This window comes from Papio anubis, chromosome 5, assembly GCF_008728515.1.
Source record: "Papio anubis isolate 15944 chromosome 5, Panubis1.0, whole genome shotgun sequence".
In the NCBI taxonomy this organism is placed as follows: Eukaryota; Metazoa; Chordata; class Mammalia; order Primates; family Cercopithecidae; genus Papio; species Papio anubis.
Window position 1 is genome coordinate 123,786,877 of NC_044980.1, and position 144,179 is coordinate 123,931,055.

Consider the following 144,179-nt stretch of genomic DNA (forward strand, 5'->3'; position numbering starts at 1 on the left):
TCACATAGCTAGTTAATGACACAGCAAGTACTATAACCCATCTGATTTATTTTACAGTTTAATTTGTAATTACACAGGAAAGTTTACTTTGTAATTACACAGGAAATCGTTCTATTGCCTAACTCCTATGACTGGCAGTCTTTTCTAAAAATGTCTAATTGTTTTCTAATTGCTTTTATTTTATTTTTATGAGGTTTATATTTTTCCAAAGGTTCTGGCTCCAAGTAATACAGAAAAGGGAGTTACTTACCAATCTCCCTTCTTCACCATTTATTGAGCCCGACTCTTTCTGATCAAGAACCTGCTATGAAAATGACGGAAACTTTCCCTCAAGAATATCCTGGCAGTCCAAAGGGAAGAGAGATGGGCAATTGCCTTTGCAGGATGATAAGGAAGTAAAAGAAGCATGAACAAATGCAGAAAAATAAAAGCAGATGAAAGAATTACTAACTGCTAGAATGGACAAGAAAGAGAGATGTAGACTCATTTTGTAATCATATTTATGCTAAGTCTTGAAGAATGCACAGGAATTTCCTGAATGGTCATGGAGAAGACCATTTCAAACATAGGGAATAGCAAGTTCATAAGCAGCAAGACATAAAAAAAAAAGTGTATTTATTTAAATGCAAGTGGTTGGATACTTTAAGAAGATGGAATACAAAGAGAAATACTCCAACATATACTTAATATCTAACAAAAATATCATTGACAAGAAATTAATGCTAGCAAGCTTAGGCCATATTGTATAAAGCTGCATTGGCTATACTAAGAAATAGCAACAAATAAAAGTGGCAAATAAATATTCTTATATGTGCATCTTGCATTGTCTTTTTCTCTCTCTCTTACTCCCCTAAGCATAAAAATGTCTTACCGGCCGGGCGCAGTGGCTCAAGCCTGTAATCACAGCACTTTGGGAGGCCAAGACAGGTGGATCACGAGGTCAGGAGATCGAGACCATCCTAGCTAACATGGTGAAACCCCGTCTCTACTTAAAAAAATACAAAAAAACTAGCCGGGCACGGTGGCGAGCGCCTGTAGTCCCAGCTACTCGGGAGGCTGAGGCAGGAGAATGGCGTAAACCCGGGAGGTGGAGCTTGCAGTGAGCTGAGGTCTGGCTACTGCACTCCAGCGTCGGCGACAGAGCAAGACTCCGTCTCAAAAAAAGAAAAAATGTCTTACCATAGTCTCAGGTTTGCCCTAGCTACCATAAAGATGACTAATCTAGTGTAAATTAGTAGGGATTGGACAGAAGAGTGAGAAAAACATTTAAGTGCCTTTTTCTAGGAATGCACTAAAATATCAATCACTTTTGAAGTGTGGGCATTATTTCTGCTTAATAGTTTTGTACCAATAAATTATTCCAAAGAAAAGGTAAAGAAGGTAATAGTAAAGGGGAGATATTTTTTAAAAAATTAAATGAGAGGGAGAAGTGAAGGTATGCTTTAATGACATTTTCAACTCTTGTGACTTTATATTTCTGACAAAAAGATCAGGAAAGGTCAGGAAGGAATAGGTAGATAACCTGAATGAGTTCTGTTTTCCAGTATTTACGTTCTTCACTGAATACTGAAGAATGGAGGCAAGATGGGGGAAAAAGGGTGATATTTGGCAGGAAGACTCCTCTAATAAAGATAACAGACTTCATGTCTCTGCAGAGTTTCATCCCCACTGGCTGTGGCAAGCTGGTAAACCATCACACAAGTAATGGGCTTTAAAGACTGGAGGAAATGCAGCACCTGGATTTTGAAATCCAGAAATTACTTCCCAGAAAAATGCCCAGTCTTCTCATCATTTTTCTGGTTGGGCTGTATTTTTGTCCTGGACACAAACTGAAAAAGAAGCTATCACCATCTTGTGCACCACAGATGTCAGGCCCAGTAGATTTGATTTGTTCCTATGATTTGATTATTTGTGTCTTCACTTTTGCCTGTTCGGCTGATCACTCACAGTGCAACACCCATGCTAAAAGAATGAATAGCATAGGCCCTAATATATTTAAAAGCATATGCCAAAGCCAAATGATAAACAAAATAATGGGCCAGCATTCCTGATAACTGCTTTGAAGATAAGACAGGATAAAAAGCCATCTGAATGAAACTGAATTTCACCATGAGTCAAGAAGTAGGGGTGCAATATATCTAAAGAGAAGTTCTACATAGGGACAGTACACATACAGAGCAGCTACTCAGTAAATATTTGTTGAATGATGGGGGACTGGATTTCTCATCCAGCTCACTCAATTTTAATCGGACTTAATCAGGCTTAGTGTGTCAGAGTGTGAGTAATTCAAACTGCATCTTCACTCTTCAGAACCAAGCCCATTTCTCTGATAGTTGGCAGAACCATGTGGGAGGGAAGATAACTCAGCAAACCCTCTGTGGTATGGTAATAATGGCCCCATAAAAATGCTTACATCCTAAGGCCTAAAAATCTATGAATGTTACCTTACGTGGCAAAAGGGTCGTTGTATATGATTAAGCTTAAAAATACTGAGATTGGGAGATTATTCTATATTATCTGGTGGGCACAGATAATCATAAGCATCCTTACAAGAGGGGAGCAGAGGTGAAGAGACAAGTGTGACAATGGAAGCAGAGGTGGATGTGATGCACTTGGAGATGAAGGAATGAGCTAGAAACCAAGGAATGCAGATGGTCTTCTAGAAGCTGGAAAAGGAAAGGAGGCAGTTTCTTCCTTAGAGTTTCCAGAAAGCAACAGAGCTCTGTTTGATTTTCACCTGTAAAACCCATCTTGGACTTCTGACCTCCAGTACTGTGAAATAATAAATGTGAGTTGTTTCAAGCCAGTAAAGTGTGTGGCAATTTGTCTGGCAGCAATAGAAAAACAATACATCCTCTTTTATCTTCTCCAACTACAGACAAAAGCCTCAATGTTAAGATTCACCTATGCCTGAGGCTGGAAGAAAACAGACCAGAATATGGCCAATGCAGAATAAGTGGAAAGGCTCGGAATGTAAATGGCTTGGAATTTTCTAGGAACCAACAGAAGCTGAATTCGCAGGAGCATGATGAGCAAAGAAAAGAGGGAACGCTCAAGATGAAGTAGAGAGGTAGGCAGGGTAGTGCAGGTGAGGCCTTGAAGAGTACAGTAAGTAGTTTAGATTTTAGTCTTCATTCAATGAAAAAACCATTAAAGTGTGTTTTGAGAAGTGACTGATGTAATATGATTTTTTTTAAGAGACAAGGTGTCACTCTGTCACCCAGGCTTGAGTACAGTAGCACAATCATACCTCACTGCAGCCTCGAGTTCCTAAGCTCAAGCAATACTCCTGCCTCCGCCTCCAGAGTAGCCAGGAATACTGGTGGACACTAACACACCCAGCTAACAGTTTGCATTTTTAAGAGATCACTCTGACTACAGAGTGAAAAGCAAACTGTAGAGGGGAAATGAAAGCATAAAGCCATGTGGAGGCTATGAATTAGCCAAAGAATGAGATGGTGGTGGCTTGGGCTAAAGTATAATGATGGGAGAGAGAAGTGAGAATAAATTCTGCAGATGGAACCTACAGGACTTGATGAAACAAAGGTTATATGGGAATGAGAGAAATTAAAGATGCAGCTGGGAGATTGGTTGAGGCATTTACTGACACTGGGAAGATTTAGAAACGACAGTTTAGGAGAGGTGGGGAATAAAGACTTCATTTGTAGACATGTTAAAATTAAAAAGTGCATGAGAGATTTGAGTGGAGATATGAAGCTGGATATTCAAGTGAAGATAGGAAGCTGGATATGCAAGTGTGGACATGCAAAACTGGAATTTGGAGAGATGGACAATTTGAATGCTATCTTTTTTCTGATCGTTCATAAAAGTCTTATTTAAATAAAGCACTAAGTTTTACTCATTAAAATCTGCATCTGTTTCTGCCTTAAATACCTTTTATCTATCTATCTAAATTTCTACTAAATTTTAAACTCTTAAGGGAAGAAAATAATGTTTCATACATCTCTGGAACTTTTTATAATTATTTTCACAAAGTAGGGACACATTTGTTCAAATTCACCTCAACACAAACTACATCCCATTTTTTAAGAAGCGATAGAGAGGAACCCAATTTAACATTTCTAATTATATAAAAACAGGCACAGTTGGTCACTTTTATTTCAACATATTTTTCTACCTTATTCATCGGCCTTCTTGAAAAAGATTTAACAATGTAATTCTCACTCAATGACTTAAGGAAAATTAAGACCAAATTCATCCATCCAAATGTTTTCACTTTTTATCCTTTCCTTGAGCTAGGCTAGACTACTCTGATAATAGGAAATTGTATAAAATTCTGAGCTCTTCTACCAAACGTCTATGTAATCCAACAAACAAATTGACATGTTGGTGTGTAGCATCTACAGATTCTGTGATGTTATTGAAGGTGGTGAATTATCAGCTGGCCTTTCCTTTAGAAACAATAGAGGTCAGCAATTTTTCAGTTCTGAAGTCTCAGCCAAATCATATTTGTCCTTTTAAGTACAAGATGAGAAGGTACAGCATAATCCTCTTTGCTACAGCTCTCATTAATTTAATGTGGGGCTGTGGAGAAATACAGAACAGCACTTCTTCATTGGTGCCTCAGCTGTAGTTATGAAGCCAAAAAAGCTAGGATTTTGAAGTAAAATAATTTATATTCTCAATGACATAGCATTATGCTAGAAAATATGTTTCCATATCCCATTCAGGAAATAGCTAGGTACGAACAGTTTCTCACTGTGCTCCAATCTATTGAGCAATAATTTTCTCTAAAGAAAGAAAGGAAAACAGCTGTCAGAGTGGGGTGGGGTTTTTTTAACCGAGAGGGAAATAAAAGAGTAAGTAAGGAAGAAAACAGTCATTCTGCTAGTTTTGCCCAGTGGGTTCTAATCCAAAAGCCATACCTTTAAATCTGCTTCTTAATTCGTGAGTTCAACTATTAAAACAAACAAAATAATATTTTCTAAATAGAAGTCAAGCAACAATATTATTTTATTTCCTACTATAATGAGGTTTCACCTGGAAGAGGGGAAAAAACTATCCATTATGTTGACTTCTCCATTGTTACTTTTATAAAAGGTATTTTTCTTTTTTAGTAATTGAATGCTTAAATGGTACAGAAAATTATTCTAATTATATTAGCAAATGTTTAGCATTGCATACCCTTCAAGTGGGTGCTAAATAAATGCTAGGTTCAAAAACTGTTTTTAATGAATAACAGCAAAGATTTATTGACACACACACATTTTCAGGAACATTAAAACTGATACTTTTCAGAAAGCATCTCCTTGGGTTTAATCTCACATATGGGAATTTAGCCCAATATAATAAAAGAAAGAAAAATGTGTGTGTGTGTGTGTGTGTGCATATTTATATATATACATATTATATATTACATATTACATATTATATTTATATATATATATACACACACACACCCCAAAATGTGTAATGTTGTAATGTTTTTGACCTAGAGGATAAAAAAAAAATTTTTATTATACTTTAAGTTCTGGAGTACATGTGCAGAACATGCAGCTGTGTTACACAGGTATACATGTGCCATGGTGATTTGCTGCACCCATCAACCTGTCATCTACATTAGGTATTTCTCCTAATGCTATCCTTCCCCACGTTCCCCACCCCCAACAGGTCCTGGTGTGTGATGTTCTCCTCCCTGTGTCCATGTGTTCTCATTGTTCAACTCCCACTTATGAGCAAGAACATGCGGTGTTTGGTTTTCTGTTCTTGTGTTAGTTTGGTGAGACTGATGGTTTCCAGCTTTATCCATGTCCCTGCAAAAGACATGAACTCAGAGGATAAAAAAAATTAATGTATAAATGTTCAACAGTAGGTGACTAGCTTAGCAGATTATAGCAAGTTGACACAGTTAATTAAAAAGATAATAAAGAATGAAGTTTTGTGCCAAATGTATATAAAATAATGCTAATGTTAAATTGTAGAAAACAAAACATACTAGAGACTATGGTCTGAATATGTACCCCAAAATTTATATACTGAAACTTAAGTGTTAATGTGATAATATTAGAGGTGAGACCTTTAAGAGGCGATTAAGTCATGATGGTGGAGCCCTCAGGACTGGGTTTAGCACTGCTATAAAAGAGGTGCAAAGGAGTTAACCCCCCTGCCCTTTCACCCTGCCATCGCTTCTGCCATGTGAGGACACAGCATTTAAGGCACCATCTTAAAAGCAGAGACCAGGGCCCTCACCAGACACCAAACCTGCTGATATTTTGATGTGGGGCTCCCCAACTTCTAGAATTGTAAGAAATACATTTCCATTATTTATTAATTATCCAGTCTTGGGTGTTTTGTTACAGCACCACAAACAGACTAAGATTCTAGATTAACAAATATTTTCAACACATTCTATGGGAGCCCACCCCTCCAATTTCCTATCTAACAGGATATGAGTTTGGTTAAGGGTAACACTGTGTCCAGCTGCTTAGGACAAAGCATGACTGGTCCAGAGCAGTGGTCACTGAGCCATTTATCCTTTGCTACTAGTATTTCCCCATCTATGTGACCCAGTTCTAGTCAATGGGAAGTGATATGTAAAGGGAAGTCTTCCAAAGACAGGAAATCCTTCTGAGAAAGTGCTTTCCTCCCTGATAAAACAAAAATCCCTTCTGTTACCCATGTCTTTTTATCCCTAATTGGAATTCCAGTGCTATGGTGTGAGGTTTGGAACTGTGGGAACCATCGTAAAATGAGGCAACAAACACAGGAACCAAAAGACAACATGCTAAAGGTGATGGAACAGAAGTAAAAAAGAGTATGGGTCCTTGATCATATTATTGAACCTCTGCACCACACCGAGAAGGGCAATCTCTGCACTTTTAAGCAAATAATAAACGTGGTTAATCCATCATTAGTTAGGTTTCCAGGTAACTGCAGCCAAACACGTAGTATCCAATAAATACTCAAATGTAGATGAAGACTGGTAAGGATCAGAAAAATGAAAGTAGATGCTTTAAGGCAGCAGAAATATAGCTCTTTTTTTCCTTTTAGAAAATATGAAAAGTATGGGTAGAATGGGAAATTAAAACTATTTGTTCTTCCCAACTCTCCATAGATTACTATTAAGAACATTTTTGGCATAGACCCTTTCAAGTACATGTCTAGCAAGGGAACTTAAGTACCACCTGGTTTCCCCTCATTTCAGTAATCAGCTCCAAACTTGAAGGCATAGAGACTGTAAGTTTCCCCACATTGTATAGAAAGCCTAAAATCATTGTGGCAGACATCCCCTCCAAGGTTTACAATAGGTCGAGAAAAATCTCAAGAGGTTAACAGCTCATTTAATGTCTGTCCATTAAAATTTTTCAGCCTCACTCACATTCCCACCTTTGAAATTTCCTAGCGCCTCCAATTCCTCAGTCTTTCCAGGACTTGTTTCTTGGCTTCTACCTGTTCCAAAACACCTTGCAGGCTGATGTTTCAACCTTCTGATGTGCTAAGTTAGTGACCTGGTGTTTGTTCTTATCTCCTCTTTTGTCCTTGGAAACTTACTTTTTTAATCTCTTTTCTATCATTTTAGTGTGTTGTGGGGTGGTAACAGGGATAAATGTATGTTTCCTGATGTACACAAGGCATTTCATATATTTTCATGGAACTTAATATTGATAGACAAATGGCCTTTCAAAAGGGTTTTACCATTTACCCATGATGAGCTGGCTTTAGGGACCTTAAAATCAAATGTTTATAGAGTAGAAAATCTAATCAAGAATACAAAAAAGGCCAGGCACAGTGGCTCACACCTGTAATCCCAGCACTTTGGGAGGCCAAGGTGGGCAGATAACCTGAGGTCAGGAGTTCGAGACCAGCCTGACCAACATGGAGAAACCCCGTCTCTACTAAAAATACAAAATTAGTCGTGTGTGATGGCACATGCCTGTAATCCCCACTACTTGGGAGGCTGAGGCAGGAGAATCACTTGAACCTGGGAGGCGGAGGTTGCAGTGAGCCAAGATCACACCATTGCACTCCAACCTGGGTGACAAGAGCAAAACTCCATTTCAAAAAAAAAAAGTCACTGAAGAGACGTTAGGAGGATAAACCATTAAAAGTCTTCCTTTCTTAGAACACATACTTTCTACCATACTGTCTCCTGTTCATGGGATTTAAATAATGAAACAATGAACTAATACAGAGATCTATTAGTCTATTTTGTATTGCTATCAGAGAATGCTTGAAGCTGGGTAATTTATAAAGAAAGGTTTAGGCTGGGCACGGTGGCTCACAGTTGTAATCCCAGCACTTTGGGAGGTCAAGATGGGTGGACCACCTGAGGTCAGGAGTTCGAGACCAGCCTGGCCAACATAGTGAAACCTTGTCTCTATTAAAAATACAAAAAGTTAGCCAGGCGTGGTGGCAGGCACCTGTAATCCCAGCTACTTGCTAGGCTGAGGCAAGAGAATCACTTGAACCCGGGAGGCGGAGGTTGCAGTTAGCCAAGATCACACCATTGCACTCCAGCCTGGGCAATGAGATTGAAACTCCATCAAGGAAGGAAGAAAGGAAGGAAGGAAGAAAGGGAGGGAGGGAGGGAGGGAAAGGGAAGGGAAAGGAAAGGAAGGAAGGAAGGAAGGAAGGAAGGAAGGAGGTTTCTTTGCTTCATGGTTCTGCAAGCTATACAAGAAGCATGGCGACACTATCTGATTCTGGTGAGGCCTCAGAAAACCTAAAGTCATGGCAGAAGGCAAGCGAGGAGCAGCTGTGTCACATGGTGATAGAGTTAACAAGAGAGAGTGGCAGAGGTGCCATGTTATTTAAACAAGCAGCTCCCACATGAACTAATAGAGCAAGAACTCACGTATTACCACAGGGAGGGCACCAAGCCATTCATGAGGGATCCACTCCCATAACCCAAACACTTCCCATTAGGCCCCACTTCCAACATTGGGGATCACATTTCAACATGAGATTTGGAGTGAACAAATATCCAACTATGTCAAGTGATAAATAATATTCCCAAAGGAAATCAGATAAAACAGTTAAAAGAATCTCCAAGGGTAAAATCTAAATACACACAAGAGAATAAATGGGAAAAAAAATGCTTTATTGTCCAAAAGTAACTAGACATGACCACAAAAGCAGTATTTATCTCGAACCATTTCTTTCTTTACCACTGAGCAGATTGGAGAGATTTTTTTAGTGGAAACAGATGCAGCAGTGAGAAAGGCTGGTCCTGAACTTCTGGTGGTAAACAAAGGATAAGCAAATAAAGACATTCATTCACTCATTCAACAAATATTTATTCAACAACTATCTTATTTATGACAGACACTGTGCTTGACTTTAGGACTACCAGTGTGAACAAAACAGACATGGTCTCCACCCTTGTCTGGAAAGTCTCTGCTCTCTGCTCTGGTCTGGAGTTCATAGTTCAGGAAGGTGAAAGATAATGAAAAAACATTATAAATAATTATTTGGTCTACATTTGCCATATCCTATTAGAGATAACAATATGAAGCCAGCATAAGATGCAATAGAGGACCTAGCCTAGACTATGGATTAGAGAAAATATCTTGTAAGAGGTCACATTTAACCAGTGATTCTCAAAATGTGATTCCTACAATAAAATCTGAGAACCACTAATGTACACTGCAGCTTGAAGGGTATGGAGGGGTTAACAGGGAAAGAGAAGGTGAAGAGCAGAGACAGAAGGTGTAAAACAGATAGGAAAACTTCCATGGGATTTCAGAGGATTAACAGACTAGTTGGTGCATGCAGAGACCAAGAAAGTTATATCAATTTCTTCCCATTTTTTTCTTAATTTTAATTCTTCTATTTGCGCCGTATAGACCATCAAAACTAGCTTTTCCTTCATGCTGGGGCCAGGGAGTGATCTAACACAATTCTCAAATTTTATGTGCATCAGAGTCACTTGTATATCTTCTTAGACCACAGATTCCTGGAGTTTATGATCCTGTAGATTTAAGTAGGGTCTGATAAGTTGCATTTGTAACAATTCCCTGGTTGAGCACAGTGGCTCACCTGCAATCCCAACACTTTGGGAGGCTGAAGTGGGTGGATTGTTTGAGCCCAGGAGTTTGAGATCAGCCTGTGCAACATGGCAAAATTCTGTCTCTACAAGAAATACAAAAATTAGCCAAGTATGGTAATACTAGTAATACTGCTAGTTAAGGAACCACGCTTTGATAGTCACTGCTGTAGCATGTGTTTCTAAAACTGAAATTCTGATTGAGAAGTCTGTGGTGAAGCCCAAGAATCTGTATTTTAAACAATGGCTAGGGTGATCCTTTTGATAAAGAAAGACTGGAAAACAAAGTTCTAGTTATAATTTGGCTTTTGGAGCCTCTCCTATAAAAACCCCCACTGTTTGTTATTTTTCCTTCTATATTTAAATTACAAATTACTAATTTATCTACCCATGATGCATTCTCTTCACATTCAACAAAAAGTAAAAGCCATTTAACTATAAACCCTTGGGTTTTGCATTTTACTTATTGTATTTTTCATTTCCACTAATTTTATTCTTTTTCACATTTCCTTGGTCAGGGATTATACTTGGTAAGATTGTCCTTAACATCTTTTTCCTTTACACTTATTATACATATTTATTTTATATTCTATTTCCAGTAATTCCAGTATCTCAGGTCTTCAAGGTTCTAATTCTGAAATTGGTTGTTTCAGGGTAACTCTTATTTATAGCTGCTTGTTCCTCCACATGTTTGGTAGTTGGTGTGTGTGTGTGTATATGTGTGTGTGTGCACACATGTGTGTTTGTCTACGTGTATGTCTGAGAGACAGAGGGAGAAAGAGTTCATTCTTATTGAGAGTTATCTTGTTAGATGTCTTTGAAGCCTGAAATGAAGGTGTGATCCTCTAAAACAGGATTTGTGTTTATATAACCAGGTTAAACTAAATATCTGGCTTGGGGTTTTCCTGGGCCACATAGGTAAAGTGAATTCTGGTCCCCAATAAGTGTGAGGATCAGCTCACAGTTACAAATTCTCATGAAAGAAGTTTTGCTTCTATTTGGGCCAAGGCCAAGACAAGCAAGATTCCTTACTATCATCCTTTGTGGAAATTTTTTTCTGGTTCTCTATTTCACTAAAAATGTCACTTTTCGGGAATCCTGATTTCTCCTCCAGTCTCTGATAAATCCATTGATCTCTCTGTGTTCCTATCCTTGACCTATTAAAACTAAAGCCTCCAGGCCACTAGAAATCTGCAGATTAGCCCAGGGCAGTTGCTGGCTTCAGTACTGACCAAATGTGAGGATTTATACTTACCATTTTGAACTCAGAATTTCCTTTTCATCCTTGCAAACCTAGCTATACACCTAAAAATACGTATGTGTGTGTATGAGAGTGGTGCATTTATAAAGCTTTGGGGTATTTATGAACTACCTAGTCTACAACATTGCTGGAAATGGAAGTTCCCCTCACTGTATTTTTATCTTGTATCCTGAGGCAGAACCCTTTTGATCTCCAAGCCAAGGAAAAGTACAACATTTATCCTCTTCTATCTCTGGCTATGCTTGTAGAAAAAAATTATCAGAATATTCATCTTTGGTACTGTCTTATTTCCATTTTTTTCATCTCCTGGCATCTTCTTTTCTTACTCATTCTCCTTTCTGCTCTCTCTTCTCTCTCGTGCTACCTCCCCCTCACAGTAGGATCCTACTGAAGTTCCAGGAGTAACTGTCACTTTCTGTCAGTAAAGTTCTACTCCTCCTTGAGTCTTCTTGAAACTTCAAGTTATTGCCCAACTTGCTTAATCATCCAGATTATTAATGCTCCCAAGAGTACTTTATATATATAAAGTATATTTCCCACATATACACAGTACCCCTAGTTGATAGAATTCCAGGCAACTTTCTAAAAGTAAAGGTAACACTAAAGAAACAGCTATTCTGCAGCCAGTGATTTCTCCCCATATTTCATTTAAAAACACAGAGAGTTTTTAATCTATCTCCCATGTAAGACCAGCCACATACTCATAGCTAATGTGAAAGTTGAGAGTCTTTAAGAGTGCACATTTAAATTACAGAAAATGTCAAGAAGAGTTAACAAGAACAAAAATTGAAAGCCACAGAAAAAGTTATAACATATGGTACATTTGTTTAACATCTTCGTTAATGAAACCAAAAATGTAAGCAGCAATTTAGTCACCATGTGCCAATGATACAAAATTAAGATGTGGCACCAGTGGCATGAGGAAAGAATACAGAGATTCAAAGTTAAAAACATGGGCAGAAAAAGAAAATAAGCTTTCGGATGAGTACAAACAAGTTATCACATCATACGAAACATAACAACCCTTTATAAAAGAAAATCTGAGAACCAAGAGGCAGACACTCGGTGGGGAAGAGAAAAGTGGTCTTCAAGCAGCCACTTGCAATGTGAATGAACTAGAACTGAAGTAACAAAAATGAAAGCCTCTAACAATGGCATTGCAGTGTCGATAAAGCACCAAATCACAAAGTACCATTATTTTGGACTTCAGAATATTTAAGCAGCAGTAGCAGCAACATAATGTAGAGGGAAAATTTCAGAGAAAGCTCTGACTCTACACTTCATTGAAGGTTTATTTACAGAAGCACAGCTTTCTGAGTGGTTTAGTTTTGTTTTATTCTTATCTTAGAGAACACCCAACAAAGAAAGTAAACACCTTTGAGACTAGGCACTTTGCCCACAGGGAAAACAAAAATCAAGACTTGCTGCTGAACCCCAGTACCTTCCTGACCTGACTGGGGCTTTCCTTGCCTCATAATGATAGACAACCCAGTGGGAAGAGCAAGACAAAAGTTCTATTCACCTTCACATGCCAACACCTGGGTCTAAGCAGGGTACTTACTGGCCTCCCCTGTCACTCAGAGTTTTCCCCTTCTATCTATCCGAAACTCCCTTTCCCTGTATAGAAAAGCAGGAACCTCTCTCCTACTACCCCACACTCCCAACCTCCAGTCTTTTTCAACTGCAGATCCTCTTTTGACCCACAGAAAACAAAAATAATTTGAATGATTCTTTTCTCAGTTCTCCCAAGGAGAGTACTAACTCATAACATTCCAAAAGCATATGAGAGAAATTAATTTATTATATACAATGACTGCTGTTGGACATTAGAGTTACATTCTTAAGGTTCTCATGTCTTTTTTCTATTATTTGTTCTTCTGCATGATTCCTAATTTCCAGGACAATCACCAAGAAACAAGCCTAGCCTTGGCTCCTGCAGCCCACACATCATTCCCCAGTTACTCACACCAGCTCCACCTCCCCACACCTGGACTTGTAGAGTTCGAGTCACTCTGAGGGACAAGCATGCAGCCAAACTAGAGTATTCAAGTGCCTTTAACCTATCTTACAGAACAGAACTAAATGGTTTTTTTTTTTTTTTTCATTCAAATGTCAAGAAGTCCTTGAGGACTGATTGGGATTCTGAAACGAAGACAGTCTCTTCCTTTAGTAGCATGCCAACTGGTTGTGCAGCAGCACAGTGGTATAGAGAAAAGATCATGGGCTTTAGAGTCAGCCAGAACTAGTCTTACTCCACAGCTTTTCCTCTTGCTTTTTATGTGACTCTGGACATGTCCTATAATTTTACAAACCTTAGTTTCCTCTTCAAAAAAACATGGAAATATTAATACTATCTCACTAGTTTGTTTTGAATAAAAAATAAAATGGTATTATACACAGCAGCAATAGTATTGCACACATCATACACAAAAGTATTACACATATCAATATGTAGTAGAGAAGAAATAGTAGTATACATAAAAATGAGTGCTAGTTCCATGCTTTCTAGAGAAACAAGGCATGCCCACCTGGGAGAGGTGTGCAACAGTGCAAAGCAATTACTGATAAGTGTCCAGTGATAAATGATGTAGTCAGCAAATATGTTATTCTAAGTACAATTATGGATCTAGGAAGTACATTCTCTTGTTGATAAGAACCAAATGATAAATGGTCTACTTAGTAATATCCTTTCAGAGGAAGAAAAGAGAAACTCAGTGTGGCCTGGAATGGACTTGAAAAGTAGGTGTGGGAAAGACCAGAACTTGAAGGGTAGGCATTATTTGTTTTGTTTCTGATTTTGTTTTATTTTTATTTTATTTTTAATTAACATGCTGTGAAATTTAACTTTTTTCAGTGCACAGTTCTATGAATTTAAACTCCGTATAGATTTGTATAAACATCACCACAATCAGGACACTGAATAGTTCCATCACCCCAAAACATCCACATTCCTGCTTCTGTAACTCTGGGAAATCACTGATATGTTTTCTATCACTATAGCTTTGTCTTTTCAAGGGTGTCATATAAATGAAATCCTACAGTATGTAACCTTTTGAGACTGGCTTCTATTTCATAGTGTAATGCCTTTGATTCATCTGTCTTATTGCGGGTACCAGCATATCATCCCTTTCTACTGCTGAGACATACTGCATTCTATGGACATACCACAGTTTGGCTATCCGTTCACCCAGTGAAGTCCTTTAGGTCATTTTCAGGTTTTGGCTATTATCAGTAGAGTAGCCATAAACATTTGAGTGCACCTTTTGTATGAATTAGGCACTTGGCTTACATTGTTGTTTACCTCCCTCAGGCAGGCATGTTCTTTTCTTTAGGAAGAATGGAACTAGCATTTATTATTATGTAAAATACTATTTTGTTATGTATACTATGTATTGTTGTATATTGTTTTTATGTCTCTGGATAAATACCTAGGAGTGGGATTGCCAGGTCATATGGTAAGTTACTGTTTAACTTTATAAGGAACTGCCAACTGTTTTCCAGATTGGTTGTATCATTTTACATTCCCACCAGCAACGTATGAGATTTCCAGTTGTTCTGTTAAGTCAGCACTTAGTATTGTCAGTATACATTTAATTTTAGCCATTTTAATAGCTGTGTAGCGGTACTGTGTCATGGTTTTAATTTGCATTTCCCTAATGGTTAGTGATATTGAACATCTTTGCATGTGCTTGTTCACCACATGGATACCATCTTTGGAGCATATTTTTATCTTTTTAAATTTTTCTTTTATGACATTTATTATTTTCTTTCCTAATTATAAAACTAGTTTTGTTTGTTTTTTGAGACAGGATCTCTTTCTGTCACCCAGGCTGGAGTGCAGTAGTGCAATCACAGCTCACTGCAGCCTCAACCTCCTGGGTTCAAGGGATTTTCTTGCCTCAGCCTCCCAAGTAGCTGGTACTACAGGCACATGCCACTGCACCAGCTTTTTATTGTTGCTGCTGTTATAGAGATGAGGTCTCACTATATTGCCCAGGCTGGTCTTGAACTGTTTGGGCTCAAGCAATGCTTCTACCTTGGCCTTCCAAAGTGCTAGGATTACAGGCATGAGCCACTGAATACAGCCCCTAATTATAAAACTAATGATTTTAAAAGGGATGTTTAAAATATAGAATATTTTTCAATACAAAAAAAATTCTGTCATTTCTATTGCCATCTTCTGTCCCAGTGACAAAAGAATAATGAATAATTTGGTGTATTTCTTCCCAACTTCTGTAAAGTATAGTTGCAAATGTAAATATGGGCCTAGATTTATGATGGAGTATTTTTCAGCAAAATTAGAGTTATATAGTAAATACAGTTTTGATTCATGGAAGTAGTAAATTCATCGCTACATATATCTTCTTGGAATACAGCAAATTTTCAAGTTCAGAAAAGAAGGAATATATAAAGAATCAGGTATCAAATGACAAGTTACTTTTAAAACAGGTAATTCCATGTTACTCCTAGTAATGTAATTGTGTCCCTGTATATTACTTAAATAACAAATTATGCTACAATAACAAATAAATCCTGAAATCTCAGCAACTCCATGTAATAAAAGTTTCCTTCTCACTCATATCACAGACACTGTAATATGTACTGCTCTCCTTTAACAATGATTCAGGGACAAGTTATGTTTCCATTTTGCGATATGCTATCTTACAGTTTTTCTTTTTCAGCTGCCTGGAGGAGCGAAGGGAAGGTTTATAATACTCTAACTGCTTTCAATCAGAAGTGGCACATCATTTCTTCCCACTTTCCCACTGGTGAGAATAAATCCTGTGACTCACATATAGGTGCCTGGGGTTGAAATGCAGAGGAGCACACAGCAATCAGGATGCAAAAACCTGTCTACCACTGCCCAAAATGACAGTAGAGGGATAATATCTGACTAATTCTAATGGTGACAGAGGCATTCCAGAGACAGAAAGTTCAATCTAGCAAAGAAATATGTATATAGTTTTATTAAGCAATGATTAAAATTTTTTGTGTCCACTTAAAAGACATTCCCATGAAGGAGACAAATTCAAGTTATTTAAAATTCTAATTTAAAACATATTTTTTAAAAGCCAAATTATCTTACGTCAGACGTATCACAGTATGTTCATCTTTTGTTGTATGATTAATTTTTGCAAACTCTCTTTCATTTTAGTTGCAGCTCCCTTAAGAATAATAGACTTCTGTTGTCCTCATGGCTATCCCAACCACAAGCATTCTCTTCCAATTGTATATACACATATAATCACATGACCTTGTCTAGCCAACATTAAGAATTTGCCATTCCTTCATGTCCTATTTCCTTCAGCCATAATAGTGGTCAAGTAGCAACCAGTTATTAGTATTCTTTAACTGATTTAAGAATTAATCTCATCAAATTTTGAATGTTCACAACACAAATGCCTGTGATGGACATGCTAATTACCTTGATTTGATCACTGTACATAGTAGACATATATAAAAACATTACTCTGTATCCCATGAATATGTACAATTATTACATGTTGAATTAGTCCTCACACTGCTATAAAAAACTACCTGAGATTGGGTAATTTATAAAGGAAAGAGGTTTAATTGACTCACAGTTCAGCAAGCACAGGGAGGCCTCAGGATACTTACAGTCATGGCAGAAGGGGAAGCAAACACATCCTTCTTCACATGGTGGCAGGAAAGAGAAGTGCTGAGCAAAGCGGGAAAAGCCCCTTATAAAACCGTCAGATCTCATGAGAACTCACTGACTATCATGAGAACAGAATGGGGGGAACCGCCCCCATAATCCAATCATTTTCCACCAGGTCCCTCCTACGACACATAGGGATTCTGGGAACTATAATCCAAGATGAGATTTGGATGGGGATACACCAAACCATATCATTCTGTCCCTGGCCACTCCCAAGTCTCATGGCCTCACATTTCAAAGCACAATCATGCCTTCCCAACAGTCCCCCAAAGTCTTAACTCAACCCAGCATTAACTCAAACGTCCAATTCCAAACTCATCTGAGACAAGGCAAGTCCCTTCCACTTATGAACCAGTAAAATCAAACACAAGCTAGTTACTTCCTAGATACAATGGGGGTACAGGCATTGGGTAAATACACTCGTTCCAAACGGGAGAAGTTGACCAAGACAAAGGGGCAACAGGTTCCCATGCAAATCCAAAATCCAACAGGGCAGTCATTAAATCTTAAAGTTCCAAAATGATCTCTTTTGACTCCATGTCTCACATCCATGTCACACTGATGCAAGAGGTAGGCTCCCACAGCCTTGGACAGCTCTGCCCCTGTGGTTTTGCAGGGTGAAGCTCCCATCCTGGCTGCTTTCATGGACTGGTGTTGAGTGTGAGTTTTCCAGGCACACAGTGCAAGTTGTCAGTGGATCTACCATTCTGGGGTCTAGAGGATGGTGGCCCTTTTCTTACTGCCCTAGCTACACTAGGCAATGCCGCAGTGAGGACTCTGTGTGGGGGTTCCACTCCCACATTTCCCTTCCATACTGCCCTAGCAGAGGTTTTCCATGAGGGCTCTGCCCCTGCAGCAAGTTTCTGCCTCAACATCCAGGCACTTCTATACATCCTCTGAAATCTAAGCGGAGGTTCCCAACCCTCAATTCTTGAACTCTGTGCATTCACAAGCTCAACACCACACGGAAGCCACCACGTGTTTGGGTTTGCACCCTCTGAAGCAATGGCACAAGCTGTACTTTGGCCCCTTTTAGCCACAGCTGGAGCTGAAGTAGCTGGGATGCAGAGCACCATGTCTCAAGGCTACACAGAGCAGAGGGGGCCTGGGTCTGGTGCATAAAACCATTTTGTCCTCTGGGCATGTGATGACAGGGGCTGCTGTGAAGGTTTCTGACATGCCTTGGAGACATTTTCCCCATTGTCTTGTTGATTAACATTCAGCTCCCAATTACGTATGCAAATTTCTGCAGCCTGTTTGAATTCTTCCCCAGAAAATGGGTTTTTCTTTTCTACTACATCATCAGGTTGCAAATTTTCGAAATCTTTATGCTCTGCTTCCTCTTGAATGCTTTGCCATTTAGAAATTTCTTCTACCAGATACCCTAAATCATCTCTCTCAAGTTCAAAGTTCCACAGATCTCCAGGGCAGGGGTAAAATGCCACCCGTCTCTTTGCTAAAGCATAGCAAGAGTGGCATTTACTCCAGTTCCCAACAAGTTCCTCATTTCCATCTGAGAGCACCTCAGCCTGTACTTCACTGTCCATATCACTATCAGAATTTTGGTCAAAGACATTCAACAAGTCTCTAGGAAGTTCCAAACTTTCCCACATCTTCCTGTCTTCTGAGCCCTCAAAGTCTCCAGGAAGTTCCAGACTTTCTCATATTTTTCTGTCTTCTTTTGAGTCTTCCAAACTGTTCAAACTAATAGTGGCAGGAGGCAGACAAATGCCTAGGCAGATAGGGACAGATCCCCAGTGAAAATCCATCTATAAGCCAAAGATAGTTTAAAGCCTGAAATCCAAGCTACAAGTCAAATCCACAGACTAGATTGAGAAGCTGTCTTCCCGTTTGACACACTCCTCTGATTGATCCCCACCCTTCACCTATTTTAAATATACCTACCCATTCCTAATTGGTTTTCTACACTGCCATGATCATATTTGAGTGGTGCCTTTGCTTTAACCTTTTGCTTTTTCCTTGCATACTCACAAACCAATCAGCACACACTCCCATAGTCTGAGCCCACAAAGGCCCTGGACTCAGCCACACTGGGAGAAAAACCACCTGACTGTGAGGTGAGGGACCACCCCCATGTCCACTCTCCACTGAGAGCTCTTCCATCACTCAATAAAATTCTTCTCTGTTCTCGTCACCCTTCAATTGAGTGTATCCTCGTTCTTCTGGGATGCAGCACAAGAGCTCAGGAACCACCAAACACAGGTACAAGCTATAACAGATGCACGCTGGGGCATGCCCAGCCCAGCTGCAGGCTGAGCCAGTCCACAAGCCAAACTCAGCCCAGGTGGGGCAAGTGGGCAGGGTGCCTCCTGCAGCAGGTAGCGTGTCTGAAGGAGTCCCAGCCAGGGGCGTCACCAGCCAGAGGTCCCTGGCTGGCAAAATGACTAAGAAAAATCCTACATCACAACCTCTGCCTGTTACCCAATTCCAAAGTCACTTCTACATTTTCGGGTATCCTGATAGCAGCAGTCCACTACCTTGGTACCAATTTACTATATTAGTCTGTTCTCATGCTGCTATAAAGAACTGCCCAAGACTGGGTAATTTATAAAGAAAAGGGGTTTAATTGACTCATAGTTCTGCATGGCTAGGGAGGCCTCAGGAAACTTACAATCATGGCAGAAGGTGAAGCAGGAACCTTCTTCACAAGTAGGCAGGAGGTAGGGAGTGCCAAGCAAAGGGGGAAGAGCCCCTCATAAAACCATCAGATCTCATGAGAACTCACTCACTATCAAGAGAAGAGCATGGAGGAAACTGCTCCCATGATCCAATCACTTTCCACTGGATCCCTCTCACCACATGTAGGGATTATGGGAACTACAATTCAAGATGGGATTTGGGTGGGACACAGCCAAAGCATATCATTTGTCAACTAAAAATAAAAGGGGAAATTTAAACGGAGCCTAGAGCAGGCAGACAGGAGCCTTCTACCCATGGTGCCAATTAAAGTGTTTCTCCTTGTAAAAAGAAAGAGGAATGGGTGAAGGTGTGGGTCAGAAATGTTAATTAAATGAGACTTTCTGTCTACAAATGTGAATAGTTTATGTATTGCTATCTTCTAAGTATAAAGACAAAAGACAGGAAAGACTGACCTTTAACTTCCTTTGCAGTGTCATATTCCTAAGGAAAACCCATGAAAGTAGTATCACCAAAAACAGTAGAGTAGGAACACCAGGACTTTTTCCCTCCACAAAAGCAATTCATGAGCTGGCAAAAACTGAAAGAACTTTACAGAATCCTGGAATCAACCAAAAACTTTCAACAACCAGCTGAAGACTGGATGAAAAAATAATCTGCGCTTTGTGGTAAGAGACTGTCCTAGCATGTTAAATTGCCCACTTGCCATCCCTCACATCTCATGTTGGCAGTAGCCATTCGTGTAGCAGCCCACACTCCTGGCACAGACTCCTAGTACCAGGTGGAGCAACTCGGAACTTGTTCTTAAAGAAATATGATTGTCCATTTTGTCCTGTGTAGTGGCCTCCTAAGGAACTGGTGAAGTGGCTTGCCTTTGTTTAGCCACCTCAGAGTGTTCTCAAGGATGAGTGGCTTTCTGGGTAACATTTGCCAAAAGCATTGAAGGCATAAGTACTGGCCACAGCAGACTGGAGCAAGGTACAATACTTGGGCCAAGCAAAAGACAGACTGTAAAGAGAAATCTGAAGTAAGTTCAGAAAAGGGATGTAATTGAAAAAACAAATTGGCTTTCTTGGGTATATTTTATTATCAGGGGATTATCAGACTTTACTTAGTTGTAATCTAAAATGTGGTGGCCTCCCAATAAATGGTTCTTTAAATGATTGATTAGTGGATCTGTAGATGGATGGAATAAAAATGGTCTACATCCACTATTTCTTATTTTAAGTTAACTTTTTATCCTTTTCCATATTTTTGTATTTCATATTTCTATAAGACCATAAGACCTTCTTCTACTACTTTTAGAATATTAAAACAATCAATAGTGTTATACATATATATCATTTTTAAACTGTTTTCTTATTAAAGTTATGATTTCATACTGAAAATATTAATGTCATTGAAATAGTTAAAATAATTATATCAGATTTTTCAGACATTTAAACAATAAACTGAATTGACTTGGTATCAATCCAATGCAATTTTTTTAAACAAACAATAAAACCACTTATGAAGACCTGTTCCTATTCTCTAGATTCCTTATATTCTATTAGACATTATTATCCAGATAACTTGTTCTTTGTACCAAACTGGATATTGTCCTTTTTTCATGTTTTTAATTGATACATAATAATTGTATATATTTAGGGGGTATACAGTTTTGTTTTGTTTTGTTTTATGAGATGAGGTCTTGTTCTGTTGCCCAGTCTAGAGTGCAGTGTTACAATTATAGCTCACTGCAGCCTCAAACTCCTGGACTCAAGCTCTTCTCACGCTTCAGCCTCCTAAGTAACTGGGACTACAGGCATGTGCCACCATGCCTGGATAATTTATTTTATTTTTATTTTTTCAGAGAGTGGGTCTCACCATGTTGCCCAGGCTGGTCTCAAACTCCTGGCCTAAAGCAATCCTCTCGCCTCAGCCTCCCAAAGTAATGGGATTACGGATGTGAGTCACTATGTACAGCAGTACATAGCGATGTAGTGACACATGTAATGTATAGTGATCAAATCAGGGTAATTAGCATATCCATCATCTCCAAAATTTATCATTTCTTCATGTTGGCAACATTCAATATCCTCCTAGCTATTTGAAACTATATATTATTATTAACTATAGTAATTCTACATCTACACAGCACTAGAACTTATTCTTCCTATCTAGCTGTAATTTATATCCTTTAACAAGTCTCTCTATTTCCTCCTTCTCCATGCCTTTCCCAGCCTCTAGTATTTTCTGTTTGACCTGTTACTTCTATGAGATCAAAATTTTTTTAGCTTCCATATTGAGTGAAGACATGCAGTATTTAACTTTCTGTTACTAGCTTATTTCACCTAACGTAATGTCATTTATTTCCATCCATGTTGCCATGAATGATAAAATTTCACTCCTTTTATGGTTGAATAGTGTTCCATTGTGTGTGTATGCATTTGTTCATCTGTTGTCGGACACCTACGTTGATTTCATATCTTGGCTATTCCAAATAGTGCTGTAATAAACATGGAGTGCAGATGTCTCTTTGATATACTGATTTCTTTTCCTTTGGGTAAATGCCCAGAACTAGGATTGCTGGATCATATGGTAGTTCTATTTTTAGTTTTTTGAGGAACCTCCATACTATCCTGAAATCTTGAACCATGGCAGAGTGTCACATAGGATGAGCTTAAAGCTTTGGATTAAACTGGCATGTACTAGATTTTTGAAACACTCAAAGCAATCAGAATGCTGTGAATCTTCCCAAGAGGTTGTAAAGGGTCAAAATAATGAGACTAGAAAGAAGATGTATCAAGACAGGAATAAGGAAAGAAAATTAAAACTACTCTACTCCCCCACACACACTCAGTTCAGACTGTTCAATAAACCAGCTTTATAAGTCTAAAAATAAATTTATTTACTCTAGGAAAAACAGATTATTAGTATGATTATCCAATGAGTTGTCATGTAGTATATCTCCTCTTTAGTATCTATCCCACTGGCAACCAGCTTGTGATAGAATTTAACAAAGAAGCAAATAAACTGCCCCTAACCTAGCTATGTTGGCATTATTTTCATTTTTACTTTTAGAAGTCAAATCTATTTGTCACTTCATTGTAGACCTAGTGTAGTTTGAATAATGTTTCTCACACCTCACTTTTTCCTCCCCCTCTCTTGGGACCTCAAATTCATCTTCAGACTTCCCATTTTTATCTTCAAAGACAATCTGAACCCTTCAATCTCTTACCTTTGCTCTTCCCAGTACATATTAACTTGCTGCACCTTTAAATGTGTTGCCTACTGTTAAACAAATGTAAGGAACATCCTACCACTCAAATTTACCTCCTTATAAGCTCTTCAGAAATCTTTCTTCCAATGAAAATGTTGCTACTGTCCATTTTATCTCCTCCAAGTTTGACAATCAAACAAATTACAAAATGCAAAAAGAAAAGGCAAAACTTGTGCAGCTAGTAATTTGATATTTTTCTACATGTGTATATTACAAATTTTACATAAATACTTGCTTAATCAAATAATTTGCTTCTTGGGAAGTGACCTGGTCTTTCACCAGAGGGTTGTAAGTGGCAGAGGAGCCCGTAATTGGGACAAGACACCAGGAAGTACCAAACCAGGGCCATGTGCCAGGAATATGAAAGCTAGCGCTTACTCTAAGAGCACACAGCCAGCCATAGTTCTTGTCATTGAGCAGAAATCTGAAAGGTGAAGGTACAGTTTTTTAAAGAGATTTCAATCATTTAAAGGTTTTTCCAAACAAAATTACATTGTATACCTATAAATTTTCTAAATTCTCTGTCCCCATTCCCAGAAATGGGAGAGAAGTTGATGGGAAGGCAGAGAGAGAAACTGAACTCTAACTGCTACTATCAATTCTGTGCAGGCCTGAAACAATAAACTTGTCTCCCTAACAGTTCAAAAATCTAGTTGAAAAATGAGCACTTGTAAAGGGAAAGCACCCTGAAATGTTAGGAAGAACTTGCAGTTTTAGAGCCAGAAAGATGTGAATTCCAGTTCTGTCTCCATCCTTCCTTTGATATATGTTCCTTGGCAAGTTGTTAATTTCTCAGAGATTATAATGTCTCCCCGGCAACACTGTGGTAAATAATAAACAAAATACTCTCTGTAAAACATTTAGGTCTATGCCTGGCACATAATAGCTACTGGACAAATGGGGATATCTTGAGTGGCTCTGAATGACCTTTTGAGACTTTCCCCCTCTGGGCCTAAGTTTTTTTAATCTAAAATGGGTATATTAATATCCCTTCACTATGTTGTTACAGGTAATAGACAATCTGAATGCAATAGCTAGTATGATAAAGAGTGTATAAAAGTATTAAGTAAACATCATTTATTTTCCTTGTTAAATCAATTTTTTCAAAATGGTTTTTGATTAATGTGAATTGAGTAGTGAAATGGGAGCTAATGACAGACCAAAAATTGTATAGGAGACAGGCAATTCATCCTCCGACAACCAGGTAACCAGGAGAAACAACCCAACATTGCAGATCTTTGACACTTGGGAGTCTAAAGCTTACTTTTCTCCCCACAAAAGTTCTAACTAATGGAGAAGTCCTACAAAGAATGGATGGCCAAACAGGAATCACAGTGTCAGCTGTATTAATGGCTGGGCCAGCACCTAATAACTTCCAACACACAGGGCCCAACTGTCAGCTGTGAGGAAGAATACATTTTAAACCTTGGGACAAAATAATGCTCCTGACTCTTCCTAAATCTTGGTCCAAACTATGGGGAATGCAGTCTGTAGAGCACACCAAATCTACTTACTCAGCCAGCTTCAAGGAAGACAGCATCCTGCTGCATGGGTGAACACCTGGAGAACACTGCAGTTAGAGAGTTAAATTAAGAGGCCAGAGATGGCCAGGTATGGCGGCTCACAACCGTAATCCCAGCACTTTGGGAGGCCGAGGCAGGCAGATCACAAGGTCAGGAGATCAAGACCATCCTGGCTAACACGGTGAAACCTCGTCTCTACTAAAAATACAAAAAAAATTAGCCGGGCGAGGTGGCAGGCGCCTGTAGTCCCAGCTACTTGGGATGCTGAGGTGGGAGAATAGTGTGAACCCGGGAGGTGGAGCTTGCAGTGAGCCAAGATCGTACCACTGCACTCCAGCCTGGGTGAGTGACAGAGGAGACCAAAAAAAAAAAAGAGGCCAGAGATGTGAGCAGGCCCACGGCACCTCAGGTCAAAGAGAGGCAGGTACAGCGCCTCAGGTCAAAGAGAGGTAGGACAGAGCCAGTTTCCCCACCACAAGGCATATTGATCACACTCGCTAGTAAAATTGCCTGATCAATTAGCTCCACCCCTCCTTCTCCCTGGGGAGAATTGAGCGCTGCAGTAGAGAGGAGCAGAAGAGACTCAAACACTCTCCACTCCTGGGAAGAGAAAGCTTGAGGAGAAGATTCCTAGTTGCATAAGGAAGAGGATAGGTGTCCCCTCCTTTCCCTCTGCATGTCAAAGCTAAACCAAAGGCCGGGGGTGGTGGCTCACACCTGTAATCCCAGCACTTTGGGAGACCAAGGAGGGGAGATCACCTGAGGTCAGGAGTTTAAGACCAGCCTGGTCAACATGGTGAAACCCCGTCTCTGCTAAAAACACAAAAATTAGCAGGGCATGGTGGCACACGCCTCTAATCCCAGCTACCTGGGAGACTGAGGCAGGATAATCACTTGAACCCAGGAGGTGGAGGTTGCAGTGAGCCGAGATAGGGCCAATGCACTCCAGACTGGGCAACAAAGTGAGATTCCGTCTCAGAAGAAAAACAAAAAATTCTAAAGCAAAGCAGTAATTTGGGAATAAGGCAGATTGAAGAGGGGTCACAAATAGCACCAGAACTAGAGGTTGATTGGGAAGCCACAGAGATGTTTAAGGAAGCTACTGCATGTAGCCAGAGGCAAGGAGATTGCCAGGAGGCTTTGACAGAAGAGCAGGTCAGGGCAGGCTTTCTGCCAAGGCAGGAAGCAGGTCCTCAATATGAGAACCCAGAGCCTCAGGTAGATAGAGCAAATAAAAGTGTGCCACTAAAGAGGCTTATGGATACAAGATGGGGAAATAAGCACTAAACAAAGGGTCAAGATATCTGGGCAGTCATTGCAGTCATTCTGACTGTACTGCAAACTAGCCATTGACCTCTAAACGTATCACTTTTCAGCTCTGGACATCAGTTCCCTCAAATATAAAAATAAGTATCTTCCTTCTCCAACAATAAATGATCATAGAAAAGGAGATGTGCATTGTTTGGTGATGCATTCAATCTGCCCTGTGTCACCTGGATGCAGAAGACACGGGAATCATTGTCTTCTCAACAATGACAATGGAGCACATATTAAACAGAGGGTATCTGTTCAAACACCACCCTGGAGAAACGCTGGGTGTGATCTGCAGCAGGATATGAAAAATGAAATAAGAAACTTTAAACTATATAAGCAGGCTCGTCTTCTTTTTCATATGTTTCTAGGAAATCAGTGAAAAAAGAGAACAGCTCCAAGGACAGGACTTGTATTTGAAAATAATGATAAGTGACACATTCTGAACAATTACTTAGATTTTTTTTTCTCTGCCTTCTTTTTCTCTCTCCCAAGCCCACACTTACAAAATATTACAGTAAAAAAGGTCTTCCACTACAAAAAGTGCTTCAGGAAAGAGAGGACATTGTCATTTTTTTCAGGCCCTAAAATTATTGTGTATTGTGGAAATCGAACCCTGGAAAGGAAAAGGAGATTCTGACTTATCTATAAAGCTGAAATCTCCTCTGAAGGAGATTATATACAGCAGGATATAGGTATATCTTTTCCTTTCTCCGGTAGAGAAAGCAAGGCTTCATATTTGAATCTCTAAATTGTACCATTCTGAAAATCCACAAATAAAGAAATGCCTAGGAAAAAAGTGGGCTCCTGCTGACTAATTCTGAAATTGTAAGATTGTTCTTATTTTCATTTCCAGCAACCAAAAGAAGTAACACTTCTGGCCACATTCTCTCTCCACTTAAAGGGTATGTGGCCAGTCTATGGGAACACCATGGTGGTAGCTATGTGATTCTGAGTACTATGGCTAACATACTTCTGAAAGCACAGATTTTTGGGGGCTTTTAGAAGACCCTGACAACATTTTAATATTTCATGGAGATATTAAAAGAGATTTCTCTCTTTCTGTGTCACTGTAAAAGGAAGAAAAAATTTAAAGCAACTTGGCACTCTTAGGAGCATATAATTCTTGATGGCAGCTCTTGCCTCTGCAGTTGCTTATATTTTGCAATGAGGATTATGTCATTACCCTACAGGTAGCCCCATTCAAATACAATCTTATTACTAAAAGACTCTAGAATTGAATGGCTATCCCACTAATAGACTGCTTTTCAAACATCTTTAGGATTTTCCAAATATCAAGGATATAATTTGCTGCATTGAAGTTGAATGAATTGCAAATTTTATTTACAGGTTTTTCATATATAGATATTTCTTGCCTAATCAGAGACTGATGTAGAGCTTCTGAAGCTCCCCAAAATATATCCCATTTGATGTTTGCCAAAGTTCTTTTAAGAGAACCAGAGCTCTTCCTGTTCTCCATCATGGCAGATCAAGGCAAAAAGGACAACCCCATGTGGAAACTTCACATCTGAAAGCTCTGCCTCAACATCTGTGTTGAGGACAGTGGAGACAGAGTGACCTGAGCAGCCAAGGTGTTGGAGCAGCTCACAGGGCAGACCCCTGTGTTTTGTAGAGCTAGATACAATCAGATCCTTTGGCATGCAGAGAAATGAAAAGATTGCTATTCACTGCACAGTTCAAGGGTTCAAGGCAGAAGAAATCTTGGAGAGGGATCCAAAGGTGCAGAAGTATGAGTTAAGAAAAAATAACTTCTCAGATACTAGAAACTTTGGTTTTGGGATCCAGGAACAGATCGATTTGGGTATCATATGTGACCCAAGCATTGGTATCTATGGCCTGGACTTCTGTGTGGTGCTGGGTAGGCCAGGTTTCAGCATTACAGACAAGAAGCACAGAACAGGCTGCATTGGGGCCAAACACAGACTCAGCAAAGAGGAGACCATGCGTTGCTTCGAGCATAAGTATGATGGAATCATCCTTCCTGACAAATAAACCCGTTTCTACCCAAAAGGCCAATTTTTTTTTTGGTGAAAAAAAGAGAACCAGAAAGCTCAGCCTTTCTTAGACTTTATTTGCAGGGCACAGAAAATCATGCTCTGCCTTGCCACCCTTCTAAGGAATCAGAGAAAGCCTCATTCCACTGACTCATGACATTTAGAAATAATCTGCCAATGTAGACCTGGTTTCAGGTTTGAGGCCTGAGTCCACTATCATGGTCTTGCAACTGCTGTATTGACTCAAACTATGTAACCACAGTTCAGCCTCGACTTCCGTGCTAGAACCTTCAGTTCCTTACCTGGGGATGATGAGAGGGTGGACAAAGAGGAGTGCTCGCTAGGTTCTCATTCTCCATCTGTCCACTGGGTCCTGTTGCAAGGGGGTAAACCCTGGGAATCCCATTGTCTTTGCCCTCCAGACTCCTGATGTTGCTCCCTAACACTGACCTGTTGATCATCCTCCCTAACAGGGATTAATTCTCATGGACAACTCCAAACTCCCACTTGAGGTGAGAGGCAAAATTGCTATAGATTAGTGCCTTTTGGAGATTTAATTACTAGTTCTTCCAGATATTTTCCTAAAGATGATAAAGAGTGACAAAATAGCTGAGCAAGGTGGCTCATGCCTGCAATATCAGCACTTTGGGAGGCTGAGGTGGGAAGATCACTTGAGCCCAGGAAGTCAAGGCTGCAGTGAGCCATGATCACACCACTGCACTCCAGCCTGGGCAATACAGCAGGATCTTGTCTCAAAAACAAAAAAAAACAACAACAACAACAAAAAGAATGGCAGAGGGGCAAAATAGATTGTTTTGCTTTAATTCTCCTTCTTGATAAAGTTCTTCTTTGATGAATGAATGACTGAAGTTAAAAGTTCACAGGGAAGCAAAAGGAAAAACGAATGAAGAAATCTGGGGAATCAACTGCTGAATAATGTAGAAAAGATATTACATGCTGATAAAATGGGAAGTCTAAGCATATCACTTGTTTGCCCTTTGATGCAATTAAACCTGTGGTCTAATGCAAATCAAGTGTTGTAAGATTCGAGAATGATATATTTAATTCCATGTGCTTAAAACCTTTTTTTTTTTTTTGAGATGGAGTCTTGCTCTGTTGCCGAGGCTGGAATGCAGTGGTGCAATCTCAGCTCACTGGAACCTCTGCCTCCCAGGTTCAAGCAATTCTCCTGCCTCACCTCCTGAATAGCTGGGATTACAGGCACGTGCCACCATGCCTGGCTAATTTTTGTATTTTTTCGTACAGATGGGGTTTCACCATGTTGGCTAAGCTGGTCTCGAACTCCTGACCTCGTGATCTGCCCGACTCGGCCTCCCAAAGTGCTAGAATTACAGGCGTGAGCCACCGCGCCCAGCCAAAACTTTTTAGTATATGAATGGAAGAATAAAGTTACCCATTCAATCAGATTTATCAAAGACATTATGCTTTCGAACTGAATAACAAAAAAAAATTGCACATGTGATTTTATCATAATCTGAAATTAAAATGGACATCTATGCCAGAATACTAAATAGTACATTTCTGTTTCAGTGTCATTACATTTTTTTGAATATTATTTTTGCAGAGTAAAAGGATAAGGCAAAGTGTAGTTATTTCAACAAGTTATGGAACCCTCCTCTCACAGCAATGGCTATATGGGAAGTTATTATTCTATTCTCCCTATTTTGTGTATGTTTTAAAATTTACATAATAAAGGAAAAAGTTTTTAAATTTCATGTGAGACACAGATGAGTCAGACCTCTTCACTTTAATTCTTAACAGATGCACCCTTCCATCTCTCTCTAAAAGCATTCAGTTTCCTGGAACATTTAACATCACCTTCAAAGAATGCTAAGAGCTCTGAACTGCTCTATGTCTTATCCCCTCATTCTCTCTAGCACCCTGCTTCTTCTACTGACAGCCTAGGATGGCAAACAGACTCCACAATCATCGTATCTGTGGTCTCAGTTCCACTTTTTACCAGTCTATAAGGCGAAATAGCTGCTTGCCACATCCAGCTGTTAGAAAAGACAGGCCCTTTTCCATCATTGTTTATGCACTAGAGAAAAAAAATGCAGAGATGGTGCTTGCAGGCTTAAAGGGGTTTCAGGGAAGTCTCTTTTATCAGCTGAGCTACACACTGATCCCACAAAAAGAGCTATGTTTTAAATCAACCTCTTCTTTTGATCTTCTGTGACCTAAAGACTCACATAACAATAGTGTGCTCTGGCCCCAGACTCTCCAGATTGAATGAACCCTTTCTTTTCTCTTAGTTCCCACTTTGTCTTACTTTTCTTTTTTAACAGCTTTATTGAGATATAATTTATATATCATACAATGCACCCATTTAAAGTGACTAATCCAATGGTTCTTAATATGTTCACAGAGTTGTGCAACCATCACCACAATCAAGTCACTGATTCCCTTCTACTTTGTAAGTATCTCCCTTTACATTATAAGAGATTCTCCCTTTGCATTATAAATCCCAGAGTGCAGGATGCCCCCTCCCTCTGTCTATGCCTCCCCTACAGCATCTAGCACCAGATGTCAATATCAGTCATTCTAGATGCTTGTAGTATTATCACTCCCCACTTTGGCCCTTGTTCTAGCTCTCTATCCTAGGTTCAAATTCATAGAAAAAAAAGACAAATGTAGGCAGAAGAAAAATAATATAAATACCATCATCAAACTACTAATCAAAAAACTCTCTTCTTCTAGCCACATCCCAATTATTAAGGTTTTGTTCTAAAAAAAAAAAAAAAAAAAAAAAACACTAAACTATGTTGGCTAATATCGTAAAAGATGTGTTTCTGCAATGAGGCTGATGTGATAGACATCATACACCAAATACTCATCTTATTCAGCTGTACCAAGTAAGAGCCCTACCAGAACTTGTTTCTGACTCTTGGATCCCTCAGTCCAGTCAAGGACATAAAAGAGATTGGAGATGCTGGTAGGTTGAGGATACGGTAACAAGATCTCTTCAGAGAGGGCTCTTCTCTCCTCGTCTCTAATACTTTAGAGGATGGGTTGAAGTATACTGCCTTCTGTTCCCAGACCTAGTTGGGGAGTCTCTGGGAACCCCTGCAACAGCTTGGAAATGTGCTCCCTGCTATTGGAGACATGGAAGACTGATGCCTGACTTGGCCTGATGAAGCTCAAGTGGGTTGGGGACTAAGAAGTCTGGAAGCTCATTAACTGCTTGGATGGAGAAGCCAAGAGACCACTACTGCATCAGGCCTGAGCCAAACAATGCTTTGCGTTTCACATCAGGTGTGTGTCAGGAGGGAGAGAGTGTCAGGGAGAGGTTTTCCTCCTTCTTAGTCAACAGGACTATTTGCAAGAAGGAAGAGCAGAAAGAGGCTGAGGTGTGTGGTGGATGCCCAGGAAGCAATCCATCTGAGTCCAGGGAACTGCGTAAGAAAGGGCCCAGTAAGAAACCTCTGAAGAGCTCAAGAAGAACCCAAGAGAGAAGCGTCGGCTTCATCATCTCCAGGCCCACCCTGGAGCATCAGCTTTAACTAACATCCATATGTCCAGAGAAGTTGAAGCTTCCTAGCCAAGCAGTGCCATCCCCTACACCTCTGCTCTCTCCTACCCTTAACACTGGCAGTTCCAAGACAGCAGTTTGTGAGATAGGAAGATGAGATGAGGGACAGCCAGGAACTCACCCTGTCCCTACAGCAGGCAGCAGCCTGGAGCAAGGTACAACCTGGGCTACAGGAGAAGAGGCGACCAAGGTCAGATGTTATCCCATGGTCAGGACATTCTAATTACTGAATTGTGAGTGTGTTCATGTCTTAAAGTGACTGTAGGATTGTCACATAAGACTGAGTAGAGAGATTGTGGGATTGGATGAGTCTCAAGATGGACAACCGGGATGTTGCAGGAAAGGCTAACCGGTGGTTTGGGGTTTCTCCCCCTAAATCTGAAAAAATGAACATGAACATCCTTCACCAGGAAGAGCTCATCGCTCAGAAGAAAGGGGAAATTGAAGCCAAAATGGAACAGAAAGTCAAGCAGAATCAGGTGGTCAGCCCACAGCCCCCACATCCTGGTGAAATCACAAATGCACACAACTCTTCCTGCGTTTCAAACAAGTTGGCCAACGACGGTAGCTTCCTGCAGCAATTTCTGAAGTTGCAGAAGGCACAGACCAGCACAGATGCCCCCCACCCCCAACGCCAGCGCGCCCAGTGCCCCTCCCAGCATGCCTACCTCCCGCGCCGGGAAGAGGTCCCTCCTCATCAGCAGGCGGACAGGCCTAGGGCTGGCCAACCCGCCAGGCCAGTGAAGAGCTACTCGCACGCCAAGCAACGGCCCGTGGCTCACCGCCCGAGTGTCTTCCAGTCCCACGGCGAGGATGAGGAGGAGGACTAGGAGCAGTGGCTGGAGATCAAAGTTTCACCCCCAGAGGGATTTGAGACTCAGAAAGTGATAGAGAAACAGGCCGCTTTGTGGCAGAAGCAGGCCCCGAGTTAGAAAAAGCGACTATGGAGGACTACAGGGATAACCCGGCGTTTCCATTTTTGCACGGTAAGAATAGCAGGCAATTCCTCTACTACAGAAAGGAGGTGGCTGAGATAAGAAAGGAAGCACGGAAGTTGCAGGCAGCCTCTCAGAAAGTTTCACCCCCAGAGGACGAAGAGGTCAAGAACCTTGCAGAAAAGTTGGCCAGGTTCATAACGGGCGGGGATCCCGAGGTGGAAACCATCGCCCTCCAGAACAACCGCGAAAACCCAGGCATTCGGCTTTCTGTACGAGCCCAACAGCCAAGGGTCCAACTGCTACTAACAGAAGCTGGAGGAGTTCCGGAAAGCCAAGGCCGGCTCCACAGGCACCCTCATGGCACCCGACCCCGGCCTGAAGCGCAGGTCCCCTCCTGAGGCCCTGTCAGGGCCTTCGCCCCCGACCATCACCTGCCCCGCCTCGTCCTCGCCTGTGCCCCCCATCATCCCTGCTCCAGGCGCCCCCGGGAAGCCAGCCTCCGCAGCCACTATCAAGAGGAAGCCGAAGAGCCGGTGGAGGCCTGAAGAGAACAAAGTAGAGCTCTCACCTGCTGAGCTGGTGTGGAGGGACGTGGCTGACTCTCCCTCACCTCTGTCAGTTCAGGACCTCAAGGGGCTCGGCTATGAGAACTGGAAGTCCGTGGGTCTAGTGGGTCTCACGGAGCTATCGGGCTCCCAGAAGCAGCAGCTGAAGGACCAGCAGGAGATGCATCAGATGTACGACATGATCCTGCAGCAAAAGCGGGCCTTGCAGGACATGCAGCTGCTGTGGGAGAAGGCGGTGCAGCAGCACCAGCACGGCTACCACAGCGACGAGGAGGTGAACAGCGAGTTGGTCACCTGGGAGCACCAGCTGCAGCGCATGGAGATGAACAGGACGAGGTAATGGGCCGACCAGCTGACGAAGATGGGCCGGGGCAAGCACTTCATCCCAGACTTCCTGCCTCCAGACAAGCTGGAGAAGTTTAGGGAGACCTTCAAGGAGGGCCGCGAGCCTGACTACTCGGAGTACGAGGAGTTCAAACTGACGGAGGAGAATATCGGCTACCAGATGCTGATGAAGATGGGCTGGAAGGAGGGCGAGGGGCTGGGCTCGGAGAGCCAGGGCATCAAGAATCCGGTCAACAAGGGCACCACCGCAGTGGCTGGCGCCGGCTTCCGCGTTAACCAGCCGGTGGCTCTCTCCAAGGAGTACAACGAGTACTAGGCCTTCCGCAAGAGGATGATGCCCGCCTACCGCTTCCGGCCCAACCCCCCGGAACAACCTCAGAGGGTTTTACTACTGAGTGTTCTGGAAACGCACACTTTCTGAATGACCAGCCGTCCCTGGACCGTGGAATGTTTCGGCCTGTATTTCTGCCCACCCCTCCCATTGTCACAAGTGCCGTGCTGTGTAATAAAGTCCCAGTGCTCATCCAAAAAAAAAAAAAAAAAAGAATGAGTACTCATGGGACTTCTAGAGTTTTCCTCCACGGAGAGAAAATTATCATCACCAAATGAAGTTTAAACACACAGTGGTAAGATTATTTTTATTTAAGCTGTGTTTTTGTCACAATCCAAGCACCACACTTGTTCAGCATACCAGTTGTACAGCTATTGTAAGAATGATTACATGCTTTCAGTCTTCTTAATGATAAATATCACTGTATTGGACATTTATTTTGTGCAAGGCAGTATGGTAAACACATATTGTACCAATCAACATCCCAGAAAAACAAAAACAAGGAGACATGGTTAAATTGGGATTTTCTTAGGAAAGTTTAATAAAGGGATTATTTGCAAAGATGTGGCAAGTTGTAGAGATGATGCTGTGCCCTGGAGCTAGTAATAGCAGGCAATACCTGTCCTTAAGCCTGAAGAGAAGAGGGTAGGGAGTAGTTTTCCAGAACACAGAAGGAGAGAGTCACCTAGAAAGCTTCTGGGGAGGAATAGTGACAGCCTAAGGCAATGCTGCAGGGCAAGCATTCAGAATAAATCCCCAACTTCACTCTCAGCCCTCCCTCTCATCTTCTCTCTGGGCACCCTATTGGCTAAACCAAAAAAAAGCAAAGGACAAGGGAGCCTCTAGTGGTCCATGCAGGTCAGCCTCCTTGGGAGGGGGACTGAGGAGTAGCAGGTGGACAGTGGATCTGAAGGAACAAATGACAATATCTACTGTATACATATTTAATTTGCACAAGAACATTCATTTTTCACATTCTGCAGATGAGGAAATTGAGGTCTAGAGACTAAGTAACTAGTTCAAGGTCAGATGGTTAAGTTAAGGAGTCAAAATTAGCATCTAGCTCTCTCCAGAGCCTATGTTCAAAATCATTGGTGTACTATCAATGTCTTATCCTCTACACATAGAGTCTTTATAAATATTACTATTTTACCTGTCAGTTAAATCATGCTTGCACTGATGTGGTGACCAAGGAAATACTGGCCACAGAAAAGAATAGCTAGCAAGTCTTTGGAACAACATAGTTGTTTAGTTGGGCTTTTTTTTTTTTTTTTTTTTTTTTTAACCAAAGTGCTCAAGTCTGGGAAAAATCTCATAGATGAATGGGAAAAGGAGAGTGATCATTAGAACCTAATTTAGGAATAAGTCCTTGGAATTTTTCAATCTTTCTTTGGGAAATGTTTCTTGTCACACGTGCTCCCCCATCTCACAAACCTATAGATGTAGATGGAGCATTATTTTTCTTTAGAAAGAAAGCACTTTAAACTTCCAGGTGCTGGAATTAGATATGCTGGATATCACATCAAGCCAGATGGCAGCAAAGGTGGCATGATCAGCCCAAATGTAAAACGTGCAGCCTAATTCTTACAAAAAAAATCCTTCCTGCCAGGTGATTCGAAACCAGCCATGACACGAAACTTTTTTTTTTTTTGAGAAGACAGAGTTCCTTTAATCAGAGAATCAATATCCATACTTTTCATTCAAAATGGTATTATGTAAAGCAGGTTTTAATTCAAAAACTCTCCTGCACACTTATATATGCATGTTTTTATACTAAGTAAAATTTTTCCTCATATTTTTACAATGCTACACACACCATTTAAATTTTTATATACGTAAGTTTATTATAACATAAAAAGTGAAAGTGATGAATACTGTTTAAAGCAACTAATATACTATTTTTATTTGGGGGGGTTACATAGAGTCTCAAATATTTAATTGTGATTTTAAGATCTAGTAAAGACTTCTAAAGCTAAAACACAGTTTGAATTTTAAAAAGAATGATTCTTCTTACACAATTATAAATATTTGCAGTAAATATTTTCCTCGGAATGCTGTTTTGACCCCATTTTTCAAGTATTAGATTATATTCCTTTGATCAAGTGAAGAAAACTGGATCATTATAAATGGCTAGCTGAAAGTAAATCATGTTCTTGTGTTTCTTTAGCAGATTAAAGATTTGTCCTAGGGAAGATGGCTGGCTTCAGTTCCAAACATAAAAGTCAGGTGTGTGCATACCAACACATGTGTACTTATACTGTAGCTCCACAGCCCTGAAATGTTATTGCCAGATGTTTCTCTATGCATTTTTAGTGATATATTGATTTCCTTAAAAGAATAATTTGGTATCATCCAGGTGTGCCAATAAGATTAAGACACTGCTGTTCTAGAAGGAGGCCAGGAGTATTTTTTTAATGTAGCTCTTACATGGAAGCAAACACTAGGCATGCAAAAAAGCAATCTCTACCTCTTCCCCACCTTATCACACCTAGGTGTCCTAGTTCTGGAAGTCAGAAGTCTGAAATGGATCTATAAGGCTAAAACCCAAATGTCAGCAGAGCTGTGTTTATTCTTGTTACTTTAGGGGAGTAAATCTATTTCAACGTTTTTTCCAGTTTTCCTACATTCCTTGGCTCAAGTCCTCTTCCTTGAGTCCCTCTGCCTTCTTTCTCTGTTGTCACATCACCTTCTCTGTCTGTGATACTTCCACTTCCCTCTTACAAAGACCCTTGTGATTACACTGGGTTCGGCTCATCCAGATAATCCAGAATAACCTCCTTATCTCGAGAGTTTCAACGTAATCACACCTACAAAGTCTTTTCTTGCCATCTAAGGAAATATATTCACAGGCTTCAGGGATTAAGATGTGGACATCTTTGGTGGGCCATTATTGTGTCTACCACAGGGGGTAAATTTAAAAAGTATTTGGGAGGATTCGTTAATTTATGAAGATGGTGTGGGATGAGTGAAGGAGACAGTAAATTCTCCCAGGTATATAATTTACTTAATTTTAAGAATAGTGGTGGTCATCCACTAAGGTGAAGCATATTAGAAAAAAAATCATTCAAGTGTGAAGATTGTAATGTTGGGGCATGTAAACTATATGTGACAACTATAACATTTAAAATTACATATGTGGCTTGTGTTTTGTGGCTCATATTAGATTTCTACTGGTCAGAGCTACTATAAAAAGTCCTATTTCAAATACATTGGCCTGTGAAAATTCAAAACCTCTTCATGATCTCTTAGAATTCCCAAATATTACATAATCATGGGACTTTCTCCAAATATCTGCTCTGTATACTACATAAAATTTGTGCTCTATATTAGCACAAATCTCTATTTTGCTCTATGTTAGCACAACATAAAATTCAGAACCTTTATCAGTTATTTATTTAAAGAAAAAGATTTGTATGTGTAGAAACATTATTGATTATATCTGAATCATAGAATCACATCATAAGATCTGCCTTTTCTTTTGCTACCCATTTTTCTCCCTTTATTCTTTGTTCATTCTTTCTTTTCTTCTTTCTTTTCAGAAACAAAACAATTTATCTCTTTTTCTCCTGCTTAGTAGTTCACTAAGCATCTTATTTTGTTGGAGCATGATTTTGAGATTTGTCTCTCTTCCCGAAATCAGGCAGTTTTCTCCTAAGATAAGGTCTAGTGAATAAAATTTTCTTCATCTTTTATACTTGCAATCAAAGATGAAAGTCACTGGAGTGATTTTTTAGTGTATTCAGAGCTCTGATTTTAGTGAGAGGTGTAGACTCACATCTATTTACTCCTCTCTGCTATTACAAAATGTGGTAACCCCTAGTGGGACTTTGGGGAGCACAGTGTAAAAACCATCGTTCTGTTCTCCTGGCTCCAGAGACACCCTACTCTCCCAATTTTTTCATTTCTGACAAGTCCTCCTCGGTGAACGTTGAAGGCTTCTCAACTTCCAAATATCTCTAAAATGCTGACTTCCTGTTGCTCTCCTCAATCTTCCCTGTGTGTTTTCATCCAACAGTGTTTCAGCTCTGCTCCCTAACAGCTACATTCATTCAAATGTAAACCTCCAACACAATTCCCATACAGGCTTAAGGTTCAAATAGCAGCCCACTTGCTAGATATCTCCTGTTGGCTTGAGCTTCCACAGGCACCTCAACTTCTTAACAAAGACGATTTCAGAAGTGCATCTCAGTTTTGATCCTGGCGTGCCAACCCCGGGGTCTGACTTAAGTGCTAAAATTGCCGTATCTGGTTTAGATTCAGTGTTGTTGAATTGATTATGGAGTCTGAGAAATCCTGTGAAGTCCCACTGCAAGCTGGAGACCCAGGAAAGCCAGGGGTATAGTTCAAAGGAGTAAGAGCAAGAGAGCTAATAGTGTACATTCCAGTCTGAATCTGGAGAAGCACTGATGCAGAAGAAGATTTATGTCTCAACTCCAGCAGTCAGGCAGAGATTGGATACTAAACTTATACTGAATTATAACGTAGCATATTTATATCTATTTTTTTTTAAATTCCTCCAGGTGTCAATTAATTTGTGTCCTGGAAAAAAAATTACAGTGAAAACCACAGGATACTCTTCAGTAACACTTAAAAAAATTTTAATGGGTTTAAAATAGTACAAATAACCTAGACTTCAAGATCTGAAAAAAACAAGTAATTTGTATACATATGGTTCCTTGCAAGCAAAAGTTTAGACAATTAAGAAAAATAACTGAATATGAAAAAAATAAGTTCTACACAGTTACAATCTAATTTCCAACAGTATATCAAAGGAACAATTAAGACATGCTTCTTATTTTTAGAAATGTTTTAAAGGGTAAGCTCATCTGGAGCTCATAAGAAAATTTTCTTAATTTTTAATGAAACAAATACAAATTTCTAAACATTGAAGAACATTGTGCCAAAGGCTTGAGTTTGGAGTATTAGTAAAAATTTGTGCATACCCTTCTAAGCAACAAGAAAAGACATTGCATGTTATTAGAGTTCCTGTCTTCCAATCTGCTTAAAAGGTGTCTCAGACCTTATAAAGTAGTTGGCTTATAAGTGCATAAAACTTGGAGGGAGGCTTGAAATCACACCCAGATAAGAATAAATTTCCTAAAGATGGAGGTAACCATTTCTCCTATTTCATAAATTTGACCAGTCACAGATTCACCTGGCCAGTGGCCAACTGTTCCAGCCAACCACAGTGAGGCTCCAGACATTCAAGGGAAGCAGCCATGTTGAATGTCCAGCCCAGTTGAACTTCGGATGACTCTAGTGCCACTCTCTGCCTGCAACTGCATGAAAGAAAGTGAAAATTGCAGAGATAAACAAGATCAATGTACAGAACTGTGAAATAGTAATTAACTGTTTTGATTCACCACGCTTTTTGCTAGTTTGTTACATAGCAGTAGATAACTGAAACGCTGTATATAGCCTATCTTTAGAAGAGTGTATACAACTTTCAATCCCATCTAATTATTCTTTACCAACAACCATGAAAGATATAGTTTGAGGGAATGTATTTGGAAAGATTTAAATAAGACTTGACATTTCCCCGTTCAACATTTAAAAAATTTGAAAGATAGCCTACTGACAAGTTATCAGTTGACCCAACAGGACACCCAAATGAATTAGATGGGCAAAAAGTCAACATGTACATTCCTCTTAATATTTATGATAGTAAGGTAATTGAAGACGCTTCCTTTGGCAAAATCATAAGGAACCATCATATCTCCAACTGAGAAATATTCATGGGTAATTGGAGTTTGACTCCATCAAACCTGGTACAAAAAGCAAACAAGATCTGCTGAACAAATTTACCTCTCCAAAATAGAAGCTGTTTTTTGTGTGAAAAGAGATCCAGTTAATTATCTCATCTCCTAGCCAAGGAGTTTACAGGGAACCACTGGGCTGATGATCTGGTTTTGGTCCTGTTGTATTTGCCGGTGAAAACAGAGTTCATTAAATGGACGAGAATTTTGAGTTACCTCAACAACTATCGCTGCTCAGCAAAAAAATGAATTAGAATATTACCTAGCCTCAATTCTAAAGAAGCCACTCTGTAAAGCCATAGGATGTTACTTCTGTTACTGTTTATTTTGTGGCTTAGTTCTTTTGTGGTGTTTGGGAAGTAGGAAGGCTAACTCTTAAAGATCCCCCCAAGAATGGCATTACATAAGTATTTAAAGAGCTGTGAACTTTCAGTGCCACACAGAAAACTGAAGAAGTACTCAATTATTTTTAAAATAGGAGGGTCGTCAGTGGGATTAGTACTACTAGTGCTCAACATCACTAATTTCTGTTGCCTCCTCAAGGACTCAGTTTTAGAAAGGCATGCAAAAATAACTAATTTGGATTCCTTGACCATGGTAGGGGTTCTCTATGCATGAAACCATTAATTTGTAGAATTATAGGGATGTTTGGGCTCTGTTATATTTAGTAGGCTATTATTTGCCTTGTAGGCTAGCATGGATTTTTTAGTAATAAACTAACATTTTCAAATAATGTGAGATTTGACTAAGGAAAGTGAGTGTATTCCAGCTAACTTGAATGTTGCACTGGTTTCATCATGCTGAAGTATTTCACTACATACTGACCTGTCGGAAGTGACAGTATGCAGAGAATTTACAAAATTTATGCCATTAAGTTTAAGATGGTTATGTTTTACTTTCAACCAAGAGCCCTAAGGACTAAAGCATCATCTGATATCAATTTTCTGTTGGTTTCAGAATCTGCCACAGAAATGATAGGTTAAAACACTAGGAAAACAACATAGGCCAGCACAGTTAGGCTCACCATCAAGGGTCTGCTTCATTTATTTTATATAAACATGATGATGTATTTTTCCTCTGTTTTTTCTATACAAAAGGAAATAAATTTTCTTTACAAAATTGGGAACGTGCTGTACCAAAATAAAAGACATAAGTATATATGGAAATTTAGTATGTAACACCAGGATGGCATTTCAAACTAATGGAGGAAATCGACAGTTATTTTCTTTTTCTTTTTTCTTTGTAATGGTTTTAATTGACAAAAATGTATGTATTTATGATATACATAATGTTTTGATATATGTACACATTGTAGAATGGTTAAATCAAGCTAATTAAATTAGATTTGTTTTTTAAATGGTTGTTTCAAACACCTAGCTGTTAAGAAAAAAAGCAAAGCTAGACCTACCACTCAGTAAATTCTAGATGAATCAAATATTTAAAAATTAAATTATGAAATTTAAAAAGACTCAGGGAAAATATGGAAAACTTTTTTTTTATTTAATTTTTCATAGGGGAAGAAGATGGCTGAACAGAAGCTCCCACCAATTGCCTTCCCCATAGGAACACCAAATTGAACAACTATCCACATACAAAAAAAGCATCTTCACGAAAAGCAAAATCAGGTGAGCAATCACAATATCTGGTTCTAACTTCATATTACTGAAAGAGGCATTGACGAGGGTAGGAAAGACAGTCTTGAATCACCAGTGCCACCCCTCTCCCATCCCTCAGGAGTTGCCTCCTTGTACAAGAGAGAATCTGTGTGCTTGGGGGAGAGAGAGTGCAGTGATTGTGTGACTTTGCATTGGAACTCAGCACTGCCCTGTCACTGTGGAAAGTAACACTTTGCAGAACTCAGTGGGCACTCACAGAGGGAGCATTTAGACCAGCCCACGCCAGAGGGGAATTACCCATCCCAGAGGCTGAAACCTGTGTTCCATTCCTGGGAAGCGCTAATGTTATGCTGGGCTTGCAGCCATTAGACTTAGGGGCATGTGACCTAGTGAGCCACCAGCCAGGGTAGCCAAGGAAGTGCTTGCACCACCCCTCCCCCAACCCTAGCCAGCACACCTCACAGCTCCAGGAGGGGATCCTTCCTTGCACTTGAGAACAGGAGAGGGAAGAGTAAAGAGGACTTTGTCTTGCAACTTGGGTACCTGTGCAGCCTCAGTAGGATAGGGCACCAGGCAGAGCCCCAAGGTCCCCATTCGAGGCCCTAGCTCCCAGACATTTCTAGACACATCCTGGGCCAGAAGGGAACCCACTTCTTGAAGGGAAGTATCTAGTCTTTGCAGGATTCATTACCTGCTGACTAAAGAACCCTTGGTCAAAGTAAATGCAGCAAAACCAAAAATAAATAACTGGAACCTAATTAAACTAAAAAGCTTCTGCACAGCAAAAGAAATAATCAGCAGAGTAAACAGACAACCCACAGAGTGGGAGAAAATATTCACAAACTATGCATCTGACAAAGGACTAATATCCAGAATCTGCACAGAACTCAAACACGTCAGCAAGAAATAAATAATCTCATCAAAAAGTGGGCAAAGGACATAAATAGACAATTCTCAAAAGAAAATACACCAACAGCCAACAAACATATGGGAAAAAACTGCTCAACATCACTAATTATAAGGGAAATGCAAATTAAAACCACCATGCAATATCACCGTATTCCTGCAAGAATGGTCATAATTTAAAAATCAAGAAATAATAGATGTTGGTGTGGATGTTGTGAAAAGGAAACATTTTTACACTGCTAGTGGGAAAGTAAACTAGTACAACCACTATGGAAACTATGGTGATAAAGATCTAAAAATAGAGCTACCAATCATCCAGCAATCCCACTACTGAATACCCAGAGGAAAAGCGATTACATGAAAAAGACTCTGCACATACATATTTATAGCGGCATAATTCACACTTATAAAAATATGGAACCAACATAAATGCCCATCAACCAACGAGTGGATAAAGAAAATGTGGTACATATACACCTTGGGATGCTACTCAGCCATAAAACTGAATAAAATAATAGACTTTGCAGCAGCTTGGATGGAGCCGGAGACCATTTTCTAACTGAAGTAACTCAGGAATAGAAAACCAAATATCATATGTTCTCACTTATAAGTGCAAGCTAAGCTATGAGAATGCAAAGGCATAAGAATGATATAATGGACTTTAGGGACTCAGGGAGAAGGGTTGGGGTTGGTGAGGCATAAAAACTACATATTGGTGGCCGGGTGCAGTGGCTCACACTTGTAATCCCAGCACTTCGGGAGGCCGAGGCAGGCGGATCACGAGGTCAAGGCCATCCTGGCTAACACAGTGAAACCCCATCTCTACTAAAAATACAAAAAATTAGTTGGGCGTGGTGGCACATGCCTGTAGTCCCAGCTACTTGGGAGGCTGAGGAAGGAGAATCGCTTGAACCCTGGAGGGAGAGGTTGCAGATTGTGCCACTGCATGCCAGCCTGGGCGACAGAGCGAAACTCTTATCTCAAAAAAAAAAAACCAAAACTACATATTGGCTACAGTGTACACTGTTTGCGATGACAGGTATACCAAAATCTTGGAAAATCACCAATAAAGATCTTATCTATATAACTAAAAACCACCTATATGCCTAAAACTTGAAAGTTTTAAAAAAGAGCCCTTGGTCACTGAATAATCAGCAATGGTAGGCAGGAATCATCATGGGCTGGAGTGAGACTCAAAGACGTGCTGGCTTCAGGTGTGACCCAGCACATTCCCAGCTGTGGTAGCTAGGGGAGAGACTCCTTTTGCTTTAGGAAAGAAAAAGTAAGAGCGAAGGAAACTTTGTCTTGAGCTTAGGTACTAGCTTGGCCACAGTGAGGTAGAACAACAAGCAGCCTCTTGGGGCTCCCAATTCTAAGCTGTGACACTTGGACAAGATTTCTGGACCTGCCCTGGGGCAGAGGGGAGCACACTCCCCCTGAAGGGAGAGGCACAGGCCTGGCAGCATTGACCACAAGCTGACAGTAGAACCCTTGGGCCTTGAGTGAACCATCAGCAGTAGCCAGGGAGTACTCACCACAGGACTGGGGTGGTGATGACCATGGAGAGAGATTCCTCTGCTTATGGAAAGAGGAGGGAAGAGTGAGAAGAACTTTGTCTTGCAGCATGGGTGCCAGAACAGCTTCAGTAGAAGAGAGCACCAGGTAGATTCCTAAGGTTTCCACCTCCAGGCCCTTGTCACAGATGTCATCACTGGACCTGCCCAGAGATAGAGGAAGCTCGCTGTCCTGAATGGAAGCACTCAAGCCTGGCTAGATTTGCCACCTACTAGCTGTAGAGTCTTAGGGCTTTGAGCAAACGCAGGCAGTAGCCAGGCAGTGGATACCATGGGCATTGGGCAAGACCCACTGCTTTGCTGGTTTCACATCTGACCCAATTCAGTCCCAACTATGGTGGCTACAGTTGTGCTTGTGTCACCCCTCCTCCAGCTCCAGACAGCTCAGCACAGGAAAGAGATTCTATTTGTTTAGGAGAAAGTAAGGGAAGAGAAGAGTCTCTGCCTGGTAAATCAGAGAATTCATCCAGATCTTATCCAAGACCATCAAGACTCTTCCTCTACAAGTCTGCAAGAGCCACAGCATTACTGGGCTTGGGGTGCCCCCTAATGCAGATATGGCTGCAGTGACTAAAAACTTAGATGGTAACACCCAAGTCCCTTCAAATACCTGAAAAGCCTTCCAAAGAATGACAGTTACAAACAAGTCCAGACTGTGAAGACGACAATAAATACCTAATTTTAAATGCCCAGAAACTGATGGATTTTCACAAGCATGAAGGCCATCCAGGAAAACATGACCTCACCAAACATAAGGTACCAGGGATCAATTGTGGAAAGACAGAGGTATGTGCCTTTCAGAAAAAGAATTCAAAAGAGCTGTTTTGAGAAACCTCAGTGAAATTCAAGATAACACAAAGAAGAAATTCACAATCCTATCAGAAAAATTTAACAAAGAAATTGGAATACATAGTTCTGGCCAGGGCAATCAGGCAGGAGAAAGAAATAAATGGTATTCAATTAGGAAAATAGGAAGTCAAATTGTCCCTGTTAGCAGATGACATGATTGTATATTCAGAAAACCCCATCGTCTCAGCCCAAAATCCCCTTCAGCTGATAAGCAACTTCAGCAAAGTCTGAGGATACAAAATCAATGTGCAAAAATCACAAGCATTCTTTTTTTCCATTTATGTATTTATTTTAATTTTTTATAATACTTGAAGTTCTAGGGTACATGTGCACCATGTGCAGGTTTATTACATATGTATATATGTGCCATGTTGGTGTGCTGCACCCATTAACTCGTCATTTACATTAGGTATATCTCCTAGTGCTATCCCTCCTCCCGACCTCCACCCTATGACAGGCCCTGGTATGTGATGTTCCCCTTCCTGCATCCAAGTGTTTTCATTGTTCAGTTCCTGCCTATAAGTGAGAACATGCGGTGTTTGGTTTTCTGTTCTTGCAATAGTTTGCTCAGAATGATGGTTTCCAGCTGCATCCATGTCCCTACAAAGGACACAAACTCATCCTTTTTTATGGCTGCATAGTATTCCATGTTGTATATATGCCACATTTTCTAAATCCAGTCTATCTCTGATGGACATTTGGGTTAATTCCAAGTCTTTGCTATTGTGAATAGTGCTGCAATAAACATATGTGTGCATGTGTCTTTATAGCAGCATGATTTATAATCCTTTGGGTATATACCCAGTAATGGGATGACTGGGTCAAATGGTATTTCTAGTTCTAGATCCTTGAGGAATCGCCACACTGTCTTCCACAATGGTTGAACTAGTTTACAGTCCCACCAACAGTGTAAAATTGTTCCTACTTCTCCACATCCTCTCCATCACCTGTTGTTTCCTGACTTTTTAATGATTGCCATTCTAACTGGTGTGAGATGGTATCTCATTGTGGTCTTGATTTGCATTTCTCTGATGGCCAGTGATGACGAGCATTTTTTCATGTGTCTGTTGGCTGCATAAATGTCTTCTTTTGAGAAGTGTCTGTTCATATTCTTTGCCCGTTTTTTGATGGGGCTGTTTGTTTTTATCTTGTAAATTTGTTTGAGTTCTTTGTAGGTTCTGGATATTAGCCCTTTGTCAGATGAGTAGATTGCAAAAATTTTCTCTCATTCTGTAGGTTGCCTGTTCACTCTGATGGTAGTTTATTTTGCTGTGCAGAAGCTCTTTAGTTTAATTAGATCCCATTTGTCAATTTTGACTTTTGTTGCCATTGCTTTTGCTGTTTTAGACATGAAGTCCTTGCCCATGCCTATGTCCTGAATGATATTGCCTAGGTTTTCTTCTAGGGTTTTTATGGTTTTAGGTCTTACATTTAAGTCTCTAATCCATCTTGAATTAATGTTTGTATAAGGTGTAAGGAAGGGATCCAGTTTCAACTTTCTACCTATGGCTAGCCAGTTTTCCCAGCACCATTTATTAAATAAGGAATCCTTTCCCCATGCTTGTGATTTTTGCACATTGATTTTGAATTCTGAGACTCTGCTGAAGTTGCTTATCAGCTTAAGGAGATTTTGGACTAAGAATCACAAGAATTCTTATACACCAATAACAGACAAACAGAGAGCCAAATCATGAGTAAACTCCCATTCACAATTGCTTCAAAGAGAATAAAATACCTAGAAATCCAGCTTACAAGGGATGTGAAGGATCTCTTCAAGGAGAACTAAAAACCACTGCTCAACGATATAAAAGAAGACACAAACAAATGGAAGAACATTCCATGCTCATGGATAGGAAGAATCAATATTGTGAAAATGGCCATACTGCCCAGGGTAATTTATAGATTCAACGCCATCCCCATCAAGCTACCAATGACTTTCTCCACAGAATTGGAAAAAACTACTTTAAAGTTCATATGGAACCAAAAAAGAGCCCGCATTGCCAACACAATCCTAAGCAAAAAGAACAAAGTACCATTCAGGACATAAACATGGGCCAAGATTTCATGTCTAAAACACCAAAAGCAATGGCAACAAAAGCCAAACTAAGAAAAAAAAAGACCCAAATAAAGAAAATCAAGGATTAAAAAAGTTGACATTATAACCAATATTGCAGAAATTCAGAAGATCATTAGAGGCTACTATGAATAACTATATGCCAATAAATTGGAAAACCTCAGCAAAAATGATGAATTTCTAGACACATACAATCTATCACAATTGAACCATGAAGAAATCCAAAACAAGAACATACCAATAACAAGTGATAAGATCAAAGCCATATTAAAAACCTCCCAAAAAAGAAAAGCCCAGGACCCAATGGCATTGATACTGAGTTTTATCAAACATTTGAAGAAGAACTAATACCAATCCTACTCAAACTAATCCAAAAAATACAGGAGGAGGAAATACTTGAAAACTCATTGAATGAAGTCAGTATTTCCCTAGTACTAAAATCAGACAAAGACACATCAAAAAAAAGAAAACTACAGACCAGAATGTCTAATGAACATTGATGCAAAAATCCTCAAAAAAATCCAAGCACTCCAAATTCAACAACATATTAAAATGATTGTTTGTAATTACCAGGTGGGACTTATACCTGGGATGCAAGGATGGTTCAACATATGCAAATCAATCAACATGATACATCATATCAACAGGATGAAGGACAACAACCATATGATCATTTACCTTAATGCTGAAAAGCATTTAACATTTGATAAAATTTGACATCCCTTCATGATAAAAACCCTCAAAAACTGAGTAGAAAAGAAACATACCTTAACACAATCAAAGCCATATATATCATACTGAATGGGGGAAAAAACTGAAAGCCTTTCCTCTAGATCTGGAACATGACAAGGATGCCCACTTTCACCACTGTTATTCAACGTAGTACTGGAAGTCCTAGGTAAAGCAATTAGACACGAGAAAGAAGGCATCCAAATTGCAAAGGAAGAAGTAAAATTATCCGTGTTTGCAGATGACATGATCTTGTATTTGGAAAAAACTAAAGACTCCACCAAAAATCTATTAGAACTAACAACAAATTCAGTAAAGTTGCAGAATACAAGATCAACATACAAAAATCATAGTATTTCTATATGCTAACAGTGAACAATCTGAAAACAGAAATTGAGGAAGTAATCCCATTTTTAAAATAGCTACAAATAAAATTAAGCACCTAGGAGTTGATTTAACCAAATAAGTTAAATATCTCTACAGTGAAAATTATAAAATACTGATGAAAGAAATTGAAGAGGACATAAAAAATTGGAAAGAAAAGAATGTTATTTTCTTTCCAATGTTCATGTATTGGAAAAATCAATATTGTTAAAATGTCCATCCTACTCAAAGGAAACTACAGATTCAATGTAGTCGCTATCAAAATACCTAAGATAGTCTTCACAGAAACAGAAAAAACAATCCTAAAATGCAGATAGAACCAAAAAAGACCTAGCATGGCTAATGCTGTCCTGAGCAAAAAGAACAAAACTGGAAGGATCAAATGACCTGACTTCAAATTATATTACAATGCTATAGTAACCAAAACAGCATACTAATCACTTAAAAACAAACATATAGACCAATAGAACAGAACAGAGAGCCCAAAAACAAATCCATACATCTACAGCGAACTCATTTTTGACAAAGTTGCCAAGAACGTTTATTGGCAGAAAGAGAATCTCTTCAATAAATAATGCTGGGAAAACTGCATATCCATATGCAGAAGACTGAAACTAAAACTTCTCCCTCACAATATACAAAACTCAAATCAAAATAGATTAAAGACTTAAGTCTAAGACTTCAAACTATGAAACTGCTAAAGGAAAACTTGGGGGCCGGGCACGGTGGCTCACACCTGTAATCCCAGCACTTTGGGAGGCCAACGCAGGCGGATCACTTGAGGTCAGGAGTTTAAGACCAATCTGACCAACATGGCAAAACTCCATCTCTACTAAAAATACAGAAGTTAGCCAAGCGTAGTGGCACATGCCTGTAATCCCAGGTACTCAGGAGGCTGAGGCACAAGAATCACTTGAACCTGGGAGACAGAGGTTGCAGTGAGCTGAGATCATGCCACTGCACTCCAGCCTGGGCAACAAAGTGAGACTCTGGCAAAAGAAAAGAAAAAAAAAGTCACCAGGTTATATTAGAGCAAGAAAAGAGAAAAAAGAAAATGTTGGAAAAACTCTTCAGGACAAAGATTACTTGAGCAATACCTCACAAGCATAGGCAACCGAAGCAAAATAGACGAATGGAATCACATCAAATTAAAAAGCTTTTTCACAGCAAAGGATAAAATCAACTAAGTGAAGAGATGACCCACAGAATATGAGAATATCTTTGCACACTATCCATCTGACAAGGGATTAATAATCAGAATATATAAGAAGCTCAACTCTATAGGAAGAAATCTAATAATCTGACTTTAAAATAGGCAAATATCTGAATAGCCATTTCTCAGAAGAAGACATATAAATGGCAAACACGCATATGGAAAGGTGCTCAACAACACTGATTGTCAGGAAAATGTAAATCAAAACTACCATGAGATCATTTCACCCAAATTAAAATTACTTTTATCCAAAAGATAGGTGATAACAAATGCTGGTGAAGATGTGGAGAAAAGGGAACCCCCATACACACTGTTGGTAGGAATGTAAATTGGTACAACCGCTGTGGAGAACAGATTGGAGGGTCCTCAAAAAACTAAAAATGGAACTACCATATGGTATTTCACGGCTAGGTATATACCCAAAAGAAAGGAAATCGGTGTATCAAAGAGATATCTTCACTCCCTTGTTTATTGCCACACTATTCACAATAGTCAAGATTTGGAAACAACCTATTTGTCCATAAACAGATGAATGGATAGGGAAATGTAGTACATATATGCCATGAAGTACTATTCAGTCGTAAAAAGAATGAGATCCTGTCATTTACAACACCATGGATGGAACTACAGGTCATTATGTTAAGTGAAATAAACCAAGCACAGAAAGAGAAACGTTATATGATCTCACTAATTTGTAGGAACTAAAAATTCAAACATCTGAACTTACAGATAGAAAATAGAATGATGGTTAGCAGAGGCTGGGAATGGTGGTGGGGGAGGAGTGGGGATGGTTAATGGGTACAAAAATATAATTAGATAGAATAAGATCTAGTATTTGATATTGCAACAGAGTGCTTAGAGTCAACGATAATTTAGTGTACTTTTTTTTTTTTTTTGAGACGGAGTCTCGCTCTGTCGCCCAGGCTGGAGTGCAGTGGCGCGATCTCGGCTCACTGCAAGCTCTGCCTCCCGGGTTCACGCCATTCTCCCGCCTCAGCCTCCGAGTAGCTGGGACTACAGGCGCCCGCCACCACGCCCGGCTAGTTTTTTTGTATTTTTAGTAGAGACGGGGTTTCACCATGTTAGCCAGGATGGTCTCGATCTCCTGACCTCGTGATCCACCCGCCTCGGCCTCCCAAAGTGCTGGGATTACAGGCTTGAGCCACCGCGCCCGGACTAGTGTACATTTTTAAATAACTAAAAGATTATAACTGGATTCTTTGTAACCAAAGAAAGCATAATTGTTTCAGGTGATGGATATCTTATTTATCTTGATGTTATTATGCATTGTATTCCTGTATCAAAACATCTCGTACCCCAGAAATATACACACCTATGTATACACATGAAATAAAAAATTAAAATATCTAAAAAAGTAAAATAAATTAAAAAATTATTTTCACATAGAGAGAAGGTTTTTCTAATCAAAGCTCAAAACCAGAAAGGAAAAGACTGATAAATTCTACTCTATAAAAACTTTTTTATTAATTGTTTTATTTCCATTGGTTATTGGGGAACAGGTTGTGTTCACTTACATGAGTAAGTTCTTTAGTGGTGATTTGTAAGATTTTGGTACAACCATCACCTGAGCAGTATAAACTGCACCCAATTTGTGGTTTTTTATTCCTCACCTCCTTCCCTCTCTTTCCCCCTGAGTCCCCAAAGTCCATTGTATCTTTCTTATGCCTTTGCATTCTCATAGCTTAGCTCCCACATATGAGTGAGAACATATGATGTTTGTTTTTCCATTCCTTAGTTACTTCACTTAAAATAATAGTCTCCAGTCTCATCCAGGTCGCTGCGAATGCCATTAATTCATTTCTTTTCATGGCTAGGTAGTATTCCGTTGTGTGTATATATGTATAAACTGTGACATATATACATGTGACATATAAATATTTTTTTAGGTATATACCTAAAAAATATATAGGTATATACCCATATATGTGTGACATATATATATGTGTGTGTGTCACAGTTTCTGTATACACTCATTGATTAGTGGGCATTTGGGTTGGTTCCATGTTTTTGTAATTGCAAATTGTGCTGCTATAAACATGCATGTGCAAATCTCTTTTTCATATGACTTCTTTTCCTCTGGGTAGATACCCAGTACTGGGATTGCTGGATCAAATGGATATATTTTTACTTCTTTAAGGAATCTTTACATTGTTTTCCATAGTGATTGTACTATTTTACATTCCAACCAGCAGTGTAGAAGTGTTCGTGTTCACCACCTCCATGCAAACATCTATTTTTTTAATTTTTTTATTATGGCCATTCTTGGAGTAGTAAGGTGGTATCTCATTGTGGTTTTGATTTACATTCCCATAATCATTAGTGATGTTGAACGTTTTTTCGTATGTTTGTTGGCCATTTTTATATCTTCTTTTGATAATTGTTTATTCATGTTCTTAGCCCATTTTTTGATGGGATTGTTTTTTTCTTGCTAATATTTGTTTGAGTTCATCATAGATTCTGGATATTAGTCATTTGTCAGATGTATAGATTGTAAAGATTTTCTCCCATTCTGTGGGTTGTCTGTTTACTCAGCTGACTGTTCCTTTTGCTGTGCAAAAGCTCTTTAGTTTAATTGAGTCCCAGCTATTTATCTTTGTTTTTATTGCATTTGCTATGGGTTCCTGGTCATGAAATCCTTGCCTAAGCCAGTGTCTGCATGGGTATTTCCAATGTTATCTTCTAGAATTTTTATAGTTTCATGTCTTAGATATAAGTCCTTGATCTATCTTGAGTTGATATTTGTATAAGGTGAGAGATGAGAATCCAATTTCATTCTCCTACATGTGGCTTGCCAATTATCCCACCCCCATTTGTTGAATAGAGTCTTTTTCCCCACTTTGTGTTTTTGTTTGCTTTGTCAAAGATCAGTTGGCTGTAAGTATTTGGGTTTATTTCTGAGTTCTCTATTCTGTTCCATTGGTCTATGTGCCTATTTTTATGCCAGGACCATGCTGTTTTGATGACTGTGGCCTTAGAGTATAGTCTGAAATCAGGTAATGTGATGCCTCCAGTTCTGTTTTATCTAGTCCAGATTTGCTTTAGCTATGAGGACTCTTTTTTAGTTCCATATGAATTTTAAGGTTGTTTTTTCTAATTCTGTGAAGAATGATGGTGATATTTTGATGGAAATTGCATTGAATTTGTAGATTGCTTTTGGCATTATGGTCATTTTCACAGTATTGATTCTACCTATCCATGAGCATAGGACATGTTTTCATATGTTTGTGTTGTCTGTGATTTCATTCAGCAGTGTTTTGTAGCTTTCCTTATAGAGGTCTTTCACCTCGTTGGTTAGGTATATTTCTAAGTTTTTGTTTTGTTTGGTTTTATGCAACTATTATAAAAGGGGTTGAGTTCTTGATTTGATTCTCAGTTTGGTTGCTGTTGGTGTATAGAAGAGCTACTGAGTTATGTACATTAATTCTGTATCCAGAAACTTTGCTGAATTTTTTTATCAGTTCTAGGAGCTTTCTGGAGGAGTCTTTAGGGTTTTCTAGGTAAACAATCATATTATCAGCAAACAGCAACAGTTTGACTTCCTCTTTACTGATTTGGATGCCCTTTATTTGTTTCTCTTTCCTGACTGCTCTGGCTAGAACTTCCAGTACTGTGTTGAAGAAGAGTGGTGAGAGTGAACATCCTTGTCTTGTTCCAGTTCTCAGAGGAAATTCTTTCAACTTTTCCCCATTCAGTATTATGTTGGCTGTGGGTTTGTCATAGATGGCTTTTATTACATTGAGGTATGTCCCTTGTATGCAGATTTTGCTGAGAATTTTACTCAAAAAGGGATGATGGATTTTGTCGAATGCTTTTTCTGCTTCTATTGAAATGGTCCTGTGATTTTTGTTGTTTATTCAGTTTATGTGGTGTATCACATTTATTGATTTGTGTATGTTAAACCATCCCTGCATCCCTGGTGTGAAACCCACTTGATCATGGTGGATTATCTTTTTGATATGTTATTGGATTTGGTTAGCTAGTATTTTGTTAAGGATTTTAGCATCTATGTTCATCAGGGAAATTCGTCTGTAGTTTTATTTTTCAGTTATGTTTTTTCCTGATTTTGGTATTAGCGTTATACTAGCTTCATAGAATGATTTAGGTAGGGTTCCCTCTTTCTTTATCTTGTGGCATAGTGTCAATAGGATTGGTACCAATTCTTCTTTGAATGTCTGGTAGAATTCTGCTGTTAATCCATCTGGATCTGGACTTTTTTATGTTGGTAATTTTTTTATTACCGTTTAATCTCATTGCTTGTTATTGGTCTGTTCAGAGTATCTGATTCTTCCTGATTTAAGCTAGGACAGTTGTATCTTTCCAGGAATTTATCCATCTCCTCTAGGTTTTCTAGTTTATGCACATAAAGGTTGAATGACGTTTTGTGTTTCTGTGGTGTCAGTTCTAATATCTCTCATTTCATTTCTAATTGAGCTTATTTGAATTTTCTCTCTTCTTTTCTTGGTTAATCTTGCTAATGATCTATCAATTTTATTTATCTTTTCAAAGAACCAGCTTTTTGTTTTGCTTATCTTTTGTATTTTTGTTTGTTTGTTTCAATTTCATTTAGTTCTGCTCTGATCTTAGTTATTTCCTTTATTCTGCTGGGTTTGGGTTTGTTCTTGTTTCTTTAGTTCTTTGAGGTATGACTTTAGATTGTCTGTACTCCTTCAGACATTTTGATGAAGGTGTTTAGGGCTATAAACTTTCCTCATAGTACCACCTTTGCTGTATCCCAGAGGTTTTGATAGGTTGTGTCACCACTGTCATTCAGTTCAAAGAATTTTTTAATTTCCCTCCTGATTTTGTTTTTGACCCAATGATCAGAAGTAGGTTATTAATTTCCATGTATTTGCATGGTTTTGGAGGTTCCATTTGTAGCTGATTCTCAGTTTATTCCACTGTGGTCTGACAGTGTGCTTGATATAATTTTAATTTTCTCAAATTTATTGAGGCTTGTTTGTGGCCTATCATATGATCTACCTTGGAGAAAGTTCCATGTGCTGTTGAATAGAATGTATATTCTGCAGTTGTTTGTTAGAATGTTCTGTAAATGTCTGTTAAGTCCATTTATTCCAGGATATAGGTTAAATCTACTGCTTCTTTGTTGACTTTGTGTCTTGATGACCTGTCTAGTGGTGTCAGTGGAGTATTGAAGTCCCCCACTATTATTGTGTTGCTGTCTATCTCATTTTTAGGTCTATTATTAATTATTTTATACATTTGGGAGCTCCAGTGTTAGGTGTATATTAAGGATTGTGATATTTTCCTATTGGACAAGGCCTTTTATCGTTATATAATGACCCTCTCTTTGTCTTTTTTAACAGTTGTTGCTTTAAACTTTGTTTTGTCTGATAAAAGAATAGCTCCTGCTCATTTTTGGTGTCCATTTGCATGGAATGTCTTTTTCCATCCCTTTATCTTAAGTTTATGTGAGTCCTTATGTGTTAGATGTGTCTCTTGAAGGCAGCAAAATGGTTGGTTGGTGAATTCTTTTCCATTCTGCAATCTGTGTCTTTTAAGTGGAGCATTTAGGCCATTTACATTCAACATTGGTATTGAGATGTGAAGTACCATTCCATTCTTCATGCTATTTGTTGCCCGTATACCTTGGTTTCCTGTTTTTTTGGGTTTTATTAATTGTATTTTTGTTTTATAGGTCCTATGAGATTTATGCTTTAAAGAAGATCTGCTTTGGTGTATTTCCAGGATTTGTTTCAAGATTTAGAGTTCCTATTAGGAGTTCTTGTAGCGCTGGTTTGGTAGTGGCAAATTCTCTCAACATTTGTTTGTCTGAGAAAGACTATATCTTTCCTTCATTTATGAAGCTTAGTTTCGCTTGGTACAAAATTCTTGACTGAGAATTGTTTTCTTTGAGGATGCTGAAGATAGGGCCCCAATTCCTTCTAGCTAGTAGGGTTTCTGCTAAGAAGTCTGCTGTTAAACTGATAGGTTTTTCTTTACAGGTTGTTGGGTGTTTTTGCCTGATAGCTCTTAAGATTCTTTTTTTCATCTTACCTTTAGATAACCTGATGACAATGTGCCTAGGTGATGATCTTTTTGTGATGAATTTCCCAGGTATTCTTTGAGCTTCTTGTATTTGGATGTCTAGTTCTTTAGTTCTCTAGCTAAGCCAGGGAAATTTTCCTCAATTATTCCCCTAAAGTATTTTCCAAACTTTTACGTTTCTCATCTTTCTCAGGAATGCTGATTATTCTTATGTTTGGTCATTTAAAATATTCCCAGATTTCTTGGAGGCTTTGTTCATATTTTCTTATTCTTTTTCCTTTGTCTTTGTTGAATTGGGTTACTTTGAAAACCTTGTCTTCGAGCTCTGAAGTTTTTTCTTCTGCTTATTCATTTCTATTGCTGAGACTTTCCAGAGCATTTTGCATTTCTATAAGTGCGTCCATTGTTTCCTGAAGTTTTGATTGTTTTTTATTTATGCTATCTACTTCATTGACTGTTTCTCCCTTCACTTCTTGTATCATTTTTTGGATTTCCTTACAATGGGCTTCCCCTTTCTCTGGTGCCTTCCTGATTTGCTTAATAACTAACCTTCTGAATTTTTTTTTTCAGGTAGATCAGGGATTTCTTCTTGGTTTGGATCCATTGCTGGTGAGCTAGTGTGATTTTTGGGGGGTGTAAAAAACCTTGTTTTGTCATATTACGAGAGCTGGTTTTCTGGCTCCTTCTCATTTGGGTAGGCTTTGTCAGGGGGAAGGTCTAGGGCTCAAGGTTCCTTTTGTCCCATAAGGTGTTTCCTTGATGTAGTACTCTCACCCTTTTCCTAGAGATGTGGCTTCCTGAGAGCCAAGCTGTAGAGATTGTTATCTCTCTTCTGGATCTAGCCACCCAGCAAGGCTACTAGGCTCTGGGCTGGTACTGGGGGTTGTCCACACAGAGTCCTGTGATGTGAAACATCTGTGGGTCTCTCAGCCATGGATACTGGCACTTGCTCCAGTGGAGGTGGCAGGGGGATATAATGAACTCTGTGAAGGTCCTTAGCTTTGATTAGTGGACTATTTCTGTGCTGGTTGGCCTCCTGCCAGGAGGTGGCACTTTCAAGAGAGCATCAGCTGTGGTAGTATGGGAGGAAGAGGCAGTGGGCAGGGTCCTAGAACTCCCAAGAGTATATGCCCTTTGTCTTCAATTACCAGGGTGGTGAAGGAAGGACCGTTAGGTGGGGACAGGACTAGGCGTGTCTGAGTTCAGACTCTACTTGGGTGGGTCTTGCTGCAATTGCTGTGGAAGATGGAGGTGTGGTTCCCAGGTCAATAGAGCTATGTTCTTAGGAGGATTATGACTGCCTCTGCAGTGTCATGCAGGTTGTCAGGGAAGTGGGGAAAAGCTGGCACTCACAGGCCTCACCCAGCCCAGCTCCCAAGTAACCCAAAGGGCCAGTCTCACTCCCACCATACCCACCCCCCACAACAGCACCAAGTCTGTTTCCAGGTAGTGGCAAGCAGGAACTTGCCCCAGGCTACCCACCTCCCACCTGCAAAAGTAAGTAGGGTGTTCCTTCTTCCCCTGTCTGTGAAGTCTGCACACCAGATGCACGCCCTTCCCAGAGTTCTGGCCAGGAGACTTCTTGATTGGTTCAAATTGTTACAAAGTTCAGCTGGAGGTTTCCTTCTCCCTGTGGCCTTTTCCCAGTGCCTGTGGCAGCCCTCCTCAAGGACCCTTGTGAGGTGAGGCAGAAAGGGCCTTCTAGGGGACCCAGCAAGCCCACAGGGATTTTCCCACTGCTTTCTGTACTCCTGTATTTCTCTCAGTTCTCTAAATTGACTCAGCTCCAGGTAAGGTAAGAATCTTCTGTAATCTAGATCCTCAGGGTTCCCCAGTGGGGGAGTGTGTTTGGGGGCAGATGATCTCCCTTTCCCACTTCCACAGTTTGAGCACTCACAGTATTTGGGGTGTTTCCTGGGTCCTGCAGGAGCAGTCTGCTTCCTTCAGAGGCTCTGTGGGTTCTCTTGGCTTTCCTAATGTATTCCTGCAGTCGTTCTGGGGCAAAAGTTCATGATGTGAGCCTTCACACACTGTTTTGTCTGTTCAAGTGGCTGCAATCTAGTCCTGCCTCCTGTCCACTATAATCTCCAGCTGTATCTCAAAATTTTTTATATAGTGTTATAAAGAGTTTTTAATGGTCAAAAAAAACTTAAAGTTGAAAGACAAATGACAAATTGAGAAAAAATCTTCAACCAATACAGTAAAGGATAAATTTCTTCAATATATAAAGTGCTTTCATAAATCTATGAGAAAAAACACCAAGGACCCAATTTTTAACACGGGGAAAAGATACAAGCAAACCTTTCTCTCTCTCTCTGTCACACACACACACACACACACGTGCACACGCTTGCATATGTATAAATATACATAAAGATATATAAATTAAAATAAGAGTAATACACCTTTTTAACCTATCTGACAAAGACTTAACATTTTCTAATACACTCTGTTAGTGAAGGAATAAGCAAATAGCCATTCATAGACTGTTGATTAGAGTATAAATTATTACAGACATCTTAGAAGTCAATTTGTTACTATCGAATTTGCAAATACAATTGATTCTCATTCTCAGTACTTATGATCTGTAAAGTCTCCAGAAACATTGAATTGGCAAATATTAAATCATTGCTCCTAGCAGAGATACTGAATAAATCGCCCCTAGGGCTAGATTTCTGCTAGTGTCAGGTCACCACCATTTTATCAACTGACTGGTCAATATACAGCCTTCTTTTACATGGGTTTCTGTTTAAAGCGCCTTATTGAATATACATTGTTGAGTCATTAACACTGAACTCATGGCCAACAGGAGTGGAACTCATGCCTAAACTAAGTTTAACGCATTTATTTTCTCCACGAGGCACATCAGAGACTTCCTATGACTAGGATCACTAGGCTGCACTCTACCACTATGCTTGGGACCGCTTTAAACAGTAAAGTCACCTCCAAAACACAAAAATGAGGAAAACGTGGCACTAAATTGACCCTGAAAAGGACTCTTGTTTCCAGTATAAGAGCTGGAACAAGAAGGTAGAGCAAGCCCAGCTGCAAACAAGCACATCGAGCAACTCAAATATGTTGCTGCTCTGTGCGTATCCACAAATGACTGTGAGAGCACAGCAAGTATTGGCTACTATCCATCAATTTATGGTAAATTTCTGCTGAACATCCACACTTTAAGACTACAAAGAGTGGGACCAAGGGCCCAGGGCGGGGACCTCACTTTCCATTCTTCTGCACTGTTTGGATTAAAAGAATAATCTAATGGGAACTGAATTGTTGACATGGCATTTTCACAACACAACAACTCTATTCTCTCTTTGGCAGAAAAAAAGAACTAAGAACAGAACTTTCCCATGATTAAAAGATTGCAAAGAAGGGGAGAAAGCAGAAAATTTGAGTAAGCAGGAAATGAAGGAGGGAAATCAAGTGTTTGCAGAAGCCAGGTGAATTAACTGCATCATGTGATACTGCTAAGTCAAATAAAGTACAGACTGAATATTAACCACAAGATTTAGCAATGTGGAAGTTACTGATGCCTTTATTGAGAGCAGTTTTAGTGGAGTGATGGAAACAAGAAAACCTGGATTGTAATGAGATTAAGGGAGAATGGAAGGAGAACTGGAAATAATAAAAATAGGCAATGCTTTCAATTTGCCAAGAAAAGCAAAGAAATGATGTGGCAGTAACGGGGAAAGTGAAATCAAGAAAAGAGTTTTATTCAGATGTGATTAATAATATGTTTATAAGCCAATGAGAACAATCCATAAAGAGAAAAATAAAAATTGTGTAGGTGAGAGTAGGCAGAATGTCTAGAACAACTAAATAAAGACCAGTGACACAATAAACAATAAACAAGTAACTACCAAGCCTTAAAACAATTTGGTGTCCAATTTTTGCTTGTTCTTCTCCTAGCACAGTCCTTTAGGAAGACCACAGAACTGAGGAGACAGAATCATTACCTCGAATCTGAGGAATATGAAACTGTTTCCTAGTGAAGCAAGAGAAAAAAACTAGTCCAACAGAAAAAAACTGGAAATATATTCTGTAACAAGCTTAATCAGATACAAACAGGGACATTAAAAATAGGCTCTTTCCAATTATGATGAGAAAGATATGCCAATTTACCTGACTAGGTAGGATTTATTATAAGGACAAGAGGAAGAAGATGAGACAGAAAACATTTTCAAAAGGTACATAGCTGGACTCTTGAAAAACTGAAAATTTTTTTAAGATCACAGAAGTTCTGATGTCTTATCCATCCATTCTCATCCTCTGCTTAGTACTTCCACTAAATCACACCTGTGGCAGCTTATCTCGTGTCTGTTTCCCCTACACTGTGTCTACTTCCCCTGCCGTGGTTAGTATCCTCTCTCCAGTCTCCTTCTTGCTATCACATGAGGCATCCTTATTCCTTTCCTTCTGGGAGTTCCCTTTACCCAGCCCCTTGAATGTGTGTGTGTGTGTATGTGTGTCTATGAGTGTGTGCCATTCAGACTTTTAAAATGCAATTGAGTAATCATTACATGACTCCTTTTATCAAGCCCTTGAACCTGTTGCCTCAGTAACCATGGCAAGTCCAGATGGCTGCCTTAGGATCAGATGTAAACCTTGGAGAAACCAGCTGTGGCCAGCACGTCAAGTTTAAGCAGACAAATGAAGGTGACCTGTGGGTAAGAAAACATGTATGGACTGTTCTTTAAGATAAGGCTGTGGGTATGACAACTTGGGATTGTTGGAGAGAGTTAGACACTAACAATGTCACATGGAGAATTACTGCTAGGAAAACCAGGGTAAAGAAAGCAGTCAAAAGTCTCCTTAGGCTGACTCTGGCACACTGCCTAAGAGTTAGCCCTGCTCTGGAAGGAACAGAAAGAAAGAAAAAAAGTCTCCTTCACTATAACAAACAATGGAAGACTCACAATTATTAATAAAGAAAATAGTTGCATATAATACTCTCTTTTAAAAATAGAATGATTTCCTAAGTTTCACAAAGGCCTGCTTTGTACAAATTGCTGGTAACAAGCTCTAGATGCTATTTTTTAATCATTTTGTGTGTATGTATTTTTCATAAGCAATCTAAATTTTGGAAATTTGGAGGATATACATAAATGTCACAATAGTGGTGGTTCACAGTTCATCAAGAATACAATTACTGAGTGTGCTTAAACCCTTTTCAGATTTTAAGACCCCTGGAACCAGCCCCAGGGAGTAGATCCAAGGTGGCGTATCCTCAGGAAGAGAAAAAATAATACTCCAATCTGCCCTTTGGAGGAAAGAGAAAGCTACGAAAGAAGCTGGAGACAAAAAAGTCACAACAGAGGTAGAAACAAAATTAGAGAATCTAAAGAGAGAACAATAAAAATGTAGGGCAAGATAAGAAAATAAAATGAAAGGGGCAGAAACCGAAAAAGAGTGTATATTAATAACCTATTCAGACAATATTTTAAATCCTCATAATAGCTTATGAGGGGAAACCATTTGCATAGACCTCTTAGTAAAGTATGAAGTAAAATAATTTTTGTAAGGAATATTTAGAAGCACATGTCAAAAATTTAAATTACATTTGCATATATCCAAAATCTTCAGAACTCTCTATTAGTGAAGATTAGCATGGGTTGCAAATGTGGAAAAAGTAGAATGTGTGATTTAAACAATAAAGAACTTTGTCTTTCTCATCTATTGGTCTGGAAGTAAGAAAGCCAAGACTGCCCTGGTGGTTCTGGCCCGTGATGTCCTGAGAGATCTAGGTCATTATCAGCTCTTGCGTAAGATACAACTCTCATGCTTATGGTCCAAGGAACTACTCACATTTCAGGCAGCAGGACAGAGGAACAAATGAAGAAAAGGGGAGCAGAGAACACATGTCATTTGTCTTTGAAAAAAAAATGTTTCTTGAAATTGGTACAAAATACTTATGTTAGCAATCCACTGTCCATAACTTAGTTATGTGGCCATAAAAAGATACAAAGCAGGCTGGGAAATGAAGTCTTTATTCTGGGCAACTATATGCCCCACTGAAAGTTCTAAAACAGTAGAAAAGGGGGGAAAATATTAGGAGCAGCCCAGTATCTCTGCCTCAAGCTGTTTCCTACAGAATTATACATACCAAGTACCAACATTCATGTTCAAGTATATTTACTATGTGGGATAGGGAATGTTTGCTTCCTATTCTGCATGCTCCTGCAATGTTTGTGTATGATAAAATAAATACTTATTACTTCCATAGTTTTTAAAATAAATCAATTAAGTAAATAATTTTAAAGTAAATAATACTTTATTAATAAATCATTTTATTTTTATTTTTAATACTTATTGAAAATTTTTAAATTTAATAGTCTAACAGTCTCTGGAATTTTAGTGATCAGGCATCATGAGCTTTTTGCTCAATATTCTTTGTGGGGATTGTCCAATCTTATTCACGCTACTAGATTACATTTATATCATTAACCCACTAGGAAGACTGAATGGATGGACTTAGAAATAATAATGATATGTCTTCATTTTAGCAAGTTCAAATGCTTTAAATTTAATGTATAAACTAAATTCTGAACTACAAGAAATAAAAATAGGTTTAGCATTAAACCTACTTTCTGCTTAAAATAGTTGTAGTGGCATAAAGATACAAACATACCATTAATTTGAACCAAGAATCTCTTTGGGAAACAGAACTCAAAAAGATTTGTAGCAATCCTTCAAGTCATGACTTTATGTAGCTTTGTAAGGAGCTTTGTTTTCTATCCAAGCAAATGAAACCATTACAGTTGACCCTTGAACAACAGGGGTTTGAACTGCATGGGTCCACTTATGCATGAATTTTTAAAATAAATATATTGGAAAAATTTTTGGAGATTTGTGACAATTTGAAAAAACTTGCAGATGAACCATGTAGTAAAAAGTATCAAAAAAAATAAGAAAAAGTTAGGTATGTCATGAATACATAAAATATATGTAGCTAGTAGCCTATTTTATCATTTGCTACCATAAAATATACACAAATGTATTACAAAAAGTTAAAATTTTTCAAAACTAATGCACAGAAACATTTACAGACCATACATGGCACCATTTGTTGTAGTGAGAAATGTAAACAAATGTAAAGCTGCAGTATTCAATCATAACTGTATAAGATTAACTATAGTACATACTATATATACTACTGTAATAATTTTGTAGCCACCTTCAGTTGCTATTACGGTGAGCTCATGTGCCATGAGGATCCGCTTAAAGCACAGTGTGATGCTGATATCTCCAAATGAGCAGTTTGTCTCTCCAGTAAATTGCTGTCACAGTAAAAAGTGATCTCTTGTGGTTCTCATGTATTTTTCATCCTGTTTAGTGCAATACTGTAAACATTGAATTACACCATTGAACCCATACAAAGTGCTACTAGTGATGCTGGAAGTGGTCCCAAGAAGCAGAGAAAAGTCATGACATTACAAGAAAAGGTTGAATCGCTTGATATGTATCATAGATTGAGGTCTGCAGCTGCAGTTGCCCACCATTTCAGACAAAGGAGTCAACTTGTAAGCAGATGACATAAACTTATGGGATCAATAAAAGCAGTACAGTACTGGAAATGTATTTTTATCTTCCTTATGATTTTCTTTTCTCTAGTTTATTTTATTCTAAGAATACAGTATATAATACATGTAACATAAAAAATATGTGTTAATTGACTGTTTCTGTTATTGGTAAAGCTTCTAGTCATCGGTAGGCTATTAGTAGTTAAGTTTTAGGGAAGTCAAAAGTTATACATAGATTTTCAACCGTGTGGGAGTTAGCACCCCAACCCTCCCCCGATCCACCATTGTTCAAGAGCGGACTGTAATAGCTAAATTCGTATGAATTAAGAACATACTAATCAACAGTTCACAAAAATTACTTACTGAGATGAAACAGAATAGTTATTATGCCAACCATTATTTAATCTTTCTGATTTAGGTGCTGAATGTGATTAAATAGTACCAGTAGCTGGCATTTCATAGCATCTTCCTTTGTTCTCCATCAAAGCACTTTATAAATATTTATTTCTATAATATCATTATAACTTAAGAAAGTAGTTTATTATTCCTTCTTATTTAGAAAGATGAGGAAGCAGGCTCCAAGAGACAGCAAGTTTTCAAAGGTTGTATTGCTTTTTATTCGTATCTGGGATAACAATTCCCAGAGCTAGTGACCGAAGTGACTTAATTTACTTTTGAAGCCTTCCAATGAAGGATCTGGCAAAAAGTTCATGATTCTGTGGTCCCCTCATAGCCATTAGTATCACATGCCAATTGTTCTCTGTGAAGAGGCATTTGCAAAGAAGGGTCTTTATTACTATGAAGCTATCCCATGGTCTCAGTCATCCTCACTTTGGGGGTTTTAGTAAAATTTCCATTTTAATTATTTTTATGCATAACTCTCACATTAAAAACTTCTCCTTTTGAGGGAAAATACATTAATATATCACTTGATGGATAATTATTTTTACTTTTTGTTATACCTGTAAAACAAAGGAAGCAGTATAACAGTACTTAAAGAAGAAAAACAAGTCATTCTCTGCATTTGTCTTGATTCTTTCACAGAGCTTTCGTGAAGTACACAGATGTCACCAATCTCTAACATAAATAGTAATGCTTTCCATGCCTAACAAGGGACATAAATTTTCCCAAAACAGCTGGTGCTTTGGTTGACCTAGACAGAGAAGTTATATCCTTCCTGGTATAAAAAAGATCTAAAAACAGATCTTTAGAGGCATCTACATACAGTCTTATCAGAACATTATTATCTACAGCAGAACTGCTATGAGATGGGCACATCCTGGTCCGTGAAGAATAATCTCCTAAAGAACCTGTTACAAAGCAATGACTTCTGCTGAGAAATTCAATAGCATGCCCTCTGGGATTGACATTTTTTAAATGTGCTCTAGCAAGTTGGAAGAAAACCTTACAAATCATTGAATAGCTTCAACTATAACAAAATAAAAACAGGACATGATTTAGTGTATCAAATGTACGAACTGTTATTAGAAATGAGATAAAAATTATAACAGAAATTACTGTATTTTCCTTTCTTAATAACAACATGCATGTAGCCTAAGTAATACACAAATGTCATAAATTTGAAATCTGTAGTTACAGACAAGCATTAAAAATCAATGAACCCAAAGCTATTGAAATAAAAAAAATTTAAGAAAAATATATGGAGATGAAAGGCCCCAGCTTGTTGTTGAATTTTCAGCTTGATGCTTTGGAAAAAAATTAAAATAGTTTGATTAAACCTTAATAGATTTTTTACAAGGTTATATTACTAAGTGTTTTTTGTTGTTTTGCTTTTTTTGTCTTGATAATAATATAACTGAAAACATTAGGTTCTTCTTATTTTAAGAGTAAATTTCAAGTCTCAACTCAATAAATAATAAATGTTTGTTAAGTGGTGGAAAAGTAAAGATCAAAGAAGTGAAGTAACGTGCCCAAAGTCAGCTAGTTAAAAGGCAGAAAATTCTACATTTGAGCACAGCTCTATATGAAGTTATTTCTGTTTTTGTTTTGTTTTTTTTTTTTCCTTTTTTATTACATACTTTAAGTTCTAGGGTACATGTGCACAACGTGCAGGTTTGTTACATATGTATAGATGTGCCATGTTGGTGTGCTGTACCCATTAACTCGTCATTTACATTAGTTATATCTCCTAATACTATCCCTTCCCACTCCCCCCTCCCCACAATAGGACCTGGTGTGTGATGTTACCCTTCCTGTGTCCAAGTGATCTCCTTGTTCAGTTCCCACCTATGAGTGAGAACATGTGGTATTTGGTTTTCTGTTTTTGTGATAGTTTGCTGAGAATGATGGTTTCCAGCTGCATCCATGTCCCTACAAAGGACACGAACTCATCCTTTTTTATGACTACATAGTATTCCATGGTGTATATGTGCCACATTTTCTTAATTCAGTCTGTCACTGATGGACATTTGGGTTGATTCCTAGTCTTTGCTATTTTGAATAGTGCTGCAGTAAACATTCGTGTTCATGTGTCTTTATGGCAGCATGACTTATAATCCTTTGGGTATATCCCCGGTAATGGGATGGCTGGGTCAAATGGTATTTCTAGTTCTAGATCCCTGAGGAATCGCCACACTGTTTTCCACAATGGTTGAACTAGTTTACAGTGCCACAAACAGTGTAATAGTGTTCCACTACAGAAAACTGCTGACAAGGTTTACTTTTCTCAACAAATAAGTCTGAAGAAATAGCAAAGTCTCCATTTCTCATTTATTGTTGCTCTGTTTGCAGCTCCATATTTCTATCCCACAAAGTCAGCCCTTCTTTTCTTTCCTTAGTGGGAATACACATTTTGAAACGGAAAAGAGATGATATCTTGGGATGCAAGGAGAACTTGTTGGAGTCTCTGTTGCAGACAATGCTTTATGTGGTCTCAAGCTTGACATGCAAAAGAAAAAGAAGAAGGAAAGTGGCAGCACCCCAAAAAAGGTATGAAAAAAATCCAGAATCAATTTTAAAATAATTTCTATGATAAATTCTTTTTGAAAACTATTTACAAGACTATTAAGTTAATATAAAGAGATACAAATAAAAATGAGGTACTAAATGGGACACTAAAAAGTATTTGATTCACCCAAAAAATGGCAGAAAAGGAGGAAGAGAGAAATAAAAAGCAGATAGGACAAATAGAAACCAAACTTGTCAACAATTGTATTAAATGTAAATGTACTAATTATTACAATTAAAAGACAGAGATGGTCAGACTGGATAAAATGCAAGACCCAATTATGTTTTTTATAGTAAGCACAATTTCAAAATAAATATATACATAGGTTGAAATTTTAAAAGGAGAAAACCTATTTACCCTCCCATGACTATGCATACTAAAGCTAATGTGGCCATGTAAATAAGAAGTAAGGACTCAGATGGGTATTTAAGATAAATACTATCAGAGACAGAAAGACCTAACAAAAGGGCTAATTAATCAAAGTAATGCAAAACTACTAAATGTGCTTGTATTTAATATTAAAGCTCCCAAAAATACAAGGCAAAAAAAAAATGGTAAAACTAAAAGAAACCATAAATAAGTTCTCATTCATAGTTGGAAAACTTAGTATCTCTCTCCTGTTAATAGGAAGAACTAGTGAACCAAAAAGAAATCAGTAAAGATATAGAATATCAAACAATATTACCAATTAAATTGCCCTAACTAGTATTTATGGAACACTGCATTCAAGAAGAACAGAATGCACATGAAACAGTCACCAAAATAGACCATGTAATGGGCCACAAAACAGGCCTCAATAAATTTAAAAGGTTTGAAATTATACAGAATATGTCCTCTGATTATAACGGTATGAAATTAGGAATCAATAAGAAATCTAGAAAATCTCCCAAATGTTTGGAAATTTAAAATACACTAATAAGTAACCCATGGCTCAAAAATAAAGCACAAAACAAATTAGAAAATATTTTGAACTCAGTGAAAACAGAATATGTTAAAATTTTTAGGATACAGCAAAACTACTTCTTGGAGAGAAATTTATAGCTTTAAATGTCTATGCTTTTTAAAAGAATAAAGATATAGGTTGGACACAGTGGCTCACGTCTATAATTCCAGCACTTTGGGAGGCTGAGGCGGGTAGATCACGAGGTCAGGAATTTAAGACCAGCCTGGCCAAGATGGTGAAACCCCATCTCTACTAAAAATACAAAGAATTAGCCGGGCTTGGTGGTGGGTGCCTGTAATCCCAGCTACTCAGGAGGCAGAGAATTGCCTGAACCTGGGAGGCAGAAGTGGCAGTGAGCAGAGATTGTGCCACTGCACTCCAGCCTGGGTGACAGAGTGAGACTCTGTGTCAAAAAAGTAATAATAATAATAAAATAAAGATATAAAATCAATTTCTTCTGATTCTAATTTAAATAAGAAGGTTTGGTGTTTGATGAGGGCCTGTTATCTGCTTCCAATATGGTGCCTGGTTGCTGCATCCTGTGGAGGGGATATACTTTCTCTCCTCACATAGCAAAAGGGCATAGGTAGTTCCCTCAAGCCCTTTAATAAGAGTAAAAATCCATTCATGAAGGCTCATGACTTAATCACTTCCCCCAAAGACTCCACCTCTTAATACTATTGCATTAGGGATTAAGTTTCAACATAAATTTTGAAGAGACATAAACATTCAAACCATTGCAGCATCTAAGTAGAGCCTGTAGGTAATATTATATGTAACACTAAAGTAATAATTTTTTTCCTTAGATCAAACAAGGCAAGGATCTCTGCTCTCAACCCGTCTATTCAATATTGAACTAGAGGTCCCAGATAGAACAATAAGGTAAGGGAAAAAAAAAAAAAAGGGCAGAAAGATTCAGAAGATAGATATAAACTGTCTTTATTTTCAATGACATGATTGTGTTTGACAAAAATTCTAAAGAATTTACAAGAATACTACTAAAAGTAATAAGCAAATTTAGTAATGTGGCAGAACATAAAGTCACTATCCAAAAATAACTACATTTATTTACTTATATACTAGTAATTAACCATTTGAAAATGAAATTTTAAGCTGGGCACAGTAGCTCATGCCTGTAATCCCAGCACTTTGGGAAGCCAAAGTGGGCGGGTCACTTGAGGTCAGGAGTTTGAGACCAGCCTGGCCAACATAATGAAACCCCATCTCTAATAAAAATACAAAAATTAGCTGGGCGTGGTGACACATGCCTGTACTCCCAGCTACTAAGGAGGCTGAGGCAGGAGAAAGCTTTAACCCACGAGGCGGAGGTTACAGTGAACAAAGATCAAACCACTGTACTCCAGCCTGGACAGAGTGAGACTTCCTCTCAAAATAAATAAATAAATGACATTTTAAATTTTACAATAGCATCAAAAGCATCAACTATTTAGAAACATACTTAGCAAATAATGTAAAAGATTTCTATACTAAAAACTATAAAACATCATTGACAGAAACTAGAGAAAACCTAAGTAAATGAATATATACTATGTTCATGAATCAGAAGACTCAACATTAGTTCTCCCAAAACTTATCTTCAGATTCAATGAAATAACAAAATCTATAGAAGTTTTTATAATTGGTGAGATAATTTTAAAATTTATCTGAAGAGGCAAAGGATGAAAATAGCTAAAATTCTTCTTAGTGGGAAAAAAATAAAAATGTAGAACTTATGCTACCTGACTTTAAGACTTCTTATAAAGCAACTGTAATCAAGAGAAACATAGCACTGGAAAAAGGAGATAAATGGAACTGGATAGCTAGTACAGAAATAGAGCCTTCGTTTTAGTAAAAGCAGTACAGCTAATCAATGGTAAAGGAACCCTGCTTTAATAAATGGTACAGAACAACTGAATTTCCCTTTGGAATAAAACAATTTTGATACCTACTACACACCATACTCCAAATCAAAGATTGATAATAGACTCATATACAAACACTACAACAATAAAGCTATTAGAAGAAAATATAGGAGGAAAACTTTAAAAGCTTGGGGTAGGCACAGGTTTCTTGGCAAGTACACAGAAACTACAAATCATAATAGAAAAAGAATTTATTTTATAATTTATCAAAATTATATCTAAAACCTAAAAATTTTTGCTCTTCACAAAACACCATCAAGAAATAAATACAAAACCATGTCTGTGGGAGACAATATTCATAATACATAAAACTGACAAAGTATTTAAAGCAGAATATACACAGAACATCTGTATCACCTAACAAAAAGACAAACAACCCAATTTAAAAATTAAAACACTTAAACACTTCACAAAAAAGATATGTAAATGTTGTGTGACCAATAATTTGTAGAAAAAGTGTTCAATATCATTTGTCATCAGAGAAATTCAAGTTAAAACCTTAATGAGATATCACTACATGCTCACTAGATTGGCTAAAATGAAAAAAGAAAAAGTGCCAAATGTTGAAAAGGACATGGAGCAACTGGAACTCTCATGCATTGCTAGTGAAGTATAAAATGCTACAACAACTTTAAAAAATCATTTGTCATTTTCTTAAAATGTTTAACATAAATTTACCCGATGATCCAGCACTCATATTTTCCTTCTAACCGTTCCACTCCTATTTACCCAAGAGAAATGAAAGCATATATGCACAAAATCACTTGTACATGAATGTTCACAGCAGCTTTATTAATAGCCAAAAACTGGAGTTTTTGAGATTTTGAGTTTTTGAACAGATGATCATCGCCAAGTAAATGTACTTTTTACAAACAACTGTGGTACACTCATATAATGGGATACTTCTCAGCAATGAAATGGCATGAATTACTGACATGCATTAAAACATGGGTAAGCCGAGTGCAGTTGCTCACACCTGTAATCCCAGCATTTTGGGAGGCTGAGGCAGGTGGATTACTTGAGGCCAGGAATTCAAGACCAGCCTGGCCAACATGGTGAAACCCTGTCTCTCCTAAAAATACAAAAATTAGCTGGATGTGGTGGTACATGCCTGTAATCCCAGCTACTTGGGAGGCTGAAGCATGAGAATTGCCTGAACCCAGGAGGTAGGTGGAGGTTGCAGTGAACTGAGATCATGCCACTGCACTCAACGCTGGGTAACAGCGAGAATCTATCTCAAAAAAAAAAAAAAAAAAAAAAAAAAATTATGAAAATTATAAAGTTAACCAAAAAAAAAAAAAAAAAAAAAAAAGGAAACATTATGAAACTATTATGCTTAATGAAATAAGCAAACAAAAAACAGTATATCTGTATGATTCCAGCTAGAGTATATGAATTCTAGAATAAGCAAAACCAATCTTTGGGGATAGAAATCAGTTTTTGCTCCTGAGGAGGTTGACTGGGAAAGGGTGAAAGGAATTTTCCAAGATGGAAATGTTCTGTTTATTGATATGCATTCATCAAAGAAGATCAAATGGTACATGTAACATCTGAGCATTTCACTTTATATTATCTTTACCTCAATTGAAAATGGGGGAAAAAACTATTTTCAAGAATAAATTAACCATGAACTCCAAGCCTTTTTCTGCTACCATTCTGATATGTTTATATGCAGCACTAAATTTTATCCCACATTACCTGAGAAGAAAAAAAGACTATATCCTTAATAGTATTGAATAATGCAACTAATATTCACATGTGTTTTCATACACATCTAAATACAACTATAACACTATGACTATTTTGCAGTAAACAGTTCCAAAATCTGAAGGTCTCAATTGAAAAACGTGTAGGTTTCAATTCAAATTTTCAGTTGAAAGATTGAAAGCTATGCCTTTCTTAACTGGCATGCCTCTTTCCTGCAATCACAAAAAAGAAAGCTAATGCGATAAATTGAAAACCATTATGCAACAAACTATACATAATAAAAGATATTTTTGTAATAACATTTTAAATCTCCTAATGTACACAATTCAGTTCAATGCAATAATTCTTTATTTGATTTCAAATAAGTTCATAGCCACATCCAGGCAAATTAATTAGGTGACATTTTATTGGCCTGATATCTTAATGGCTCTGGTTTAATACAACAACAACAAACACCACTGCAGCGGTTCTTCAGGACCCATTAAAATCAGGGAAAGACGAATTCAGTTCATTGGCATGGCCACATTAATTTGCCCCAAAGGCCCATTACTTCCTCAATTTTTATCTTAGTCTTGGCCTCATGTCTTTCTGTCCCAAGGTATTTTCAGAGCAAAGCTCCTACAGAATTAAGAGCTAGAATTGTTTTGTTCTACATCAGGCATGCTAAGGAATGCCATCGACTGGTTAGATGGCTAATGATCAGGTTGCACCCTTATCCTAGCTTGGTCTATGATCAAGCAATCAATAGAACCATGACCTGTATCGAATGCAATCTCATGTTTTGAGAAAAGTGGTAAGAAATTATCTTTTTTTTTTTTTTTTTTTTTTTTTTTTGATTCTGGGTTTCTCTCTCTGGCCCGGGTTGGTGTTTAGTGGCCAGATCTCAGCTCACTGCAAGCTCCGCTTCCCAGGTTTACGCCATTCTCCTGCCTCAGCCTTCCAAGTAGCTGGGACTACAGGCACCCGCCACCTCGCCCGGCTAGTTTTTTGTATTTTTTAGTAGAGACGGGGTTTCACCGTGTTAGCCAGGATGATCTTGATCTCCTGACCTCGTGATCCGCCCGTCTCGGCCTCCCAATGTGAGAAATGACCTTAAAGGCAAATAAGTATCACCCTGTTATTCATTTTGCTCATATCAGTTTCAGAAGGATACCAAACCCCCAAAAGACAATTATTCTTACATTGTAACATCAATGTCTCAACGTATTTCAGTATCATAAGTATGTGTCAACTAAGATTCACTAGAAGTAAGAGATGATTTTTATAAGAGACGTTTATAAGGTGCTATTCTGTGAATCCTATGTTCCAAGGGGCATTTGCTACAGAACATAAAAGATTCAAGAAATGAATTGCTATGCCCTGTTGTGTCTCTCTCCAAAATTCATATGTTGAAGCCTAATGATCAACGTGATGGTCTTAAAAGGTGGGGCCTTTGGGAGGTAATTAGGTCGTGAAGACAGAGTCTTCATGAATGGGATTAGTGCCATTAAGAGGACTCAGGCTATTATCAAAAACACAAAAGATAGCAAATGTTAGATAGTTTATGGAAAAAGAAAACCCTTGTATACTGTTGGTGGAAACATAAATTAGTACAGCCTTTATGGAAAACATTAAGAAAGTTCCCCCAAAAAATTAAATATGGAACTCCTATATTATCCAGCAATCCCACTTCTGGCTATTCATCCAAAGGAAATTAAACCAGGATATCAAAGAGATATCTGCACTCTCACATTGACTGCAGCATGATTCACAATAGCCAAGATATGGACTCAACCTAAATGTCCATGAATGGATGAATGGATAAAGAAAATGTGATATATGTATATATATACACACACACAATGGAATACTATTCAGCCTTTAAAAAGAAGGGAAACCTGTCATTTGTTATAATATAGATAGACCTGAAAGACATTATGCTAAGTGAAATAAACAAGGCACAGAAAGGAAAACACTGCATGATCTCACTTTTGTGTGGAATCTAAAAAAGTCAAACTCACAAAAGCAGAGAGTAAAACAGTGGTTGCCAGGAGCTGGAGAGGGGGGTGTGGAATGGGGAAATGTTGATTGAAGGGCACAAAGTTTCACTTAGGAGGAATTAAGTTCTGGAGATCTATTATACAGCACAGTGACTATAGTTAATAATAATGTACACGTAAAAATTGCTAAGTGTAGATTTTAAATGTTCTTGCAACAAGAAAATGATAAGCATGTGAGGTGATTCATATGTTAATAGCTTGGTTTAACCATTCCACAATGTATACATACATGAAAACACCACATTGTATACCATAAATACATATAATTTTTTAATTCTCAATTTAAAATTATTATTAAAACAGTTATTTTAAAAAAAAAAAAAGAGGCTTCAGAGGTTGGGCACGATAGCTCACACCTGTAATCCCAGCATTTTGGGAGGCGGAGGCGGGTGAATCACGAGGTCAGGAGATTGAGACCATCCTGGATAAGACAGTGAAATCCCTTCTCTACTAAAAAATACAAAAAATTAGCCAGATGTGGTGGCAGACACCTGTAGTCCCAACTCCTCGGGAGGCTGAGGCAGGAGAATGGTGTGAACCCGGGAGGCAGAGCTTGCAGTGAGCTCAGATTGCACCACTGCACTCCAGCCTGGGCAACAAAGCGAGACTCTGTCTCAAAAAAAAATAAATAAAGAGAGACCTCAGAGAGCTGCCTTGCCCTTTCTACCATGTGAGGACATAGCAAAAAGTCATCAGTCTGCAACCCAGAAAAGGGCCTTCAGCAGAACCCAGTCATGATGGCACCTTGATCTTGAACTTCCCAGCCTCTAGAACTAGGGAGAAAGAATTTTTTGTTGTTTATAAGCCACCCAGACTATGGTATTTTGTAATAGCAGTCCAAATGGACTAAGACAAAATGTAATGTACTGGGTCCACTTTCCTTATTTATTACCAATGAAGGTTTTGTTCATTGAAAGCATCATGCTTAAGAATATGCACAGAAAATAATTGTTTGATCCCTCTAATTAACATAATCTCAGTCACTGTCATCCCAACTGCACCAGTGTCACTAGTTTGTCTCCAAAATAGCTATGAGACCTCACATAGACCATATACCAGCTTTAAGCATCTTGCTCCTAGGTTGTCCTAAATTGTGCCATTTCTAGATATTGAACATCAAGCAAGTCTTTAATTTGCATTAACTACTAAGCAGCTCATTTTATAAAAGGGCAAAAATTTTAAGTGCCCAGAATGAAGTTTTCAGAATATAAAGTTTTCATTCTGCATAATAGTTGGGCAATTTACTTATTTATGATAATCCAGGTTGCCTTAGAAATATGTTTTCTTCCCCAAGTACACACAAACCTTAGACAGTACACAGTGACCTAGATAGGCACAATCGAGGTCATGATGTTGCAGAAAGTAGAAACCTAGGATGCCAAGACATTCACCTCACACACTCTCATTGATTCATTTATTCACCCAGCTGTCATTTATTGAACATTTGCAATGAGCTCGGCATTTTTTGCTTTTTGTCCATGTGCCTCATGTTCAATTGCATATCCACAAAGGGAATTGCCTGCATCGTTCACAGTAGCCTCTTTTCCTTCCTATATTTGCTTAAGAGTTTTCATTCCTATAAGTGAAAAACTACCACCAGTTCCAAAGTATTCTCTGTTTCAACTATGAAGTCCAGTGAAATGTAAGACAAATAGGAGGCTCATACTTTAGTTAAACATCTGAACATTCTGCAAATGAGCATGCACATGAAGCAATACTCTCCCCTCTGCTATCCCACTGTAAACTCCTAAGGGTAACATGAAGCTACACATAGAGGTATCATTGCTGTTCTGTTTTATCACAGTACATTTTGGAAGGTTTATTGACTAACAAATTGTTATATTGAACAATAAAATAATTTTGCTAAAAACCATTTGCAAGAAAGTGGGAAGTCAATCCACAGGATGGCAGAAAATATTTCTAAATCATACAGCTGATAAGAGACTTGTATTAAGAATATATTTTAAAAATTACAACTCAATAATAAAAAAAACTAAAAAAAAACCCTACTGTTAAAATGATCAAATGATTTGAATAGACACTTTTCCAAAAAAGATACATAAATAGCCAATAAGCACATGAAAAGATACTCAACATCATTTGCCATTAAGAAATGCAAATCAAAACCATGAGACACTACTCCACACCCACAAGGATGGCAATAATGTTTTTAAACAACAATGTGTTTAAACAAATAACAAATGTTAGCAAGGATGTGGAGAACTTGGAACCCTCATATGTTGCTGGTAGGAATGTGAAATGATGCAGCTACTGGAAAACAGTTTGGCTACTTCTCAGAAAGTTAAACATCAAGTTGCCATATGATCCAGCAACTTCACTTCTAGATGGATTCCAAAGAGAAATGAAAACATATGTCTATATGAAAACTTGTACATGAGTATTCATAGCAACATTATTCATAATAGCCAAAAGAAGAAAAAATCCAAATTAGAACTCAGGATTTAGAAACTCACTCAAAATCACACTACATGGAAATTAACCTCCTGAATGACTCCTGGGTAAATAACGAAATGGAGGCAGAAATCAAAAAGTTCTTTGAAACCAATAAGTACAAAGAGACAATGTACCAGAATTCCTAGGATGCAGCTAAAGCAATGTTAAGAGGGAAATTTACAGCACTATATGCCCATATCAGAAAGCTAGAAAGATCTCAAATAGACACCCTGACATCACTACTAAAAGAACTAGAGAAGCAAGAGCAAATAAATCCAAAAGTTAGCAGAAGACAAGAAATAAGATCAGAGCAGAATTGAAGGAGAGAGAGACAAAACAAACCTTCAAAAAAATCAATGAATACAGGAGCTGGTTTTTTGAAAAAAATAAAATAGACCACAAGCTAGACTAATAAAGTAGAAGAGAGAGAAGAATCAAATAGACGTAATAAAAAATGATAAAGGGGATATCACCATTGACACCACAGAAATACAAACTACCATCAGAGAATACTATAAACACCTCTATGCAAATAAACTAGAAAATCTAGAAGAAATGGATAAATTCCTGGACATGTACACCCTCCCAAGACTAAACCAGGAAGAAGATGAATCCTTGAATAGACCAATAACAATTTCTGAAATTGAGGCAGTAATTAATAGCCTACCAACCAAAAAAGGGCCCAGGACCAGATGGATACGTAACCAAATTTACCAGAGGCACAGAGAGGAACTGGTACCTTTCTGAAACTATTCCAAACACTTGAAAAGAAGGGACTCCTCCTTAACTCATTTTATGAGGCCAGCATCATCCTGACACCAAACCTTGCAGAAACAAAACAAAAAAAGAGAAACATTCAAGCCAATATTCCTGATGAACATCGACGCAAAAATCCTCAAAAAAATACAGGCAAACCAAATCCAGCAGCACATCAAAAAGCTTATCCACCACAATCAAGTTGGCTTCATCCCTGGAATGCAAGGCTGTTTCAACATAGGCAAATCAGTAAACATAATCCATCACATAAACAGGACCAATGACAAAAACCACTTGATTATCTCAATAGAGGCAGAAAAGGGCCTTCAATAAAATTCAACATCTCTTCATGTTAAAAATTCTGAATAAACTAGGTATTGATGGGACATATCTCAAAATAATAAGAGCTATTTATGACAAACCCACCGCCAATATCATACCTGAATGGGCAAAAGCTGGAAGCATTCCCTTTGAAAATGGGCACAAGACAAGGATGCCCTCTCTCACCACTCCAATTCAACATAGTGTTGGAAGTTCTGGCCAGGGCAATCAGGCAGGAGAAAGAAATAAAGGGTATTCGATTAGGAAAAGAGGATGTCAAATTGTCTGTTTGCAGATAACATGATCCTATATTTAGAAAACCCAATCATCTCAGCCCAAAAGCTCCTTAAGCTGATCAGCAACTCCAGCAAAGTCTCAGGATACAAAATCAATGTACAAAAATCAAGCATTCCTATATACCCACAATAGACAACCATAGAGCCAAATAATGAACTCATATTCACAATTACTACAAAGAGAATAAACTTAGGAATACAGCTAACAAGGGACATGAAGGACCTCTTCAAGGAGGACTACAAACCACTGCTCAAGGAAATAAGAAACAAATGAAGGAGCATTCCATCCTCACGGATAGGGAGAATCAATATCATGAAAATGGCTGTACTGCCTGAATTAGTCCATTTTCACGCTGCTGATAAAGACATATGCGAGACTGGGAAGAAAAAGAAGTTTAATTGAACTTACATTTCCACATGGCTGGGGAGGCCTCCGAATCATACAGTACAATACGTGAGGCCTTGAATCAAACAATTCAAGTTGAGATTTGGGTTGGGGCACAGACAAACCATATCATTCCACTCCTGGCCCCTCCAAATCTTATGTCTTCACACTTCAAAAACAATATCCCTTCCCAACAGTCCCATTTCAGCATTAACCCAAGAGTCCACAGTCCAAAGTCTCATGTGAGACAAGGCAAGCCCCTTCCACCTATAAGCCTGTAAAATCAAAAGCAAGCTAGTTACTTCCTAGATACAGTAGAGGTACAGGTATTGGGTAAATACAGCCATTGCAAATGGGAGAAATTGGCCAAAGCAAAGAGGTTACAGGGCCTATCAGGTCCAAAATCCAGCGGGGCCATCAAATTTTAAAGTTTCAAAGCAATCTCCTTTGACTCCAGGTCTCACATCTAGGTCACATTGATACAAAGGTGGGTTCCCATGGTCTTGGGCAGTTCTGCTCCTGTGACTCTGCAGGGTATAGTCTCCCTCCTGGCTGATTTCCCTGGCTGGCATTGAGTGTCTGTGGCTTTTCCAGGTACACAGTGCAAGCTGTCAGTGGATCTACCATTCTGGGGTCTGGAGGAGGGTGGCCCTCCACTCACAGCTCCACTAGGGCAAAGTGCCAGTAGGGACTCTGTGTGGGGGCTCTGATCCCACATTTTCCTCCTGCACTGCTCTAGCAGAGGTTCTCCATGAGGACCCCGCCCCTGCAGCAAACTTTTGCCTGGGAATCCAGTGTTTCCATACATCTCCTGAAATCTAGGCAGAGGTTCCCAAACCTCAGTTCTTGATTTCTGTGCACCTATGGGCTCAACACTACATAGAAGCTGCCAAGGCTTGGGTCTTGCACCCTCTGAAGCCACAGCTGGAGCTGTATATTTGCCCCTTTCAGCCACAGCTGGAGCAGCTGGGACACCAGGCACCAAATCCCTAGGCTGCACACAGCAGAGGGCCCCTGGGCCCAGTCCACTAAACCACTTTTTCCTACTGGGCCTCCAGGCCTGTGATGGGAGGGGCTGCTGTGAACATCTTTGACATGGCCTGGAGATGATTTCCCCACGGTCTTGGGGATTAACATTAGGCTCCTTGTCAGTTATTCAAATTTCTGCAGCTGACTTGAATTTCTCCAGAGAAAATGGGGTTTTCTTTTCTATCACAATGTCAGCCTGCAAATTTACCAAACTTTTATTCTCTGTTTCCCTTTTAAAACTGAATGCTTTTAACAGCACCCAAAATCACCTCTTGAATGCTTTGCTGCTTAGGACTTTTTTCTGCCAGATATCCTAAATCGTCTCTTTCAAGTTTAAAATTCCACAGATCTCTAGGGCAGGAGCAAAATGCCACCAGTCTCTTTGCTAAAACATAACAAGAGTCACATTTGCTCCAGTTAGCAAAAAGTTCCTCATTTCCATGTGAGACCACCTCAGCTTGGACTTTATTGTCCATATTGCTATCAGCATTTTGGGCAAAGCCATTCAACAACTCTCTAGGAAGTTCCAAACTTTCCCACATTTTCCTGTCTTCTTTTGAGCCCTCCAAACTGTTCTAGCCTCTGCCTATTACCCAGTTCCAAAGTCACTTCCACGTTTTCAGGTAGTTTTCAGCAGCACCCCACTCTACTGGTACCAATTTACTGTATTAGTTTGTTTTCACACTGCTGATAAAGGCATACCCAAGACTGGGAAGAAAAAGAGGTTTAATTGGACTTACAGTTCCACATGCTGGGGAGGCCTCAAAATCATGGCGGGAGGCAAAAGGCACTTCTGACATGGTGGTGGCAAGAGAAAAATGGGGAAGAAGCAAAAGTGGAAACCTCTGATAAACCTATTAGATCTCATGAGACTTATTTACTATCATGAGAAGAGCATGGGAAAGACCAGCCCCCATGATTCAATTGCCTCCCCAGGGTCCCTCCCACAACACTTGGGAATTGTGGGAGATACAATTCAAGTTGAGATTGAGTGGAGGCACAGCCAAACCATATCACTGCCCAAAGTAATGTATAGTTTCAATGCTATTCCCATCAAACTACCATTGACATTCTTCACAGAATTAGAAAAAATCACTTTAAAATTCATATTGAACCAAAAAAGAGCCCATATAGCCAAGTCGATCCTAAGCAAAAATAACAAAGCTGGAGGCATCATGCTACCTAACTTCAAACTATAGGCTACAGTAAGCAAAACAGCATGGTACTGGTACCAAAACAGACATATAGGCCAATAGAACAGAATAGAGACCTCAGAAATAACAGCACACATCTACAACCATCTGATCTTTGACAAACCTGACAGAAACAAGCAATGGGGAAAGGATTTCCTATTTAATAAATGATGGTGGGAAAACTGGCCAACCATATGCAGAAAACTAAAACTGGACCCCTTCCTTACACCTTATACAAAAATTAACTCAAGATGGATTAAAGACTTAAACATAAAACCCAAAACCACAAAAACACTAGAAGAAAATCTAGGCAATACAATTCAGGACACAAACATGGGCAAAGATTTTATGATGAAATCACCAAAAGCAATTGCAACAAAAGCAAAAATTGACAAATGAGATCTAATTAAACTAAAGAGCTTCTGCACAACAAAAGAAACTATCATCATAGTGAACTGGCAACCTACAGAATGGGAGAAAATTTTTGCAATCAACTCATCTGACAAAGGTTTACTATCCAGAATTTACAAGGAACTTAAGCACATTTACAAGAAAAAAAAACCATCAAAAGGTGGGCGAAGGAAACAGACACTTCTCAAAAGAAGACATTTATGTGTCCAAAAAAGTATGAAAAAAGCTCAACATCACTGATCATTAGAGAAATGCAAATCAAAACAACAATGGGATACCATCTTATGCCAGTGAGAATGGTGATTATTACAAAGTCAAGAAACAACAGATGCTGGCAAGGCTGTGGAGAAATAGGAATGTTTTTAAACTGTTGGAATGTAAATTCGTTCAACCATTGTAGAAGACAGTGTGGTGATTCCTCAAGGATCTAGAACCAGAAATACCATTTGATCCAGCAATCCCATTACTGAGTATATACCCAAAGGAATAGAAATCATTCTACTATAAAGATACATGCAAGGGCCGGGCATGGTGGCTCATGCCTGTAATCCCAGCACTTTGGGAGGCTGAGGATGGCAGTTCACCTGAGGTCGGGAGTTCGAGACTAGCCTGGCCAACATGATGAAACCCCCATTTCCACTAAAAGTACAAAGAGTTACCAGGGCAAGGTGGCACGCACCTGTAGACCCAGCTTCTTGGGAGCCTGAGGCAGGAGAATTGATTGAACTTGGGAGGTGAAGGGTGCAGTGAGCCAAGATTGTGCCACTGCACCCCAGCCTGGGTGACAGAGATAGACTCCATCTCCAAAAATAAAATAAAGATACATAACACACATATGTTTACTGCAGCACTGTTTACCATAGCAAAGACATGGAATCAACCCAAATGCCTATCAATGATAAACTGGATAAAGAAATTGTGGTGCATATGCATCATGGAATACTATACAGTCATAAAAAGGAATGAGATCATGGCCTTTGCAGACACATGGATGAAGCTGGAAGCCATTATCCTCAGCAAACTAATAGAGGAACAGAAAACCAAATACTGCATGTTCTCACTCATAAGTGAGAGTTGAACAATGAGAACACATAGACACAGGGAGGGAAACAACACACACTGAGGCATGTCGAGGGTGGAGAGACGAGGACAAATAGCTAATGCATGCAGGGCCTAATAACTAGGTGGCAGGTTGATAGGTGCAGCAAACCACCATGGCACACGTTTATCTATATAACAAACCTGCATGTTCTGCACATGTATCCCAGAACTTAAAGTAAAATAAAATTTAAATTTAAACTTTAATAAAAAGTTAACCCTCTTTATTGATGACCTAAACATTAAAGATGACATAAACAGAATAAATGTTCTTGATATATATTTATATATTTAACAATTTTCTCAGCTGACGTTTGTTTCTAATGTCATGTGCACTGGCTGAATTATGTTTTCCAAAAATTCCTATCTACCCAGATTCTCTAAATGTGTGACCTTATGTGGAAATAGAGTCTTTGTAGATGTAATCCAGTTAATGTGAGGTCATGCTGGACCAAAGTAAGCCCTCAGTTCAATATGATTAGTGTTACATTGTTATCTTATACAAACAGGGAAATCTGGATATAGAGACATAGATGTACAGGGGATATGGCCATTTGGAGATGGAGATAGAGATTGGAGTGGTGCACCTACTAGCTATGGAAACCCAAAGACTGCAAGCAACCACTATAAGCTAGAAGATACCATCAGGATTCTTTTCCAGAGACTTCAGAGGAAACATGGCCCTGCCAATACTTTAATCTTAGACTTCTAGCCTCCAGATCTATGAAAGAATAAATTTCTCAGTTTTTTTCAAAGTCACCCAGTTTGTAGTAATTTGCTACAGGAGCCCTTGAAAACTAATATACTGTGTAACCTAAGAAATGTATCTTTTTCAAGTAGGTTATACTACTGTCAACACTTTCATTAAAAATTACCTGCAATTTTTATAAAGTTGAATTATGCAGTTAAGAGATTTGAAATTTCTGACACCTTTAATTAACTCCTGGCCAGACACTGTGGCTCATGCATCTAATCCCAGTACTTTGGGAGACTGAGGCAAGAGGATTACTTGAGGCCAGGAGTTCAAGACCAGCCTAGGCAACATAGCAAGATCCTGTTTCTACAAAAATAATAATAATAATTAGCCAAATGTGGTGGCATGCACCTGAGTTCTAGCTACTCCAGAAGCTGAGGTGGAAGGATTGCTTGAGCCCAAGAGTTTGAAGCTGCTGAGAACTGTGATCGCACCACTGAACCCCAACCTACACAACAGAGCAAGACCCTGTCTTTAAATTTTTTTAATGGTTTTAATTTATTCCTCTCTTTAGATCAAATTTTTAACTGAGAAAATATGCTCTCTACAAGTGGTGATTTACCCAGTAAACTCAGACAAATTTTTTTGAAAAGAAAGATACTGTCAATTCTAAATTTTTTCTTTTGAAATGTGTAAATATTTCAGGCAAATATTTTTATAAGTCTTGTCCTCTTTGTATCATTCAGGATAATTTTCTTCAAAAAATATTTTATAAGCCAAAACTCATCTAATAAGATCCTAATTATGATTTTGTTGAACATTTTATCAAATTTAGATATTACAATTACAGGCGTTCTCAATTTAATTCGAATACTGCACAGAATAATAATTTGCTGAATTAAAAATAAAAGCTCCTGTATGTCAGCAAAAATGGCAAGTAAGGAACTCTGAAATCGCCTCTTTCATAAAAACAATGGGAAAAAATGGGGGAAAAAACCAGAGCTATGAAAACTAACCAAAAACTTACAGCAACCTGGGAAGTGCTCATTCAGGAAAAAAAGACTGAATCTCAATATGAATAATAAGCTTTGTGATGTTTTACCTTACTGTAATACCCTCCCTTGCTGTCTTGAAAATAACCACACACACTTCTAGCACCAGAGAAAACACAGAAGAGCTCGTTAATTTACAAAGAATTGTAAAGTTTTGTTTTAGTCTATCTGGTGGTTGCCTGGAAAACTAGTTCAATGGGTTTGACTTTACCTCACTAATTTGGAACTCATCCAATGCTAAACACACTGTAGAGGGCATTTGTTGAAAACATTTGCAGACCGTATCCAACTTAAGGTGGTTCAGTAGAATTTTTTTTCCTTTATGATGGTGCAAAATCAATACACATTCAGTAGAAACTCTACTTTGATCTCCTATACACCTGTTCTGTTTTTCATTTTCAGTATAGTATTCAATAAATTACATGAGATATTCACACTGTATTACAAAGTAGGCTTTGTGTTAGATGATTTTGCCCAACCACAAGCTAATATAAGTGTTCTAAACATATTTAAAGTAGCCCAGGCTAAGCTATAATGTTCAGTAGGTTAGGTGTATTAAATAAATTTTTGGTTTATGATATTTTCAACTTACAATAGGTTTGTCAGAACATAACCCCATCATAAATTGAGAAGCATCTGTACAAAGCAAATGTTTTAGTCACCCTGCCTGAGGCAATGATAAACAGTCAGGGCAAGCAATAGACTAAACAAAAAGCTTGAAGTAAAAGGCTTGAGAATGTGATGCTTTGGGGAATAAGGGCTTTGGAAAGCTTTGACATATTCCTGGAAATCTAGAAGGTCACACATATGTCAAGGATTGTGTATATGCTCAAGAAAGACCTGAGAAGGTCCAAGCCTTTTACCTATCCTGACTTCGAAACAGAAGTGTCAGTTGCCTGGCAGAGTGCTGTAGATTTGTCCCAAAGCATACATGAAACAACTCTGCAAAGACTAGGTATTTTTGTTCTAGAAATTTAAGGAAATCTCTGTCAAATCATTCACTCCCCATTAACAGAACAAAGACTCAATGACCACCCACAAAAAGAATATATACTTTAAAAAATTAGTTTGGAAAATTCACTAAACAAAAATGACAATCTTTCAACAATAACAAATCATAAGGAAAAGAGACAATCAGATATGCAGAGATACTTCATTATAGGATTCAAAATGTCAACTTCTCAGCAAGAGAATAGCCCATATACAGAATGAAAAGAATTCATAGAAATTGTCCCCAAGGAAGCCGAGACGTAGAAATTGCTAGAGAAGGACCTTAAAATTGACTATTTTAAATATATTCAAAGAGCTAAAGGACTCCATGTCTAGAAATAAAGGAAGCACAGAATGATGTCCAAAACAAAAGAGAATATCAATAAATAGATGAAAATTATGTTTTAAAAAGAATCAATTAAATATTCTGTAATTGAAAAGTGCAATAAATGAAAATTTTACTAGTCAGGCTCAGCAGCAGATTTTATCAGGCAGGAGAAAGAATCTGTGAACTCAGGAATAGATTAGTTGAGATGATCCAGTCTGAAGAACAGAAAGAAAACTAAAAAAAAATGAACAGCACCTAAGGGACCAATGGAGTTAAAAAATCAATCTTACAAAAGTATGCATTATGGGATTCCTAAAGAGAGAGGAGAGAAAGAAAGGAGCAATGAGATTATTTAAAGAAATAATGACCAAAACCTTTACAAATTGGAGAAAATACATGCATCTCCAAGTCCAAGTAGCTCAACAAAGTTCATGTAGAATAAATCCAAAGACACTCCTGCTCAGATACTTTATAATCAAACTGTTGAAAACCAAAGACAAAGAGAAAAATATTTAAAGCAGTAAGAGAAAAGCAATTTGTCACATACAAAGGATCCACAATGAGATTATCATCAGGTTTCTGAGCAGAAATCTTGAAGTCCAGAAAGCAGTGGGATGATATAGTCAACATGCTGAAAGAAAAAAAAGTACTGTCAATCTGGAATACTGCATCTGGCAAAACAGTCCTTCACGAATGAGGGAAAAATTAAGACTTTCTTAGTTAAACAAAAACTCAGAAAATTCATTACCACTAGACCTGCCTTATAAGTAATGCTAAAGAAAGTCTTTTAAGTTAAAATGAAAGAACACTAGACAGTAACTTAAAGCCATATGGAACTAGGAAGTTCTCTGGTAAAGGTAAATACATGAAAAAATATACAAACCAGTATTATTATATTTTTGGTTTGTAATTCTTTTTTTTTTTTTTTTAGTACTTTAAGTTCTAGGGTACATGTGCACAACGTGCAGGTTTGTTACATATGTATACATGTGCCATGTTGGTGTGCTACACCCATTAACTCGTCATTTAAGTTAGGTATATCTCCTAATGCTAACCCTCCCCCCTCCCCCCTCCCCACAATAGGACCCAGTATGTGATGCTCCCCTTCTTGTGTCCAAGTGATCTCATTGTTCAATTCCCACCTATGAGTGAGAACATGTGGTATTTGGTTTTCTGTTCTTGCAATAGTTTGCTCAGAATGATGGTTTCCAGCTGCATCCATGTCCCTACAAAGGACACAAACTCATCCTTTTTTATGGCTGCATAGTATTCCATGGTGTATATGTGCCACATTTTCTTAATCTAGTCTGTCACTGATGGACATTTGGGTTGATTCCAAGTCTTTGCTACTGTGAATAGTGCCACAATGAACATACGTGTGCATATGTCTTTATAGCAGCATGATTTATAATCCTCTGGGTATATACCCAGTAATGGGATGGCTGGGTCATATTGTACTTCTAGTTGTAGATCCTTGAGGAATCTCCATATTGTTTTCCATAATGGTTGAACTAGTTTACAATCCCACCAACAGTGTAAAAGTGTTCCTATTTCTCCATATCCTCTCCAGCGTCTGTTGTTTCCTGACTTTTTAATGATCGCCATTCTAACTGGTGTGAGATGGTATCTCATTGTGGTTTTGATTTGCATTTCTCTGATGGCCAGTGATGATGAGCATTTTTTCATGTGTCTGTTGGCTGTATGAATGTCTTCTTTTGAGAAGTGTCTGTTCATATCCTTTGCCCACTTTTTGATGGGGTTGTTTGTTTTTTTCTTGTAAATTTGTTGGAGTTCTTTGTAGGTTCTGGATATTAGCCCTTTGTCAGATGAGTAGATTGCAAAAATGTTCTCCCATTCTGTAGGCTGCCTGTTCACTCTGATGGTAGTTTCTTTTGCTGTGCAGAAGCTCTTTCGTTTAATTAGATCCCATTTGTCAATTTTGGCTTTTGTTGCTGTTGGTTTTGGTGTTTTAGACATGAAGTCCTTGCCCATGCCTATGTCCTGAAGGATATTACCTGGGTTTTCTTCTAGGGTTTTTATGGTTTTGGGTCTAACATTTAAGTCTCTAATCCATCTTGAATTAATTTTCATATAAGGAGTAAGGAAAGGATCCAGTTTCAGCTTTCTACTTACGGCTAGCCAATTTTCCCAGCACCATTTATTAAATAGGGAATCCTTTCCCCATTTCTTGTTTTTGTCAGGTTTGTCAAAGATCAGATGGCTGTAGATGTGTGGTATTATTTCTGAAGGCTCTGTTCTGTTCCATTGGTCTGTATCTCTGTTTTGGTACCAGTACCATGCTGTTTTGGTTACTGTAGCCTTGTAGTATAGTTTGAAGTCAGGTAGCGTGATGCCTCCAGCTTTGTTCTCTTGGCTTAGGATTGTCTTGGCAATGCGGGGTCTTTTTTGGTTCCATATGAACTTTAAAACAGTTTTTTCCAATTCTGTGAAGAAAGTCATTGGTAGCTTAATGGGGATGACATTGAATCTATAAATTACCTTGGGCAGTGTGGCTGTTTTCATGATATTGATTCTTCCTATCCACGAGCATGGTATGTTTTTCCATTTGTTTGTGTCCTCTTTTATTTCACTGAGCAGTGGTTTGTAGTTCTCCTTGAAGAGGTCCTTTACATCCCTTGTAAGTTGGATTCCTAGCTATTTTATTCTCTTTGAAGCAATTGTGAATGGGAGTTCATTCATGATTTGGCTGTCTGTTTGTCTGTATTGGTGTATAAGAATGCTTGTGATTTTTGCACATTAATTTTGTATCCTGAGACTTTGCTGAAGTTGCTTATCTGCTTAAGGAGATTTTGGGCTGAGACAATGGGGTTTTCTACATATACAATCATGTCATCTGCAAACAGGGACAATTTGACTTCTTCTTTTCCTAACTGAATACCCTTGATTTCTTTCTCTTGCCTGATTGCCCTAGCCAGAACTTCCAACACTGTGTTGAATAGGAGTGGTGAGAGAGGACATCCCTGTCTTGTGCCAGTTTTCAAAGGGAATGCTTCCAGTTTTTGTCCATTCAGTATGATATTGGCTGTGGGTTTGTCATAAATAGCTCTTATTATTTTGAGATACGTTCCATCAATACCGAATTTATTGAGATTTTTAGCATGAAGAGCTGTTGAATTTTGTCAAAGACCTTTTCTGCATCTATTGAGATAATCATGTGGTTTTTGTCTTTGGTTCTGTTTATGTGCTAGATTACGTTTATTGATTTGTGTGTGTTGAACCAGCCTTTCGTCCCAGGGATGAAGCCCACTTGATCATGGTGGATAAGCTTTTTGATGTGCTGCTGGATTCGGTTTGCCAGTATTTTATTGAGGTTTTTTGCATCGATGTTCATCAGGGATATTGGCCTAAAATTTTCTTTTTTTGTTGTGTCACTGCCAGGCTTTGGTATCAGGATGATGTTGGCCACCTAAAATGAGTTAGGGCGGATTCCCTCTTTTTCTTTTGATTGGAATAGTTTCAGAAGGAATGGTACCAGCTCCTCCTTGTACCTCTGGTAGAATTCGTCTGTGAATCTATCTGGTCCTGGACTTTTTTTGGTTGGTAGGCTATTAATTATTGCCTCAATTTCAGATCCTGCTGTTGGTCTATTCAGGGATTCAACTTCTTCCTTGTTTAGTCTTGGGAGAGTGTAAGTGTCCAGGAAATTATCCATTTCTTCTAGGTTTTCTAGTTTATTTGCGTAGAGGTGTTTGTAGTATTCTCTGATGGTAGTTTGTATTTCTGTGGGGTCGGTGATGATATCCCCTTTATCATTTTTTATTGCATCTATTTGATTCTTCTCTCTTTTCTTATTTATTAGTCTTGCTAGTAGTCTATCAATTTTATTGATCTTTTCAAAAAACCAGCTCCTGGATTCATTGATTTTTTTGGAGGGTTTTTTTGTGTCTCTATCTCCTTCAGTCTGCTCTTATCTTAGTTATTTCTTGCCTTCTGCTAGCTTTTGAATGTGTTTGCTCTTACTTCTCTAGTTCTTTTAATTGTGATGTTAGGGTGTCATTTTTATCAAGAGCACATGGAACATTCTCCAGTATAAACCATGTTAGGTCACAAAACAAATCTTAAAATATTTTAAAAGATGGAAACCACACAACATATCTCTTCTGATCATAATGAAATGAAACTAGAAATCCACAACAGGAAAAAAAAAATTTTAAATCATATATATGTGGAAATTAACACATTGTTAAACAACCAATGGGTCTGTGTTAGTCCATTTATGTAGCTGTATCAAAATTACCATAGGCTGTGTAGCCTATACAACAAATATGCCTGTAGTCTGGGGAGTTCAAGATCAAGACATCAGTATACTTAGTGTCTGGTAAGGGCCCACTTCCTGTTTAATAGAGGGCCACCTCCTTGCTTCTCATAGTAAACTTAAAGACTGAAGAATAATCCTCTTGCAATAGATGCTCTGCCTTCCAGGTCTATTGGAGTGGCAACCTCACCGTCACTACTTGAGAGGAGGGCCCTGCAGTGGCTCTCTGCCTGAGCCCCATCCCCAACACACTTATCTGCCAGAGCCCCACAGCTCTCCTGGTCTGGGGTCCCACACCCGTGGCTCCAGGCAGCCTCATCCTTTGAAACCTAGGTTGAAGCAACCATGCACTGTGGCCTATGATGGAAATGGCAGCCTTGATGATCTCTGAATCACCTGCAGGGTCATTTTTCCATTGTCTTAAAGAATAGCATCTGACTTGTGTTGAGATGGCTTATTTATAATAATTTCCTTATCAAACAGTCACTTGGACACTCTGTTTGTGTTCTAATTTTTTGCAGTATGATTAGGTGGAAGATTTTCCAAATCTTTAAGTTCTGCTTTCTTTTTGCTTAAAAACTCTGTCTTTAAGTCATTTATTTCTTCTTGAATTTGACAAAAGTAGTCATGAAAAGCCAAGCCCCACTTTTAACCCTCTGTTTAGAAATATCTTGAGTTAAATATCCAATTTTATTGCTCATAAGTTCTACCTTCCACAAAACACCAAGACACAAACATAATTCTGCCAAATTCTTTGTCACATTATATCAAGTATTACTTTTCCTCCAGTTTCCAATGACATGTTCCTTATTTCCTTCAAGACCTAATCTGAATGGCCTTTACCATCATGATTCTACCAACATTCAGTTTATCATACTTAGGTATTCGTTGGGAAGGATAATTTAAGCATGTAGTCTTTTTTGACCCCTCATTCATCTGCAAAATAATGGACCTTGGGCCTGGAATATTTCCTTATCAAGAGATAAATGGTCTATTCATTCTGTGATAGGCATATTGCCTTGTGTGGGATTATCTTTCCCTGTTTCAAGCTCAATGTACACTCCTTTGTTCTGCTGAAGTATTTCAGTGGCCCTAAAGCATGCTACAGCTTTCAGTATTTCAGACAGCACAGGGGAGGAGAGGGGTCCTTCTACTGTAGAACAAGAAAGGTGTACATAGGCCAATTGCCCTATGTCAGCTACTGGAGTGACCCACTGGCCATGGCAGACCAGTGCATACTATGAAAGCTGATCTTCCTCTGTCTTTTCTCTGTGTGAGTGAAGTATTGTTCCATCCAGTAATTTATTGTGTTGTGTTTTCCTTGGTGACTCTGATACCAAGTTGCAGTGGGCAGAAGTGTTGGGTCTTCTGTTCCTGGTGGCTGGCATTTTGATGACCTTTGCCATCCTCCATATAATTGGAGTCCTTCCTTGGCTTTGGTAAGCACTGCCCAGTGCTCTTCTTGACAGTATTCTGTAAGAAGATTGAGGCTTTCCTTCTAGCTCTTCTCTTTTCTTTCTGCACTCTAACTAGAATCACCCTTAACATCCATATTGCTAAAATGCTCCTTAAAAACTCTTCCACCCTCTACTGTTACCCAATTCCAAAGATGCTTCCACTTTGTTAGGTATTAATTACAGCAGCACCCTACTTCTTAACATTAATCTTCGTCTTAGTCTATTCAGCTGCTATAACAAAAACCACCCATATTGAGTGATTTATACAGCAAATATTTATTTCTCACAGTTCTGGAGACTGAGGAATCCAAGATAAAGGAGCTGGCACATTTGAGTCTAGTGAGGGCTTGTTTCCTGGATAATAGAAAACCATCCTTTTTCTGTGTCCTCAAATGGCAGAAAAAGGCAAAAGAATTATGTGGGGTCACAGGAGTTGGAGGCTGCATAGCAAACTATTTTTTGACAAGGGCACCAAGAAGATAAAATGGAGAAAGGACAGCCTCCTCAATAATTGCTGTTGGGAAACTGGATATCCACATGTAGAATAATAAAATTGGACCATTATCTTTGACTACACACAAAAAACAACTCAAAATTTGTTAAAGATACAGATGCATAACTTGAAACTATAAAACTCCTACAAGAAAACAGAGGGAAGAATCTCCTGGGCCTTGGTCTTGGCAATATGTTTTCTGGATAGGACAACCAAAAGCAGAGGCAACAAAACCAAGATTGAACAAATGGGGTCCACGTCAAACTAAAAAAGCCTCCAGGAAGGAAAAAGAATGATAAAAAAAGGCCGGGCGGCCAGGTGGCTCAAGCCTGTAATTCCAGCATCTCTTTGGGAGGCCGGAGACAGGCAGATCACGAGGTCAGGAGATCGAGATCTCATCCTGGCTAACACGGTGAAACCCTGTCTCTACTAAAATACTGCAACCAGCCGGGCGAGGTGGCGGGCGCCTGTAGTCCCAGCTACTCGGGAGGCTGAGGCAGGAGAATGGCGTAAACCAGAGAGGCGGAGCTTGCAGTGAGCCGAGATCCGGCCACTGCACTCCAGCTTGGGCGACAGAGCCAGACTCTGTCTCAAAAAAAAAAAAAAAAAAAGTAGCCTATGGATTGGAAGAAAATATTTGCAAACCATATACCTGGTAAGAAGTTAACTTCCAAAATGTATAAGGAACTCGAACAACTCAATAGCAAAAAAGAAAATTATAATTCAGTCAAAATATAGGGAAAAGACCTGAATAGACATATCTCCAAAGAAGACATAAAAATGGCCAATAAGCATATGAAAAGATACAAAGGTGCTCAATGTCACTAATCATCAGGGGAATGCAAATCAAAACCACCAGATATAACCTCACACCTGTTAGGATGGAAGTTATCAAAAAGACGAGACAATAAGTGTTGGTGAACCCCTGTACGCTGTTGTTGGAAATGTAAATTAGTAAAGCCTGTATAAAAAATAAGGCCAAGGCAGGCAGATCACTTGAGGTCAGGGGTTTGAGACCAGCCTAGCCAACATAGTGAAACCCCGTCTCTACTAAAAAATACAAAAATTAGCCAGGTGTGATGGCACTTGCCTGTAATCCCAGTTACTCAGGAGGCTAGGGCAGGAGAATTGTTTGAACCTGGGAGGCAGAGTTGCAGTGAGCCAAGATTGTGCCACTGCACTCCAGCCTAGGCAACCAAATAAAGGTTCCTTAAAGACTAAAAATAGAACTACCATATGACCCACCAATCCTTCTTCTGGGTATATAACCATAGGAAATGAAATCAGCACCTCATAGAGATATCTGGACTCCCACATTCATTGCAGCATTGTTCACAATTGCCAAGATATGGGAAAAACCTAAGTGTCCATCAACAGATAACTGGATAAAGAAATTGTGAGATATAAATATTTATTATATAAATAATAAAAATACATATTATATGTAATATAAATTACATATATATCATATATGTAAATATTCTCATATTGTATGTTCATATATATGACTATTGAGTCTTTAAAAAGGAGATTCTACCATACACAGAGTGAAAAGTATTATATGATCTCTTTTATATGCAGCATCTAAAAAGAAGTCAAACACATAGAAACAGAGAGTATAATGGTGGCTATCAGAAGCAGGTGGGGAGTGAAGGAAAATTGAGGAGAGATTGGTCAGATGGTGCAAAGTTGCAATTATGTAGGATAATTCTAGAGGTCTAAGTTACAGCATGAGGTCTATAGTTAATGATAATGAATTGTATGCTGAAATTTGCTAAGAGAGTAGACTTTAGGTGACTTACCACATATACACACACAAAAATGTAACTGTGTGAGATGATGAGTAGGTCAATTGGCATGACTTTTAACTATGTATACGTGTATCAGAACATCATATTCTACACCTTGTATATAGTAAGAATAAAATTTTAAAGGTAAAAATTGTTTCAGTGGTTTAAAGGGAAATAAAAAGATTTATAAGAGAGCACTATGAACAATTATACACCAACAAAGTAGATAACCTAGATGAAATGGCCGAATTCTAGGCAGTTATGTCACAACATGGTGGAGTAGAAAGCCTTGGACCTTCCTTACCCCAAAAAACACACCAATTTTTTTTAAGAAACAGGGTCTCACTATGTCACCCAGGCTGGTCTCAAACTCCTGGGCTCAAGTGATCCTCCCATCTCAGTTTCCTGAGTAGCTGAGACTACAGGCATGCATCACCATGCCCAGTTAACTTTTATTTTTTATTTTTTATTTTTTTGTAGAGACAAGGTCTCACTATGTTGCCCAGGCTGGTCTCAAACTCCTGGACTTAAGCTGTCCTCCCACCTCAGCCTCTCAAAACGCTGGATTACTGGTGTGAACCACTGTATCTGGCCCAAACACACTAATTTAGCAACAATTCATGGACAAATTCTCTATGTAAGAAATCAACAACTAGTTGAAAGCCTCCTGCAAAAAGAAAATGCTTATACACTGCTTGTAGGAGTATAAATTAGTTCAACCATTGTGCAAAGCAATGTGGTGATTCCTCAAAGAACTAAAAACAGAACTACCATTCAACCCAGCAATCCCATTACTGGATGTATACTCAAAAGAATATAAATTGTCTACCATAAAGATACATGCGTGTATATGTTCATTGCAGCACTATTCACAATAGCAAAGACATGGAATCAAAGTAAATGCCCACCACCAATGGATTTGGATAAAGAAAATATGGTTCTTATACACTATGGAATACTACGCAACCATAAAATAGAACAAAATTATGTCCTTTGCAAAACATGGATGAAACTAGAGGCCATTATCCTTAGCAAACTAACCCAGGAACAGAAAACCAAACACCACATGTTCTCACTTATAAGTGGGAGCTAAATAAGATAATAGATGGACAGAAAGAAGGGAATAACAGATACTGGGGCCTACATACTTCAGGGTGGATAGTGGGAGGAGGGAGAGGTTCAGAAAAAAAAGAAAACTATCAAGTGCTATGATTAGTACCAAGATGAAGAAATAACCTGTACACCAAACCCCTGAGTCACAAGTTTACCTATATAACAAAGATGCACATATACCCCTGAACCTAAAATAAAAGTTAAAATGTTTTTTTAAATAAATTTAAAAATAATTTTAGCATTTTTTAAAAAAAGAAAGGAAGGCTTCTACACCCTAGGAGAAAACAAAACCAGACTCACCAAACCCACTGGGGAGATTGAGGAGACTCTCACCAGAAACACTGCCCCCAGTGCAGTGTCACATGATCAGGAACAGATCGGCTAGCTCCTAGCCTCACCCAGGGAAGGAAAGAAGTTGAATCACACATCCAGTGCAATTCTGCAAAATGAGACAAATATCACAGCTGACCTTTGAAGATGTTATACTCAGTGAAATAAGAAATAAGCCAGTCCACAGAGGGACTACATTATTCCATTTGTATGAGTCAAGTGCTACATGGTTCCATTTGTATAACATATCTAAACTAGTCAAATTCATAGAACCAAAAAGTGGAATGGTAGTTTCCAGGAAGCGGGAGATGAGGAGTTACTCATCAATTGGCATAAGATTTCAGTCAAGCAAGATGAATAAGCCCTAGAAAGCTGCTACAAAATGTTGTACCCATAGTCAACCAATTCTGTATTGTACACTTAAAAATTTTCTTGAGGGTAGTTATCATCTTAAGTTTTCTTACTACAATAAAATAAGTTTATTTTAAAAAAGAAATTAACATATTCCTAGAAATGCACAGCCTACCAAGACTGAAACATGAAGAAATAGGAAGTCTGAATAGACCAATAACTAGTATGAAGATTGAATCACTAATCAAAACCCTTCCAACAATGTCAGTGAAATACAAGAAATACAACTATCCTTTGTACAACCGGAAATGCGCCAAACCCCAACCCAAATACTATTACATAAAGTTAACAATACTTAAATGTTGATGTGAAGTCAATCTTATGTCACATGATAAAGGAGAAAGGAAATAAAATGAAGATATTTTCCGAGTACAAGTGTATACATGCACAAATATGTTTTTAACAAAGGAAGTAGAAAATACTCATGACAGTTACAGTCCACGTTTCTGCAGCTGGTTCACATGATCATAGCTGGTATTGATGATACCTTCTTCTACTACCCACTTTGTATTCCCTTTGCCTTCAGCAAACACCTCAGCAGGTCATGGATTTTTTCTGGTGGAGTGAAACAAACCTTCATTCCTGAAGGGTCTGGGTCATTTGTAGTCCTGCCTGGATTGGGCTGTTGTGGTTTCCCATTGACCTTAATCACAAGGCATAGTAATACTAAGAGACACCCTAATTGGATGTCCTGTATTCCATTCATACTCTTCTTTACTCTTGTTGTGGAGTAGTAGACTGATTTCATCTGGATAGTCTGTGTGAATCACCCCAGCCAACACTGTAAATCCCTTCTTAGCCTGTTGACTTAAAGGTAGGAGGAGCCAAAGTGTCCAGGTGGCAATCTTAACTTCCAGTTTAATGGGATCATTGTTGTGTCTCCTGGTAGCAGTGTTCACCCCTCTGGAAGTAAGACCTCTAGGTCTCCAGAGAGTAATGTCGCAGGAACAGTAAGCAAAAATTTTGCTAGTGGATCACTGGGGGCGATGGTGATTGATGCCACTTCCACCTTCACCCCTTGATTCCTGGACCCGTAAATCCTGGCTATGGGAGAAACAATACCATATATTGGACACTAATATGGAGCATACACAGCTTCTGGAGAACTTTGCCCCAGCCCTGCAAAGTATTGTCACCTAGTTGACATTGTAATTGTGACTTCAAAAGGCCATTCCACCATTCTGTCAATCCGGCTGCTTTGGGATAATATTGACCATGGTAAGACCAGTGAATTCCATGAGCATGAGCCCACTGCTGCACTTTCTTATCTGTAAAGTGAGTGCCTTGGTCAGAGACAATGCTGTGTGGACTACCATGACAGTGGATAAGGCATTCTGTGAGTCCACGGATGGTAGTATTGGCAGAACCATTGTGTGCAGGATAGGCAAACTCATATACAGAATAAGTATCTATTCCGCTGAGGACAAAACTCTGCCCTTTCCATGATGGAAGATGTCCCCAGGTAGCTGGCTGATCATCCTGAGGAATGGTGCCATATCAAGGGCTCAGTGTCGGTCTCTGCTGCTGGCAAATTGATCACTCAGCTGTGGCCGTAGCCAGGTCAGCCTTGGTGAGTGGAAGTCCATGTTACTGAGCCCATGCGTAACCTCCATCCCTGCCCCATGGTGACTTTGTTCATGGGCCCATTCAGTGATGACAGAAGTGGCTGGGGAAAGAGGCTGAGTGGTGTCCACACTCAGGGTCATCCTATCCACTTGATTATTAAAATCCTCCTCTGCTGAGGTCACCCGTTGGTGAGCACTCACATGGGATACAAATATCTTCACAGTTTTTGCCCTCTCAGAGAGGTCCATCCACTTACCTTTTCCCCAAATTTCTTTGTCATCAATTTTCCAATTATGCTTCTTCCAAGTCCCTGACCATCCAGCCAAACCATTGGCTACAGCCCATGAATCAGCATATAATTGCACATCTGGCCATTTATCCTTCCATGCAAAGTCCACAACCAGGTGCACTGCTCGAAGTTCTGCCCACTGGGAAGAACTCTTCACTGCTGTCCTTCAGGGATGTCCTAGAAAGGGGCTATAGTGCTGCAGTTGTCCACTTTCGGGTGGTGTGTGCATATCGTGCAGAACCATCTGTGAACCAAGCCCTAGTCTTCTCTTCCTCTGTCAACTGATTGTAGGAAACTCCCTGTGAGGCCATCAGTGCAGGCTAGGGGAGAGAAGGCAGGATGTAGGAGTGGAGACCATGGGCATTTGAGCCACTTCCTCATGTAACTTACTTGTGCCTTCAAGACCTGTTTGAGCCCGATCACATATATACCGCTTCCATTTGATGATGAAATGCTGCTGTGCATGACCCACTTTATGGCTAGATGAGTCAGAAAGCACCCAGTTCATGATAGGCAGTTCAGGTTGCATGGTGACTTGATGACCCATTGTCAAATGTTCAGTTTCCACCAAAGCCCAGCAACAGGCCAAGAGCTGTCTCTCAATCTCTCAAAAGGAGAATAGTTATCTACAGAAGATGGCAGGGCCTTGCTCCAAAATTCTAGAGGCCTCCGCTGTAATGCACCTATAAGGACCTGCCAAAGACTCCAAACAGCATCCCTATTTGCTGCTGACACCTCAAACACCATTGGATCTGCTGGGTCATGTGGCCCAAGTGGCAGAGTAGCTTGCACAGCAGCCTGGACCTGTTGCAGAGCCTTCTCCTGTTCTGGACCCCACTCAAAACACAGCATTTCAGGTCACTTAATAAATGGGCTGGAGTAACATACCCAAATGAGGAATGTGTTGCCTCCAAAATCCAAATAGGCCCGCTAGACATTGTCCCTGTTTATTGATTGTAGTAAGGGCCAAATGCAGCAACTTATCCTTCACCTTAGAAGGAATATTTCAACAGGCCCTATACCACTGTACCCCTGGAAATTTTACTGAGGTAGAAGGTCCCTGAAGTTTAGTCAGATTTATTACCCATCCTTTGGCACACAAATGTCTCACCAATAAGTCCAGTGTGTTTGCCACTTCTTGCTCACTGGATCCAGTCAGCATAATGTCATCAATGTAATGGACCAGTGTGATATCTTGTGGAAGCAAAAAGCGATCAAGGTCTCTCCAAATAAGATTATGACACAAAACCAGAGAGTTAATATATCCCTGAGGGAGGACAATAAAGGTATATTGCTGGCCTTGCCAGCTGAAGGCAAATTGCTTCTTGTGGGCCTTATGGACAGGAATGGAGAAAAAGGCATTTGCCAAGTCAATGGCTGCATATCAGGTACCAGGAGATGTGTTAATTTGCTCAAGCAATGAAACCACATCTGATACAGCAGCTGCAGTTGGAGTCACCACTTAGTTAAGCTTACAGTAGTCCACTGTCATTCTCCAAGATCCATCTGTCTTCTTCACAGGCCAAATGGGAAAGTTGAACAGGAATATGGTGGGAATAACCACACCTGCAACTTTCAACTCCTTGATGGTGGCACTAATCTCCCCAGTCTCTCCAGGGATGCAATATTGTTTTTGATTTACCAATTTTCTAAGTAGAGGCAGCTATAATGGCTTCTGTTTGGCCTTCCCCACCACAATAGCCTTCACCCTACCAATCAGGGAGCCAATGTGGGCGTTCTGCCATATGTCGATGCCAATTATGCATTCTGGCACTGGGGAAATTACCACAGGAAGAGTCTAGGGATCCTCTACACCCACTGTAAGTTGAACCTGAGCCAAAATTTCATTAATTACTTGACCTCCATAAGCCCCTACTTTAACTGGAGGACCACAATACTATTTTAGGTCCCCTGGAATCAATGTCAGCTCAGAGCCAGTGTCTAGTAGTCCCCAAAGTGTCTGATCATTTCCCTTTCCCCGATGCACAGTTAGAGTGTTAAAAGGCTGGAGGTCTCTTTGGGGAAGGATGGGAGAAAGATTAACAGCATAAATTGTGAGCAGTGTAGTAGGGTCCTTCCTCAAGGGGACCCAGCTTCCCCTTCATTCAAAGGGTTCTGGGTGTGTAAACTGGCTCAAGTCTGGAAATTAAGGGGCCATGATTCTCTGTTTTTATAATTCAAATTAATCTTTTGTCCATTCGACCTAGAAGTTTTCTGCTTATATAAATTAAGTGGGAATGCAGTAGGCTTCCTACCAATTTCACCTCTAGGAACACTGTGATTAGCCAATGCCAGAGCTCTACAGTAGTTAGGCTATTCTTATTGCTGCTTTGCCTCTTCTGTTCATTATGGTAGCTACACCCACCTTGCCTTTGACGGTTGAGTGCTGCTACTTGGCCCCTGCCACCTCAGGATCTAATTATTCTCATCATATTTAATTGTTTTAGTTGAGTGACTATGATACCCACTGTTATACATACAGAGAAGAGCAATTACAGGGACCTTCAAAGATGCAGGTGCTACCCTCACAAATCTATTTCTCAAGACATTGGTCAAGGGTATATCTTCTGAACCCTCCCAGCTAGGATGAGTAGGTCTCAAGTGACTAATTCACTCCACCATCCAAATCTCCCTAACCCTTTGAATCCCCTCTACATTTAAACCAAAGGATATCAGGCAGTTCCAGCTCACTCACAGTGGGCCATCTTTTAATCCATATTTCAGCTAACCAAGCAAATAAACTATTAGAACCTTATATGACTCCCCGAGCTGCAGTATTGAAAGCAAAGTCCCTACTTATTGGGCCCAAATCAATAAATTCAGCCTGATCTAACTCTATGTTCTTTCTGCCATTATCCCACACCCTTAATATTCATTCCCACGCCTGTTCCCCAGGTTTCTATTTATATAAATTAGAAAACTCAAGCAGTTCTTTTCAAGTGTACCACACCTCCTCATGGGTCACATTCTCAATCTCACCTCTAAGAGCCCACCAGAACTTTAGTCTGGTTATAGGTCTAGAAGCAAACAGAGGTGTTGGGGGTGGCTCCTGAGGAGAATCAACATTACGTTGCCTGGTAACTACCCCAGGGGAGGCCATCACTGTTGCCTCAGGCAGTGCAGGGTTTATCTCCTCAGACAAAGGTGGAAAGGCTGATGGCAGCATGGGTTGGGGAGGGGATGTTGCCACTACTGGGGATGGGGAAGCTGTTTCTTCTGGCAAAAAAGTTTCATCAGAGTTTACAAACTCAGTGTCCTCAGCTTCATCAGGCTCCTCCCACACATCCCCATTCCAAGTTGCAGGGTCCCATTCTTTTCCCATCAGTCCCCTTACTTTAACAATAGACACCTGGCGAAGCTGTGCCTGTGTCTTTCGTTGTAGGTCAGCCACTCACAGGATGACAGCTTGTGTCTGTTTTGCCACAATTTCAGCTCTTTCTCTACAGGAAATAAGACTCTCACTCAGGGCAATCTTAGTAGATTTGAGGCTCAGTATCTGTTTCTGAAGCCGGAAGACAGAATCCCTGAGTTCATCTTTTTCTTTCATCACTTTGTCCACTGAACTAAGGAGCAACCAATGAGCTACATTATGCTCCTTGGTTCTCCACATATGGTCAAAGGTATTATATATAGAGTCACTAAACTTCTTTCCTCTCACAAGTGATGAATCAGGAGTGTCAAATGCATTTATTTTGCGTAACTCTCTAAGCAGTTCATACAAGGACTATCAGTGTTCTCCATACTATTAGAAGTAAAGTCTTTAGCATTTTGGGATCTAATCATTAAGCAGCCAACTTCAGAAACCCCAAAACCAAGAAAGAACTCCATCCGTAATATTCTGTTCCTCTAAAGCCATTCCTGGTGCCAAAATCTGCATTAGTCAAGGTTCTCTAGAGGGACAGAACTAATGGAATAGGTATATAGAGAAAGGGAAGTGTATTAAGAAGTAACTCACATGATCACCAGGTCCCACAATAGGCTGTCTGCAGGCTGAGGAGCAAGGAGAGCCAGTCTGAGTACTAAAACTGAAGAACCTGGAGTCCGATGTTTGAGGGCAGGAAGCATACAGCACAAGAGAAAGATGTAGACTGAGAGGCTAGGCCAGTTTCTTTTCACATTTTTCTGCCTCCTTATATTCTAACCATGCTGGCAGCTGATTAGATTGTGCCCACCGAGATTAAGGGTGGATCTGCCTTTCCCGGCCCACTGACTCAAATGTTAATCTCCTTTGGCAACACCCTCACAGACACACCCAGGATCAATACTTTGTATCCTTCAATCCAATCAAGTTGACACTCAGTATTAACCATCACAATGGTCAAGTAATTTTTGAGGAGGGTACCACAATCATTCAGTGGGGAAAAGGCAGTCTCTTCAACAAATGGTACTGAGGAAACTGAATAACTACGTGCAAAATATGTTGTTGGACACATCTAACATGATATACAAAAACCCAAAGTGGATGAAAAACCTAATTAGACCTAAAACTATAAAACTCTTAGAAAGAGGCATACAACAAAACCTCCACAACATTGACTTTGGCAACAATTTCTTGGATATGACACAAAAGGCACAGGCAACAAATGAAAAATAGATAAATTGGATTTCATGAGAATGTTTACATTATATGCATCAAATGACAGTATCAGCAGAGTAGAAACGGCAACCCACATAATGGAAGAAAATATTTGCAAATCGTATATCCAATAAGATAATTAATATCTATAATATATGGAGAACTCCTTCAACTCAACAACAAACACCCAAAAACATTTGCAAATAGGCAAAGGACTTAAAATAAGCAAAGGGCTTGAATAGATATTTCTCCATACACAAATAGCCAAAAAGCACATGAAAAGAAATTCAACATCACTAATCATTAGACAAATGCAGATCAAAACTATTATGAGATATCACCTCACACCCATTAGGATAACTACTATCAAAACACAGAAAAGAGGCCAGGCACCAGGGCTCACACCTGTAATCCCAGCATTTTGGGAGGCCGAGGCAGGCAGATCACTTGAGGTCAGCAGTTCCAGACTAGCCTGGCCAACCTAGTGAAACCCTGTCTTTCTTCCAAAAATATTAAAAAATTAGCTGCATGTGGTGGCCCGTGCCTGCAATCTCAGCTACCAGAATGCTGAGGCAGGAGAATCACTTGAACCTGGGAGGCAGAGGCTGCAGTGAGCTAAGATCATGCCACTGCACTCCAGCCTGGGTGACAGAACAAGACTGTCTCAAAAAAAATAAAATAACAGAAAATAGTACATATTGGCAAGGATATGGAGAAATTAGAACACTTATACACTGTTACTGGGAATGCAAAATGGTACAGCCACTATAGGAAAAAAGCATGGTGGTTCCACAAGAAATTAAAAATAGAACTATATGATCTATCAATTTTCAAAGAATTAAAAGCAAGTCTCAAACAGATATTTGTATACTCATATTCACAGAACATTATTCACAATAACCTAAATGTAGAAGCAACCCAAATGTCTATCAGTGGATGAATGGATAAGAAAACTGTGGTGTGTGTACATATAATGGATTATTATTCAGCCTTAAAAAGGAAGGAAATTTTGACACATGCTACAACATGGATGAACCTTGAGGACATTATGTTGAGTGCAATAAACCAGTCACAAAAAGACAAATACTGCATGACTTCACTTACATGACATACTTAGAGTAGCCAAAATCTTAGAGACAGAAAGCAGAAGGGTGGTTGCCAAGAACTAGGCTGAAGGAATGGGAAGTTATTGTTAATGGGTATAGAGTTCAGTTTTAGAAGATGAAAAGAGTTATGAAGATGGATGGTGGTGACGGTTGCACAACATTATGAATGTATTTAATATCAGTGAACTATACATTTAAAAGTGATTAAGATAATAAATTAGGTGTTACATATATTTTACCACAATTGAAAAAAATTTAAAAACAAAATTACCATATGATCTAGCCATTCCATTTCTGAGTATATGCCCAAAGTAATCGAAAACAGGGCCTCAAACAGATATTTGTACACCCATGTTCATAGAAGCCTTATTCACAAAAGCCAAAAGGTGGAAACAATCCAAGTGTCCATCGGTAGATCAACGGGCAACAAACTGTGGTGTGTATATGGAATGAAATATTATTCAGCCTTAAAAAGGGAGGAAATTTTGACACGTGCTACAACATGGATGAATCTTAATGATACTATGCTGACTGAAAGAATCCAGTCACAAAAGGACAAATATTATATTATTCCACTCTTATGAGGTAATCAAATTAGAGCAGTCAAATTCATGGAGACAGAGGTGGAAGGATGATTTTCAGGGGCTAGGGGTGAAAAAAAGAATGGTGAATTATTGTTTAATGGATACAAAGTTCCAGTTTAGGAAGCTTTTTAAAAAGTTCTGGAGATGGATGGTGGTGATGGTTGCAGAACAATATGAATGTCCTTATTGCCACTGAACTGTAAACTTACAAATGATTAAAATGGTAAACTTATGCTATTTTATCACAATTTTTTAAATCAGTCATATTCTTGGGTGCTACAACAAAGATATGAAACATAATCATCTGCTGAGTCTTCCAGTACCCCCACTCCAGCATGCCCATTTTCCTGAGTCTCCTGATCTCTTCCTCTGTCATCAGCCACAGAAGTCATGGCATTTCATCTTTGTTCAGCATGGGCCATCACTTTCCCATGTATCCTAATGGCAAGTTTTCACCATCTCTGGGGACTTTGCCAGGATATCGAACTTTGATCTGGGGAGAGTACTTCCAAATCAATAAACTCTTTCCTATCCAATTTTATGTTCTGTTCCCTTGATCAAGCACCTGTCAAATCCAGGCCTATATATGTTCCCCAGGTTCTTCCTGGTACATATTACCTAGGTCTTGCAGCTCCTTTGAGATATGTCCATTTCCTCCTTTATCAGTCCCAGCACATCCTTAGCTGAGGTGTACTGAGACTTGAATTAAAGATTCAGTGGCTAGAAAGGCAGGTGGGGCAGATCCTGACAGGCGCAGATCTTCTTTGTCTTTCAAAAGAGAAGACTTCACATTGTTTTCTAACACAGGGGGGTGTTAGCTTTTACTAGAAAGGGAAGGACCTCTTCTGTAGATCCAAAAGGTTCAAAAGTGTCTGGGGAGTCAAAATCTTTGAGAACAGTCACCCAGATATCTCCATCCTACAGGTCAGGTTCTGAGGTCTTCCAAAACAGAGGCCTGACCTTGGCATAACATACCTGCCTTGATAGGGCATTTAATCTTCTTTGAAGCTCAGCAATCAGACTATTACTAAGTCCCAGCTTGGCCCTCAGCTTTGTTTGCCTTGCCTTTGTGGGAAATGAGAGCTTTTTGTATGCACCTGAGGAGGCATCCTGGCTTTGACACCTGGCTTTCACGGGTGTATTACTTACACTCCGTGATTCCTTTTCTTCCTGAAGAGCATCTGTGGTTCTTAGCAATAAGCAAGCAATCAATTTTTCCTTATATCTGCAGAATTTATCCATAACTCTTAAATACTTGATGCATTGCATCTGCAAGTGCATTCCCTTCTGACAAACCTTCCCAATTCACCACTGATAAGTTGTAGCAAGTACCATGGGCTATCTGTGCTCCACTCACCACCAGTATGGGGTCCTCTTTACCAGACAGGCAGTGAGTCATCCAGTTTCAAAACCCCATCTGGTTTTTTCAGATAACTCTTGCTAGCAACCACCACCAGTTAGATTTTCTAGAAGTAGATGCTGAGATAGAGTTTGGGGTATAAGATGTTTAGGAGGGATCAATACCTGTGAAGGAAGGGTTGAGAGAGCAAATCAGGCAGAAGTTGAACTGTGATGCAGGCCTGACAAAGGCTTGGTCAACATTGTAAAGATCTCTGGAACAAATATTACCAGTCAGAATGCAGCACTGATATGGTTCGGATTTGTGTCCCTGCCCAAATCTCACGTTAAATTGTAATCCCCAGTATTGGAGAGGCCTGGTGGGAGATCATGGGGGCAGATTTTCCCCTTGCTGTTCTTGTGGTATTGAGTGAGTTATCACAAGATCTGCTTGTTTAAAAGTGCAAAGCACCCCTGCTTCTCTCTCTTCCTCCTTCTCCAGCCATGTAAGACATGCCTGCTTCCCCTTCACCTTCTGTCATGATTGTGAGTTTCCTGAGGCCTCCCCAGGCATGCTTCCTGTACAGCTTGCAGAGCTGTGGTCCATTAAACCTCTTTTCTTAAAAATTACTGTTTCAGCCATTTCTTTATAGCAATGAGAGAGCAGACTAATACAGAAAATTGTTACTGGGAGTGAGGCATTGCTATAAAGATAACTGAAAATGTGGAAGCAACTTTGGAACTGGGTAATGGGCAGAGGTTGGAACAGTTTGGAGAGCTCAGAAGAAGACAGGAAGATGAGGGAAAGTTTGGAACTTCCTAGAGACTTGCTAAATTGTTGTGACCAAAAAATGCTGGTAGTGATATGGACAATGAAGTCCAGGCTGAGGGGGTCTCAGATGAAGATGAGGAACTTACTGAGAACTGGAGCAAAAGTCACTTTTGTTATGCATTAGCAAAGAGACTGGCAGCATTGTACCCCACCCTAGGGATCCATGGAATTTTGAACCTGAAAGTGATTGATTGAGGGTATCTGGCAGAAGAAATTTCTAAGCAGCAAAGCATTCAAGAAGTATCCTGGCTGCTTCTGACAGCATTTGGTCATATGCATGAGCAAAGAGATGAACTGAAACTAGAACTCATATTTTAAAGAAAAGCATAGCATAAAAGTTTAGAAAATTTGCAGCCTGACCATGTGGTAGAAAAGAAAAACCCATCTTCTGGAGAAAAATTCAAGCCAGCTGCAAAAATTTGCATAAAGAGGAGCTGAATGTTAATAGCCAAGACACTGGGAAAAATGCCTCAAAGGCATTTCAGAGACCTTCATGGCAGCCCCTACCATCACAGGCCCAGAGGCCTAGGAGGGAAGAATGGTTTTGTGGACTGAGCCCAGGGCCCTGCTGCCCTGTGTAACCTCAGAACACTGCTCCCTGCATCCCAGTTGCTCCAGCTCCAGCTATGGCTAAAAGGGTCCCAAGTATGTCTCAGGCCACTGTTCCAGGGCATGTAAGCTATCAGCTTTGGCTGCTTACACGTGTGCAGCTGCTTCCAAGTGTGCAGAGGGCAAGAGTTGAGGTTTGGGAGCCTCCACCTAGATTTCAGAGGATGTATGGAGATGCTTGCATGTCCAGGCAGAAGTCTGCTGCAGGGGCAAAGCTCTCATGGAGAACCTCTACTAGGGCAATGTGCAGGGGAAATGTGTGGTTGGAGCCCCAACTCAGAGTCTCCACTGGGGCACTGCCTCATGGAGCTGCAAGAAGAGGGTCACCGTCCTCCAGACCCCAGAATTTTAGATCCATGAGAAGCTTTCTCCATGCACCTGGAAAAGCTACAGGCAGTCAACACCAGCCGTGATTGTGAGTTTCCTGGGGCTTCCCAAGCCACGCTTCCTTTATAGTCTGTGGAGCTGTGAGTCAATTAAACCTCTTTTCTTTTGAGTAACCTGGTTTCTGGTACTTCTTTATAGCAGTATGAAAACAAATTAATACAGGGAAAGCCCCCATTAGGGTGAAATGGTCAGGAGTTTATTCCCCCACCTCAGTCAGTCACCAGACACAGGCTGCCTTGGAAAAGATATGACCTTGGATGATGCAGTTCACTGCAGCTCAAGCAAATCCCAAAGAAGCTGACAGCTGGAGGTGTCTGTTGACTGCACTCCACCAACTAGAAAGCAAATCCTTCCTGAAAGGTAGATTTGGGCAATGTATATCCATGTCCACCACCACAAGTATTAATTGTTTAAATTTTATTAAAAAATGAAAAGCCTGAGACAAATACTAAACTACAATGGATGCAAGACAACATATTTAAATTGTGAATCTTCCAGAAAAACTTGGACATGTGGTCACCCTAGTTCTAAATAAACCAATTTCTGGTTCTAGGTCCTCTGCCCTGTCTGTCACCATGCAGAAGAAGCTGGACTTATGCAAACATGCTTTATGTACTTTCCAGCCTTGACAGATATATGGGAGGACACCTGACCCAAAAGAATGTTAAACCAAAAATTGCCACAAAATACAATGTACCCTAGGAGTCCTGGGACAAGAATTGAGATCAGCTCATCAATTTCTCTTCCTCAGGAATTTTAACCAAGGAAATAAAAGAAAGGTGAGGTCAACAAAAGGAAGCAGAAGTGAGATGATCTAATGTAGAAATTGAGCAAGAAAACCACGACAGACCATTGTTCAAGCAGAAATTACAAGGGAAACAAAACTATGAGTAAGCAGAAGTTAGGAGGAAGATTTAAAAAATTAGAACAGAGGATCTATTTTGTTATCAAAATAGAGAGAAGCAGATGGACAGAGGCTAAATGAGTCAAGTTAAGGGCAGGACATTCATGTTGCTTTGACTATAGACCCAACTTCCCATTCCTGTTCTTCCAGAGACCCAACTGCTTATTTCTAAGTGTGCATGGATCTTTCACCTCCAAGTATATTGATTCCCTCATCAAAAAGGTTACAAACTAGTGCTTCCCAAGCTTCTGTTACAAAGTAATTCTCTGGCATTTGCATTAAAACCAAAGATCTCTGTTCAGCCTCTCCATTTTTATTTAGAATAAATCTATGGTGTCATGAGGAAGTTTTGTCTTGTTAATATTGCCAAATTCTATACTCTTCTTTCTCATTCCCAAAACAGAAAGTAACTCGAACTCTTTCAAAATATCGCATTCAGTGGCAATTCTTCCTGTTTCATCTGTTACGGCTAGTGAGTTTTGCACTTACTGACGCATCTCCTGACCCTACAAACAATTGCACCCATGGCAAGAATCCCAACAATGGTATGCTAGATCCCATAGCAAAAGGATAACAAAATTGGATTTTATGACTCCTTATCATTGATTCACCCTCAACACCAATTCTGGGAAGTTTGGATAATAAATACATTTCTGACTGCCTGACCTCATAATGTACAATAGATTCCCTTTCTAGTAAAATGACCCAGCACCAGTTTTCCCTTTTTGAATTATATTTCTACACTGTCCTTACAAAAATATCATCCTCAACTCTTTCAGGTCTAAGGAGCCATCTACTGTTTTAAGAACAAACTGCAATTAATGATCATTTCTCAAACCATAAAGGCCCAATCAACTAAATTATATTCTCTTTCTCTCTCTCTCTCTCTCTCTCTCTCTCTCTCTCTCTCTGTCTCTCTCTGTCTTCCCCTTCCTTGGCCCCCTGCCTCGTTGTGGTGGTAGTGGTGATGGTGATAATTATGACTCTTTGCTCTCAAGAAATTATGCTGTGCTGAATTCAAGACAGTGTTTTTATTGTGGTTGTGTACATATGAAAAATGCCTTATAGTTGTTTATTGAATTTTGAATTTTTTATACACAAGAGTCATGCCCTGTTGGAAATGAGAAGCAAGTTTTCTCTTTGTTGCTTTTAACTGAAGAATATATTATAAGCTCTTTCTCTAGATACATTCTGAAACTGTAAAAACACTTTCAAAATAAAGGTCAGCCATGTGGTCTGTGCAATGTTAATTGCTAAGTGCTGAACTAGCACTGTAGTCAGTCTTTGAAATGGAGCCTAGCCGGGTTGACAGCCTAGGGTGGCTGCCCCATGCTTTCAGAGCAACACAGGATGTTGCTTGGTCTCTTCAGAAAGAAGCTGCCAGGAAATGAAGTTTCACATGAGAAACTTGCTGCTCTAATGCATTTCAGGCTGTTCTTTTTCCATTTGAAAGCCTAGGTGCAATGAGTGAAGAAATCTTTTGTTAGAAACTCCAAATAGGTCTCGAAGTACATGCATGTTCACTGAGGTAGCGATTTCCTCTCCTTCTAATATCTTGTACCCATATACAAGAGAAAGAATATGTGTAGTTAGTACATTTTTTAAAACCATCTCATGTTTATTCCTGATGGAAGATTGAAAAAGCTAAGGAAAGAAGAGATGCCTTGGGCTCATGTTAAATGAAGAACAAAATGTAAAACCACTGATTTTCAATTAAACGATAATGATTCCAGTGGGTGGTTGCAGTTAAGATGAAGTAAGCACACTGCACCCTGCCTCATTCAATGAAGCAACTAAAAACCCTGCATAGAAGGCAGAGAGCAGTTGTCTGGGGACTGTAAAAAGTAAATAATAGCAGACTGGTTTGAGAAACAAAACAGAACTCAATGTGAGATCAATCCACTGGTGAGTGTTGTCCTCCTCTCCCGCTATTTTCTGGCCTTAGATTCAAAAGCATCCCAAAACCCAGAACTCCACACTAGGTGCAAATAGAAAGAGCTGCAAGAGAAGTCCTCTCATTCTGGTCCAAAAAGCAGAAAAGGGAGGCTTTAAGGATCAGCGTGAAGAAAATTCCTTGGGGTGTTCTTTTCTGTCCTCTCTTATTGTTGCCCCCAGGCAATCCCCTGTAGCAACAGACACAGAGACAGTGGCAGCTGTGTAAGCACCTAAAACTCTAAGGGAAGAGAGCTCTTCTCTCTGGACAGAACTTGGGTCCCAAGAGCATGGGGGAAATATATGTTGCTTTTTTTTTTTTTTTTTTTTTTTTTTAAACATCTTCCCATGCCTTGGCTGTGGAAGCAGATACAGTCACAAGAAGTGAACATAGGAGCAGAAAAACTACATAATTTTCCCGACCACAACCCTACACTACCCACACCCGTAATCCCGAGACTTTGGGAGGCCAAGGCTGACAGATCACCTGAGGTCAGGAGTTCGAGACCAGCCTGGCCAACATGGTGAAATCCCGTCTCTACCAAAAATACAAAAATTGGCCAGGTGTGGTGGCATATGCCTGTAATCCCAGCTACTTGGGGAGGCTAAGGCAAGAGAATCACTTGAATCCAGGAATTGGAGGTTGCAGTGAGCCGAGATCACGCCGCTACACTCCAGCCTGAGCAACAGAGTGAGACACCATATGAAAGAAGGAAAAAAAAAAGAAAAGAGAAAAGAGAGGAGAGGAGAGGAAAGGAAAGGAAAGGAGGAAGGAAGGAAGGAAGGAAGGAAAGAGAAAGAAAGAAAAGAAAAGAAAAAGAAAAGAAACAAAGAAAAAAAGAAGAAAAGAAAAAGGGAACACAGATTATTGGCAAACATATATGCAACTCCACCATATAACTATGTAAACTAATTTTAATGTACTTGATTTAACAGTTTCTAGGGGGAGTGATTATGGATTTGTCCTGAGTAATTCTTCTCTATTTTTGCCTTGTGTATTTTAAGATTATGTTTCTAGGCACATATTGGTTGAGAATTGCTATATAATCTGGGTAAAATATTATTTTTTCATTATATTTTGACCCTTTTTATCTCTGTAAAGTTTGCTCCAGTTTGGATGTTTGAAAGGACTCACCAAACTTCCCAGAATACAGATGGCTCCTGACTTACAATGGTTCAACTTAAGATTTTTTTTTTTACTTTATGGATGGTGTGAAAATGATACACATTCAGTAGAAACTGTATTTGAGTACAAATGCTGTTTCTTACTTTCAATACAGTATTTAATAAGTTGCATGAGATTTTTAACACTTTCTTACAAAAAGGTTTCATATTAGATTATTTTGCCCAACTGTAGGCATTAGTAAGTTTCTTACTTTCAATACAGTATTCTGTTTCTTACTTTTTGTTTCTTAGTTTCAATACAGTATTTAGTAAGTTACATGAGATTTTTAACACTTTCTTATAAAATGGGCTTCATATTAGATTATTTTGCCCAACTATAGGCATTAGTAACTGTTCTGAGCACATTTAATGTAGGCTAGACTAAGCTATGATGTTCGGTAGGTTAGGTATAGTAAATGCATTTTCAACATACAATATTTTCAACTTAAAATAGGTTTATTGGGACATAACCCTATCATAAATTGAGGAGCATCTGTATATGCCTGTAAGGCTTTTAAAGACAAAGAACACAGTGTAGCAAGAGAAAGTGATTGCAGGCAAGCTCCCCAGGGTCCAACTTTAACCACCAAGATGTGTGCAAGGAATTTTAGTTTCAGAAGAACTCAAAGAGAAGTTTTCAGTAGGGAAGCTTTATGCCCTTCTGGCCACAATCAAACCAGCTTGTCATACCAGTTAAGCCAGCTGGAATTCACTGATAAAGAAACTGACCTTGATTTGTTTGTGTCCTCTTTTACTTCACTGAGCAGTGGTTTGTAGTTCTCCTTGAAGAGGTCCTTTACATCCCTTGTAAGTTGGATTCCTAGGTATTTTATTGTCTTTGAAGCAATTGTGAATGGAAGTTCATTCATGATATGGCTCTCTGTTTGTCTGTTACTGGTGTATAAGAATGCTTGTGATTTTTGCACATTAATTTTGTATCCTGAGACTTTGCTGAAGTTGCTTATCTGCTTAAGGAGATTTTGGGCTGAGATGATGGGGTTTTCTAAATATACAATCATGTCATCTGCAAACAGGGACAATTTGACTTCTTCTTTTTCTAACTGAATACCTTTGATTTCTTTCTCTTGCCTGATTGCCCTAGCCAGAACTTCCAACACTATGTTGAATAGGAGTGGTGAGAGAGGGCACCCCTGTCTTGTACAAGTTTTCAAAGGGAATGCTTCCAGTTTTTGCCCATTCAGTATGATATTGGCTGTGGGTTTGTCATAAATAGCTCTACCATGCTCATGGATAGGAAGAATCAATATCGTGAAAATGGCCATACTGCCCAAGGTAATTTTTAGATTCAATGCCATCCCCGTCAAGCTACCAATGAGTTTCTTCACAGAATTGGAAAAAACTGCTTTAAATTTCATATGGAACCAAAAAAGAGCCCACATTGCCAAGACAATCCTAAGTCAAAAGAACAAAGCTGGAGGCATCACGCTACCTGACTTCAAACTACACTACAAGGCTACAGTAACCAAAACAGCATGGTACTGGCACCAAAACAGAGATGTAGACCAATGGAACAGAACAGAGTCCTCAGAAATAATACCACACATGTACAGCCATCTGATCTTTGACAAACCTGAGAAAAACAAGAAATGGGGAGAAGAGTCCCTATTTAATAAATGGTACTGGGAAAATTGGCTAGCCATAAGTAGAAAGCTGAAACTGGATCCTTTCCTTACTCCTTATATGAAATTTTTTTTTTTTTTATACTTTAAGTTCTAGGGTACATGTGCATAACGTGCAGGTTTGTTACATATGTATACTTGTGCCATGTTGCTGTGCTGCACCCAGCTTATACGAAAATTAATTCAAGATGGATTAGAGACTTAAATGTTAGACCCAAAACCATAAAAACCCCTAGAAGAAAACCTAGGTAATACCATTCAGGACATACGCATGGGCAAGGACTTCATGTCTAAAACACCAAAAGCAACAGCAACAAAAGCCAAAATTGACAAATGGGATCTCATTAAACTAAAGAGCTTCTGCACAGCAAAAGAAACTGCCATCAGAGTGAACAGGCAACCTACAGAATGGGAGAAAATTTTTGCAATCTACTCATCTGACAAAGGGCTAATATCCAGAACCTACAAAGAACTCCAACAAATTTACAAGAAAAAAACAAACAACCCCATCAAAAAGTGGGCAAAGGATATGAACAGACATTTCTCAAAAGAAGACATGCGTACAGCCTACAAACACATGAAAAAATGCTCGTCATCACTGGCCATCAGAGAAATGCAAATCAAAACCACAATGAGATACCATCTCACACCAGTTAGAATGGTGATCATTAAAAAGTCAGGAAACAACAGGTGCTGGAGAGGATGTGGAGAAATAGGAACACTTTTACATTGTTGGTGGGATTGTAAACTAGTTCAACCATTATGGAAAACAGTATGGCGATTCCTCAAGGATCTAGAACTAGAAGTACCATATGATCCAGCCATCCCATTACTGGGTATATACCCAAAGGATTATAAATCATGCTGCTATAAAGACACATGCACACGTATGTTCATTGTGGCACTATTCACAATAGCAAAGACTTGGAATCAACCCAAATGTCCATCAGTGACAGACTGGATTAAGAAAATGTGGCACATATACACCATGGAATACTATGCAGCCATAAAAAAGGATGAGTTTTGGTCTTTTGTAGGGACACGGATGCAGCCGGAAACCATCGTTCTCAGCAAACTATCGCAAGAACAGAAAACGAAACACCACATGTTCTCACTCATAGGTAGGAACTGAACAATGAGATCACTTGGACTCGGGAAGGGGAACATCACACACTCAAGTTCAACATTCCAAGCAGCTGGGACTGCAGGAACCCCCCACCACACCTGGCTAATTTTTGTATTTTTAGTAGAGTCAGGGTCTCACCATGCTGACCAGACTTGTCTTGAACTCCTGACCTCAAGTGATCCATCCTCCTCGGCCTCCCAAAGTGCTGGGATTACAGGCGTAAGCCACTGTGCCTGGCCTAAATTGCTATTTTTATGTTTCAAAATTAGTCAAATATCAAAAATTTTAAGTGATTCCACTTAATATTTACTTTGCATTTTACATCCCACTCCTTCCTTCTGTACTCAGTGCCCCACTTAAGAGTTATTTTTTGTTAGGGTCAGTGAATCTATTATTTTTTTTTAGAGTTAGTGAGCAGTAAAGGCTTTCAGATTTCATCTAAAAATAGCTTTATTTTCACTTTATTCTTACATGATATTTTAGATAGGTTAACAGTTATCTCCCTTTAGTCTTTTGAAGGTATTATTTCATTGCTGTCTAGCCTCTACTGTTTCTGAGTATTGATAGTCTGTCAAATTGCCATTACTTTATAAATAATCTGTCGTTTCTCTCTCATTGCTTTTAAGGTTTTTCATCTTGTCATTGGTGTTCTCCAGTTTCTCTGATACATCAAAGCATGAGTTTATTTTTTATTTTACACAGAATTAGTTGTGTTTATTCAAGCTAAGATTTCATATCTTTCATCAATTTTGAGAAATTGTCAATCATTATTACTTTGAATAATGCGTCTTCCTTATTCTTTCTGTCACCTCTTTCTGGATCTTCTCACTCTACTCTCACATTTCTCATTCATTTTTGTTTTCCTCTTCAACCCTAAATGCTATATTCTATTTAGTTTCCTTAGCCCTCTCTGATGTTACATCTAATCTGCTCTTTAATCCAAATTATTGCATTTTTCATTCCTATGACTATATATTTTTTATTTCTAAAAGATCTAGCTAAGGCCAGGCATGGTGGCTTATGCCTATAATCCCAGAATTTTGGGAGGCCAAGGCATGTGGATCACTTGAGTCCAGGAGTTCAAGACCAGCCTGACCAACATGGCAAAACCCTGTCTCTACTAAAAATACAAAAATTAGCTGGGTCTGGTGGTGTGCACCTGTAGTCCCAGCTACTCAAGGGACTGAGGCATGAGGATCATCTGAGCCTTTGGAGATTGAGGATGCTATAAGTTGTGATCACGCCACTGCACTTCAGCCTGGGCAACAGAATGAGGCCCTATTCCCGTTTCCCCCAAAAAAGATCTATCTAGTTATTTTTCACAATATTTATTTTCTATTTTTCATGATATTTATTTTCTTACCCTTTACTTCAATTTATTTGTATACCAATAATCATATAAAACATGCTTATTTATTTCATGTGGTTTCTTAGTCCATTTGCATCACTATAAAGGAATACCTGAGCCTGAGCAATTTATAAAGAAAGAGGGTTATTTGGCTCACCTCCTTCAGGCCATACAGTAAGCATGGCGCCTGCATCTGCTCGGCTTCTGGTGAGGTCTCAGGAAATTTTTAGTCATGGCAGAAGGGAAAAGGAGCTGGCATGTCACATGGTGGAAGAGGGAGCAAGAGAAAGAGGAGGAGGTGCCAGGTTCTTTTAAACAACAAGCTCTCACATAAACTAATAGAGTGAGAACTCACTCATTACCAAGAGGAGGGCACCAAGCCATTCATGAGGGATCCACTCCCATAACCCAAACACCTCCCATTAGGCCCCACTTCCAACATTGGGGATCACATTTCAAAATGCGGTTTGAAGGGGACAAATATCCAAAGTATCTCATGTGGTTTGTAATTTTTTACTGGGAACTCATCTTAACTATAAACTTTTTTAAAATAAGAGTTTTATGTATCTTTCATAAAAATATCTCCTCAAAAGTGTTTTACAATCATTTATTCCAGATGCTTCAGAGAGTTCACTAATCTAGGATTGGATTTTATATTAATTTATTGGCTCAGGACTCCCACACCACATGAGAACTATAAATTCTGACTAAACCTGGGCATAGTATAGGCATATAAGGCTCAGAATTATCACCGGAGCCTTTTTTCTATACAGATCCCAAACCACATAAAAGCTTTTTTGCAGCTTTATTGAAATATTGGGCAGCTTTTCTTCTCCCTTTTCCAAGAGAGACTGATATTTCAAAGTCCTTGTTTTATGCAGAGATCTAAGGGTTAGGCCCCAGCTTTGTGCAGTTCTAACAACACATCTTCTGTCCAGGAGGCTGTGATAAAATTGTAGCCTCTCATTTCCAAAGCCTGTATTTGGGTCCCCCAACCACGTGGGCAGCCAGAGAGACAGCTCCTGCACTTTTCATTCCAACTATCTTTTCCCTAGTCATTTAATTGGGAATTATATTTATTTATTTTTAGCTCTGCTTTGGATTTATTTTAATTTTTTGTTGTTTTTCAAACATTTCTACGTGATTGTAGTGAGTCCATGCTGGTATAACCAGTCAATTTAGTCCTACAACTGTCTTCCTATCTGCTAGTTTGAATTTTTTACAATGTCAAACATCACCTATACCAATCCTTTACATTTATAAGCTCAGCAATTAAAGCTCAAAAAAGGTAGTTGTCTTGTCAAATCATACCAAAATTTAGTAACAGAAACCAAATAAACCTACACATCTAGGTTGCTTTTTTTCCTCAACCTACAAATTTAGTATTTACTGTCATGTAGATTAAAAGGCCAAGTTTCTATCCAAATGTTTAAAGGTTATATTGAAGAAGCTCAATATAAGAGCACTTTGGGAAGCTGTATTAATTTATACATACCACTAGCGTGCCAAGTAACATATTATCTCTGTAGGGCAACTGACTGCAACTTGAAACTGAAAATAGATAATGAGGCTTGATTTGTAACCAACTTTTCAATAATTTTGATTTTCTTTTTTTTTTATTATACTTTATGTTCTAGGGTACATGTGCACAACGTGCAGGTTTGTTACATATGTATACATGTGCCATGTTGGTGTGCTGCACCCATTAACTCGTCATTTACATTAGGTATATCTCCTAATGCTATCCCTCCCCACTCCCCCCACCCCAAAACAGGCCCTGGTGTGTGACGTTCCCCTTCCTGTGTCCAAGTGATCTCATTGTTCAATTCCCACCTATGAGTGAGAACATGTGGTGTTTGGTTTTCTGTTCTTGCGATAGTTTGCTGAGAATGATGGTTTCCAGCTGCATCCATGTTCCTACAAAGGACATGAACTCATCCTTTTTTATGGCTGCATAGTATTCCATGGTGTATATGTGCCACATTTTCTTGATCCAGTCCGTCATTGATGGACATTTGGGTTGATTCCAAGTCTTTGCTATTGTGAATAGTGCCACAATGAACATACGTGTGCATGTGTCTTTATAGCAGCATGATTTATAATCCTTTGGGTATATACCCAGTAATGGGATGGCGGGGTCAAGTGGTATTTCTAGTTCTAGATCCTTGAGAAATCGCCACACTGTCTTCCACAATGGTTGAACTAGTTTACAGTCCCACCAACAATGTAAAAGTGTTCCTATTTCTCCACATCTTCTCCAGCACCTGTTGTTTCCTGACTTTTTAATGATCGCCATTCTAACTGGTGTGAGATGGTATCTCATTGTGGTTTTGATTTGCATTTCTCTGATGGCTAGTGATGATGAGCATTTTTTCATGTGTCTGTTGGCTTCATAAATGTCTTCTTTTGAGAAATATCTGTTCATATCCTTTGCCCACTTTTTGATGGGGTTGTTTGTTTTTTTCTTGTAAATTTGTTTGAATTCTTTGTAGGTTCTGGATATTAGCCCTTTGTCAGAGGAGTAGATTTTCTTAACACTAAACATGAGATCCTTTGTTTAATTTTTTTCAACTTCTATTATCAATTTCAGTTTCTATTTAGTGTGAAAGCAAAGAAGAAAAAAGATACAACCCTTTTTCATCAAGCATAATCATTCTATGAAATAAAATGCTCTCATAGAATGTCATGTTAATTTTGCTTAAACCTATAAATAGGTTTTAGAACATCTGTTCATCATAATTAGGTTAACTGAATATCAAAATTACCAAATTTCTTTCCATTCTTTTATCCTATACCCATGAATATACTAAGGCTTTCAGGACAAAAATGGGAGAGAGGGGTGGTTCTTTGTTGTTGTTGTTTTTATACGTTACACTTTTATTTTTTCACTCACACAGAATATATAAAGTCCTACATGGGTGCTGACTCTTCATTCATTCATTTGATAACCCTGTATTACATTATCTACTATATATCATTTGTTTTGTAATCTGCCAATGTTAGAAGTCTTTTTCCTCTTTAGTCACAATTAGATGGACACTTCAGACTCTAAGAGCCAGAAACAGGTATATACTATCCCTTTATATCCTCTCCAACACAATGTCAAAAAAATACTCAAATGTTTATTTGCCCTCTGCTATAGGTAGGATTGCTTACTGCCAGAGTAGTCTGGGTCCCCAACCTAGAAGAGCTCAACTGGTTATAAAAACAATGAGAGATTTGCTTAAAATCTTAGTCAAGCCATGTGGTCACAACCAGGTAAAGTGCTTCAGAGACACAAGGCATTTTGGCAATGTTAATTTTTGTTAGGTTAGGTTAGGTTAGGTTAATGTTATGTCTCCTTGGGCAGACATGATGGGTCTATGTTCTAATCCTATTACAACATTTAGTAAAAGTTTAATGGTTATATCCTATCACAAATTTGTTACCTAATTTGAGGCACTAATGGATAGGGCTGTTTTATTTTCTTATTTTCCAATAGATCAAAGTCAAACCACTACAACATACAAAAAAAAAAAGATGCTAGGATTCAGCAAGATTTGTATTTCTCCATTTTAGTGTTCTTTATCTTCTGGGAAAGGGACGCACAAACCTTGGTTTAATAAGTTACAATAATAGGCAAATTAAAAATAATAAACAACAGTCACAGCCTGTTAATTATACCTGCTCTCCAAGGAAAATGGTAAAATTATTACATGAGTGACTAAAAATCTTCAAGCTCTTATGAAGGATTTGACAAGAGATTCTCATAACCAGGGTAATGATAATTTATCATCACAACCAGGGGGCTGTGGGAGTGAAGGGAGTTTATGCTGGGAACACTGGCATAAACTGGGACTATCCTCATCAAACCAGGACATAATCACTTTACTGTGTATTCAAACAAATAACTGGGGTTAAGATAGAGGCCCTGCCCTCACAGAACTCACAGGCATAGGTCATTGGATGTCACCATGGTGCAATATTATGAGTGATAAGATAAAGGAATTGTAGAGAAGGGGCTAAGGACCCAAAAACCCTGTGTTGGGGGTCAAGGGTAATAAAAGAAAATCATGTGTTATCCAATAGTTCCAGAACCCTGTTTATTATCAGATTCACTTAAGGAACTTATTGGAGAATACAGATTCCTGCCTGCCCCCATCCCCTGCCAGAGTCTCATTTAATGGGGGAATGGTATCCCAGGGAGAGGAAATAGCAAATACAGAGACCCTGAGGGAAATGAACACCTAACCAATTCTGGGACTTGAAGGCATCAATTATAGTCTCAAAGCCTGGTTTACTCTTCATATTATATCCTAATAGCATATAAAACTATAATGTGGATACTCTGGATGTTACTAATATTAACAGGCAAGTGATTAAATGCTAGACTGGTAGTCAAATGATAATTCTTATTTTGAATTGTCCGTAGACTACTGCTTTTATGTTAAGGAATTTATTTTCTTTTCCTTTAAAGCAGGCCTGTTGACTTACAGATTCCAGTCTGACCTGTAAAGAGCATTGAACTTATCAATCCAGTTCTCATAACAAGAAAAAAACTGAACAAACTGAAAACTAACAACTCTTCTTTGATCAGATAATTGGGCAAACAGGTCAAACTGCTGCTTGGAAAAGAGGAGAGACAGACAGGCATATACGGAGAATCACAGCTTACTTAGCAGGAGCAAAAGCCTGCAGCTGGAGCCAGTAACACCAGGAACACTTTAAAACCAACAAGTTGCTAGAGTCTCAATGGTAGACTAGCTTGAGAGTTAAAACTCCAAGGGAACCCAGACTTAGGGAGAGCCCAACACAGGAAAAGGGGAAAAGTATCCATTTTTAAATATACCTGGAGCTCTCTGTTCTGCTTAACAAGGTCTACCCTCAAAGGAAACTTACCAGAGCCTAACTGACTGGGGTTTTACCAGAGTCTAGCCAACCTGGGAGAAGGGAAATAATATCCAGCCCTCCCAAGCCTTTCATGTGAGTTGAGAATACCCAACTCAGGTTCATTAAAAGACTGAGATTTAATCACAGCCCTATAGAATGCCTTCCCCTCACACCCTGCCACCACATTAATAGGGCTCCTCTATAAAACAGGGAATTACCACTAAAAAACACTACATGCCTCAGCTTCTGTATAAAGAGTCTCTAGGAAAACCCAAAGACAAGAGGGAACACAAAAACAGGGACACCAGAGGAAATGGTAGCTCCTGACACCATAGCCACAGCAAACAATAAATACAGCCTAACTCTGTCTTGCTATGTCACCCAGGTTGGACTTCAGTGGCTCAGTCATAGCTCACTGCAGCCTCCAACTCCTGGGCTCTCAAGCAAGCCTCCCACCTCAGCTCCCAAGTAGCTGGGACTACAGGTGAGCATCACCATGCCTGCCTAATTGTTTTTAATTTTTTGTAAACATGGGGTCTCATTATATTTTCTAGACTTGTCTTGAATTCCTGGCCTCAAGTGATCCTCCCACTGCAGCCTCCCAAAGTACTGGGAGTACAGGCATGAGCCACTGTATCCAGCCTGTTTTTCTTATTCTTAGTCGATCTACCAGTTAACCATTTATTCAAAATAATAGTAGCAACGATGCATTCAATTATAGCTTACAGATAAGTGAAATGAATAGCAGCAAAAAATTTATAAAGGACAGTAGAGAGGAATTGGTATACTCTGTCATAAAGCACTTGCTCTATTCATGAAGCAGAACAGTGTTATTTGAAAGTAGAATTGGATTAGTTGTAAACATATACTGCAAACTGTACGGCAACTGCTATAAAAAAGTATTAAAGAGGTATAATTGATATGCTAAAACAAGAGAGAAAATGAAATCATATAAAATGTTTAATTAAAACCAGAGAAGGCAGAAAAAGAGTGAAAGGAAAAAAAAGAAAGAACAAGGAAATAGAGAACAGTTAAAATGTGTTCAGAGATTAATCCAACTATATCAAAAATCACTTTGCATTTGAGTTGTCTAAATACATTACTTAAAAGAGAGACTGGCAAAGTGGATGGGAAAAGACCCAACTACATATTGTCTACAAGGGCAGACCTGTAATAAACAGTAAAGTAAATCACTTCTCCATCAGTTGAATTCCTACCTGGTTTAAATAATATCTGTTGATATTCACCTGAAAAAATGTTTAACATTAAAAATATATAAAAGTCCAAAATTAATAAAGCATAAAAATAATATCCTTTTTGTTTTTGGAACAAAAAAGGAGAAACATACTAAATATAAACATATTAAATTTATGATAAATCCAATGCAATCAAAAATAAGAAAAAGATGAATAGTTGCTATGTGGAGTTGCAATAATTCAGACCAATTAGCAAGATGGGTTCAAATATCCCTATGCTATTTTTCAAAGGTTACAACTCCTTTACAAGTCTTTATAATGTAAAATAATTTATAATACTCTATTTAAATAATCCAACAAAAGATATTCACTAAAATGTCACATGAAAGAATGATTAAGGCAAATTTTTTTCCCGTTAACCTCACTCCAAAAAAGTACTGACAGTATAAGAGGGGAAAATTGATAAAAACTTAAATTAATGTTTATTTGCAAAAGTCTGTACTGTTGTCCAAGAGTGTGACTTATTATTATCTGCCACTGACTTATCTGGTGATTTGCTGATTTTATATGTACATTAGCAGAAACTGAATTTTCATATTCTAGCACCCAAACCACATCTACTTTTCCCAAGCCAAAGGGATGGTATCACAGATTTGGTAAATCAAACAGATGGAATGCTACCCAGGAGAACATAGCCACATAAGCACATAAGCACAAGGAGTTTGGCAATAATATATGACAAAGCAAAGGTAAAAAGAGAGAGAGAGAAATCATCCAGCACACATTCACTATTTGTCTAAAACAAGTTTTCTATATCCTTTTAGTACAGAATCAATACAGAGCCATATGAAATCTCTAGCAGCAAATATCATGCTGGGTTTCAAGCAAATCCTGCATCATGAGATCTGAACTGATAATGTGAGACTCATTATCCTTCCTGGAGGAAAAAAAATGAAAAGTTCCCAAAAGTTGTATCCATCAGCTAAGAATTGGCCTTTGCCTTCTTTCTTCTCCATTCCTCCGCCCCAATTCATTCCTTTTAGGAATACGTGGGTCATAAAATTTATGTTAATAACTTTAAGCTGAAAGAAACTGATCTGTGATTAAGACCGATATTATAATTACTGTAGTTTAAGGCATAAATAAATCCCAGTCTACACGATGAAAGTGCATATATTCATTCTTTCTAGAGCTAAGGAATAGAAATGCATGTGGTGGCTGTCCCTACCCTTTCAGATTTTACTGTGTAAAATTTTACTGCTTTAATACATCTAGATTTTTATGGCCACTCATTTCAGGTTTTGGCATACCGTGAAAGTTATACATAATTCCCTGAACAATAGTATAACTCCAGCCTGATTCCCACACATTAGTGGACTAGGATACTTCTGTGGGAGACTGCTGATCTAAGTGTTAGAGAAAAACATGTAAGTAATTAATTTCAATGAAGTATTACAAGTTCAAGGACATTGTAATCAAAACCAGTAGACTCTCCTACGCCAGCCCACTAAGGAACTTTGGTATGTCTCTTCCTCCACCACTGCTCAACCCTATTGTGCAGAAATAAGTCATCAGTGAGCACAGGGAACCAAGGAATCCGACAGGGATTCATAATCCATGGAAGCATGGGGGCTGTGAGAGAACTGGAGGGTAAGAAGAATGGGAAGATAACTAGCTTTAAAAGTGGTCCTGTGAATTTTGAATTGGATCTCCATTAATGTTCTTTGAGAGACATAAGTAAAGGTTTGAATTTTAATTACATACTTTTGACTGATGAACTCTTTCTTTCTTTCTTTTTTTTTTTTTTTTTTTTTTTTTGGTTGTTGTTGTTGTTGTTTGTTTGTTTGTTTTGATAGGATCTCACTCTATTACCCGGGCTGGAGTGCAGTGGGGCGATTATGGCTCACAGTAGCCTCAACCTCCCAGGCTCAAGTGACCCTTCCACCTCAGCCTGCCAAGTAGCTGGGACCATAGGCATATGCCACCACACCTAGCTAATTTTGTTTTTTATTTTTTATGGAGATGGGAGTCCCACCAAGTTGCCAAGGCTGATCTCAAACTCCTGGGTTCAAGTGATCCTCCCACCTCAGCCTCCCAAAGTGCTGAAATTACAGGCATGAGCCACCATGCCCAGCCTGATCAACTCTTTCTTTGAATGTGGCAGCATGCTGAGACTGGGCAACATGGAGCCTTTGGAATTTACTAAGTTTACAAGAGAAATATATTTGGACATTGTCTAGGACATGGTAAAGAGAAAGGGTGGAGAGGAAAAGTCAAGAGGTATAGGCCAAGGTTTAACCATGAGCAGTAGTAGCTCTCAGTCACCAGGTTTCTTTTTCTTACCTTCTCTCTACAAAACTCATATTTTAGTGGTTATGTTCTGGGGATGCTATCAGGCTAAGAAGAAGCAAAGCCACCTAGAAGGAAGGATAGTGGCACTGATAAGTATAGGAGTAACTAACTATGCATATTCGATTATCCTAATATATCTCAACCAAAGCATGTGTAAGCCTGGCAGAATACAGTCAGATTTTGTTCTTCCTATGAGGAAATAACCATTCTCTGTAAACTACCAGAGACTTTATCTGGTCTCATAGGAGAGATAAGAAGAAGCTAAAGTTCTATGCCTAGAGGAAGCAAAAATTACTAAAATAGGATCCTGGGCATCAGTATCAGCTGCATTTAATGGTACCAGGAAACTGAAATAATCCTCTTTCTTCTTTCTTTGACACATTTTACCAGCCCTATACCTTTCTGAAATTTAGCCCTTCCTACTTTTTTAGAAATGTATTTATCATGTGCAATATAATGTTTTAGAGCATATATACACTGTGGAATAGTTAAATCTAGCTAATTAACAACTGCATTACTTCACATAGTTATTTTTGTGATGAGAATGCTTAACATCCACTATTTTTGCATTTTTCGAGAATGCAATACATGTTCAATAACTATAGTCACTATGCTGTACAATAGATCTGTTGAACGTATTCCTTCTATCTAACTCTATTAATATATCCTTTAACATCTCCCCATCTTCCACTCCCCCTAAGCACCACAGCCTTGGGTAACCACCATTCTGCTCTCTACTACTATAAGTCCAATTTTTTTAGATTCTACGTATGAGTGAGATCATGTGGTATTTGTCTTTCTATGCCTGGCTTATTTCACTTAATATAATGTTCTGCGGGTTCATACGTGTCATCACAAATGACAGAATTTTCTTCTTTTTATAGTGGAATAGTATTTCATCATATGTATATACCACATTTTCTTTCTCCATTTATCTGTTGATGAACACGAGTTGATTCCCTACCTTGGCTATTGTGAATAGTGCTGCCATAAACGTGGAAGTGTAGATACTCTTCAGCATACAGACTTTATTGTTTTAGTTATTTCTTTGAATAAGCTTTATACCCCTTGCTCTTGCTCAACTCCTTCTTGAGTACCAATAATTCTTAGATTTGCTCTTTTGAGGTGAATTTCTATATCTCATAGGCAATCTTCATTCCTTTTCATTCTATTTTCTCCTCTGACTGCATTTTCAAATAGTTCACTTATTCTTTCCTCTATTTGATCCATTCTGCTGTTGAGAGCCTCTAATAAATTTTTCAGTTCAGCAAATGTATTTCTCAGTTCCAACATTTCTGTTTAATTTTTTTTATTATTTCAACCTCTTTGTTAAATTTATCCAATAAAATTCTGAATTGTTTTTCTGTGTTATCCTGGAGATCACTGAGTTTTCTTAAAACTATTTGAATTCTTAGTCATAGAGTTCAAATATTGCCATCTCTTTAGATTCAGTCATGGGTTCCTTACTTTGTCTGTTTGAGGAAGTCATGGTTCCTTATTTGCTGTTGTTTCTTGTGGATATACATCTATGTCTTTGCATTGAAGGATTAGTTATTTATTCTAGTCTTCTCTATCTGGCTCATGTTGGGGTTTATTGGGGTTTTTTGTTTGGTTTGGTTTGGGTTTTTTTAACATATTTGCTTAGAGTCTTTATATTTTACCTGGTTATTTATTTTATTATTTATTTATTTCTGCTAGGTTGCTGCTTCTTTTTCAGCACTAGATAGTACATTAAGCCCAGGTTTGCTTCAGTTCTAGTATACAATCAGAATGCTGCCCATCCAAAATGGGGGAGATTCCAAATTGATTATCCCAGTAGTGTAGAAAGGCTGGCTAAGGGTCTCTGCCCAGGCAACCTGTGCAATAAACCTGCTACAACATGGTGCTGCTAACAGTTGCTCTGATTTGTCATCTCCTTTGGCCAAGTTACAGAGCAGAGTTTCTAGGGCTGGGGTTGGTAGTCCCACTCCCTACTTTGTCTCTGGCTGTCCTCAGGGATGTTTCTCCCTTCAGGCAGTCCCAGTGATTCCCATGGATTGAGACAGGAACAGGTCTCCTGCCAAGGAACCCAGGTGGTGAGGAAGCTCATTGTTCACCTTGATCTTACTTTGTCCAGTGAAGAAACCCTGAGTCAGGAAAAATTTTTCCGAGTGCTGGTGCCAGGTAGATTGGAGGTATAGGCGCTGCAGATATGGAACTCCAACACTCTTACCATCTGCTCAGTTTTTTTACTTCTCGGTGGCCCCAGGAACTGTTTCCTCATATTAAATTCTGGGCTATTGCTGGTGATACACTCAGCTATGTATGTTTGTTTTGGTTTTCTCAGGGGCAGTGAATCTAGCTTGCTTCTATGCCATCATTATAGAACCAGGAGCTCTTTATTTCATTTCCTTTGGATAGATCCCCAGTAGCAAGATTTCTGGATCTTATGATAATTTTATTTTTAATATTTTGCGGAATCACCATATTGTTTTCCATAGCTGCTGCACAATTTTACATTCCTACCAACAGTGCACAGGGGTTCCCTTTTCTCCACATCCTTGCCAAAACTTGTTATCTTTTGTCTTTTCTATCATAGCCACTCTAACAGGAATGAGGTGATATCTCATTGCGGCTTCAAGTTGCATTTCCCTGACAATTAGTTATGTTGAGCATTTTTTCATGTACCTGTTGACCATTCGTGTATCTTCTTTGGAGAAATGTCTTTTCAGGTCTTTTGCCCATTTTTAAATCAACTTACCTGTTTTCTTGCTATTGAGTTTGAGATCCTTATATATTTTGGATATTAACTCCTTATCAGATTTATCATTTACAAATATTTTCTCCCGTTCTCTCTGCTGATTCTTTCCTTTACTCTGCAGAAGTTTTTAGTTTGATGTAATCCCATTTGTCTATTTTTGCTTTAGTTGCATATGTTTATGCAGTAATACCCCAAAAATCATTACCCAGATCAATGTCATAGATTTTCCCCTATGTTTTCTTCTAGTGTCATTGTTTCAGGTCTTAGCTTTTAACCCTTTAATTCATTTTGAGTTTATTTTTTACAGAGTGTGAGATACTGGTACAATATCATTCTTCTACATGTGGACATGTAGTTTTCCCAACACCATTTAATGAAGATACTGTCCTTTCACCATTGTGTGTTTTTCCCCATTGTGTGTTCTTGGCACCTTTGTGACTCGGAGAAGTGGACATGTGGGAGTGGATATAATGAAGGTAGTTGGAAGACCCACCAGATGATTATGTTACATATCTTTATTGCTAGTACATAAGAATATGATTAATTTTTGACTGTGGTAAAATATGCATAACATAAACTTTACCATTTTAATCCTTTGTAAGTGTAAAGTTCAGTGGCAGTAAGTAAATTCACATACTTGTGCAACCATCATTACCCATCTCCAGAACTTTTTTATCTTCCCAATCTGAAACTGTGTATCCATTAAAAAATAACTCACTAGTCTCCTTCCCATCATCATTGTGTGAAAACCCTCCTTCTACTTCTGTCTCTATGAATTGGACTGCTCTAATTCGATAACCTCATGAGAGTGGAATGACATAATATTTGTCCTTTGTGACTAGATTATTTCAATCCCCATAATATCTTCAAGATTCATCCACGTTGTAGCATGTGTCAGAATTCCTGTCCTTTTTAAGGCTGAATAATATTTCATTATATGTAATATCACATTTTGTTGACCATTTATCTTCGGGTGTTTTTGTTTCGTTTGTTTGTTTGGACATATTTGCTTATAGAGTCTTTATATTGATAGACACTCAGATTGCTTTTGCCTTTTGGCTTTTGTAATAACACCACCATGAATATGAGTATACAAATGTCTGTTTGAGGCCCTGCTTTAAATTCTTTTGGGTATATACTCAGAAATGAAATTGCTGTATCATATGGTAATTCCATTTTTTAATTTTCAAAAAATTTTTAATCATAAAATGTAATGTAACACATAATTTACCATCTTAACCATTTTTAAGTTCATAGTTCAGTAATTTAAATACACTCATAATGTGCAACCATCGCCATCATCCATCTTCATAACTCTTCTTGTCTTGTAAAACTAAAACCCATACTCATTAACAATAACTCCCATTCCTCTTCTGCCCCAGCTCCTGGAAATCATCCTTCTACTTTCTCTCTCTATGATTTTGACTACCTTAAGTTCATCATATAAGTGGAATGATACAGCATTTTTCCATTTGTAACTGATTTATTTCACTTAATATGTCCTCAAAGTTCATTCATGTTGTCGCATATGTCAGAATTTCCTCCCCTTTTCAGGTCGAATAATATTCCATGTATGTATCACATTTTGCTTATCTGGGTTCATCCACTGATGGATACTTAAGTTGCTTCCATCTTTTAGCTGAATGTTTGTTATGAATGTGAATGTCCAAATTATCTGTTTGAGGCCCTACTTTCAGTTCTTTCGAGTATAAACCCAGAAGTGAAATTACTGAATCATATGGTCATTTTAGTTTTAATTTCTTGAGAAACCACCAAACTGTCTCTACAGTGGCTGTATCAATTTACATTTCAACCAGCAGTGCTTAATCTGTGGCCTCACATATGGTCTACCCTGAAAAATGTCCCGCATGCACTTGAAAATAATGTGGGAGCCATTGTCACTTGGGAGAATGCTCTGCACATGTCTCTCAGATTTAGTCGGCTTATTGTGTTAATTTCTCTATTTCCTTATTTAACTTCTGTCTGGCTGTTCTGTCCATTATTGAGAGTGGGATATTGAAGTCTCCAACTGTTACTGTAGAATTTTCTATATTTTTCCTTCAATTCTGACAGTTTTTGCCTCATATATTTTGGTGATTGGTTATTAGGTGTTAAATTTTATAACTGCTATATATTCTTGCTGTACTGAACCTTTCATTAATATATGATGGTCTTTCTTTTTCTCTTGTAAACTTTTTTCTTGATTTAAAGCCTATTTTGTCTGATATTACTACAGCAACCCCTGATCTCTTTTGGTTACCATTGACATAGGATATTTTTCCAGGCTTTTCCCTTCCATTTATTTGTCTCTTTGGATTGAAAGACCCTCAAAGCATATAGTTGAATTATGTGTTTTTATCGTTCTGATAATTTCTGTCTTTTGATTGAAGAGTTTAATCCATTTACATTTAAGTAATTACTGATAAGGAGAGACTTCTGTCATTTTGCTATTTGTTTTTTATATGCCTTCACAGCTTCTTTTTTGTCCTTCATTTCCTGCATTACTGGGTTCTTTTGTGTTTAGTTGACTTTTTGTAGTGAAATGTTTAAATTCCTTTCTCATTTTCTTTTCTGTATGTTCTACAGCTATTTTTTTTGTGGTTACCATAGGGATTACATCTAACATTCTACAGTTATAACACTCTAATTTGACTTTATACCAGCTTAACTTCAATAACATGCATCTGCTCCTTTACAGCTCCGTGTCCACCTTTTTCAGTGATCATGTCAGTTGTAGATGCTATATCTTTAGTGTGCCAAAAAATAATTCTTTTAAATACATTGGCCTCTTAAATTATGTAGGAAACAAAATGTGGAGTCATAAACCAAAGTTACAATAATACTAGCTTTTACACTTTCTTTGTTTTTGGAAAGATGCGATCTCACTATGTCGCTAGACTGGAGTGTAGTGGTGCAATCACAGCTCATGCAACCTTGATCTCCCAGATTCAAATGATTTTCCTGCCTCAGCCTACCAAGTAACTGGGACCACAGACACATGCCACCATACCTAGCTAATTTTTTTTCATTTGTAGAGATGAGGTCTCCCTATGTTATCTAGGCTTCTCTCAAACTCCTGGGCTTAAGCAATCCTCCCACCTTGGCCACCCAAAATGGTGGGATTCAGGCATGAGCCACAGTGCCCAGCCTTAAACTTTTTTTAATGGATTAGTCTCTTACATCACGTAGAAAACAGAAAGTGGAGTAACAAACTGTTGTTACAATAATAGTAGCTTTTATAATTGCCCATGTTCTTGGCTTTTAAGTTCGAATATAATGTGTCTTGGTGTGGTTCTCTAGTAAATTTTTTCATTTTAGTTACTGTAATTTTCATCACCAGAATTTCTTTTGGTTTGTTTTTAGATTTTTTCTCTTTATTTATATTTCTATTTTGTTCATACATCATTTTCTTGACTTTCTCCACATATTCCTTAGTTCTTTGAGCAATCTTTAAGACAAATATTTTGAAGTATTTCTCTAGTAGATTTGCCATCAAGTCTTTTTATTGGTCAGTTTCTGTTTATTTTTGTTTTCCTTTGAGTGAGCCATGTTTTCCTGTTTCTTTGTATGCCATGTGATTTTTGGTTGAAAACTGGACATTTGAATCTAATATTGTGGTAATTCTGGAAATTATATTGCATCCTTTCCCCAGGGCTTGCTGCCTTTTGTTGTTTTTATTATTGTTATAGGCTATCTCTGTGCCAAGGATTAAACTTGTGAGGTATAAACTTCACTGAGATGCAAACTTAAGGTCTTTTCAATTCTTTTCTGGGCCTGTATCTTTCTCTGGGCATGTGCAGTCACTTTCTAATTCTCCCTGTATATGCAATTGCTTTTGAACGTCCTAGTCTTTAATGTGTAGCTCCCAAACAAAGAAAAAAAATGAGAGGGGGAAGGTACCAGCCCTTTAAATTCCCTGGAAGTTACTTCAGCCAGAGAGGCAGAGGCTTGCAATAATGTGGGATGAGAGGAGCACAACCACAATGACTGCCTCCTCTTTATGGGCACCTCTGTGATCAGAAGCAGCACTCAGCAATCAGAGCACAGATCCCCAACATGTGGAGCACGGCCTCCTTTTCGCCCCCTCTGGTTCTTGCAAGTTGTGTGCAGGTTGCTTCAGAAACACGTGCATGGCTGCCTGCCATGTAGCTGAGGGGTAGAGAATGAGTAGTTGCAACCTTACTAAGCCAAAATTGACACAAATTAACTACAATTTACTATTAAAGCCTTCCCCAGAAAGTTGTGAGCCTTGAGCCTTGGACAGACTCCAGACTTCCAAAATAGTTACATCAGATGATTCTGCCAGTACAATTGTTGTTAGGTAGAGAGACAGATTCCTGGTGCATCCTACTCAGCCATCTTCCCAGAACCCTCACCTTTCTTGTATTTTCTGTTACATTTCCAGTTGTTGGCAAAATTCTTTTTTAATTTTACTTTTATGTTCTGGGATACATGTACAGAATGTGCAGGTATTTTACATAGGTATACATGTACCATGGTGGTTTGCTGTACCTATCAACCCATAATCTGAGGTTTAAGCCCTGCATACATTAAGTATTTGTCCTAATGCTCTCCTTCCCCTTGTCGCCCACCCCTGACAGGCCCTGGTGTGTGATGTTCCCCTCCCTGTGTCCATGTGTTCTCATTGTTCAACTCCTGCTTATGAGTGAGAATATGCAGTGTTTGGTTTTCTGTTCCTGTGTTAGTTTCCTGAGAATGATGGCTTCCAGCTTCATCCGTGTCCCTGCAAAGGACATGAACTCAACCTTTTTAGGTCTGCATAGTATTCCATGGTATATATGTGCCACATTTTCTTTATCCAGCCTATCATTGATGGGCATTTGAGTTGGTTCCAAGTCTTTGCTATTGTAAATAGTATTGCAAAAACTATATGTGTGCATGTGTACTTACAGTAGAATGATTTATACTCCTTTGGGTATATACCCAGTAATGGGATTGCCAGATCAAATGGTATTTCTGGTTCTAGATCCTTGAGGAATTGCCACACTGTCTTCCACAATGGTTGAACTAATTTACATTCCAACTTACAGCGTAAATGCATTCCTATTTCTCCACAGCCTCGCCAGCATCTGTGGTTTCCTGACTTTTTAATAATCACCATTCTGACTGGCATGAGATGGCATCTCATTGTGGTTTTGATTTGCATTTCTCTAATGACCAGAGATGATGAACTTTTTTTCATATGTTTGTTGGCCGCATAAATGTCTTCTTTTGAGAAGTGTCTGTTCATATCCTTTGCCCACTTTTTGATGGGGTTTTCTCTTGTAAATTTGTGTAAGTTCCTTGTAGATTCTGGATTTTAGCCCTTTATCAGATGGATAGGTTGCAAAAAATTTCTCCCATTCTGTAGGTTGCCTGTTCTTTTTATTTTAATTTAATTTTATTTTATTTTGAGACAGGATCTCACTCTGTTGCCCAGGCTAGAGTGCAGTGGTGTGAAAACAGCTCACTGCAGCCTCAACCTCCTGGGCTCAAGTAATTCTCCCACCTCAACCTCCCAAGTAGCTGGGACTACAGGCACACACCACTATACTTGGCTAATTTTTCAAATTTCTGTAGAGACAAAGTCTCACCATGTTTCCCAGGCTGGTCTTGAACTCCTGGGCTCAGCCGATCCTCCCACCTCAGCCTCTGAAAGTGCCGGGATTACAATTTTGAGCCACTGTGCCCAGCCTTTAGTATATTTTTATTTTAGAAAGCAAAAATGAAAAATGAATTTTAATATCCACTTCCTTTTTGCTTTTAGGGAAAAAAAAACTAACAACAGATTTTACAGAACCTTTTAAAATTTTTCTTAAAAAGAAATGAAAAGCACACTACCTTACCGTTCATGTTCTTTCTACTTTTAAACTTTGCCAGACTTTGATGTTTTAAACAGTTCGTAAGCAAAACTGAGTCATAGTGCTATAATCAAGTTAATTACCTGACTCCTCTTGATATCAAGGGGTTTCTCTTGTTCTGTTAGCTTCACCTGAAGTGGAATCAGTAGGTGGGAATGGAGGTGTACAGCTCTTTGTTCACCCTGATTAACAAGTTCCACTTCCCAACAGTTTTTTGAGAAACCCAGTAAATTCTTAAGACCAGTCAAAGTTCTAAACCATTCACATCAGCATTAGTGGAATTCCTGAGCTCTAACCAAGAGAAACGTATCAAATGATCTGCAAGCATTTAAGGAAAGAGCCTCTACTGTCAACCACTCTTTTAAAGACCAACAGGATCAAATGAAATGACAAAGCCAGCTCTTAGTCTGAGACATCATCAAATGGGGTTAGACATACAAATAGTACTTAATGGTTGATCCTCCCTCTGTCTCCCTTCCTGTTTCCATCACTCTCCTGCCTACCTTCTTTCTCAATCTGCGTAAGTTTCCTATGGCTACTGTAACAAGTTACCACAAAGTTAGTGGCTTAAAACAATACAAATGCACTATGTTACAGAAGTCCAAAGTGGGTCTCACTGGGCTAAAATCAATGTGTCATCAAGGCTACATTCCTTCTGGAGCCTCTATGGCAAATCTGTTTCCTTGCCTTTTCCCACTTCCAGATGTCATCTGGATTCTTTGCCTTGCAGCCCTTTCTGCATCTTCAAATCAATGATCACAACACTTTGACCACTGCGTTAATCATCACATCTCCTTCTCTGACTCTGACAGACTGCTTGAACTCTCTCTTCTATTTTCAAGGACCCTTGTGATTACATTGGGCCCACCCAGATATCCAGAATAATCTCCCCATTATTAGCAACTGTAATTTCATCTACAACTGTAATATCCTTTTCCATGTAATTTAACATGGTCACGGGTTCCGGAAATTAGCACGTAGACATCTTTGAGGGACCATTATTCTTCCTACCATGTCATCTTTCTCCCTCTTAAATCATTACAAGGCAAAAGCACTTTTTTAGGTCAAAAATAAATCTAGGATTATGAAACTGTTCTAAAATTACATAGTGGTAAGAGTTGCATGACCCTGTGAAAATCCTAAAAAAAAAAAAAAACCCACTGGGTTGTATCCTTTAAAAGGGTAAATTTTATTGTGTGTGAATTATATTTCAATAGAATATATCTCAAAAAATTTTAAGTTGACTAAGTTCTATCTATCTTGCTGTTCTATTGCTTTACCTATACATTAGCAAGAACTAATACTCAGTTACTCCTTCCCTAACTTCATCCAATTCAACTCTCTCCTGAGTTGGGATAAGATTATTGAATCCAAAAGTGTCAAATTCTAGAAAGATTAAAGAAGAAGCAGATAAGCAATAATATAGTGTATCTTGGAACTACAGGGAGGTTTTAGCTAACTGATGCTTTCAGACCCAGGATCAAACTCAGTCATGCTCTAGCAGACCTTCTCATTGGGCTCTACGTAATTTAGAATAATCCCCAAGTAAATGAAGCGTATATTTGAAAATGTCTTGGGAAGGTATCTGGAAAAGTTTGAATGGTACATGGTAGTAAGTATACTGAAGGAGGAAATAGACACAGGTACGTATCAGCTGCAGCCATACCCGAAAATAAACAAGTGAAAGTTCTATGTAACCAGGAAGACTCTCAGGTGGGTTTAATGACACCAAATCATCAAGAAGATACAAAGAGGAAGAGAAGGAGGGGGAGAGGGAGGAGGAGGAGAAAAGGAGCCCAGAGGTTCTTTATCTGAGACCACAGACTTAAATCACATAGACTCAACTGGTAGGCTTTATTCTGACAACGGAACCTGAGCATAGATGAGAATGTTGATGAAAGTATCCCCGGGGATGGCGGGGAGAGAGATATAAATATTATGTGGATCAGAGGTTTAGAAAACTTCTCTTGCTATACACCTCAAAATTGTAGTGGTGCAATCACAGCTCATGCAACCTTGATCTCCCAGGCTCAAATGATTTTCCTGCCTCAGCCTCCCAAGTATCCTATACACCTCAAAAATGTATACATAGAATATGTGTGGTAATTTGGAGCAAGCTCTCCCAGCTTCGTGTCTCTGGCATCAACTTGGTTAGAAGGAAGAAGATATTAGAAATATATAGAGAGCATAACAACAGAGAAGGTGCAGTGACAGACAACACTGAAAACTGAACCCTTGGACTGCCATTCATGGGGTGTTCCACAGTAAAACAACCAACCAGTTACCCTGGCTGTCTCCCTTATCTGTCTACTCACTTGAGGGAAAATTCAAAACTGATATTGAGGAAAATGGTATTTGTATCTATTAAAACTACTTTTATTCACTCTGAAAAGTGTCTTTATTCTTCAGAAAATCTCATAACATTTATTAATCCTCCCACACTGCTGTCATAAAAGACAAGCCTGAGATGAGCTTTTTTTTTGTTTTTTTGGCTTTGAATTTGCATTTAAAAGAATATGATGATGGAAAGGAGATTTTAAGAATTTACAGTGAACTCAATAAGTTATTTACTGCTGAACTTTTCCTTCACTCTCACCAAGGGAGCACATTTATTATGTTTTCTCTGTGCATTTACATTTCTGAGAAGCCTCCAGAAATGGAAGTGGAGAATTAGTATATTTACTCTGCAGCCAGGAAGACTCCTCATTTTTCAAAAGCTCATAATACCAATGGAATACTTGAGTCAAATATATTTCTTGGTTAGAGATTGTGTCAGTCTAGCTTGATTTTTCAAACTGTGATCAATCCATTTCCACATTGCTCCTTACCTAGAGCAATTGCTCATTGTACATTGCCCCTAAAGTCTCTGAAAACATAGATTACAAATTTTCTAGTTTTAGACGGGGTGGGAAAACCCTTCGATGTTTTTGAGGTGAAAATTACCCATCAAAGAAGTAGAGTTAAGTATATGCTCCAGAAAAAAAAATATCCTAGTAAAAAATTATATCCTTTTTAGAAAAACAAAAACCAAAGATCCTGTAATTTAATTAATACATTTTATTAATTTCAAACTCCCATAGTAATTTTATCCCAGTCTCTCATAAATCCAAGGAAATGTTAAGACAATCAAACCAAAATTATCAGTAGGTTTATCACCCAAGTTGTGACTTATCCAAAACAAATTATGAACCCCCAAATTGCTTCTGCATACACTATTTCTGCCCTATTCCACCTGCCCACCCCAAATAAAAGCTCACACACGGTATCAACTGTTTAGTCTTTATGGATTGTAACAAAGCTTCATACAGTCAAATCCTATTATGGGATAACTTGCTATCCCACAGATTTGAGGGACAACATGAAATATATAAATCATTTCTTTCCCAAACACAAGTAGTTGGGTTTTAATGTAATTAGCCTAAGCTGTAAACTGTCAGGAAAATAAAATAATAATCAGTTTCTCAAATAGGTTATCCAAAAGCAGGGTTTCTCAACCTTGGCACTATTAACATTTGGGGCCAGGTAATGCTACATTGTGGGGGCTGTCCTGTGCATGGGGGGGGGGGGGGGGTGTTTAGCAGCATCCTTGGCTCCCACCCACTAGATGCCAATAAAACCTTCTCAAGTTGTGATGACCAAAAATGCATTCAGACATTACTATAAATCCTCCAAAGAGCAAAATCACCCTCTTTTCAGAACCAGTGATCTAAAGTAATTCAAATCTTAGGTCCTTCATTAGGATCATCAACCCTACTGCTCCTCTTCCTTTGCCTACATAAATAACTGGAAGTACATTTTCTTGTAGAGTAGTTTAAATGTTAAAGTATAGTTTTGCAAAATGGATTCCTAGACCTACACAGAGCCCAATTCCACACCAGATGGCAATTTCATAGGGCAAACACCCTCTAGATTGATGGTAAAATTGCTTTTCTCAGCCGGGCGCGGTGGCTCCCGCCTGTAATCCTAGCACTTTGGGAAACTGAGGCGGGTGGATCACAAGGTCAGGTGTTCCAGACCAGCCTGGCCAACACAGTGAAACCCCGTCTTTACTAAAAATACAAAAAATTAGCCGGGTGTGGTGGTGGGTGCCTGTAATCCCAGCTACTCGGGAGGCTGAGGCAGGAGAATCACTTGAACCTGGGAGGCGGAGGTTGCAGTGAGCCGAGATTGCACCACCGCAGTCCAGCCTGAGCGACAGTGCAAGACTCCATCTCAAAAAGAAAAAAAAATTGCTTTGACCACAAATTGTTCAGTAATTATTTCCTTTTCTCATGTAAGCCCACCTTTTCTATCACGACAATCAACAAGCCTTTCTCCGTGATGCCTTTCAGAACCTTGGGCACCTCTTGCAAATCTCAACCCATAGTGTTTCTTGGGCCAACACTGGTTGCCTTACTTTGTAAGCTGTACAGTTCCCCTCAATTGATCAATAATCAAATTTTCTTAGGAGACACTTTTTCAGTAAAGGTCCTATTAGACACATCATATGTTGTAGTTTAGAGTTTTCTTTGGTTGGTTTGGGGCTTTTGTAAAATATCTGTATCCTTTTCATTCATGATATACATGTATATATATTATCAACCTAATATAACAACAGAGAAAGTGGCTCTAAAATTAGCTTATTCAGGAATAAATGACAAATTGCAATTCAGGAATACACATGACATGGTGAACCATGGAGGGGGCACAGGCCTCTAAGGAGGCAAAGGAAGGCAAGGGTTTTCAAAGGCAAAATGAGGAAGGTTACATACATTATTTTGAGATAATTATCTTTGGCTACAAGGATCAATAACAAGGGTGGCATCAGTTCAAGGCTGACTAGACAGTTGTTGGGCAGATGCACTTCCAGAAGTGGTCTTTGTATAAAGTTGTAGTGGCCTTTGTGCAAGGTTGTGATTTTCAGAGAATCTTTCTAATAGTTTTCATCACAGGAATGTGTGTGTGAGAGCCCCTCCTTTATGGCCTTCTGACTTCATTTTGTTAGGGTTTGGCATAAGTGGCTTCATTTTGATTCTAACAACTTTCATTATGTGTGTGTGTATGTGTGTGTGTGTGTGTAAATATATATCCTGAGATTGCCAAAAGCTGTTTTTAAATAGTCTCGGATCTCCCAAGCCTTTTTTTTTTTCTTTTTTTTTTACCTTTTTAGCTATTCCTTTCTTTTTTTCTTACAAATAACTGAAATCTATACTAGTACTTTTTCTGAATTTCAGTTTTGCTATGATGATTTTTTTGTTTTCCCTTTCACTAAAATTGTCAGAGGCGTGTGAACCAGAGTAACTCCATCTTGAATAGGGGCTAGGTAAAATAAGGCTGAGATGTAGTGGACCGCACTCCCAGATGGTTAAGGCATTGTCAGTCACAGGATAAGAGGAGATCAGCACAAGATAAGGACATGAAGACCCTACTGATAAAACAAGTTGCAGTAAAGAACCTGTCCCAAACCCACCAAAACCAAGATAGCCATGAGTGTGGCCGACCTCTGGTCGTCCTCACTGCTGCACTCCCATCAGCACCATGACAGTTTACAAATGCCATGGCAAGGTCAGGAAGTTACCCTCTATGGTCTAAAAAGGGGAGGCATGAATAATCCACCGCTTGTTTAGCATATCATCAAGAAATAACCATAAAAATGGGCAACCAGCAGCCCTTGGGCCTGCTCTGTCTATAGAATAGCCATTCTCTTATTCCTTTACTTTCTTAAACTTGCTTTTGCTTTGCACTGTGGGCTCACCCTGGATTCTTCCTTGTGTGCGACCCAAGAACCCTCTCTTGGGGTCAGAATTGCGACCCCTTTCCAGTAACAATCACGTCTAATCAGAATCATCTGTAGGACTCAGCAAATCATTAAGGACCTGGACTCCCTATGTTCAGGGTTTGAACTGGACTTGGGAGACAAGCAGCTGAAATGCTACAGGGAAGGGGAAAAGGAAGCAGAGAAGTGATCAGGCTGGTGCTACAGGAGAGCTGAGGCTCTGAAAAACGTTGTCCACACAGCCTCACTTAGACGCCAGGTATCTGGAGGCTGGGCCTCCCTGCCTCTACACACAGCACTCTGGCTACGGCATTTTGGGGGCTTTTCTGCCCCTCGTTTTTCCCTCATGGCTCCCATTCGTGGTCCTATTCAGGTCTCACTTGATGCAAATAAAGGAGAAGACAAGGGGTGATCACAACTCATGTGATAGTGTCTGATCTCCCAGGACTGGTCCTATGACACTGGCCCAGCGATTCCAGAATGATTCCATGTCTAGCTCCAAAACCACATATTGCCTTTACTTATGGACCATAAAGTAGCCTCTTTGACCTGTACAGAATCCTGATCTGTGCAAACCTCATAACACTGGAGCTGAATCTTGTATGCATTCCTCCTTTGCCAGTTAGCACAGTGTTAAGCTTTGCAAATAGAGGGCACTGAAGGGGCATTACAGAAAGGGCCTCTTTTATAGCACCTGGCATGCTTTCCTTACTTCTTTGCCCTGCAGCACTCAGCTAGCATGCAGAACAACCAGCAGAGCTAACCTCCAGCAAGTTTCAGGGACACCCAGGCAGGCAACTTTCCAGAGAGTTCTATGGGTGCCACAGAGTTCTGTAGGCATTCCAACCAGATTCCTGAAGAGTACCCTGCTCCTGCAGATGGGAGGCCTCCTAATGAATCCCACCTGTGACCCAGTCAACTTCCAAGAAATTCAACAGCTGCCCCTTGCCAAAGAAAGCTTGCAGGTGAGTTTCTTCAGCACCCCAGCAGATTATTTCCTGCTTTTCAACTTTGACCGGCAGCACATCAACAAACTGCTTTGCCATCCTGTAGATTATGGCCAGGCCCCCTACAAAAAGAGTCTGTCAGCTTTGGATGGGGAAAGGGAAATTTTCCAAAGAGTTCCAAATTCAAGGACACTCTGCCTCAGCTCAGGGGATAGTGACTGTCCCATATATCTGCTATTGTTGTACTTTTTATGTTCTCTTCAACCCCTCAGTAGAGTCAGTCACTTATTACCCAAGCTCCTGTTACTAGTTAATAATTCTTTATGTTCAAATGTTTCTGTCTAGTGACTGTATTGTCTCTGTGTACTAACTTGTCCCTGACCAATACAAACTATACAACCATTTTGGTTTTCAAGAACTCCGCAATCTTATTATTTTAGTTTCAAAAAAGAGGATGCCAATTTAGACAAGGATGAAACAATAGTTCCCATATCACCTTCAGCTACTCCAAAAGATGATCACATTCTTATGTTGTAATGCTATTGTAGTGTGGCCAACTCCACCTGAAAGAGACAGTGGCCTTTGGGAAAAAAACAGGGATTCTTGGTATTAATGAAAATATTGAGCGTATGCAGTATCATATATATCCAGAGCAAAAGAAAAAGAGGTGGCATATTAGAATGAGTTGATCGCAAGTGCTAGAAACTCAACTTATGCTAAATTCATCTTTAAAGAAAGAATGTTTAGGAAGGATGTTTGGCTTTGTCACAGAATCAAGGAGCTGCAATAACTCACACAGCTTCAAGGATCTTAGCAATTAGAACTGGAGACTTGATAGCACCAAAGTGCTCTCTCTTTCTCTCTGTTTCTCAACCCATCTCTCATTTTTGCTAATCTCTGCTTGACTTCAACATCACCCATAGCAAACAGGATTTTGCCCCATGGCAGGGGGGAAAAGAGTGGGTGCCACAAATTCTGTTATATTCTCACAGCTCAAAACCAAAAAAGAGGAAAAAAAATTTCCTCCCTCTTTTGGCTCCACTTTAAAGAATCCTGGGGATGATTGTCCCCATGCAGGGCACATGCTCAGCCTGGACCAATTACTGGGCCCAGAGGGACTGGACACTAAATAGTCTCAGCCTATGTAACGTGCCCATCCTGTGATCAAGAGGTTCTGAGTGCATTACTATAATAAATGGAGGGCAAGCTCATTGATTAGATAACCTCAGGGTTACCTGGTGTAATGTCTACCTGACATAACTGAATTTCTACCCCATCTTAACTCTGTTTCTCTTTAAGAAACAGGATGCCTGCTATAAAAATTTCCCTTTGTAACCAGACCAGGTGAGACTAGTTAGAACCAAGATAGCCAACCAAATAACTTCAAAAAGACCTCAGACTTCATTATAATCTTGTTTCCATACTAAATGGCATTCCCACCAGTGCTGTGACAGTCGACAATCACCATGACAATTACTGGAAGAGAAGCCATACAAGGACAAAAAGGAAGGCAGCGCTCCAGTTATGGGAAGTTCACCACCTATTTCCAGAGAAGACATGACTATTCCTTCCCTCACTTTTAATGCCAACTCCTTCTTTAGAGAAACCCTAAATTTTAACCCCCTCACCTCTCACTTGTCAAGAAGTTGATTTGTGAGCCATGCTCCTGCTTCTCAACCTAAGGCTGATTAAAGCCTGCTCTACTTGGGATAGCCACCATAATAACACATGGACAAAATAAACAGGAAAGACCCTATCTTTGGAGAGACTCAGCTTATTAAAGAGCATGTGACTATAAAAATGATCAAGGGAAGTAGCTGTAATGTGGCCTGGCACGGGATCCTAAAATTTTGGGAGGCCAAGGAGGTGGATCACTCAGGTCACAAAGTTTGAGAGGACTCAGCCAAGGCCAAACCCTGTCTCACTGGAAAATAAAATGAAGTGGCCCCAAAGGAAGGAATGAGGTGAACCACGAACCTGGGAGGCAGAGGTTCCAGTGAGCCAAGATCGCATCTCACTGCACCCAGCCCAAGCGATGGGAGCAAACCTGTCTTTAAAAAAACTGTGAAAACTAAATAATGTATACAATCACTATGTTAAATGAGTTGGGTTGAGGTAAGGGTGAAAAGTAAAAGAATCTATAAGAAAACTAAAAAATAGAGTGTGGGAAAGCAGTTCCAACCCCACCTATCCATTTAAGAATGAGCTTCAGTCTGGACACTGGCCCTACAAGAGATAAGGGATCTACACAGCCCGTGCCAGGCAATATTGTTTCTTTGTGTGGAAATATCCCACCTGCTCCCCACCTCTGTCTCCAAGTTCAATGTATGGTTTATTCTCATGCCACATGTGTGGCCAATGGCTCTCTAAGTATACCTCATCTTCTAGTATTTCTAGAGTCTAAGAGGTGAAAAGGGTCATTCTACTGTGACAGGAACCTGGATAGCCGTGGAAGCAACACATACTCATTGGAGCTGATCTTGCTCATGTCTTCTGTAAGTCACAAAGCACTGTCCCATCCAGTGCTTGACTGTGTTTCCTTGGTGACCTAATACCAATTTGACTCTCTCCAGGGTTGATATCGGATGATCTTTTAAGTATCCTCCATGGAAGCTGGTGTCCTCCTACTAGGTAACTAGGTGCATGGTGTTCTTGTCTGTGCATAAAGTGTGAAAGAAGGAATCCTAGGAGTGATTCAGCTGAAAGAATTATGTCCACATGGATGATCTTAGAACTCCAGGTTTGACCTCTAAACATACAAGTAGGGAAGGGCCCAGAGGAACCCTAGCAGAGCTATCAGACTCCATTGAAGAGATGAGGGGAGAAGGGGTACTTAGAACCTACAAGGAGAAAGCGCTGATAGAGTAGGCCACCTTGAGATGCAAGAAGAAGGAAACAGCCCTTTGTGAAGAGCTGTGGATAATATTAGCCTAACTTCACACTTCTTCTCTGATCCCCTGATGGGGTGCTGGTCACACCTCTAACAGCCAGAGCCAGGAACTCCTGCTTAATTAATCATACTACAGATCAGCCTCCAGGGCTGATCCAAGGCAGATCCTAGAGAAAATAGAGATTATATATATATATATATACAGTGTGTGTGTGTGTGTGTGTGCGTCTGTGTATATATATATACATATATATATATATATATATATATCTCCTGAATTGGCCTCCTCTTCTATGAATCCTCTTCCACCCCACCTCCTTACAGCAAATCAGAATGATCTCCTTCAAATAAAAATTTACTTGTAGAGTCCTTCCACTTGTGAATCTAAGCAATGAGAACAATTCTCATACCTTGTCCTTCAAGCACTTCTATATAATTTGGATCCCATTTATCACTCCTCTCCCTACCTATAGCTCTCTACTTTTCCCCTTGATCGCTTATGCTCTAGCCATTCCATCTGTCAGTTCTAGAAAATACCAACATTCTAATTCCTCCCAAGTGCTTCCTTTACACTCTGGATCCATCTCTCTTGGGAAGCTCTTCCTTAACTTTCTTTTAATCTAGCTTTCCTATGTTTACCAAGTTCTGCATAAATGTCACCTCCTCAGAAAAGAGACTTCCTGATCATTTCAATTGCAAATATTTTGGCTATTTCACTAATACAATACAGTGGAATGTGCAATTAGGCATTATTCACTTTTCTACTTGTCTATTGTTTGTCTTGCCTATTAGAATATAAGATCCAAGCCAAGAGTGGCTCACGCCTGTAATCCTAGCATTTTGGGAGGCCGAGGTGGTGATCACCTGAGGTCAGGAGTTCCTCCAGACCAGCCATGGGCTATGGTAAAACCCCATCTCTACTAAAAATACAGAAAATTAGCCATGAGTGGGCGCATGCCTGTAATCCCAGCTACCGGGAGGCTGAGGCAGGAGAATCGGCCTGAACCCGGGAGGCAGAGGCCAGTGAGCCGAGAGGCTGCACTGCTGCACTCCCAGCCTGGGCAAATAAGAGGAAACTCCATCAAAAAAAAAAAAAATATAAGATCCATAAGGAATCTTCCTAATTGTCTACTTCAGTGTATCCCCGAGTTACTTGTGTACATAGACCTGGCATAAAGTAGGTATTCAGAAACCATTTGTTAAATGAATGAGTGATTTCTGGTCAAAAGGCTCATCTTTAGTAACCCACCTTCATCTGTAATCATTTATTGATGTTACTAATTTCTTAACGAGGTGCCTCTGTCACCACTGTGGTACTGATATTAAGTAGTCATCTGTTTAAAACTAACAAAGATTCATTAGAAGGCATGGTGCCCTAGAAATTCTCAAAGACTAGGAAATGTAATACAGTTCTACAGGGGGTGTTTTTTGAGGGAAAGACTGAATAAACATGAGACTTCTGCTTGAGCATTAAAGAAGAAATAGAAACAAGTCTCAGAAACACTGATCTTCAGTGAACCTCCTAAAAAAAAGAACAGAGGAATATTCTCAGGCTCAGAATACCTACCTGAGAACACAGAAATGGTGTATGTATTCTTTGGTTATTGTGAAAGCCCAGCCTCACACTAAACCACCATCACAGTGTCAGAAAAAGGCTTCTATCATTCCTCCAACTCACAAAAAAGAAGCATGCAAAGGGGAAAAGGAAGTCTTCTTTATACTGCAGTATAGAATACCAATTTTAGAAAATTGTGTAATTAGAGCTTCTACAAAGTCAACGTGTTTGGCCAACAATCACATAGATCCTAAGCAGGGGATGGTGATGAAAATTTGGCCAAGGGAAAATATCTTAACAATGTACACAACTAACTGATTAGTAGTAGAATGAAGGTCTTCAGACAAATTCTTCATTTCACTTTTTAACCACATCACAATAAAACAATCTTAAAATAAAATGAATAACTTTTTAATATTTCATCATGCTTACTCCATACAAATGTACAAGCCTAAATGGTACATAATATTGTCAGTAAAGAGGATACAGAGTTGGCCGGGTGTGGTAGCTCACACCTGTAATCCCAGCACTTTGGGAGGCTGAGGCAGGTGGATCACCTGAGGTCAGGAGTTCAAGACCAGCCTGGCCAACATGGTGAAACCCCATCTCTACTAAAAATACAAAATTAGCCAGGTGTGGTGGCATGCACCTGTAATCCCAGCTACTCAGGAGGCTAAAGCAGAGAATCACTTGAACCCAGGAGGTGGAAGTTGCAGTGAGCTGAGATTGCACCACTGCACCCCAGCCTGGGCAAAAAGAGTGAAGCTCCATCTTAAAAAAAAAAAAAAAAAAAAAGGATACAGAATTAATCAGTTTTCCTCTCAGTTCCATTACATATGGAAAGTTACTTAACAGACCCTTTAAGTATTCTGTGGGCTTGTTTGTGTGCCAATCTGGGCAGATAAACTCTTAGCTCCGAACCCCAAGGTAATCCTAATTATGCCAAGCCTTTGAACACCTCTAAGAATGTGGCATCCCACACTGCAGCTAACAGTTCTAATGATAACCATCCAATACAGGTCAGTGAATATTTTGCAAAGCCTCTTGACCCAGTGCAGAGGAAAGCTTAGTTCCTTCAAGGCAGAGGCATTTCCCAAAAGTCTGGAAAGAAAATTGGAAACCTTTGGTTTTCCATTTATTCCAGACAACGAAAGCAAATCCTGAAATCTTTTTATCTCTCTGCAAATGTCTACAATCTTCACAAAATATTCAGAGACTTGAGATTCATAAGTATGTAGGACTACATATGCCCTTTGGGCACTCCAAGAGAAATTTCCTGACGAACTTTCCCAGCCTCGAATTTCTTCCAGAGAGACAGATGATCTCTTCTTCCTGACTTGATTAGAGTCCAGTGTAAGCATTTGGGTAGAACATAATGCCATTCTTAAAGTTTTCAGTGGTCAAAAGTCAGCTTGTCCCAACTCTTCATTCATTCTCCATTTACTAAATCATTCATTCAGTTGGCTAGTTAGCAAGTACTTACTGAGAGCTGCTTTATCTGCACAAGGTTAGGGATATAGAAAATAATGGGCAGCCTCCATTTAAATAGGAGAATTTAAACATCACACATGCAGCAAAGCCATAGAGAAGCATAGACATTGCTGTTGGTGCAGCCAACAGAGAGATCACTACAAACGGAGTAGACAAGGAAGATTTTATTGAAGAAAAAAAAAAGATACCAGGGCTTCGCTTGGACAGGTGATAAATGCATGGATACAGAGAAAAAGCAAAGCAGATAAATAAAGTATGGAAGTGTACTAAGGCATGAATGTGCTGCTAAACCTGCTGCAGAGGATCCTGATAATGGTGTAACGGAAGACAGCATTGGAAATGTGCGCTAGAACCAGACTCTGGAAATCCTTGAATGCCAATTTGGGCTTAATCTTCTAAATAACAGAGAAGTTCTAATGTTCTTGAGTAGAAGAATAATAGAATTATAACCTATTAGAACTAGGGTTTTCAAAAATATTAAAAATGAAAAATAGAACTAGAACTAATCACATGATTAAGCAATCCCATTTCTGGCTATATAGCCAAAGAAATGAAATCAGTGTGGAAATCAGTGTGGAAGAGATATATGTACTCCCATATTTATTGCAGCATTATTTACAGCAGCCAAGATATGGAATCAATATGTGTCCATTATCAGATGAATGGATAAAAAAAAAAAATGTGCTATACATGTACACAATGGGATACCATTCAGCCTTACAAAAGAAGAAAATCATGTCATTTACAACAACACAGATGAACCTGGAGTACAATATGCTAAGTGAAATAATCCAGGCACAGAGGAACAAATACTGCATGAGCTCACTTACATGTAAAAATCTAAAATAGTTGAACTCATAGGAGTAGTGTGGGATGGTGTACCAGGGGCTGCAGGGAGGAGGCGAGTGGGGAGACATTAGTCAAAGGATACAAAATTTCAGTTAGGAAGAATAAGTTCAAGAAATCTATTGTACAACTTGGTGACTGTAGTTAATAACAATGTATTATAGTCTTGGAAATTGCTAAAACAGATTTTTACTGTTCTCACCACAAAAAAAGAAAAAAGATGATAAGTATGTGAGGTAATGCATATGTTAATTAGCTCAATTCAGTCATTCCACAAATTATACATATTTCAAAACAACATGTTGTGCATAATAAATATATATAATTTTGGTCAGTTAAAATCTTTTAAACAAATCAATTGGAATTACACAATATAAAACATAATAATATCTTTGAACTGAAAATGGCTTTAGAGATCTAAGTAGCACCTTTCAAAGACTAATATGGAAATAATGGCTGGCTAGATTAGAAGACAGAGAGTCTAGAGGTGAGAAGGTAAGTGACAGATGATAAGGGTTTAAACTTAGAGTGATGACTTCCGAAGTCAAGAGGAAGAGTCTAATATGGGAAATGTTATGAAGTACGAACTGACAGACTGATCACGATGTAAAAGGAAGAAAGAGGAATCTATAGTAACATCAGTTTCAATCCTCGGTGAACACAGCAATGATGGTACTCACCATTTAAAAAAAAAAAAAAAGGCTTATTGTGAGTAGGGGTGTGATGATGACAGTTTATGGTCAAGTTCAGCTGAGGTGAACAGAGAATCCAAGTGCATTTCCACCAAGTGGTTGGAGATTTATGACTAGAATTCAGAAGTGTTCAAAGCTGGGGATGTGGATTTGGAAGTCATTTGTATAGAGGAAGTTCCTGCCAATATTGAAACTATGGCCTGAGAGCAGCTTCTGGCTTCTGAGAAGCCACAGATATTGTGGCTCTTTTATGTGGACACATAAGAAAATCATGCCCTATGTTTTTGTTATCCCAAGAGAGAGAAAAGTAGGCTGAACATATTCCACAACTAGTATTTTTCATTAAAGATCACAATAAATATAATAAAGTCGATCTGTGTAATGTAGAACAATAAGGACTTCTTCTTATTTGTCTTTGCATTCCCTGTGGCTTACACATAGTAAGTGGTTCCCAAAATACTTGTTGATTGAATTCAAATGAAAGTTAGCTATTAAGATAATTAATATAACCAAAATAGTTACTGAGAACAGTTTACAATGCTCAGTTTTTATCCTAAGTAAGTACTGTTGGGAAATAGTAGAAAGCCCAAAGAAGCTGGAAAAGTTTGGGTTGTGTATTTCTCAAAATGGAAGGAAAATTATAAAAATTCTTCCTTTTGTACCCTTATTAATCATTAGCAACAATTTTGAAACCAAAATATCAACTTTTAATCATTATCATCATTGTTCATTTTCCCAAGCAGTACTTAGATTTGTGCCATAAAATTTAACATCTGCTTATATATTTTCTTTATCCTCAAAATTATAGAAACAAACTTTTAGAACTGGGAAAACCTCAGTGCATGATAAAAATTTAGGATGCTAATAGTTGTTCAACATCCACTATATCTTAGCTCCTGTCCCCAGACTGCACATTTGTGAAGTCTATATTCCTTGCTTGTTTGAAATCTTTCAGGTTAGTGAATGTTCAGTACATGGTTTTATAGAAGCCCCAAACTCCTGGGCTCAGGCAGTCCTCCCACCTCAGC

The 144,179-nt window shown here is 38.9% G+C and overlaps 1 long non-coding RNA gene and 2 pseudogenes across 2 annotated transcripts; all 3 read left to right on the forward strand.

The window, feature by feature from the left end:
• The first annotated feature begins 25,308 nt into the window (after window positions 1-25,308).
• LOC110743528 lies at window positions 25,309-28,817 on the forward strand (annotated as a pseudogene).
• Window positions 28,818-30,548: 1,731 nt separating this feature from the next.
• Window positions 30,549-33,659, forward strand: LOC110740424 (annotated as a pseudogene).
• A 21,786-nt stretch (window positions 33,660-55,445) lies between these two features.
• LOC103885406 lies at window positions 55,446-119,781 on the forward strand. Of its 2 annotated transcripts, none has more exons than XR_004183821.1 (6): window positions 55,446-56,071; window positions 59,119-59,247; window positions 59,755-59,897; window positions 64,899-65,049; window positions 66,818-66,893; window positions 119,321-119,781. It is a non-coding gene; the product is annotated as an uncharacterized LOC103885406 (long non-coding RNA). The 2 variants fall into 2 exon arrangements; XR_002522729.2 differs by lacking the exon at window positions 55,446-56,071 and adding an exon at window positions 56,083-58,020.
• Window positions 119,782-144,179: the final 24,398 nt, after the last annotated feature.